The following is a 122,823-nucleotide window of genomic DNA, read 5'->3' as shown; positions in this document are numbered from 1 at the left end:
GACAGGCTGGACATGGAATGAAGCTGCATTAAAAGTACATTTGGAAGTGTTCATTCAGAGGTTCAGGACCTTTTCCAGATAACTGCGAGGTGGCATTTGAAAGATATACGTTTCAAATTATGCGAAATGTTTGCTCTTTGTTGTGTTTGTCATTACAAGCTGCATCCAAACAGGGTTTATAGCCTTTAGGATTCTCTTCTGTTTGCCCTGATCTAGCATGAGACACACATGCTTTTAAAACAAAAACTCTCTTCCATTTTTCATTACCCAAAAAAAACAAACACTCGAGGACTCGTATGTCCGTGCAGCATCACCAAATCTAAAAAAAAAAAAAAAACAACCTCCTGAGAACCAGCAGAACTCGAAAAATCCATTCTCACGAACGGAGAATTAGATGCAGTTTTTCAATGCAGTTGTTTTTCTCGGCCATGTGACCTCGGTTAAGAGTTCCCAGATAATGGCCAAGGCGCTCCAGGCCCTCACATCTCTAATCCAAGTGATTTCCTAATCTGCTATTAAAAGTTCAGCTATCCAGCAGGACTTGACTTTGGCTTTAACACTCCGCGCCGCCAGCCAAACCTAAATGGCTTTTTCATGAGTCCACCGTGTACCCTTCATCCACTTCCTGCTCCGAGGGACGTCACCTTTCAGACTGGGTGTAATTGCGGAGGAAATTAAATGAGGAAAATGAATACAGATCTCCGGCTGAGTGCACTGAAGAAACACAAAGGCATGTTTTTGTTTTATACAGCTTTTAAGTCGACTTGTGTTTGAAAAAGACGGAGTTAAATATAACTTTCCACTTCATGCCAAAAAAGTTTTTCAAATTAGGCTTGTGTTTTGTTACATAATGCTTTTTGGAAAGTACAAGGCTGAGACAATGATATGGCGAATGGTACACAGCAGAGATTTACAAACTTCATCCAGCTGGAATATACACGATGCTGCTTCTTTGTTTGTGACTTTTTTACAGACCAAAGATTCCATAAATCAAAGACATTTTTCTCTTTTTGTTTGCTTTCCGAGACAATAGGTCTGGCAGTGTTTGTTATATTGTAAACAAAACAGGACAAAACCCAGCACTGACTGTACAAACAGCATGTATGTGTGTCCAAAGGTCTTATTCCTCTGTGTCATAGAGCTCCACTGTTGTCCAAAAACTATTAGAAACTCATCAGTGAGTCACACTGGCTGACATCTTCTTTCATTACTGGGAACAAACACTGCAGTGCGGATAGAAATACTCCTTTGAGCACCATTTGTGTATTAATCCACCGCTGACCCCAACAAATACCCAGTTCCCCCCCCCCCCCACCCCACCCCACCCCACCCGTTTGAAAAGCATTTGATCAAAGATCAAACTAAAGTAACCAGCTGTTGTAGGAAATTTCAAAGCTTTTGTAGCCACAGTAGCAGCTCGGTTCTATGAACAGCAATGTCTCTTTTTCAGTCTACCACTTTGAACTAACTTTATTGCCATCCACAGGGGGATTTTGATTTCCGTGCAGAAGTCAACACACAATATATCTACAGTAATAAAAAAAAAAGAGACAAGTAAGATGAAATGATAAAGGCACAGTATTAATGGTTAGCACCTGCCTTACAGCAAGAAGGTTCTGGGTGTGAACCTCTGTGTCCCTGCGTTTGTGTTTTACCAGCTGCTATGCCTTCCTCGTACAGTCTAAAGACACGTGTGCTACATTGATTGATGATTGTAAATTGGCCGGAGGTGTGAATGTAAGCCTGAATGGTTGTCTGTCTTTCTGTGATGGACTGGCGAGCATCACAGGGCCATGCACAGAAAGACAGTAGGGTTACACAGGTTGTACCCCGCCTTCGCCCAAGGTCAGCTGGGAAAGACTCCAGCCCCCTGGATCCTGTTTAAGTCAGAGCAGGTATCAATAATGGATCAATAGACAACAAAGCAAAAAAACGCTACAATTATACCACAAAAAGTAAGAAAGTATTAAAAGAGTGTAAAGCACTGTGTCCTTATTTTGACAGTCTTGTAGCGAGGCTGAAGGAAGGATGCCGAACTCCTTATTAAGGCTGTGATTTTACAACAGTTATTGGATGGATTGCCAAGAAATGTATTTTTCTTTAACGTAGAAGGTCAGCATGCATTAATCAGCATTTCTGTAAAATTGAAACTGCAGACCTTTCATGTCTCTCAGGGATGTGAATTGTAATAACTTTGCATCAATGGCCATTTTAAGGTCCCATTTTAGTCACGCAATACTACCTGTAAAACTAATGACATTCCCATCAGCTCTGATGTACTTTGTCTTTAGTGATAATTAGGAAAGGTTAGCATGCTAAAAAGCCAGACAACATGGTGAGTATGGTAAATATGATATCTGATAACCTGGTTGTACACTTTAAGTCCTTTTTTTTTTTCTGAAACATATATTTGACTCCTTTGGAAGAGAATGGGTGCCAATGTCAGAAGGCAAAAACACACATGGTATTTTTATGGGGTTTGTTGACTGGAACAAAACATATAGACATCAAATTTGGCCCTAACCTTCATAAATACAAGCATATCCTACAAGAAGCTCTAAAGCTCCAACAAAATAAGTCAGAACACACAGTCGGACCATGCCGGGCTTTCCCCAGCAGCAGCACTGTTTGTCCATTCACTACGTTTCTCTGGACTGCATGAGCTTGTGTTCTCAAAGGATCAATCCCAACCTCTCATTGTGGTTTAAAGTAAACCTCACGCTGCCCGTCCCATGTTATTATTTTTCACTGTCTCTGAATTCTCTGCATATTTGGGGATACGAGTCATTCAACAGGACACGGATCCGTGATGTGATGTCATGTAATGTCACGCGAATGAACCGAACATTATCTTTGATCTAAAATACTCTTTCTGTACAGGTTCAGCATTGTTAGATTTGAAATCTTGATTCTTTAAATTTTGTTTATTTGTTTTGGATGGCAGGCGGATTAAAACTGTGGAGGTCCTGCCAGTTGCTTGTTTTTTCTGTTTTTCTCCTTACCACTGCAGGGTCCACCATGAGATGAAGAGGCATAAATCCACCTTCATAAAACTGACTCCACACACAGTGTGAATGTGTGCCACTTCAAATCATTATATTGGCTTCTGTGCACGTTGAGGTCAATTTTTCATTGACATACAGGCTCACAAGTTATAGTGGAAATTAGAGCTGAAGGCCCCGCTCCAACATTAAACACGATGACTTCAGCAGCTTAAGAGACTGTGACTCATATTGTTCCGAGTGGCCGTTTTTTTTTTTTTTTTTTTTTTTTTTTTTCTAAAATTGTTTTCCCAGGCTGCACTATGAGGAGGTTAACAGAACCTGAATAAATATGGCAAGAATCATGTAGTTTGTTCCCAAATGTTTTGAACTGCATGCCTGAGTTCCCAAGTCAGAGCGTAACAGGCACAGCTGCACAAGATACGAGCATCTGTGCAATTCTACATGTCAGAAGATGAGCTGTGGGGGCAGTTTGTTTTGATCACATCTACATAAATTCTGCAAAACAGATTTTTGGAATATATGACGGGCCACACAATAAGACGGTGTTGGTAACTGCTGAGCTGGCACATGTGTAGACTCCCACTTACGCAGAACAGAGCACTGCAGAAGGTTACGCACAAAAAGAAAAGCTCTGGTAGAAGTAAGAAATATGCAAAACTGCAATACTGATTTTTATGTCTTATTCCTTTTTTTCAAAGTCAACTTTATTGACAATTCACCACATGTACAAGACATACTGAGAGATCGAAATATTGTTTCTCACAGTCCCACAGTGTGCAAAAAAAAAAGATAAAACAAGAAAAGTATATATAAGTAACTGTAAAAACAGACAACAACCACGGTGACGCTTAACTGCAATATATATACACTGGTGTGAAAAAGTGTTTGCCCCCTTCCTGATTTCCAATTTTTTTGCATGTCTGTCACACTTAAATGTTTCAGATCATCAGACAAATTTAAATATTAGTCAAAGATAACACAAGTAAACACAAAATGCAGTTTTTAAATGAAGGTTTTTATTATTAAGGGAGAAAAAAAATCCAAACCCACATGGCCCTGTGTGAAAAAGTGTTTGCCCCTTCCTGTTAAAACATAACTTAACTGTGGTTTATCACACCCGAGTTCAATTTCTCTCGCCACACCCAGGCCTGATTACTGACACACCTGTTCTCAATCAAGAAATCACTTAAATAGGACCTGAAGTGAAGTAGACCAAAAGATCCTCAAAAGCTAGACATCATGCCGAGAGCCAAAGAAATTCTGGAACAAATGAGACAGAACGTAATTGAGATCTATCAGTCTGGAAAAGGTTATAAAGCCATTTCTAAAGCGTTGGGACTCCAGCGAACCACAGTGAGAACTATTATCCACAAATGGAGAAAACATGGAACAGTGGTGAACCTTCCCAGGAGCGGCCAGCCGACCAAAATTACCACAAGAGCGCAGCGACGACTCATCCGAGACGTCACAAAAGACCCCACAACAACAGCCAAAGAACTGCAGGCCTCACTTACCTCAGTTCAGGTCAGTGTTCATGACTCCACCATAAGAAAGAGACTGGGCAAAAATGGCTGCATGGCAGAGTTCCAAGACGAAAACCACCGCTGAGCAAAAAGAACATTAAGGCTCGTCTCATTTTTGCCAGAAAACATCTCGATGATCCCCAAGACTTTTGGGAAAATACTCTGTGGACTGACGAGACAAAAGTTGAACTTTTTGGAAGGTGTGTGTCCCGTTACATCTGGTGTAAAAGTAACACCGCATTTCAGAAAAAGAACATCATACCAACAGTAAAATATGGTGGTGGTAGTGTGATGGTCTGGGGCTGTTTTGCTGCTTCAGGACCTGGAAGACTTGCTGTGATAAATGGAACCATGAATTCTACTGTCTACCAAAAAATCCTGAAGGAGAATGTCCGGCCATCTGTTCATGACCTCAAGCTGAAGCCAACTTGGGTTCTGCAGCAGGACAATGATCCAAAACACACGAGCAAGTCCACCTCTGAATGGCTGAAGAAAAACAAAATGAAGACTTTGGAGTGGCCCAGTCAAAGTCCTGACCCGAATCCTATTGAGATGCTGTGGCACGACCTTAAAAAGGCGGTTGGTGCTGGAAAACCCTCCAATGTGGCTGAATTACAACAACTCTGTAAAGATAAGTGGGCCAAAATTCCTCCACAGCGCTGTAAAAGACTCATTGCAAGTTATCGCAAACGCTTGGTTGCAGTTGTTGCTGCTAAGGGTGGCCCAACCAGTTATTAGGTTTAGGGGACAACCACTTTTTCACACAGGGCCATGTGGGTTTGGATTTTGTTTTCTCCCTTAATAATAACACTTTTTCACACCACTGTATATATGTACAATGTAGTGCAAATACGAGTCGATAGTGCAAAAGTTCAGACTTCATGGGGGAAGGAGGAGAGACGGCAGAGAGTTGAACATCCTGACAGCCTCATGGGCGAAGCTGTTTTCAGTCTGGAGGTACATGCAAGGAGGCTGCGGTACGGGGGGGGGGGCTTTTAATTTGTTAGTTGTGGTTTATTTCATTGGTAAACATGTCTGCTCAGTATTTTAAATCAAACATTGGCTAATTATAGTCTAAAGGATGCAAGGAACAGATTTTGTATTGGTTAAATCCTAATTTCAACCCAACTGCTACTCACTAATTACAGTAAAACATTCTGACATGTGGACTTAAAACATCACTCCACTCAAAAATGTGTTTTGATCACAGATACTTCACTTGGATGTTGGAGCTTCATTGTGCTGCACGATGAGCAGGAGGAAACGTTTTTCTGAGCTCACCCTAAATTTCAGTCTCACACATTTACATACTAGTATGATTTTGGGATATCACAATTTATTTGTAGTCCAATGTAAAAACAATGTGATGTGGACACTTGAAGCCTCCGGTGCACCAACGCTGAAAACATAACTCTTGGTGAAGTAGGAGACATCTGCTGTCTAGCAGTTAAACTTGAAATGAAAAATGTATGCATATTTACTAACTGAGTTTTTTCATGAAGGAGGAGAAGTAGATGAAATCCTTTCAATTTTGAAGTAAATATCTGAAGTCTATTGGGAAAACCACATCAAACACAATTATTATTATTCTATATACCTTAAGATTTGTCTGGAGGGCCTCTTTAAAACACTGCCACTACTGGGTCACTGATCCCAAAGAAGGAAAATGTGGAAATGCTGTTTGTCCAGTGTGCTGCTTATTGTTTGGTGCAGAAGACATTTACTTCTACGTGTTTGTTTATGAAGAAATGTGAAGTGACTGGATGTGAGATGTGTATTCATGAAGAAGGAAAATGACTTTACCTGAAATCTGTGATTGTGCTGTGATTAAGGTCTGAAAACCGTGTTTGCATTCAGGTTTGCTCAGTCACGCTGAAAGGTGGACCAATGACGGACCAGTAAGGCTGGTTAAGTGCGATAACGTTGAAGCCAAGCATTTGTTTCTTAGTGGAGTTCCAGCATTGGCAGTGTTGGTAGTGCTTTGGCTACACCAATGTCGAGTGGTTAAAAGCTGCTCCAATAGTTTAAAAAAAAAAAAAAAAAAACCAAGGTCTGCGCCCAGTAGGATGCAACAACTACAAACAATCCCCAATGTAGTGTGGCCCGCCCAGGCGGCAACAAACCACAATGTCACCCAAACGTGTCGTCACCTATGAATTTCTCAATTGCCGTTGTTGTTGCTATTTCGGAGGAAAAGCTAGCGGTGCATCCGAGTCTGTGTGATTGGGAACATGAGGACGCTACAGCCGCCCACCCATAAAGCAAAACCTGACTTCATCCACAGGCATGTCAATCAAACACAAACGCCATACTGCTTTTTAAAGTTTAATTTCTAATAAATGACGAATGAGAAGGAGGGACTTTAGCCAAATAACACCATAATGACTTGTGGGAAAAAATGTATTGACTTTGGATTTCACGAGCGAAGTTGAATGGGAGTCTATGGAGCCAGAGCCCTTTTGGAGCCAACCTCTAGTGGCACTCGGTGGTATTGCAGCTTAATGCACTTCCACAGCTGCCTGACATGTCAGATCTGCAAGCTACGTCCATTTTTACATACGGCATCTGGTTTGACGGTTATGCTCTTTATACACTCTCTACCACCTCTTGCCAACTCCAATGCAATCCAGTCTGGACTGCCGGCAGACGCTATTATAAGACAAGTAAAATAGAACAAAAAAAAAACCAAACACTTCCAGAGGTTCTGCGGACATGTGAATTTGCGCCGGTTGGCAATCTGGCATTGATATTGTTAAGCCAAAAACTTCAACTGACAGAAGGAGCTGCTCAAAAGAAAGCCGGTGTTGTTCTCTGCCCTTCCTGTGCCAACATCCCTCTCTGGTTAGCATGATTGTTTCCATATTCCTAAATAATACTACATCTCTGAATAATGCAGGTTAAGACGGGCACTTTGTCATTGCCGTCCAATTTGTAAAGTCAGTAACGACAGCACAAGCATACAGTGTCAGCAGATCTGTAACTTTATACACACGCAGTCATGATGTTGATGTCTACTCTGTTCGACTCAAAGTATTCTTAAGGTGACATAGAGATAAGGTTGATATTCCCAACAGCAATGATGTGACTTGTTATCAGCATCCCTTCCTGTTTTCATTATTTGAAGTAAGAGATAGATTAAAGTCATCTCACGCAGATTCATCTTTTAATTAACTTCTCTGTGAACACTTTTCACACTGCTGACTCTGGATGGAAAGAATGCTTTCCTGTGAGACAGGAAAATAACTCAAGTTTTACTGCTGTCTGGTTAAAGTGCCGCAGCATGAAATGGAAAAGACGGAAATAAAGACATGAAGGTGATAGTTTTTGAATGTGTTGTTTGATTTTGAATCATTGAATAAAACTGAGACGATGAAATCAACAATCCGGTTCAACTGTTATTTAAAGAGCTTCGCTTCTGCAGCATGTACACACATACAGAAAGAAATGCCACCAAACTTTAAAAACATCTGTTTGGTGCTTTGCTTTCAAATAACTGTGATAAACGTATGATCTTGCTTTACCTGCACCATATTTTCTTTTCTTTAAGTAGTTCCACTCAGAACTTTTCCACAGCTGTCGTGGTGTTTGCTTTATTTTGTTTATCCTGTTTGTACCATAGCACCCCATCTGACAGTGCCACATATGTTTTTCAAACAGTTTTTCAGTTGCAATACTGACATCTTCTGGCAGAGATAACACAGTAGCAAGCAGCGGGTTTACAGGAAATAAGGCAAGACAGTAGTCACATAAAATATTTGTGTTTTCTGTTTGTGTTTCAATGGCTATTCAAATCATGACCCATCTCTAGTAGTTTTGTCCCTTGTGCAACAATTTCAAAAATGATGGTTAGGTTTGGCTTTGTCAGTTAATACCATGGACAAGACTTCAAAGATACTCCTCCAGAACTCTTCCAGACGGGGACAGAGCCAGGACATAAGGATCTGTTAGGCAACGTCTTACATAAATTGGGTCAGGCTACGGGTAAACTCTGTCCAGTTTGGAATTGGAAACATGGATGTACAGAGTACATCTTTAAATTGTATAAGTGATTATCAGGCGTACGTGAGACAAGAGTGGACTCTCCTTTAGTATCCCAAACCCAGGTCGTATCGAGATCCCCTTCCAATGCAGTTTGATGTAAGACAGAGGGGGGAAATTCATTTCTGATCCAAGACTGTATTGTGCATTCTAGCTGACAAGATGGCAAAAAGAAAAAAAAAAAAAAAAAAAAAAAAAAAATCAAATTAGGTATATTCAACTTGCCGTTTTCTCTTTCAAATACGTTTCTAACCTTTGGGTTTGTTTAAAATCAACATAATCAAGGTTTTCAGCTGTTAAATCACATGAAGTAGGAAGGTAGGAAGCTCTGTTGATTCTTCTCGTGAACAGTGTAATGAAGGGTTTTGTTGACATACTACATTTTCCTGGCAAACGCTTCACACATTTGAATGAAGTCAGAATGAAAACATCTGTCGCGCTTCAGAGAATCTGAAGAATGTAGCCAGAAAAGACTCCTTATCAGAATGTGTTTTTAATCTCTTTCTCTCACTCAGGAGATGCAGCTGAATTCTTATGGCGTTATCTTAACTGGAGGTCAAGGGCCTGGAGGAGTCGGAGTCTCTGTGAACAAACTGAAATCTCATTCCCTCAGTGCTTGATTGGTTAGCAGACTTTGAAGTGAATTGCGAGAGGTTTTTTAATTGTCCTTAAAATTTTGTTTCTATTGTTAACAAACAGATTTTTATGCCACATTTTTTTTGCATTTGTGGTTTTTCATTTATGCATGTAACAGTTGAGTACAGACAACATGGCATGTAAACAGTACGTTCTGCTCTGAGTTTGTTGTTGGAAACCTCAGTGGGATTTAACTACATGCAGATAATTAAAGCAAACTAATAGAGTTGATTGTAGGGCTCATTTGTGGGAATAAACTGGTACTTCGTATTATAACAGAAGGTTACAATAATTCCTTAATTTCTGCAGTTTAGTGTGTTTCATGGAGCATAAACACAAATGCACTTTGGCACAGTCCACATCATAAACTGACATAACTCACTGCAACCAGTTACCACTAATAGATTCTTTTGTAGAGCACTTTAATATTCAGATCCAGGAGATGGATTGTGATCTGTCGTATTGTTCTGATAATAATAGTTATTTTTCTTCGTTTATTACCATAAATAATGTGCTTTGTCCGTGGATGGTCATTGTATGCTGCTCTTGCATTATGTACTATGATGGTAGTAAATTCAAAAATGAGTTTATCAATCTTACTGTTGATACATAAATTGTTAAAGTATTCTGGAATCAAGGTTCCGATGCTCGCTGCTGAAGAAGGCTGTGGGTTGTGGTTGAAAGCTCTTTGGTTGCTTTGGTCGCACATTTAGGATAGATGTCTTGTGGAATGCTGACGTGTGCTCCAATGACTTTGACTGAATCTGACTACACAGAAAGCTGCTGTATTAACGCTGCATTCATCTGTCACTTTGGTCTGCAGTAGAATCACCTGCCCAAGCCATAACAGAAGTACAACCATGATGGACAGATGAGGTAATTAAATTGGGTGCTGAACTGTTTCTTTTTTCTGCATACTATCCTCTATTCATCATTGTGATAGAGGCTGAGTTTTGTTTCATGAGTTTATAGAACTTTTTGAGTCTGACTTTTGCCCTACTCACAGCTTCAGTCTTTGTGTGATTATAGTCTAAAAACCCTGTTCCCATTAAGGTTTGTTCTGCCACTCTTAAGGGTGATCGGTCGGGGTGGCTAAGAGAGATTGAGTTGAAGTAGTTCCAACAGTGGTGGTACAGTTTCGGCGCACATCATACAGTATAAGGTCATCAATGCAGATTGGTTAAAGGCTGCTCCAGTAGTTGCAAAATAAACCTGAGGGTTACGGCCATTTGGACGCAATGACAGGGAACAATCATGGATTTGAATTTGGTCGGGTAATACCAGGCTGGTGGTTTTCATCTTGTGCTGAAGAATCCTGAAGTTCTGGTCCTAAAGGCTTTTCTGTATTGACAAAGATATATGTACTCCGACATGTTGAAGAGCATTCTTGACCTGCTGTGCATCATAAAGGAGTTTTTCCTCTTTCTTACTCTCTTCCTCAAGACTTGTGCTCTTGTCTACGACCGCATTTGTCATTTTCTAACTTTCCTGCATTTTTAGAAAGAGCTAGATCTTTTGAGTCTCATTTTGATCATCACATGTCTTCTCCACTTGCACGGATCCCTCTTTATTAGTCATATTGATATACAACTCCACCTCAGTCCAAATGGCAACTCTCAACCAATACTGGACAACACGAGCTCTGTTGAGTGCAGCTGCTCAACTCCAATTTCTTTTGAGCACTTGTGATTTACGATTTTATTGTATATATAAAGCTTTTATGTAGCTTTTGATTGTTTCCTCAAGTGTCATTTTTGACACTTGTGATTTGGGCACAATGTGCTTAAATTGCTATAAAACTAAAGCTGAGAGTTCACACTTATACCAATGTACAACCAATTCGTTTATTTCAAACTGAATGTGCTGAAGCATGTCTGACCGTCCAAGTAATTATTGTCCGGAATCTGTATCTGCAAGAAAAAGTACGAAACCCTTTGACATGAGCTGCTTTTCTGCATGAATTTATCACAAAATCGGATCACGAGTAAACTATGAAATTGAGCTTGCGCTAATAATACACGATAAAGTATAAACTTTCATGTCTTTATTGAACACACCCAAGTAAATCCTTGAAACTTGTCAAACCTTCTTTGGCAGCAACAACCTCAAACAAACACTTCAAGTAGCATTGAATCATCTCCATTTGTTGGCAGTTTGTCCAACTGGACCCATGAATATCTCAACTCATTGAGATTACTTTACAATCCTTTCTGGCTTTCTGTAAATCAACCATTCTTGATCCCAAGTCTTCTGAGATCTCTTCTTGGAAGGCATGGTTCATATCAACAGATGCTTCTTGTGAATGGAAGTGCAGGTTTCCTAACTTCTGACTCCAAGTGGCTTTTGCTTATAGCCTCTGGGTTCACATACTTTTCAGAACCACTGTGAATGTTTGCAGTAGAACGACTTTTGTGTTGTTATTTAGTAAAGATGATGTATGTTTATTATTGAAGCTTAAATAAAGATCTGATCATATTTTTCGATGGATGTAAAGAAATAAAAAAGTTCTGACATTTTTCTTGTTGCGTGGGAATGGACCGCAGCACAGTGATGTGCATGCAGCAGGGGGAAGCTATAACTTTTGCTGCGTTCAAATGGGGTCATATTTACCGGGTATACGAGAAGAGTCCATATGAACGGCGCCCTGTCGTGGTATTCATGTTAGAACTAAACGTTTTCTATAGGTCCAGAGTTCACGAGTTGTGACGTGTTTTCTGACATTTACAGAAACGTCAGAGGACATGGAAGTTATTTTTTCATTGGACATTAAGCTAATATATTACAATTTTAGTCATGTAGAGTTTGTCCTCATAACTTAGATAATAGTCTACGTATGAGGAAAATGTTGATCTTCCCAACGGCCTCATCTTTTCCCTCTGTGACTTTGCATTTCCTACATTACGTTATCCACCTGTTAGCTTGCTAAATTGTTAGCCTCTGCGGCTTCTAGATGCCGTCCACGTTGCTGTTGCCTAGCAACTTAGTTTTTAGCTCTTAACCACTTGAACTCCAAACATACGAGCTCCATTTGAACGTGGCATATGTGAGTAAGTTACATCAGTTGAACAAAATCAGCAGCTGAGTTTCACACTTTTTGATGAACTGGTATGTGCGCACTTGCAATTTCTCCATAGACTTGAGCACACATCATATTCTCTGTCAAAGTCTGTAAATCGGCTACAGAGAACCTTGACATCTTTCAGAGAGCCTGTGGTAATGAATCAATGAGCCGGGCGAAGTGTTTTGATTGGCACTCATGTTTCAAAAGAGGCCGAATGTCACTGTCCAAAACCAAAAAGACGTGTCAGGTGAGGAGCAACCAAAATCCAGGAGATATTGAAATAACTTTTGTTTGTCATATTTCTTTGGACATTTAACTTGGCAAAGCACAGAGCTCAACAGTCCTGGGAGCTTTGCAGACTCTGCACAGCATTTAGGCTGACCATGAATGGGTAATAGCTGACTAGCATGTGGGGGATCCCACAGAATGCCAGTTTGAGCCAGTTTGAGCCAAAGCAGCCAAAAGACACAGTGAGAGAGGGAAGGTATGAGTGTCTTTGTGGTTTCTGCCGTGACTCAGGAGCTGCAGATAGTAGGAGTGCATTCACAGCTCTGCTGCTCAATGTGAAAGTCATTACAGGCCCCTGAGTTTTATGGCTCTTGTGGAAAGACACTGAGCCAGCAGTATGAGTCATCAATGGATACATGTGTGCTGCTACAGCAGTAAAAAAAAAATCCTCACTCCTTTCCCCTCCCCTTGTTCCTTTGGCCACAAACAGTATAAAGTCATCAGGGACGGAGCAGAGCTCCCACGCTCAGAGTTTAACTTCGCCAAGTTCATCAAGTGGAAAATAGTCGAGCAAACCAGATACATGATCGTTCACCAGGAGGATCACTTCATCTTTACGGCCTTCTTAGAGGCTCCTTTTCTTGGTTTTCCTGACTTCAAAACACAGTTTGAACCCCCAATTATTATTTCACTCATTTTCAAGAAGGTTGATGCAGTTCAAACGAATGCCTTTTGGTGTTCAAAGTTCTCCACACCACACATGAGTCAGTGATTTCTATGAACAGTTTAAGTTGGCACATAACTCAGCAACTGTCTTACTGTTTACACTGGCATTCCCACGGTCCGATGTGAATCATCCCACTGTGGACGTGACCACACTGGGATACCACTGGGTTTGGTAAAGGCACCATATGCTAGAACCAAGGAAGCCAGCTCAGAGAACTGGAAGAGATGAGAGCCTCCGTCGTCTGAGTGACTCCTGATAATATCATGCTGTCACAGAGTGGATATCAAAATGCTGCATGAGGTCAAATTCTTCCCGTTTTGAGTTGGAAAGAAGTAAATGAAAAGGCTGTCAGTAGCAGGGGGGATAAATGGCTTCATAGATTTCATGTATCGCTTACTTTTTGACAATTTAAACACAGAAGCTTAGTTCTCATTTTATTTTATTTTTTGCAGTATTTGATGCTTATGACACCTTTGCTAACACGTCTATGGTCATTCAAATACAAATATGTTAAAACGTGCATGTATTTATTGGAATTGTCTTGTTGTACAAACCTTTAAAGTACAGAAGAAGGTGGTGAAAGGGGAACAAGGAGAGGATTCCTGCTCTGCACATGTTCTTTATGAACCATTCACCACCTCACTCAAACCAAAATAATGATTTGCTCTTGCCAACGGTGCTGAGTTTATTTGTTTTAAGTCATTATGCTGGGTGGCTGCATGTTGGAAGAGAGATGGTGGTTTGCTTTGGCCTGCGCTGAATGCTTCGGCAGTGTACCACAGTGAACTGCTGTTAGTAACTTTCTGCACGCTGCGGAAACTCTGACACAGAAGTGCCAGTTGCTGTGGCCTCTGTTTTCCGTTCTGTACAGGGGAGGACTGGCAAGGTTTGAACTTCTGTAGCTCAGAAGTACACCTCATAAATAGCCGTATCAAAACAAATCTGATATGTAAGTTAAACAACATGGAGTTTTACAACTTGTAAACCATGAACAAAAAGCAAGTATCTATGTGGGTGGTGGTGTGTTGCTTCAGGTAGCAGAGAAGAGATGAAATATGATCCAGGAAGTTGAATTTGTGTAAAAGAGCCAGATACCAAAACACTGAAGAGGGGTTTATATAAAACAGGGCTTTACCAATTCATCACATCACTAATCACGTTTTATCACTTTTAAACAGCAGAATTATAACATTTATCTAACAGGGATGTGTCTTGTTTTATCATGTTTTTATGTTTTATATCTTGATATTGAATAGAAGCATAGTATCTCATTTTAGTTCTTTACAATTGATAGATAACACATTGCCACTCATACATCGTCTCCAATAGCTACATAATAGCCTCTCCCAAAGGTGTTCATAGTGTGTATAGGAGAGTATGAAGATCACGAACACATATACTTGTAAACATATAGCTCACGTAATGAGTCCCATTTGCAAGCATGAAAATATAATTAATTGTGAAGAAGACGTTATTCTGCTAAACTGATTCTCCACCCGCACCTCCATCCTCCATCCAGATGGGTTAGGGTGCTGCATTTCTTTAATGGATTAGTTAGACCTTTTGGAAAAGACATTATTTTTCATTCAATATTAAGCTGAGCTGAGCATCAGTACTGTAAACTGGGAAAATGGTGAGCCTAGCTAAAGAGGGATTCAGACAAAACCAGGGTTGTGTGTGTGTGTGTGTGTGTGTGTGTGTGTGTGTGTGTGTTTTAGAAATACTGTGCAGGAAGTTGAAGTAAAAAATGAATGCATGATACTTATATACAGCTCCAGAAACTTGCCTATATTTGGTGTTTTGCAGCGATTGTGAGAAATAAAGCGTTTGCAATACTAGTAGTAGTGCACTTGCATGTATTTTGCTCACCTAACAAAATGTCTTGTCTGCTGATGTCCCATTGCTCTGCAGCAAAAGTTTAACTTGGCTCCATTTTTTTTGCATGGTGATGCTACATTTTGTTGCCCTATGCATTGACACCCCAATGTCCAAGCTGCGAACAGGGACTTCTTAAACTGTTGTAAATCCAAATAACCATACATTTTCTTTTTTAAACTTAGTTTTTTTGTACAGATTAAAAAAAATGGGCCATATCACATTATTAAGCTTTAGTGCTGCTGGGAAATAGATTGTTTTTCTTCACATTGAATAGACAGGTTAGAGAATGATATCTTAAATGACATTTTACTGTGCCAGATAGAAGATTCCCAAAATGTCAAACCATGTGATGACAGCATCAGCTTTTGCATGTAAAATAATTTTGCAACACGTAGTGGGCCATCACAGCTCAAAATGAAGACTGCTGTGATGGATTTACAGACAGAGAAACAGCTGCTGAGACAAGTGTGTTCCTGATCAACTCCAACTGGATACACCAGAAACACACGATGCGTTACACTGTCATGACAGTGTGTAGTTAGCATGAGATGATATTTGCATGTGCGTTCATGTACTCTCATTTGCAAACAGTACGCAGTGCATCTGTTTGAATCTTTGACAAAATGTGTCCAAAAGTACAAATTCCCACCCACAGAGAAAACGACGGCACAGCTGTAAACATGTCAACTCTCACCAGTAATTGTTCGCAGTTGTTTTCAGTAAGAGGGTTAGATTTGAATGATCGTCCCCCAGTGTGATGTGTGTAATAGGCTGACATGATTTAACAGCATGTGATGTGGGACATTCAAAACACTGAGTGCCACATTAATTAGATAGATAGATAGATAGATAGATAGATAGATAGATAGATAGATAGATAGATAGATAGATAGATAGATAGATAGATAGATAGATAGATAGATAGATACTTTATTAATCCCTCAGAGGGACATTTTTACGTTCCAGCAGCATGTACAGGGCAAAAATATTTAATATAATAATTTAAAAAAAATGCACATTCTATACAATAAAATAAAAACAATTAACAGTCTTGACAGCAAAGTGTACAAAACCAAAGTGATCAAATCAGAGCTCGAGTTTTTTCTCTGATCGTGCATCATGACTGGATGTGCAAATCAAGAAGATTTTGTTTGATGGGTAAGGCCATTTTTATATTGATTAATTAGTCAGAAGTATGTGGACATTTTAACATTACAAATGTGCGTGATAGTCTATCCATCCATCTACTTTCTACTGCTTATCAGAGGTTGGGTCTCACTGGCAGCAGGTTGAGCAAATAAGTTCAGACGACCCTCTACCCAGCAATATTTTTCAGCTTCTAACAAAGCAAGGATCCCGAGTTTTCTCGAGGTCAGATGAGATAATCTCGTCAACATGTCCTTGGTCTACCCCAGGGTCTCCAAACACTTAGACTTGCCTCCTAATCAGACACCTGAACCACTTTTTTGTGCTGTTTTTGACAGAAACTCCATCTTAACTTAAGGAAAGCAATCCAACATTTCCCACGTCGTCAGACCTAAAGGTGTTGACTCTGATCCCAGCCGCTTCACACTCTTCTGCAAACAGCCCCGAGTAGATTCGGGTGATAGTTGAACATCTCATTTAACAATGAATGCACAATCTGTTGCTCATGCAGCATTTACTTGTCTTTCCACTTGATTTTGGAACTTGGCTGCAGGATGTTTCTCCTATTCAGCCATGAGAGCATTAGTGGCAGCTTTAGCTGATCTGACTCCCCGCTAAGGCAAGTTAAATTCTTCCACTCCAAAATGGTAAAAACTATTTCTCTATGGACTTTGCTTTGTACCCAGGGGCATGCTCATGCCAAACAGTAAAGGGGGTGCCTTTTTTTTCGTCGCAGTAGGGATGGGAAGTAAGTTACTTCAATAACTATACTTTCAAAAGTACTTTCAAGTTTTTTTTCTTTGACATTTGCTTAGTTGTTTAAAGGTTTAGCCCTAGTTATTCTTGCATATTATGACACTGTGTGAGTTTATAGAATCTGTTATTTAGAGTGATACATATTAGAGATTTAACCCCTGGCCATTTTGTAGTATATCCACCTGAAATTCATCCCCAAATTCAGTCAGTAGAAACTCCACAACTGTAAGGTCAAAAAGAACAACCTTTGGCTCTATGGATAAGAGTTACTTAGGAGAATTCTGAAATACCATCTGTATCTTCGTTCCCATCACCAGCCTAGAGGGAGATTTGAAAATCAGCAAAACAAAAAATTTGACTTCCTTCTTCTCAAAACTGTAAATTATAGAGTAAAAAGCTGCATCTCTGTATCTTTCTGTGGTATACAACATTTAATTCAAAACAAGAAAGAAAGAAATCAGTTGCTCATGTTTATTAGAAAGTCTAATTCATTTTTATTTCCCCGATACCCAGATGAAACATGAATTTCAGTAAACCCGAAAGAAACAAAAAATAAAAACAGCTTGACAAGTACATTCTATTTCTCAATATTTGGAAATCGTGAGTTTGAGGCGATGGATCTAGAAGTGCACTTAACATTACACAAGTATGTGCATTGTAGCAGTTGGTTGTTGTCATGCACACACACCGCCACACAAGATCTATGTAAACATTGCTGTGATAGTGAAATAGTGAAGAAATGATTCCACAGGGATCAAGTGAATCGAAAAACAATATAAGCCAATGTTGCTTTGTGAATGTGGAATGTAAACCATGAATATAAAAAAAGATTACTGCCTTGAAGAATGCCAGTCCTGCATGTACTGATTTATTGCTAATCTCTCTCCAAGATATTCATATATGTTTCTTGTGTAATTATAAAACTGCATTTTTAAAAATATGAAAATTCGTATGATGTCATTGTTCCAGGAAACTTTACAAAATGCACTAACAACTCCATCTGTAAAACAAACATACTATGTAGCACCAGTAAGTTAAAACAAATCATGCAGCAAATTGTGTTGCCTCCTTTCTTTCTTTTTGGGAAAAAGACTACTTCAAGAATTTTGGGGATAAAGTTCATGTTTGTGGAATCCAGTGCAGCCACCATTGCTTTGGTATTGCATCCTTACAGTATGGCCACTTTGGATGGTTCTCCCCAGAATCCCCCTCAGAACAGAGGTAAAAGCTGGCCATGTCTGTCAATCTTTGTCCTATCTTCCTATTGTGGCGATGACTCCTTGGTTGATCGGTGCTGGTGATGAAAGGAGAAGAAAAACACGGTTAACCCCTGTACATACTCAAAGATATATTAATTTAGTATTGTACTCTATTAATATTGTCAGAGTGGACAGTTTAACAGAATTTTAATTTCAAGAATTAATTCCTTGTCTAAACCAAGCGCCAACCAACAGCTACGTCATCCATCCATTTGTAAACGACTGTTATGAAGCCTCGAGTTTGGATTTGGCGGTGCCATCTTGCTAATCAAAACAGTTTAGAGACAGAAGTGACCATATTTGTATGAGCTGGGGGGGAGCGAACAGTAGATCTAACTCGATCTGATTGGAAACTTGACAACACTACATCCCTCCCAATGATAGCCTTAACCTGACTGCACCACAGAAACTGTCAATCAAACAGATACGCCCCGAAAAAGACTGCTTTTTGAAGTTTTTTTTCTAATTAATGACAGGATTATTTTCAGTTGGACCTCCAGAGAACTAATAAGGAGTGATCATAGCTAACAACACTGAAATAACTCGTGGAAAACTGTATTGACTTAGATTTTTTTGGGAGTTTATGGAGCCGGAGGTTTTCTGGAACCAACCTCTAGTGGCACATCCCTACACTACACATCCCTATTGCAGCTTGAGGCACCTTCACATCGGCCTCATTTTTCCGACCCGGAAGCTACGTCCACTTTTATATACAGTCTATGGTCTAAACATGAGGCTTTTTTTTTTTTTTTTACCCATGATGCCACTTGTCCGCTAACAGCAGATTTGTGTCTGTTATACTAGTTGTGGCTAACGGGTAATTAATGGTTTTCATGTTCGTGATTGTCGGTACAGGTCCGTGTTACATACATTTGTCTCATTTTCACATGTCTGCGATGTTCCATGTAGACCCCACGGTGGATGTTTGTGTGTAGTTTACATTTTTAGACCGCAGATACAGTCTGCACAGAAAGCATGCTAACTACATGTACACCAGAAAACGAAACTGCTTGCTTTGTGCACAGTATGTATGTCGTTATTTTCATGTAATTTGGCAGTTATCTGTCATTGATACTAGGAGATTAATATTTGTAAAAAGAAAACATGTACCTGGTTTTCCACAAGCCTTCACACACTGCTCATGTGTTTCGAAGCGATTCTGGTTCCCACCGCAGCCTCCGTACCAGAAGCGTGTGCAGCTCTTGCTCTGGCCATCGTAGTGCCACTTGAGGACAAATTTGGCACAAGTACCTTCTTCTTTGGGAAGCTGGCAAATATCCACGTTTGTGAGGGCCGCTAGGAAGGAAGTGACCAACATAAATAATCAGTGAAAGTATGCAAACACACGCAATCAGAAAGCAGTCCAAATGTGCTAAATTACACTTTAAATATGAGCCTAAATGAATACAATGCTCATCAGTTAATGTATCATTACCATTATACATGATGATGATGATTGTGCCATAGGCTTGTTTGTGTTTGGAAATTCAGAATAATCCACTTAAACGTTTCAGGGATTGAACCAAATCACTTCCAGGAGAGCTGACTTTTATTTTTCCATAATCATGTGATATAGCACATTCTGTTTAAAAACATTTTATAGCTGTAAGTATCTTGTGGCAGTTTACTCCAACACTGACAAACACTGACAAGGCACTGACAAATTGAACTTGACTGTACTAAGACTGCTGCCCAGAAAACAATGAAGCACTGAACAAGGCTTTCCATTCATTTTCTCTGTGGTTATGACTTGGCTCGCTTGCTCGTCAAAAGGCATAACTTTCGTATTTTTCCACGCTTGGCTTTTTTTTTTTTACTTGTTCCATCAGTCATGTGGATCATCTGAGGGGCAGCAGATGAAGGCGGGAGCAATTGTGGTTGAATACAAAGGATTAGTTGTTTTACAAAGCGAGCACAGTTTGTGGAAATCAAATTATGTAACAGTGACATAATATGTAGGCTCAGAGACTTGATGTCTGGATATATTCCCAACATAAGGGGTGGTCTAAAGAGGTTTGATTCAAATCATGCTTTGATATGCATTTTTTAGTGTAAAACTAGACCAAGAAGGACATGATTCTTTTCTTTCCTATTAGATCCTATTTGCTTAAAATACACATGTGCCCACATCAAAGTCAGTTATGTCTTCAAAAAAGGGGATGAAAGGGGAAGGAAGTGTAATTTAATATTCCCAGAGAAAAGTATTCATCCTATTCAAAGCGTAACATTTTCAGTAAGTAGATATCAGATCTTACCAGGAGCCAGGAGGATCTCCACCTGTTCAACCTGCTGGACCTCTTGCTGAGGCTCCGGCACTGTGGAAACAAAAACATATAAATGTGGTTTCATCTTAAGGAGCACATTTCATCAGTTCCTGAAAAAGTATTAGGAGCATTTTGAGCATAGTGTGAATAATTTTTGACAGATAATTAAAGAAGTGATCTTCAGGGGCAGGTTGCTTTTCTTTTCCTACTTTCCCAGCGGCTTACCTGACCTCATGCAGTTTTTCAAGCAGAGGGCCTCAGTGTCGAACCTATTGTCATTGCCTCCACAACCTCCATACCAGAACTGTGTACAGAAGCCGTTCTTTCTGTCAAAGAACCACTTAGCCTGATAGTCTTTGCACGGCATTCCAGGGTCATAGTCAAGTGAGCATGGGTCTGCAAGTTCATTAACTAGAACATGCAAAACAACACAAGAACAACAGCAGTGATGGAGGACAGACAGGGAGAGAGGATGAGTTAGTGTTAGGATTTAATGTACAGCTACATGAGACATACAGCAGGTGGTGTCTACTATTAAAGAGTTGCAGGTATAAAATTCATATCAGAAGCTTAGGGGTATTCAGAAGGTCTTGTGTGGTCAAATTTCTACTTACAGAGGAAAAGAAATGGCATTCATCATGACACTACATTCCACAGAGATGTCAGAATAATTATTAGGTTTTGCATTCAAAATGTAAAAGTTGTCAGTAGAATTAAAGAGGATTAATTCTAAGTTTTTACAGGTGAATTAATAAGTTAGTTAAAACTACAGTTACTATTAAATGTTAGTTCATTTTAGTTATCATCTATTTGCATGATTTTGTAGAGCAGGTTATCAACATGTGACCAAACCTAATTAGCTAAGCTAATTACTATAAAAATCCAACCGCAGAGCGCTAGAAAAAACATGTTCTATCATCCTCAGATATCAGTACAGCACTCATTATCTTTTATTAAAATCAAGATAGCATTACAATTTTCATAATCAAGTGCATTGGTAGAGAACCATGGCTCGTCAAAGACCCTCCTGAATTTACAACCTTTAATTATGTTCTCATGCCTCAGTCATGCCTAACGTTATGTACTTTCCATAAGAAGCAGCTGGTCTAAAAGCTCTTTAATGTTTCTGTTTTCGAACTAAAGGTTTTCTCCGAAGTAACACAGATACTGTATTGCAACCTCCGCTGCCTTGTTTGTCACAACACATCATAGCAATCATTGAATTTACAAACCAAGACTGAGTTTGGGATTTCGCATGATTTTCTTAATTACCTAAAGCATGTTTTGGCTTGTACTCATGAGTTAACTAACAGCACATTTGTATCATAGTTTATCGTAGTTAAACTATTGCTGGCATTACAAGCTACAGCTTTATGTTCTCTGAGTTGAACCATCAGGTTTTATTTACATGACTAACATATCGCCTTGGAAACCCAGTCAAACACAACCCTATAGAGGCTAATTCAAAGCCAAACACATCTTTAGCCCTTTTTGGGTACAGCTCCAGCACATTGTTGTCCTGTTATGCGGCTGCAGATGAGTTCAGAGGTCAGCAAAGATGTTTCCTAACACACAAAATACAGACAGACACGCGCATGCACAGTCACTCACCAGTTTCTGGTTTGTCCAGTGGTGCGGTATTTACACTACTAGTGTCTTGGCTGGATGGCTTTTGCTCTGCTGCTTCTGTGAAAAGAAAAAAACAGTCATGCAGGAGCTACAATAATGGACCAATGTTCGACAACTGCCTGAGAGTTTAATGTTTAGGTTTAATTTTGCTGTATTTATTTGCATAAAGACCAAGAAAAACATTTGCACTCGTGACATTTAAATAACTTTTTTTTATTGAGACCACCCACAAACAAGGAAAAAAATATATCTTCAAAACAATTAGGAAACACATTTTTAAAATGTATCTTGTGGGTTATTGACTGTAAATTAATAGTAGAATTTTTGTATTCATTTTGGATCAAATCTACGACACAAATCAAGTGTAAATATTTTCTGGAGCAACTGTTGGTGTGTGTGCATAGACTCACTGGTCGTGATGATGCCCTTGAGGTTGGAGACAATCTGTCCCTCCGCTGTGTAGGCCGTGACGACAGCATGATATGTCTGAGCGCTCTCCAAGTTGTCCACAGAAAGCTCCGTGCCCGACACATTGGTCTTCAGCACCAGGGCGTGGTCGAGCAGCCGTGTCACCGCTACCTCAAAATAGACAAAGAGCTTGGAGTCTGGGCTTCTCCAGCGCAATTTCAAGCTGCTGGAGGTGACATTAGAGACGTGCAGCTCCTCTGCGTCTGTGGGGTTGAAGACGAAGTGGTGTCAGGGCAGGAAAAAGGGCAGTAAAAATCATAGAAACATGGGTATGTTTATACTCTCAGTGGATGAATGTCCAGCCATGTTCATCCATAAATTTAGAGGTAATATTTATTTTGTGAAGAGTATAACAAGGACTCTTAAAGAAGTGTAACCAATAGTGCGGATTGCTTATTGATGGGCAGCCAGCCAGTGTTAGCAATTAGCTCCAGTATGCATGACTCGCAGTGAGTTATAACTGGTAGCACTTTAAACTGACATTGTGTGCAGAAGTAGTTGAAAGTAATCTTACCCTTGTGCTTTCTCTGATGAACTGCTTGGTGATTTTCATGCTGTTTCTGATGTTTCCTGTAAATTTAACAATGTGTTGTGAATGAAACGTCCAACATTCCCAACAAATTACCAAGGAACAAGGAAATAGTGTAAAAAAATAAAAATCACAAAACGTACTCCTTTTGCTGTGTTGGTATGAAGGGTTTTTTTTGTGGCTGGTCCCTCTGGAACCAGTTGCAGTTTTTGGAGACTTCAGGTGACATGTAGAAAGCATTTTCAACTGAAAAGCAAAGTAGCATAGGGCTTAGATGGACCTTATGCAACTAATGGCATGAATTCAAATTGTCAAGAACAAACACATATCCGAACTTTATTTATCATTGATACCTATCTTGAACTTACTGCTGATATACTTTGGCAGCAGCTGGCCAAAGTTCTGGATGTGTTTGCTATACAAGTGTGAGATGCTGTCCAGCTGCTTGAAGAAGACATCCGTAGGCTCGCTGGCCATGCGTGACAAGACACGAGCATCCCGAGAACTCAAGGTTGGACCCACACCAAAGATGACCAGGAAGTAGCCTCTGCACTTGATCTCAGTGGCAATACGCACCAGCTGCTCCTCGTCCTCTTCCACGCTTCCCGTCACAAAGAGCACGAGTACCTTCCTGTCACGTTGGTGGGGCGCCTTCTCGAACACCTGCTCGACCGTCGATTCGATGGCCGCTGCCAAAGCTCGACCGCCTTCCAACTGCGGCGTCTTCTCCAGCAGGAATTTGATGATACCCTGAGCTGAGTGGTGCTCAGTCAAGCCAATGTCCACACTGATGGGAGAGCCAGTTTTGTTGTAGAGGAACTCGTAAGGAGCTTGCTGGACCACAGACACTCTGGCATGGTGAACGGACAATGCGGGATCTGAAGACACGTGAAGTTGCTCCACCATGTAAGCTATGTAGCGTTTAATCTCTGTGAAGACGGTTGGGTAGGTAGACTCAGAGCTGTCCATGACAAAAGCCATGTCGATGTCAACGTCCGAAGTGAAAGACCTCCTATCTCGAGTGGCCAATGGGGGCTCATAGTCACATATTTGGTCTGGAGAGCAGATATCTAAAGGAATAAAAACGAGGCAATGTATTTAAATTCAACAAAAGATGCATTACGATCACTCATCTTGTTTAAGCTGTTCTCTTTACTTATCAATACTTTCTTATTTTTCCAAAAATACAAATGTAGCAATGCGTCTGCATTTACGGCCCAAATTTTTTTTATTAGAATGAAGTATGCAAAAATCCCTAATTTTCCTCTCAATTTCCACTTATACCTGAATTTTCTCACAAAAAGACAATAAGCCTTAACTGTTATGTAAATGTTAATGCACACATAAACACTGATCTTACCAAGGCAGACATGGCAGTTCATAACCTTTTTGAGGACTGAGTTGTACTGTGCACTTCCAGCACTGGGAAGGACAATTACCTGGGCCAGTGCAGTGTTGTTGACCTGGTGTACAAGAAAAATAATTAAAAAAATAAAAAATCACTTAAGACATAATTATGCCTTACAATTCGACGTGCTGTAAAGAAGAAGTTCCCCTTTGAGATATCGGTTGTTTCTTATTTTACCTGCACTGCCCTGCTGAGTGCTTTGTCCTCGCGGTTGACCAACAACAGAGTGGCGATTCCAGCATCATGGAGGCGGAGAGCTGCATTCGTAATTTTTTGTGTCTGACCTGCTTGGTCGCCAACAAAGAAGACGGCCACCTTCCTCATGAGGAAACCACTGCGCACCCTCTTGAAGGTGTTCTGGGCCACGAAGCTCATGGCTGTGTCCAAGCTGCGTGGCTTTCTGGTCTGTGGGATCTGCAGCCCCTCAATGCGCTCCACCAGGGCACGTTTCTTCATTGCGTCGGCGAACCGGATCTCAGTGGTCACTTCACTGTTGTACAGGGTCAAAGCAACACGAGCTCCTCTTGGACAATTACTCTCAGCAATGGTAATGTCTCTGACAAGACGCACGACTGTGTCACGCATGTTGTTGAAGGCGGGACGGCCAAGGCCTTGAGAGGTGTCCAGAGCAAAGGCCAGCTCAGTGGGAAAGAGAGGGCACTCCTGCTGACCTAATGGTGTGCACATAGAGGATTTAGTTCTCTGCATAGTAACAGATACAGAAATTCAGAGAAAGACTTATTATCCAATGAAAACTATTTTTGTACTTACCATAACAGCAAGCTGGTAAAGAAAATTTAATAAAACATGGTAAGATATTTTTGTAGCACTAAGCACGAACATCATTACCTTTCAATATCATGACATTATTGAAAGGTATTGAATTATACTTACGACAGTTGTCTCTGATCTTCTTGACCAGGTCACATTGCTGAAGGGACAAAGAGACATTAAGAAACTATTGGTGTAATTTGTAGACACATGTGAAATGGATTTTTGCTCTGTTTGTTTATTACAATTTATACCAAGAAATGAGCACATACCACAACACCTGGTCCTCTTGGTCCTTTGAGACCCTGAAAGAGGTGAAAACAGTTGCATTAACAGCTGAAAATGGATGGATGATCAGCCAGTACAAGAAAACATCTTACTTTTTGTATTGCTCACACTATATGACAATTATTTTCCTAATCATGTTAAGAACTAAACATTATAACATTTTGATGTATATACTGTGTGTTATAAGTTAAGAATACTCAAGCAACAGACAAATCAAGACTGTATGTATTGTAAATGATAAATAAGAATATTCTGCAAATCAAAGTTTTAAGATACTTACATATGGCCCAGGATATCCAACCTCTCCCTTCTGTCCGGGTGTGCCAATGTTCCCAGAGACGCCCTGAAAGAATTAACAGCGAGAGAAGAGAATTCACTTTGAAAGTAATTCAGCTATTAATACTTAAAAACAGAGTTTGACTTTTCGGGTTCACTCTCTTCAAAGACCGAAAAGGCATTTTTCTGCATTCAGCTCTTTCACTGCCAAGAATGAATGGCTATATATATGAAGGAAACTTCATCTAACCGGCCTTGAAACTTACCCTCTGTCCACGATTTCCTCTGGGTCCAGGTCCACCTTGGGTGCCGGCGTCCCCAGCTGCTCCCTGAAGTAATAGAGGTAATGAGGTAACGTGCACATGACCAACATCGAAAGGTAAAACCGTAATCGCGAGTGTGTAACGCAACACTTTATTTTCCAACCTCTGCCATCATTTTACTTTCAAACTCAGTGTTTTTCATTACCTTGGGTCCTGGGAATCCTGGGAAGCCTTCATCACCCTGTCAAGAAAAAAAATATTCATACTTTATGTATTATTTGCATCAAGATTGTACCATTTTGTATGACTGCATATGAAATATGTAAACAAGGTTTATTATTGATTTGATGTCTTGAAATTAGCCACACTTTCAGTTTATCATATACAAGATGTCACAAAACACTTACCCTTCTTCCTTTAGGCCCTGCAACACCAAACCCATCTCTACCATCTTCACCCTGTGAGGATGAGTAGGAAAAAATGTATACATTCTTGGTAGAAGAGGGAAAGCAAGAACAACACCAACCGCTCCCCTTTTTCCCTACATTAAATCACTTGATATTCAATGTTATGGTACCATTCAAGACTAAAACACAATGAGTTCCCTCATTAAAAATGCATCACATACTCTTTCTGATATACAAGCCAAAGTGACTTAAGTCATGACAGTGATGGAAGGAAACTGCCTCTTTGACGTGCAGTCCAATCGAAACAGCAGATCTGAAGTTCTACTGCCAAGACTTTCTCTTCCAATTATTTGATAATCTAATCAATTTGACTAAACCACGTAGGTCTCCTATTTTTGCTTTTAAAAAAAGGTTTAACCACTTTTACATAGAGTAGTGGTAGTAGTAGAGTAGTGCATGCAAAGAAGATGCGGTTTCTTTCTTACGGGCTCTCCACGGGGGCCAAGGGGTCCGAGAACACCCTTAGGTCCTGGCTCACCAGGCTCTCCCTACAAAAAGACAGAGATGAACAGATACAGAGAAAAAGACAGAGACAGAAATAGATTTAGATTCAAAGATGATATCTAAGTAGGATGGAAATATGTGTCTAAGCTGTCAGGGCAGTTTATATAGATTTAATTAAGCTCGTATGCCTTCATGTTTTCTCAGTGCTTTCCTGTTGGCTCAAATGGACTGCACATGTGTGTCCAGTAATGTGAGAGAGCTTTGCTTCAGCCAGAGCGTTTATAAATGAAACAAGACTGTTATTAAAGAATATAAGCCCTGCCACACTATGTCCCGTTCAGTACCTTGCGACCAAGTGCTCCTCTTCTACCCTTTTCTCCAGCAGGACCGGGGCTACCTCCAGGACCCTGGACAATAAAACATCAGGACATTAGAGTCAAGTTTAGAAATTCATTGACATATAAAAATGGACATATAAGGGATAACTCACCCTTGGTCCAGGGTTCCCATCCTCTCCTCTGGGTCCTGGTGTACCATTAGGTCCAGAAGGACCCTTGAAAAAGACAAATCACACTTCAATGATGCACTAGTTTCTCTCATTAGAGAACTGGATGAGCTGGAAATGAAGTCACATTTGTGGATATCCAGTGACAGTCCAGTCAAAACAATTTGTCATGTTGCTACCACAACCAAGATAACTATCAGCAGTTATGTCAGATGACAGCATTCACTCTGACAAATGTTTTGGCAGGGTTGTTTGTAGACTGAATAATCTGCCAAATTTCATGAGAAGACTGACAAACTTACTCTGGATCCTCCAATACCAAGCTCTCCCTGCACACCATCACCTCCTGGCTTTCCGGGATTTCCCTTTAATGACATGTAAGCAGACATATGTTACAGTAACTGTCATTATTACAGTATTAAGCTCCATATCTTATCACCAAAAAGGTACTTACAGCTTGTCCTGGTGGCCCCCGTCTACCATCAGCTCCCTATAGTAGGAGTAGAAATAAGTCTTGGTTAACAGAAAAAACAGTGGAAATTAAGAATTCAGAAAAGATTGTGATCACAGTTGTTTACCTTTCTTCCTGCTTCACCCGGGCCTCCCTTCTTGCCGTCGTCTCCAGGCTCTCCCTATCATTTTAGAACAGATATCCCAGTGAAACAAACCCATACAAAGACACACACATATTTTGTTTTCCTCTTTTGTAATACAATGAGCTCAGGGTGACATTACCGCTGGTCCAGCATCACCAGGGTCTCCTTTAGGTCCTGCCTGGTTGTTATCTGTTCCACTTGTTCCCTATTAAACAGATATCACTTTTTTCAATTTCTGTAATATTCAAAGACCCTAAAACACAATTTTCTCCATGAAAGCTAAACAAGACCACTCACTGCCTGGGAGAGTAATGTCATGCAGAGAAAGATACACAAACAATGACATAATAGATAAACAGACACAACACTTTTTTCTACTCAGCACTGTTTGAAGAAATTTCCCCTCGGGGATTAATACAGTGTATAAAATAAAAAAAATTAAAAAATTAAAGCCATCTTCTAGTTCACAAGTAGTGGCTATTAAGAAATAAATTAATGTAACTTAAAGGCTAAATGCCCTCATGCACTCTCATCCATGTACTATGTATGCATACAATACAAATCTTCTGACATTTGTCAAGTTTTTCACTCTATAAGTATGTAGTAAAGTATATAATCAGTTTCCACAATACTGACAGGGTCTCCTCTGATTCCAATTTCTCCAATGTCTCCTGCTTGTCCTTTGGCACCTTTAGGACCCTAAAGAGGAAGAAAAAAATAGTATTTATCTGCTCTAACCCTTCAAACAAATACATTCATAAAAAAGCTACAACTGCATTCAGTCACTCACTCTTCTGCCAGGATTTCCTCTGTCTCCTGGCGGCCCAGCAACTCCACTTTTGCCCTGAAAATGTATCAAAGATGGAAGTTAAATCCAATGGACACGCACAAGTCAAAGCAGACTCACTGTATGATGTGTTTCGTATAAATTGACTGAATGAAAAAAATCTAATATGACACACTTACCTCGCCTCCATTTATGCCATCAAGCCCAATTTCGCCAAATTCACCCTGTGAAAACGTTAGTTCGTTACGTAATTATTGGTTCACGTTTCTGCTTTGTCTAATAATACTGTTAAAAAGAATAAAAACACTCACCTTTTCTCCCGAGTAACCACGAGAACCCTAGGCAGAAAAAGTAGAGTGTTAAATCATGATATAGCTTAAATAAAAATTGTATTATGTTAAATTCCCCCATTATAATAACAAATTGAATTACAAGTTGATGTCAAATTCTTTACCTTGACACCTCTCTGTCCAGGACATCCCTGGAAACCCTGAGTTCCATTCACACCAGGGGGACCTCGCTCTCCCTGTAATTACACAATAAATACTATGACATACACTGACAAATTACAACAGGGGTGAAATCTGAGGGGAGAACACAATGACGCCAAAAACAAAAACATACTGAACAGCTTTTATAGATCAGAAACAGTTTACAGAGTAAAGACTGGGACAACAGACGTTAACAAAACACTCAAACTTACAGGTCCACCCTCATCTCCGGGATGTCCTTGGCTTCCTGCAAATCCTGGACCACCCTAAAAGACAAAAGTACCGAATTTTTGCTTGTGGTAAAGTGCTTGGGAAGGAAACGTCTTTCCATTTTTTTATTTCTACATAAAATATACCTTAGACCCTGGTTGTCCAACTCCTCCTCTGTCTCCTCTGGTGCCGGTACATTTGCATGGCACTCCACAGCACTCCCTCTCTGCGATATTGTCCTATGCAGGACAAAAAACAAAAAAAATTAAATTAGTGTTTGGAAAAGAACAATAAAAGACAGTAAAAAAAAACCAAACTATGACACATTAGTACACACCAGTTCTTCCATAAGTTCGTAGTCCAAGTCCATGATGTTGACTCGTAAGGGTCTGGTGTACCTGAAGCCACGACCAAATTCTAGCAGCAAAGCCTCCTCAAATTTGGGCACCCGCTCCAGCCCAACCAGAATGAAACTGTTCACTCCTGTTTTGCAAGAGGTCCAGAAAAATATTTATCCTCAATGCCTGCTTCTTAAAGTGTCACAATTTCACATATGTTCGTGGTAAAGATACGCAGAGTTCAGATTGCACTCTATCTTTCTTTTTACCTGATAGACGAAGCTCGTCAACTCGCCTTTTCATTTCAGCATATGGTGCATCAATACCATCAGTCAAATGAACTACAACCTTCAGGGGAGAAGAAGAAAAACATAATTCAGTCATACTTTCTTACATTTCCATGAGTTATTTAGTTGGTAATTTGAAACTGGAGATATCCCAATCATGTTTTTTTCTAGCCCTGATCCTAATCTGATTTGATGGATCTGAATATTGGCTATCTGCTAATACTGAGTCCAACTGAATTCTTTATATCTGACACATGTAGCTGTAGAAAAATGATTGATATATGATTGGAAGATTCACTGGAGAATGCAACTGCTGAAACTAAACGTGCATCAGACATTTTTTTGATCTGCTTTATTTTAGTGGATATAATATTCCTAGAGTAGCCCTGACAATAATCCTTGGGATCGGTTTGGGACATCTCAAGTTTAAAGTGTTTCGGTAACCAACCTTGACAGTGTTGTCCTGTCTGACTTTGAACCTATTGGTGTAAGCAGAGATGGTCTTGCCATTGAGGACAAAGGGGCCCCGACTCCGCAGGGCTCTAAAGGCCTCAAACAGCTCATCAGCATTATTTGTGAAGTCCAGCTGGACGGGCTCAGAAGCAGAATCCATAGCCAGCATGCCCACTTGCACAGAAGGAATCTGCCCAGACGAGCAACTGATAGATGCCATTTTCAAAATCCTCTGCAGAATGGCACCCATCTTGCTCTGGAGGTTGGTCTGAGCACTGAAGATGTTCTGTGCAGACACATCAAAGCCAACCAACACCTCTATGTTGCAGGCTATAAAAGAGAGGATGGCGTCACTATAGACAATTTTGGTCATCCACAGAAAACATCTGAAAACTTTGAATTCAAGTAGAGGAATAAAATTGAAGCAGGTTAGCTATAAATTTGGTTAGCAAGGAAAATAATCCTGTCTCTCTTACCTTTAGATGCTTCTTCCACACCAACACATAGCTTCCCATTGACTTCATCATCCAAAGTCTCCAGGATTTGTTCATTGAGCTCTGAAAGTTCCAGGAAATTGCTGGCTCGGGCCACAGTGGAGGACTCACTTGCTATGTTTTCCAACTCATCCTGAATGTTGCCCACTCCCACAGCAAAGATTCTCATGCCTTTCTTCTTCAGACCAAGGGCTGCTGTTTTGCTGTCATCGGACGAGCGTCCTCCAGTGACAACCATAAGGATCTGAGGAGTGCCCTCATCCAACCTACTGCCTTTTTGTTTGGTAAAGTGAACATCTTGAACATGGCGAATGGCAGCTCCGGTGTTTATTTTACGTCCACCTTTGTACTCTATTCGGCCGATGGCGCTTAGAATGTCTTGCCTGTTCTTGTATGTGTTGAGGTAAAAGGCGTCAGTCACATCTGTAGCATATTGTGTCAGGCCAATTCGTAGGTCGTCTCTCTCATTGAAGAACAGATCAATTAGGTTGATAATAAAGCTCATTACTTCTTTGAAGTTGTCCTTGCCCAAATTAATGGAGCCATCCACCAAAAACACGATATCAGCCTTTTTTGCCGGAGGCAGGCCTGCCGCTAAAAGGGAAACAGGTATGGTATATTTAGATATCTATCAATATTGAAAACAACAGCAGTTTTTAGATCCTCAAAACCTGTTCTAATTATCTTAGTATCTGTACTATGTGTCCATTTATGCATAACTTACTTGGAACGTCTGGAAATATTTCCTCAGGGAGGGATCCACTCAACCTGGCAATAAACCTCTCCTGTATTGATGGCAGACCAGGGAATGTAGGAACCTGAAGAACATCTTCTGAGGTGGTAGCAATTTGGTTTAGCTGCCTTGTGTCAGCACCAGCAGCTCCAATACCAATGCAATTGACTCTGGAGCCCTTAAGCAGAGGTCCATAGATGGAAACATCTTGAGGGGAACGTCCACCTGTGAGAACCACAAGATGCTGGGAGGCCTCAGTCTGCCGAACACCAGCAGAGGCTTTCAACTCATTCTCTATGACATACTGGATGGCATTAGCCAGCTCTGATGACCGTCCACCCATCTGACGAAGTCTTTTGACCGCAGAGATAACAGCTGGCTTGTTGTTGTGTGAGTTGAGTGAGAATTCTGTTTTAACTTGGTCTGCATACTGGACCACAGCCACACGCACTTGATCAGGCTGCACATCAAGTTGTTGGACAATATTGAGGATGAAGTCACGGATATGAGCAATTCCATCCTGTCCTGTGTTTTCTGACCCATCAATAAGGAAGATGATGTCCTTTCTGCCAAGATTCAGGTTGGCTGCAAAACAAGCACAACACATAGAAAGAGAAACATACTTTATTTTGAAATATATACAGACAACCATTTTTTTATTTCAAATTCTACCACTGTAACAGTGAAAGATAAAAGTGAAGTGTGAAAGGTAAACGATGAAGACTTTCAACTTGAAGTTAACTTAAACTTTGAATAGATAAATATGTAGTATTTCTTACCTAGGTCGACCGAGGGAGGAACATAACTACTGATGATATCAGCGGTGGATATTGTTTTGACTGAATCAAGGATCTGTGACTCCACTCGTGGAAGCTGTTGGAAGTTTTCAACTGTATAAGCAAGGTCTGGCTTTAGGGAAATCTGTTTCAGTTCATCTGGGTCCGCATTCCTTGAACCAATGGCAAGAGGTGCAATCCGGTTTCTCTTAAGTTGGTCAGCTGCTGTGGAAACATCATCTGTAGACTTGCCACCTGTAACTACGATGAGGAACTGAGGCACGCCATCCTCAATGCGGCTTCCTGCCGACCTCTGATAGATGTTTCGGGAGACCCATTCAAGCGCACGACCTGTGTTTAGAGAATTCCCTCCTTTGCTTCGAAGTTTCACCACAGCCTGGCGTACCTCATTTTTGGTGGAGAATGCATTCAGAAGAAATTCCAATTTTGGTTCATCGCTGTACTGCACCACTGAAACTCGGACCTGATCCAGTCCAATATCCAGCTTCTCCACAACTCTTCTTATCATCTCACGGATGGAAGGGAACTCACTCCGCACCGCTGTCGTGCCGTCAATTAGAAACACGACATCCCTCTTTTCTCCTCCTGTGGGCGCTGGTGTGATTGCTGCTCAAAATGAATGCGAACAAGGAAAAAGGTGCCATCACTACAAAGTACTACAGAGTTCCTAACAGATATAGTGGAGTTAAAGTATGACGTACAGGGTCAAATCATGTCAAATATCATGTAAAGAATAAATAATATATAGAACTTCAAATCTGACTTCAACACATAGTATAGTAATGGAAGTGAGGTGTGTGAAAATGAGTTTAGATTGTAAATATGACTAAATTTAATTGAGTCAAATTACCTGTATAAGTTGGGAATTCTGGACGCATCCTGGCAATGTCATCATCTGACAACTCAGTGAGAGTGGTGATTAAGTTCTCTTGGACTGTGTACAGGCCAGGGAGGTCATCCACGGTGAAGGCAAAATTGGGCACGTACGAGACAACTCGCAGTTCGTTTGGGTTAACATCTCTGGTTCCAATGCTGATGGGAATAACTTTAGATTGTTTGAGGGACGACGCTGCACTATTGATATCATCTGAAGAAGGCCCGCTGGACACAGCGATCACAAACTGCGGAACGCCCTCTTGCTTCCTGCTACCACGTCCTGCTGTCAGCACATCCTGACTGACAACCTGCAAGGCCTGACCCAGGTTACGTTGTCTTCCTCCTCGCTGTCTCATTTCCCTGACTCCATTCAAAACACCTTCTTTGGTTGTATGCGTGTTGAGATACATGTCAGCCTGAGCATAGTCACCATACTGGACCACACCAATCCGGATCTTATTCTCGCCTACATTGAGACTCTCCACGACCCTGCGGATAAACTCCTGAATGATGGCAAATTCCCGTCCAACACCATCCGATCCATCAACGAGGAAAATGACATCCTTCCGGGGGCCCTGCGACTCAGCTGAAAGAGAAACAAAAAAGATGATATTATGCTTTGCTCCAGGAATGATGTAAATATTCAGCAAAAGTTCAAAGGAAAATTGCAGAAGCAAATATTCATCAATATCTGATAGCCTTTTAAAAGCATGTTGGACTCCTTGACTTAATAACATGAAGAAAAGCTGAGGCCACCTTATTACACAGAAGATGTGATTTCCAAATGTGTAGTGTACATTCAGGAGGTCAATTATATGTTCTTCCAGTTTCGAATGCCAAGAATGCTAGTTGTAGATTTGATTCTACCTTCTCTTTTGATCAGGTCAGTAAAAAAAAATCACCAACACTGGCTTTTTTTTTACCTTTGGTAAATTGCTCAAATGTGCTCTGTTCCGTCCACGTCGAATGCAGAGACCCTGAATGAGGCTTTTTTTCCCCTTTCAAACTTTACTATTTTTATGTTTTCCATTGCTTTGCATATGCTAAACTGAACTAAAAGTCTTCACATTTTTCAGAATGCTGCAGCTAGAATTTTTACTGAAACCAGGAAATTTGACCACATTACATCGATTTGAACTTCCGTCCATTGGCTTTCTATCCATGCGTAATTGAATTTTGCTATGTGTGTTTGTGTAGTCTGTCCTCTCTTTATGACGTCTTACATGTTTGGCGACAGCTATAAGATGCTCAAAATCCTGTGAATCTAAATATACTCAAGTTTGACTTGATCTGATAAATTTGGAGATAAACCCAACAACCCCAGGACCACACTTTTCTAACATCTCTCAAACTATGAACAGTTTCAAAATTCATTTATTATATTGCTTTATTTAATTTTATTTACGCAGTAGTTGCTATCTTTCTGCTGTTGCAGAGTAACCAGAGTTACACAATGTGTTCAATGCTGATAACATGCTTCAGTTAATGACTACTGCTTGTGAGTTTAGTTTTGCAACAACACAGCTTGTGTATTCAAGCTCTAATACAGTCAGCTTTTTTGTCTGTGATGTCACAAATGGCTTAGCAACATCAAGTGTCAGCCAGCTAAATCCCACAGGTCAAGTGACACACTACGAGATGTATTAGTTAGTTATTGAGTCAAATGATTACGACAGCAAGACTACCAAGTTTTTTTGTTAATTTGTCTTTTGGTTATTTGTGTTTGCACTATCCGTCATGTTATTTTCGTTTGAATTGTTCATAATTAAAATATATATCAGTCATTATGCTGCCATGTTAAAATGGTGGTGATAATATTTCCATTTATTTAAAGAATTTTGACAATGAATGCATGTCATTCGGAAAGATCATTCTAAATACTGTTTGGATGTCAGAGGATACCTTTTCTGAAAAAAGTACAAAAAAGACAAGGAATACTGAGATTGCGCTCATCTGTATGAAATGGGAGAGAATTATATAAAATGAAGGAAAATTAATCAACTTAAAATAGAATATTGACAGCATGAAAGAGATGAAAGAGAGAACAAGTATTCTGTTAAGAACAAGACAAGACCCTTGTGAAATACGAATCAAAGTTTCTTTTGTTTTGCCAAGACATAGATTCAAGACCATACGTAGATTAGAAAATATTATTGCTTTAAAAGTCTTTGTCCAGAATTGCCTTCAAATGTTTTGACGTCAAAAAAGTATGATTATTTTAAAGAGAAAACACCGAGAAAAATCGTCGAATATTTCTCAAAATATCCACAAGAACAATGAAAGATTGGAAGAATGACACTTGTTATTTTAATTGTCTTTGCTGTAAATGGCAAATCTATTCTTTTTACGCAACATGAATGTGATAATTTCCGAGATATAAGTACAGAAAAATCCTTTTCATAACAGAAAGAAGTAAAAAAAGTCTGGTAGCCTTTTGGGCTAATAGAAGGCTGTGTGTGATAGCATACCAGATATAGTTGGTAATTCTGGGGTGACATCCAAAAACACAGCCTCAATGGAGGCATGAAGTTGCTGCTGGACACTGGGAAGGTCAGTGAATTCAGACACAGATAGAGCATAACTGGGGTCGTGGGATATCTTCTGCAGTTCTCTGCTATCAGAATTTCTGGTTCCAATTGCAAAGGTCAAGACACCCAGCTGTTTCAGGGCAGAGGCTGGCGCATCAACACTGTCAAAAGATCTTCCACCACTCAGCAATATTAAGACCTGTGGAACTCCTTCCAGGCGCCTGCTTCCGGCAGAGGCCGTGAAGACGTTATCCCTCAAGTACTGGAGAGCTGCTCCAGTGTTGAGGGGTCTTCCCCCTTTGTGCCTCAAACTTCTGACAGTGTCAAGGATCTCTCCTTTTGTCACGCACGTGTTCAGATAGAACTGGACAGCTTGATCTCTGCTGTACTGAACCACTGAGACGCGGTCTTTGGTGTCATCCACACTCAGTGTCTCGACTATTCTTTGGATAAAGTCTCGCATAGCTGGGAATCCTGCTCTAGTACCATCAGATCCATCCAGCAAGAACACGACATCTCTTCCTGCTGGCTGTCTCACCACTGGGGAACATAAGATTTGGGACATGTTTAGGTTCATGATTAAAACCTTTCCCGTGTGGAAGTCACGTGATGAAAGCTGCGCCCAACGTTTACAACCTTGTCTGTTAATGCTGGTAAAACTGTGTTGTCAAAGTGCAACTGGCTGACCTGGACCTGGTAAAATATCCTCTAATACAGTTCAATTGGGCCCTACCATAATCTTGCAACATACAAATTGGCCACTTTCTTACCAGTCACTGTTGGTGCCATGGGCGTGGACCGCACTCGCACTGTACTCAATACAGAGGAGAGCTGTTCTTGGACACCGGGGAGATCGGTGAATTCAGACACTGATAGAGCGTAACTAGGGTCATATGATATCTTCTGCAGCTCTCTACTTTCAGCGGTCCTTGTTCCAATGCCAATCACAACGACGCCCTGCTGTTTGAGAGCAGAGGCTGGGGTGTCTACATTGTCAGAAGACCTTCCCCCAGTTAGCAGGATCAACATCTGTGGAACACCTTGCGGGCGCCTACTCCCGGAGGAGTTTGTAAAGACGTTGTCCCTGACGTATTGGAGGGCTGCCCCAGTGTTGAGGGATCTTCCTCCTCTGTGTCTAAGCCCTCTGACCGAATCCACAACATCCTCTCTTGTGGTGTATGTGTTGAGATAGAAATGGACCTCTGAATCTCTGCCGTACTGGACCACAGAGACACGGTCTTTGTTTTCGCCCACATTGAGTTTCTCCACCACGCTCTCAACAAAATTACGCATGGCAGGGAAGCCATTCCTTGTGCCATCAGAACCATCCAGAAGAAATACCACATCCTTATTGGCAATGTCCACTGAGGAAAGACAGGAAGACAACATGTTGAACAACCTTTGCCTAGATAACGTTCTTGGACATATTGTCAGCTGGCGGACCACTTTTGCTAAAGGTACCTCGCCTTAATTCTATTTTAAATTGTAGGAAAACACACTAACACCTCTCTTGAAATGTACGCCAAGCTAATCAAGTTTCTCAATTCTTTCCTATCGCTGATTGTAGGTAGAAGAAGTCTGCTTGCGCTTTTGGGCCAGCGGGAGGCCATGCGTGATAACATACCAAGTACAGTTGGTGATTCACGGGTGACGTCCACAACCACAGACTCCACGGAGGACTGAAGTTGCTGCTGGACACTGGGAAGGTCAGTGAATTCAGACACAGATAGAGCATAACTGGGGTCGTGGGATATCTTCTGCAGTTCACTGCTATCAGAATTTCTGGTTCCAATTGCAAAGGTCAAGACACCCAGCTGTTTCAGGGCAGAGGCTGGCGCATCAACACTGTCAAAAGATCTTCCACCACTCAGCAATATTAAGACCTGTGGAACGCCTTCCAGGCGCCTGCTTCCGGCAGAGGCCGTGAAGACGTTATCCCTCAAGTACTGGAGAGCTGCTCCAGTGTTGAGGGGTCTTCCCCCTTTGTGCCTCAAACTTCTGACAGTGTCAAGGATCTCTCCTTTTGTCACGTACGTGTTCAGATAGAACTGGACAGCTTGATCTCTGCTGTACTGAACCACTGAGACGCGGTCTTTGGTGTCATCCACACTCAGTGTCTCGACTATTCTTTGGATAAAGTCTCGCATAGCTGGGAATCCTGCTCTAGTACCATCAGATCCATCCAGCAAGAACACGACATCCCTTCCTGCTGGCTGTCTCACCACTGGGGAACATAAGATTTGGGACATGTTTAGGTTCATGATTAAAACCTTTCCCGTGTGCAAGTCACATGATGACAGCTACGCCCGCCATTTACAAACTATTCTTTTAATGCTGGTTCAACTGTGTTGTCAAAGTGCAACTGGCTGACCTGGACCTGGTAAAATAACCTCTAATACAGTTCAATTGGGCCCTACCATAATCTTGCAACATACAAATTGGCCACTTTCTTACCAGTCACTGTTGGTGCCATGGGCGTGGACCGCACTCGCACTGTACTCAACACAGTGGAGAGCTGTTCTTGGACACCGGGGAGATCGGTGAATTCAGACACTGATAGAGCGTATCTAGGGTCATATGATATCTTCTGCAGCTCTCTACTTTCAGCGGTCCTTGTTCCAATGCCAATCACAACGACGCCCTGCTGTTTGAGAGCAGAGGCTGGGGTGTCTACATTGTCAGAAGACCTTCCCCCAGTTAGCAGGATCAACATCTGTGGAACACCTTGCGGGCGCCTACTCCCGGAGGAGTTTGTAAAGACGTTGTCCCTGACGTATTGGAGGGCTGCCCCAGTGTTGAGGGGTCTTCCTCCTCTGTGTCTAAGCCCTCTGACCGAATCCACAACATCCTCTCTTGTGGTGTATGTGTTGAGATAGAAATGGACCTCTGAATCTCTGCCGTACTGGACCACAGAGACACGGTCTTTGTTTTCGCCCACATTGAGTTTCTCCACCACGCTCTCAACAAAATTACGCATGGCAGGGAAGCCATTCCTTGTGCCATCAGAACCATCCAGAAGGAATACCACATCCTTATTGGCAATGTCCACTGAGGAAAGACAGGAAGACAACATGTTGAACAACCTTTGCCTAGATAACGTTCCTGGACATATTGTCAGCTGGCGGACCACTTTTGCTAAAGGTACCTCGCCTTAATTCTATTTTAAATTGTAGGAAAACACACTAACACCTCTCTTGAAATGTACGCCAAGCTAATCAAGTTTCTCAATTCTTTCCTATCGCTGATTGTAGGTAGAAGAAGTCTGCTTGCGCTTTTGGGCCAGCGGGAGGCCATGCGTGATAACATACCAAGTACAGTTGGTGATTCACGGGTGACGTCCACAACCACAGACTCCACGGAGGACTGAAGTTGCTGCTGGACACTGGGAAGGTCAGTGAATTCAGACACAGATAGAGCATAACTGGGGTCGTGGGATATCTTCTGCAGTTCACTGCTATCAGAATTTCTGGTTCCAATTGCAAAGGTCAAGACACCCAGCTGTTTCAGGGCAGAGGCTGGCGCATCAACACTGTCAAAAGATCTTCCACCACTCAGCAATATTAAGACCTGTGGAACTCCTTCCAGGCGCCTGCTTCCGGCAGAGGCCGTGAAGACGTTATCCCTCAAGTACTGGAGAGCTGCTCCAGTGTTGAGGGGTCTTCCCCCTTTGTGCCTCAAACTTCTGACAGTGTCAAGGATCTCTCCTTTTGTCACGTACGTGTTCAGATAGAACTGGACAGCTTGATCTCTGCTGTACTGAACCACTGAGACGCGGTCTTTGGTGTCATCCACACTCAGTGTCTCGACTATTCTTTGGATAAAGTCTCGCATAGCTGGGAATCCTGCTCTAGTACCATCAGATCCATCCAGCAAGAACACGACATCCCTTCCTGCTGGCTGTCTCACCACTGGGGAACATAAGATTTGGGACATGTTTAGGTTCATGATTAAAACCTTTCCCGTGTGCAAGTCACATGATGACAGCTACGCCCAACATTTACAAACTATTCTTTTAATGCTGGTACAACTGTGTTGTCAAAGTGCAACTGGCTGACCTGGACCTGGTAAAATAACCTCTAATACAGTTCAATTGGGCCCTACCATAATCTTGCAACATACAAATTGGCCACTTTCTTACCAGTCACTGTTGGTGCCATGGGCGTGGACCGCACTCGCACTGTACTCAACACAGTGGAGAGCTGTTCTTGGACACCGGGGAGATCGGTGAATTCAGACACTGATAGAGCGTAACTAGGGTCATATGATATCTTCTGCAGCTCTCTACTTTCAGCGGTCCTTGTTCCAATGCCAATCACAACGACGCCCTGCTGTTTGAGAGCAGAGGCTGGGGTGTCTACATTGTCAGAAGACCTTCCCCCAGTTAGCAGGATCAACATCTGTGGAACACCTTGCGGGCGCCTACTCCCGGAGGAGTTTGTAAAGACGTTGTCCCTGACGTATTGGAGGGCTGCCCCAGTGTTGAGGGGTCTTCCTCCTCTGTGTCTAAGCCCTCTGACCGAATCCACAACATCCTCTCTTGTGGTGTATGTGTTGAGATAGAAATGGACCTCTGAATCTCTGCCGTACTGGACCACAGAGACACGGTCTTTGTTTTCGCCCACATTGAGTTTCTCCACCACGCTCTCAACAAAATTACGCATGGCAGGGAAGCCATTCCTTGTGCCATCAGAACCATCCAGAAGGAATACCACATCCTTATTGGCAATGTCCACTGAGGAAAGACAGGAAGACAACATGTTGAACAACCTTTGCCTAGATAACGTTCCTGGACATATTGTCAGCTGGCGGACCACTTTTGCTAAAGGTACCTCGCCTTAATTCTATTTTAAATTGTAGGAAAACACACTAACACCTCTCTTGAAATGTACGCCAAGCTAATCAAGTTTCTCAATTCTTTCCTATCGCTGATTGTAGGTAGAAGAAGTCTGCTTGCGCTTTTGGGCCAGCGGGAGGCCATGCGTGATAACATACCAAGTACAGTTGGTGATTCACGGGTGACGTCCACAACCACAGACTCCACGGAGGACTGAAGTTGCTGCTGGACACTGGGAAGGTCAGTGAATTCAGACACAGATAGAGCATAACTGGGGTCGTGGGATATCTTCTGCAGTTCACTGCTATCAGAATTTCTGGTTCCAATTGCAAAGGTCAAGACACCCAGCTGTTTCAGGGCAGAGGCTGGCGCATCAACACTGTCAAAAGATCTTCCACCACTCAGCAATATTAAGACCTGTGGAACTCCTTCCAGGCGCCTGCTTCCGGCAGAGGCCGTGAAGACGTTATCCCTCAAGTACTGGAGAGCTGCTCCAGTGTTGAGGGGTCTTCCCCCTTTGTGCCTCAAACTTCTGACAGTGTCAAGGATCTCTCCTTTTGTCACGTACGTGTTCAGATAGAACTGGACAGCTTGATCTCTGCTGTACTGAACCACTGAGACGCGGTCTTTGGTGTCATCCACACTCAGTGTCTCGACTATTCTTTGGATAAAGTCTCGCATAGCTGGGAATCCTGCTCTAGTACCATCAGATCCATCCAGCAAGAACACGACATCCCTTCCTGCTGGCTGTCTCACCACTGGGGAACATAAGATTTGGGACATGTTTAGGTTCATGATTAAAACCTTTCCCGTGTGCAAGTCACATGATGACAGCTACGCCCAACATTTACAAACTATTCTTTTAATGCTGGTACAACTGTGTTGTCAAAGTGCAACTGGCTGACCTGGACCTGGTAAAATAACCTCTAATACAGTTCAATTGGGCCCTACCATAATCTTGCAACATACAAATTGGCCACTTTCTTACCAGTCACTGTTGGTGCCATGGGCGTGGACCGCACTCGCACTGTACTCAACACAGTGGAGAGCTGTTCTTGGACACCGGGGAGATCGGTGAATTCAGACACTGATAGAGCGTAACTAGGGTCATATGATATCTTCTGCAGCTCTCTACTTTCAGCGGTCCTTGTTCCAATGCCAATCACAACGACGCCCTGCTGTTTGAGAGCAGAGGCTGGGGTGTCTACATTGTCAGAAGACCTTCCCCCAGTTAGCAGGATCAACATCTGTGGAACACCTTGCGGGCGCCTACTCCCGGAGGAGTTTGTAAAGACGTTGTCCCTGACGTATTGGAGGGCTGCCCCAGTGTTGAGGGGTCTTCCTCCTCTGTGTCTAAGCCCTCTGACCGAATCCACAACATCCTCTCTTGTGGTGTATGTGTTGAGATAGAAATGGACCTCTGAATCTCTGCCGTACTGGACCACAGAGACACGGTCTTTGTTTTCGCCCACATTGAGTTTCTCCACCACGCTCTCAACAAAATTACGCATGGCAGGGAAGCCATTCCTTGTGCCATCAGAACCATCCAGAAGGAATACCACATCCTTATTGGCAATGTCCACTGAGGAAAGACAGGAAGACAACATGTTGAACAACCTTTGCCTAGATAACGTTCCTGGACATATTGTCAGCTGGCGGACCACTTTTGCTAAAGGTACCTCGCCTTAATTCTATTTTAAATTGTAGGAAAACACACTAACACCTCTCTTGAAATGTACGCCAAGCTAATCAAGTTTCTCAATTCTTTCCTATCGCTGATTGTAGGTAGAAGAAGTCTGCTTGCGCTTTTGGGCCAGCGGGAGGCCATGCGTGATAACATACCAAGTACAGTTGGTGATTCACGGGTGACGTCCACAACCACAGACTCCACGGAGGACTGAAGTTGCTGCTGGACACTGGGAAGGTCAGTGAATTCAGACACAGATAGAGCATAACTGGGGTCGTGGGATATCTTCTGCAGTTCACTGCTATCAGAATTTCTGGTTCCAATTGCAAAGGTCAAGACACCCAGCTGTTTCAGGGCAGAGGCTGGCGCATCAACACTGTCAAAAGATCTTCCACCACTCAGCAATATTAAGACCTGTGGAACTCCTTCCAGGCGCCTGCTTCCGGCAGAGGCCGTGAAGACGTTATCCCTCAAGTACTGGAGAGCTGCTCCAGTGTTGAGGGGTCTTCCCCCTTTGTGCCTCAAACTTCTGACAGTGTCAAGGATCTCTCCTTTTGTCACGTACGTGTTCAGATAGAACTGGACAGCTTGATCTCTGCTGTACTGAACCACTGAGACGCGGTCTTTGGTGTCATCCACACTCAGTGTCTCGACTATTCTTTGGATAAAGTCTCGCATAGCTGGGAATCCTGCTCTAGTACCATCAGATCCATCCAGCAAGAACACGACATCCCTTCCTGCTGGCTGTCTCACCACTGGGGAACATAAGATTTGGGACATGTTTAGGTTCATGATTAAAACCTTTCCCGTGTGCAAGTCACATGATGACAGCTACGCCCAACATTTACAAACTATTCTTTTAATGCTGGTACAACTGTGTTGTCAAAGTGCAACTGGCTGACCTGGACCTGGTAAAATAACCTCTAATACAGTTCAATTGGGCCCTACCATAATCTTGCAACATACAAATTGGCCACTTTCTTACCAGTCACTGTTGGTGCCATGGGCGTGGACCGCACTCGCACTGTACTCAACACAGTGGAGAGCTGTTCTTGGACACCGGGGAGATCGGTGAATTCAGACACTGATAGAGCGTAACTAGGGTCATATGATATCTTCTGCAGCTCTCTACTTTCAGCGGTCCTTGTTCCAATGCCAATCACAACGACGCCCTGCTGTTTGAGAGCAGAGGCTGGGGTGTCTACATTGTCAGAAGACCTTCCCCCAGTTAGCAGGATCAACATCTGTGGAACACCTTGCGGGCGCCTACTCCCGGAGGAGTTTGTAAAGACGTTGTCCCTGACGTATTGGAGGGCTGCCCCAGTGTTGAGGGGTCTTCCTCCTCTGTGTCTAAGCCCTCTGACCGAATCCACAACATCCTCTCTTGTGGTGTATGTGTTGAGATAGAAATGGACCTCTGAATCTCTGCCGTACTGGACCACAGAGACACGGTCTTTGTTTTCGCCCACATTGAGTTTCTCCACCACGCTCTCAACAAAATTACGCATGGCAGGGAAGCCATTCCTTGTGCCATCAGAACCATCCAGAAGGAATACCACATCCTTATTGGCAATGTCCACTGAGGAAAGACAGGAAGACAACATGTTGAACAACCTTTGCCTAGATAACGTTCCTGGACATATTGTCAGCTGGCGGACCACTTTTGCTAAAGGTACCTCGCCTTAATTCTATTTTAAATTGTAGGAAAACACACTAACACCTCTCTTGAAATGTACGCCAAGCTAATCAAGTTTCTCAATTCTTTCCTATCGCTGATTGTAGGTAGAAGAAGTCTGCTTGCGCTTTTGGGCCAGCGGGAGGCCATGCGTGATAACATACCAAGTACAGTTGGTGATTCACGGGTGACGTCCACAACCACAGACTCCACGGAGGACTGAAGTTGCTGCTGGACACTGGGAAGGTCAGTGAATTCAGACACAGATAGAGCATAACTGGGGTCGTGGGATATCTTCTGCAGTTCACTGCTATCAGAATTTCTGGTTCCAATTGCAAAGGTCAAGACACCCAGCTGTTTCAGGGCAGAGGCTGGCGCATCAACACTGTCAAAAGATCTTCCACCACTCAGCAATATTAAGACCTGTGGAACTCCTTCCAGGCGCCTGCTTCCGGCAGAGGCCGTGAAGACGTTATCCCTCAAGTACTGGAGAGCTGCTCCAGTGTTGAGGGGTCTTCCCCCTTTGTGCCTCAAACTTCTGACAGTGTCAAGGATCTCTCCTTTTGTCACGTACGTGTTCAGATAGAACTGGACAGCTTGATCTCTGCTGTACTGAACCACTGAGACGCGGTCTTTGGTGTCATCCACACTCAGTGTCTCGACTATTCTTTGGATAAAGTCTCGCATAGCTGGGAATCCTGCTCTAGTACCATCAGATCCATCCAGCAAGAACACGACATCCCTTCCTGCTGGCTGTCTCACCACTGGGGAACATAAGATTTGGGACATGTTTAGGTTCATGATTAAAACCTTTCCCGTGTGCAAGTCACATGATGACAGCTACGCCCAACATTTACAAACTATTCTTTTAATGCTGGTACAACTGTGTTGTCAAAGTGCAACTGGCTGACCTGGACCTGGTAAAATAACCTCTAATACAGTTCAATTGGGCCCTACCATAATCTTGCAACATACAAATTGGCCACTTTCTTACCAGTCACTGTTGGTGCCATGGGCGTGGACCGCACTCGCACTGTACTCAACACAGTGGAGAGCTGTTCTTGGACACCGGGGAGATCGGTGAATTCAGACACTGATAGAGCGTAACTAGGGTCATATGATATCTTCTGCAGCTCTCTACTTTCAGCGGTCCTTGTTCCAATGCCAATCACAACGACGCCCTGCTGTTTGAGAGCAGAGGCTGGGGTGTCTACATTGTCAGAAGACCTTCCCCCAGTTAGCAGGATCAACATCTGTGGAACACCTTGCGGGCGCCTACTCCCGGAGGAGTTTGTAAAGACGTTGTCCCTGACGTATTGGAGGGCTGCCCCAGTGTTGAGGGGTCTTCCTCCTCTGTGTCTAAGCCCTCTGACCGAATCCACAACATCCTCTCTTGTGGTGTATGTGTTGAGATAGAAATGGACCTCTGAATCTCTGCCGTACTGGACCACAGAGACACGGTCTTTGTTTTCGCCCACATTGAGTTTCTCCACCACGCTCTCAACAAAATTACGCATGGCAGGGAAGCCATTCCTTGTGCCATCAGAACCATCCAGAAGGAATACCACATCCTTATTGGCAATGTCCACTGAGGAAAGACAGGAAGACAACATGTTGAACAACCTTTGCCTAGATAACGTTCCTGGACATATTGTCAGCTGGCGGACCACTTTTGCTAAAGGTACCTCGCCTTAATTCTATTTTAAATTGTAGGAAAACACACTAACACCTCTCTTGAAATGTACGCCAAGCTAATCAAGTTTCTCAATTCTTTCCTATCGCTGATTGTAGGTAGAAGAAGTCTGCTTGCGCTTTTGGGCCAGCGGGAGGCCATGCGTGATAACATACCAAGTACAGTTGGTGATTCACGGGTGACGTCCACAACCACAGACTCCACGGAGGACTGAAGTTGCTGCTGGACACTGGGAAGGTCAGTGAATTCAGACACAGATAGAGCATAACTGGGGTCGTGGGATATCTTCTGCAGTTCACTGCTATCAGAATTTCTGGTTCCAATTGCAAAGGTCAAGACACCCAGCTGTTTCAGGGCAGAGGCTGGCGCATCAACACTGTCAAAAGATCTTCCACCACTCAGCAATATTAAGACCTGTGGAACTCCTTCCAGGCGCCTGCTTCCGGCAGAGGCCGTGAAGACGTTATCCCTCAAGTACTGGAGAGCTGCTCCAGTGTTGAGGGGTCTTCCCCCTTTGTGCCTCAAACTTCTGACAGTGTCAAGGATCTCTCCTTTTGTCACGTACGTGTTCAGATAGAACTGGACAGCTTGATCTCTGCTGTACTGAACCACTGAGACGCGGTCTTTGGTGTCATCCACACTCAGTGTCTCGACTATTCTTTGGATAAAGTCTCGCATAGCTGGGAATCCTGCTCTAGTACCATCAGATCCATCCAGCAAGAACACGACATCCCTTCCTGCTGGCTGTCTCACCACTGGGGAACATAAGATTTGGGACATGTTTAGGTTCATGATTAAAACCTTTCCCGTGTGCAAGTCACATGATGACAGCTACGCCCAACATTTACAAACTATTCTTTTAATGCTGGTACAACTGTGTTGTCAAAGTGCAACTGGCTGACCTGGACCTGGTAAAATAACCTCTAATACAGTTCAATTGGGCCCTACCATAATCTTGCAACATACAAATTGGCCACTTTCTTACCAGTCACTGTTGGTGCCATGGGCGTGGACCGCACTCGCACTGTACTCAACACAGTGGAGAGCTGTTCTTGGACACCGGGGAGATCGGTGAATTCAGACACTGATAGAGCGTAACTAGGGTCATATGATATCTTCTGCAGCTCTCTACTTTCAGCGGTCCTTGTTCCAATGCCAATCACAACGACGCCCTGCTGTTTGAGAGCAGAGGCTGGGGTGTCTACATTGTCAGAAGACCTTCCCCCAGTTAGCAGGATCAACATCTGTGGAACACCTTGCGGGCGCCTACTCCCGGAGGAGTTTGTAAAGACGTTGTCCCTGACGTATTGGAGGGCTGCCCCAGTGTTGAGGGGTCTTCCTCCTCTGTGTCTAAGCCCTCTGACCGAATCCACAACATCCTCTCTTGTGGTGTATGTGTTGAGATAGAAATGGACCTCTGAATCTCTGCCGTACTGGACCACAGAGACACGGTCTTTGTTTTCGCCCACATTGAGTTTCTCCACCACGCTCTCAACAAAATTACGCATGGCAGGGAAGCCATTCCTTGTGCCATCAGAACCATCCAGAAGGAATACCACATCCTTATTGGCAATGTCCACTGAGGAAAGACAGGAAGACAACATGTTGAACAACCTTTGCCTAGATAACGTTCCTGGACATATTGTCAGCTGGCGGACCACTTTTGCTAAAGGTACCTCGCCTTAATTCTATTTTAAATTGTAGGAAAACACACTAACACCTCTCTTGAAATGTACGCCAAGCTAATCAAGTTTCTCAATTCTTTCCTATCGCTGATTGTAGGTAGAAGAAGTCTGCTTGCGCTTTTGGGCCAGCGGGAGGCCATGCGTGATAACATACCAAGTACAGTTGGTGATTCACGGGTGACGTCCACAACCACAGACTCCACGGAGGACTGAAGTTGCTGCTGGACACTGGGAAGGTCAGTGAATTCAGACACAGATAGAGCATAACTGGGGTCGTGGGATATCTTCTGCAGTTCACTGCTATCAGAATTTCTGGTTCCAATTGCAAAGGTCAAGACACCCAGCTGTTTCAGGGCAGAGGCTGGCGCATCAACACTGTCAAAAGATCTTCCACCACTCAGCAATATTAAGACCTGTGGAACTCCTTCCAGGCGCCTGCTTCCGGCAGAGGCCGTGAAGACGTTATCCCTCAAGTACTGGAGAGCTGCTCCAGTGTTGAGGGGTCTTCCCCCTTTGTGCCTCAAACTTCTGACAGTGTCAAGGATCTCTCCTTTTGTCACGTACGTGTTCAGATAGAACTGGACAGCTTGATCTCTGCTGTACTGAACCACTGAGACGCGGTCTTTGGTGTCATCCACACTCAGTGTCTCGACTATTCTTTGGATAAAGTCTCGCATAGCTGGGAATCCTGCTCTAGTACCATCAGATCCATCCAGCAAGAACACGACATCCCTTCCTGCTGGCTGTCTCACCACTGGGGAACATAAGATTTGGGACATGTTTAGGTTCATGATTAAAACCTTTCCCGTGTGCAAGTCACATGATGACAGCTACGCCCAACATTTACAAACTATTCTTTTAATGCTGGTACAACTGTGTTGTCAAAGTGCAACTGGCTGACCTGGACCTGGTAAAATAACCTCTAATACAGTTCAATTGGGCCCTACCATAATCTTGCAACATACAAATTGGCCACTTTCTTACCAGTCACTGTTGGTGCCATGGGCGTGGACCGCACTCGCACTGTACTCAACACAGTGGAGAGCTGTTCTTGGACACCGGGGAGATCGGTGAATTCAGACACTGATAGAGCGTAACTAGGGTCATATGATATCTTCTGCAGCTCTCTACTTTCAGCGGTCCTTGTTCCAATGCCAATCACAACGACGCCCTGCTGTTTGAGAGCAGAGGCTGGGGTGTCTACATTGTCAGAAGACCTTCCCCCAGTTAGCAGGATCAACATCTGTGGAACACCTTGCGGGCGCCTACTCCCGGAGGAGTTTGTAAAGACGTTGTCCCTGACGTATTGGAGGGCTGCTCCAGTGTTGAGGGGTCTTCCTCCTCTGTGTCTAAGCCCTCTGACCGAATCCACAACATCCTCTCTTGTGGTGTATGTGTTGAGATAGAAATGGACCTCTGAATCTCTGCCGTACTGGACCACAGAGACACGGTCTTTGTTTTCGCCCACATTGAGTTTCTCCACCACGCTCTCAACAAAATTACGCATGGCAGGGAAGCCATTCCTTGTGCCATCAGAACCATCCAGAAGGAATACCACATCCTTATTGGCAATGTCCACTGAGGAAAGACAGGAAGACAACATGTTGAACAACCTTTGCCTAGATAACGTTCCTGGACATATTGTCAGCTGGCGGACCACTTTTGCTAAAGGTACCTCGCCTTAATTCTATTTTAAATTGTAGGAAAACACACTAACACCTCTCTTGAAATGTACGCCAAGCTAATCAAGTTTCTCAATTCTTTCCTATCGCTGATTGTAGGTAGAAGAAGTCTGCTTGCGCTTTTGGGCCAGCGGGAGGCCATGCGTGATAACATACCAAGTACAGTTGGTGATTCACGGGTGACGTCCACAACCACAGACTCCACGGAGGACTGAAGTTGCTGCTGGACACTGGGAAGGTCAGTGAATTCAGACACAGATAGAGCATAACTGGGGTCGTGGGATATCTTCTGCAGTTCACTGCTATCAGAATTTCTGGTTCCAATTGCAAAGGTCAAGACACCCAGCTGTTTCAGGGCAGAGGCTGGCGCATCAACACTGTCAAAAGATCTTCCACCACTCAGCAATATTAAGACCTGTGGAACTCCTTCCAGGCGCCTGCTTCCGGCAGAGGCCGTGAAGACGTTATCCCTCAAGTACTGGAGAGCTGCTCCAGTGTTGAGGGGTCTTCCCCCTTTGTGCCTCAAACTTCTGACAGTGTCAAGGATCTCTCCTTTTGTCACGTACGTGTTCAGATAGAACTGGACAGCTTGATCTCTGCTGTACTGAACCACTGAGACGCGGTCTTTGGTGTCATCCACACTCAGTGTCTCGACTATTCTTTGGATAAAGTCTCGCATAGCTGGGAATCCTGCTCTAGTACCATCAGATCCATCCAGCAAGAACACGACATCCCTTCCTGCTGGCTGTCTCACCACTGGGGAACATAAGATTTGGGACATGTTTAGGTTCATGATTAAAACCTTTCCCGTGTGCAAGTCACATGATGACAGCTACGCCCAACATTTACAAACTATTCTTTTAATGCTGGTACAACTGTGTTGTCAAAGTGCAACTGGCTGACCTGGACCTGGTAAAATAACCTCTAATACAGTTCAATTGGGCCCTACCATAATCTTGCAACATACAAATTGGCCACTTTCTTACCAGTCACTGTTGGTGCCATGGGCGTGGACCGCACTCGCACTGTACTCAACACAGTGGAGAGCTGTTCTTGGACACCGGGGAGATCGGTGAATTCAGACACTGATAGAGCGTAACTAGGGTCATATGATATCTTCTGCAGCTCTCTACTTTCAGCGGTCCTTGTTCCAATGCCAATCACAACGACGCCCTGCTGTTTGAGAGCAGAGGCTGGGGTGTCTACATTGTCAGAAGACCTTCCCCCAGTTAGCAGGATCAACATCTGTGGAACACCTTGCGGGCGCCTACTCCCGGAGGAGTTTGTAAAGACGTTGTCCCTGACGTATTGGAGGGCTGCCCCAGTGTTGAGGGGTCTTCCTCCTCTGTGTCTAAGCCCTCTGACCGAATCCACAACATCCTCTCTTGTGGTGTATGTGTTGAGATAGAAATGGACCTCTGAATCTCTGCCGTACTGGACCACAGAGACACGGTCTTTGTTTTCGCCCACATTGAGTTTCTCCACCACGCTCTCAACAAAATTACGCATGGCAGGGAAGCCATTCCTTGTGCCATCAGAACCATCCAGAAGGAATACCACATCCTTATTGGCAATGTCCACTGAGGAAAGACAGGAAGACAACATGTTGAACAACCTTTGCCTAGATAACGTTCCTGGACATATTGTCAGCTGGCGGACCACTTTTGCTAAAGGTACCTCGCCTTAATTCTATTTTAAATTGTAGGAAAACACACTAACACCTCTCTTGAAATGTACGCCAAGCTAATCAAGTTTCTCAATTCTTTCCTATCGCTGATTGTAGGTAGAAGAAGTCTGCTTGCGCTTTTGGGCCAGCGGGAGGCCATGCGTGATAACATACCAAGTACAGTTGGTGATTCACGGGTGACGTCCACAACCACAGACTCCACGGAGGACTGAAGTTGCTGCTGGACACTGGGAAGGTCAGTGAATTCAGACACAGATAGAGCATAACTGGGGTCGTGGGATATCTTCTGCAGTTCACTGCTATCAGAATTTCTGGTTCCAATTGCAAAGGTCAAGACACCCAGCTGTTTCAGGGCAGAGGCTGGCGCATCAACACTGTCAAAAGATCTTCCACCACTCAGCAATATTAAGACCTGTGGAACTCCTTCCAGGCGCCTGCTTCCGGCAGAGGCCGTGAAGACGTTATCCCTCAAGTACTGGAGAGCTGCTCCAGTGTTGAGGGGTCTTCCCCCTTTGTGCCTCAAACTTCTGACAGTGTCAAGGATCTCTCCTTTTGTCACGTACGTGTTCAGATAGAACTGGACAGCTTGATCTCTGCTGTACTGAACCACTGAGACGCGGTCTTTGGTGTCATCCACACTCAGTGTCTCGACTATTCTTTGGATAAAGTCTCGCATAGCTGGGAATCCTGCTCTAGTACCATCAGATCCATCCAGCAAGAACACGACATCCCTTCCTGCTGGCTGTCTCACCACTGGGGAACATAAGATTTGGGACATGTTTAGGTTCATGATTAAAACCTTTCCCGTGTGCAAGTCACATGATGAAAGCTACGCCCGCCATTTACAAACTATTCTTTTAATGCTGGTTCAACTGTGTTGTCAAAGTGCAACTGGCTGACCTGGACCTGGTAAAATAACCTCTAATACAGTTCAATTGGGCCCTACCATAATCTTGCAACATACAAATTGGCCACTTTCTTACCAGTCACTGTTGGTGCCATGGGCGTGGACCGCACTCGCACTGTACTCAACACAGTGGAGAGCTGTTCTTGGACACCGGGGAGATCGGTGAATTCAGACACTGATAGAGCGTAACTAGGGTCATATGATATCTTCTGCAGCTCTCTACTTTCAGCGGTCCTTGTTCCAATGCCAATCACAACGACGCCCTGCTGTTTGAGAGCAGAGGCTGGGGTGTCTACATTGTCAGAAGACCTTCCCCCAGTTAGCAGGATCAACATCTGTGGAACACCTTGCGGGCGCCTACTCCCGGAGGAGTTTGTAAAGACGTTGTCCCTGACGTATTGGAGGGCTGCCCCAGTGTTGAGGGGTCTTCCTCCTCTGTGTCTAAGCCCTCTGACCGAATCCACAACATCCTCTCTTGTGGTGTATGTGTTGAGATAGAAATGGACCTCTGAATCTCTGCCGTACTGGACCACAGAGACACGGTCTTTGTTTTCGCCCACATTGAGTTTCTCCACCACGCTCTCAACAAAATTACGCATGGCAGGGAAGCCATTCCTTGTGCCATCAGAACCATCCAGAAGGAATACCACATCCTTATTGGCAATGTCCACTGAGGAAAGACAGGAAGACAACATGTTGAACAACCTTTGCCTAGATAACGTTCCTGGACATATTGTCAGCTGGCGGACCACTTTTGCTAAAGGTACCTCGCCTTAATTCTATTTTAAATTGTAGGAAAACACACTAACACCTCTCTTGAAATGTACGCCAAGCTAATCAAGTTTCTCAATTCTTTCCTATCGCTGATTGTAGGTAGAAGAAGTCTGCTTGCGCTTTTGGGCCAGCGGGAGGCCATGCGTGATAACATACCAAGTACAGTTGGTGATTCACGGGTGACGTCCACAACCACAGACTCCACGGAGGACTGAAGTTGCTGCTGGACACTGGGAAGGTCAGTGAATTCAGACACAGATAGAGCATAACTGGGGTCGTGGGATATCTTCTGCAGTTCACTGCTATCAGAATTTCTGGTTCCAATTGCAAAGGTCAAGACACCCAGCTGTTTCAGGGCAGAGGCTGGCGCATCAACACTGTCAAAAGATCTTCCACCACTCAGCAATATTAAGACCTGTGGAACTCCTTCCAGGCGCCTGCTTCCGGCAGAGGCCGTGAAGACGTTATCCCTCAAGTACTGGAGAGCTGCTCCAGTGTTGAGGGGTCTTCCCCCTTTGTGCCTCAAACTTCTGACAGTGTCAAGGATCTCTCCTTTTGTCACGTACGTGTTCAGATAGAACTGGACAGCTTGATCTCTGCTGTACTGAACCACTGAGACGCGGTCTTTGGTGTCATCCACACTCAGTGTCTCGACTATTCTTTGGATAAAGTCTCGCATAGCTGGGAATCCTGCTCTAGTACCATCAGATCCATCCAGCAAGAACACGACATCCCTTCCTGCTGGCTGTCTCACCACTGGGGAACATAAGATTTGGGACATGTTTAGGTTCATGATTAAAACCTTTCCCGTGTGCAAGTCACATGATGACAGCTACGCCCGACATTTACAAACTATTCTTTTAATGCTGGTACAACTGTGTTGTCAAAGTGCAACTGGCTGACCTGGACCTGGTAAAATAACCTCTAATACAGTTCAATTGGGCCCTACCATAATCTTGCAACATACAAATTGGCCACTTTCTTACCAGTCACTGTTGGTGCCATGGGCGTGGACCGCACTCGCACTGTACTCAACACAGTGGAGAGCTGTTCTTGGACACCGGGGAGATCGGTGAATTCAGACACTGATAGAGCGTAACTAGGGTCATATGATATCTTCTGCAGCTCTCTACTTTCAGCGGTCCTTGTTCCAATGCCAATCACAACGACGCCCTGCTGTTTGAGAGCAGAGGCTGGGGTGTCTACATTGTCAGAAGACCTTCCCCCAGTTAGCAGGATCAACATCTGTGGAACACCTTGCGGGCGCCTACTCCCGGAGGAGTTTGTAAAGACGTTGTCCCTGACGTATTGGAGGGCTGCCCCAGTGTTGAGGGGTCTTCCTCCTCTGTGTCTAAGCCCTCTGACCGAATCCACAACATCCTCTCTTGTGGTGTATGTGTTGAGATAGAAATGGACCTCTGAATCTCTGCCGTACTGGACCACAGAGACACGGTCTTTGTTTTCGCCCACATTGAGTTTCTCCACCACGCTCTCAACAAAACTACGCATGGCAGGGAAGCCATTCCTTGTGCCATCAGAACCATCCAGAAGGAATACCACATCCTTATTGGCAATGTCCACTGAGGAAAGACAGGAAGACAACATGTTGAACAACCTTTGCCTAGATAACGTTCCTGGACATATTGTCAGCTGGCGGACCACTTTTGCTAAAGGTACCTCGCCTTAATTCTATTTTAAATTGTAGGAAAACACACTAACACCTCTCTTGAAATGTACGCCAAGCTAATCAAGTTTCTCAATTCTTTCCTATCGCTGATTGTAGGTAGAAGAAGTCTGCTTGCGCTTTTGGGCCAGCGGGAGGCCATGCGTGATAACATACCAAGTACAGTTGGTGATTCACGGGTGACGTCCACAACCACAGACTCCACGGAGGACTGAAGTTGCTGCTGGACACTGGGAAGGTCAGTGAATTCAGACACAGATAGAGCATAACTGGGGTCGTGGGATATCTTCTGCAGTTCACTGCTATCAGAATTTCTGGTTCCAATTGCAAAGGTCAAGACACCCAGCTGTTTCAGGGCAGAGGCTGGCGCATCAACACTGTCAAAAGATCTTCCACCACTCAGCAATATTAAGACCTGTGGAACTCCTTCCAGGCGCCTGCTTCCGGCAGAGGCCGTGAAGACGTTATCCCTCAAGTACTGGAGAGCTGCTCCAGTGTTGAGGGGTCTTCCCCCTTTGTGCCTCAAACTTCTGACAGTGTCAAGGATCTCTCCTTTTGTCACGTACGTGTTCAGATAGAACTGGACAGCTTGATCTCTGCTGTACTGAACCACTGAGACGCGGTCTTTGGTGTCATCCACACTCAGTGTCTCGACTATTCTTTGGATAAAGTCTCGCATAGCTGGGAATCCTGCTCTAGTACCATCAGATCCATCCAGCAAGAACACGACATCCCTTCCTGCTGGCTGTCTCACCACTGGGGAACATAAGATTTGGGACATGTTTAGGTTCATGATTAAAACCTTTCCCGTGTGCAAGTCACATGATGACAGCTACGCCCAACATTTACAAACTATTCTTTTAATGCTGGTACAACTGTGTTGTCAAAGTGCAACTGGCTGACCTGGACCTGGTAAAATAACCTCTAATACAGTTCAATTGGGCCCTACCATAATCTTGCAACATACAAATTGGCCACTTTCTTACCAGTCACTGTTGGTGCCATGGGCGTGGACCGCACTCGCACTGTACTCAACACAGTGGAGAGCTGTTCTTGGACACCGGGGAGATCGGTGAATTCAGACACTGATAGAGCGTAACTAGGGTCATATGATATCTTCTGCAGCTCTCTACTTTCAGCGGTCCTTGTTCCAATGCCAATCACAACGACGCCCTGCTGTTTGAGAGCAGAGGCTGGGGTGTCTACATTGTCAGAAGACCTTCCCCCAGTTAGCAGGATCAACATCTGTGGAACACCTTGCGGGCGCCTACTCCCGGAGGAGTTTGTAAAGACGTTGTCCCTGACGTATTGGAGGGCTGCCCCAGTGTTGAGGGGTCTTCCTCCTCTGTGTCTAAGCCCTCTGACCGAATCCACAACATCCTCTCTTGTGGTGTATGTGTTGAGATAGAAATGGACCTCTGAATCTCTGCCGTACTGGACCACAGAGACACGGTCTTTGTTTTCGCCCACATTGAGTTTCTCCACCACGCTCTCAACAAAATTACGCATGGCAGGGAAGCCATTCCTTGTGCCATCAGAACCATCCAGAAGGAATACCACATCCTTATTGGCAATGTCCACTGAGGAAAGACAGGAAGACAACATGTTGAACAACCTTTGCCTAGATAACGTTCCTGGACATATTGTCAGCTGGCGGACCACTTTTGCTAAAGGTACCTCGCCTTAATTCTATTTTAAATTGTAGGAAAACACACTAACACCTCTCTTGAAATGTACGCCAAGCTAATCAAGTTTCTCAATTCTTTCCTATCGCTGATTGTAGGTAGAAGAAGTCTGCTTGCGCTTTTGGGCCAGCGGGAGGCCATGCGTGATAACATACCAAGTACAGTTGGTGATTCACGGGTGACGTCCACAACCACAGACTCCACGGAGGACTGAAGTTGCTGCTGGACACTGGGAAGGTCAGTGAATTCAGACACAGATAGAGCATAACTGGGGTCGTGGGATATCTTCTGCAGTTCACTGCTATCAGAATTTCTGGTTCCAATTGCAAAGGTCAAGACACCCAGCTGTTTCAGGGCAGAGGCTGGCGCATCAACACTGTCAAAAGATCTTCCACCACTCAGCAATATTAAGACCTGTGGAACTCCTTCCAGGCGCCTGCTTCCGGCAGAGGCCGTGAAGACGTTATCCCTCAAGTACTGGAGAGCTGCTCCAGTGTTGAGGGGTCTTCCCCCTTTGTGCCTCAAACTTCTGACAGTGTCAAGGATCTCTCCTTTTGTCACGTACGTGTTCAGATAGAACTGGACAGCTTGATCTCTGCTGTACTGAACCACTGAGACGCGGTCTTTGGTGTCATCCACACTCAGTGTCTCGACTATTCTTTGGATAAAGTCTCGCATAGCTGGGAATCCTGCTCTAGTACCATCAGATCCATCCAGCAAGAACACGACATCCCTTCCTGCTGGCTGTCTCACCACTGGGGAACATAAGATTTGGGACATGTTTAGGTTCATGATTAAAACCTTTCCCGTGTGCAAGTCACATGATGAAAGCTACGCCCGCCATTTACAAACTATTCTTTTAATGCTGGTTCAACTGTGTTGTCAAAGTGCAACTGGCTGACCTGGACCTGGTAAAATAACCTCTAATACAGTTCAATTGGGCCCTACCATAATCTTGCAACATACAAATTGGCCACTTTCTTACCAGTCACTGTTGGTGCCATGGGCGTGGACCGCACTCGCACTGTACTCAACACAGTGGAGAGCTGTTCTTGGACACCGGGGAGATCGGTGAATTCAGACACTGATAGAGCGTAACTAGGGTCATATGATATCTTCTGCAGCTCTCTACTTTCAGCGGTCCTTGTTCCAATGCCAATCACAACGACGCCCTGCTGTTTGAGAGCAGAGGCTGGGGTGTCTACATTGTCAGAAGACCTTCCCCCAGTTAGCAGGATCAACATCTGTGGAACACCTTGCGGGCGCCTACTCCCGGAGGAGTTTGTAAAGACGTTGTCCCTGACGTATTGGAGGGCTGCCCCAGTGTTGAGGGGTCTTCCTCCTCTGTGTCTAAGCCCTCTGACCGAATCCACAACATCCTCTCTTGTGGTGTATGTGTTGAGATAGAAATGGACCTCTGAATCTCTGCCGTACTGGACCACAGAGACACGGTCTTTGTTTTCGCCCACATTGAGTTTCTCCACCACGCTCTCAACAAAATTACGCATGGCAGGGAAGCCATTCCTTGTGCCATCAGAACCATCCAGAAGGAATACCACATCCTTATTGGCAATGTCCACTGAGGAAAGACAGGAAGACAACATGTTGAACAACCTTTGCCTAGATAACGTTCCTGGACATATTGTCAGCTGGCGGACCACTTTTGCTAAAGGTACCTCGCCTTAATTCTATTTTAAATTGTAGGAAAACACACTAACACCTCTCTTGAAATGTACGCCAAGCTAATCAAGTTTCTCAATTCTTTCCTATCGCTGATTGTAGGTAGAAGAAGTCTGCTTGCGCTTTTGGGCCAGCGGGAGGCCATGCGTGATAACATACCAAGTACAGTTGGTGATTCACGGGTGACGTCCACAACCACAGACTCCACGGAGGACTGAAGTTGCTGCTGGACACTGGGAAGGTCAGTGAATTCAGACACAGATAGAGCATAACTGGGGTCGTGGGATATCTTCTGCAGTTCACTGCTATCAGAATTTCTGGTTCCAATTGCAAAGGTCAAGACACCCAGCTGTTTCAGGGCAGAGGCTGGCGCATCAACACTGTCAAAAGATCTTCCACCACTCAGCAATATTAAGACCTGTGGAACTCCTTCCAGGCGCCTGCTTCCGGCAGAGGCCGTGAAGACGTTATCCCTCAAGTACTGGAGAGCTGCTCCAGTGTTGAGGGGTCTTCCCCCTTTGTGCCTCAAACTTCTGACAGTGTCAAGGATCTCTCCTTTTGTCACGTACGTGTTCAGATAGAACTGGACAGCTTGATCTCTGCTGTACTGAACCACTGAGACGCGGTCTTTGGTGTCATCCACACTCAGTGTCTCGACTATTCTTTGGATAAAGTCTCGCATAGCTGGGAATCCTGCTCTAGTACCATCAGATCCATCCAGCAAGAACACGACATCCCTTCCTGCTGGCTGTCTCACCACTGGGGAACATAAGATTTGGGACATGTTTAGGTTCATGATTAAAACCTTTCCCGTGTGCAAGTCACATGATGACAGCTACGCCCGACATTTACAAACTATTCTTTTAATGCTGGTACAACTGTGTTGTCAAAGTGCAACTGGCTGACCTGGACCTGGTAAAATAACCTCTAATACAGTTCAATTGGGCCCTACCATAATCTTGCAACATACAAATTGGCCACTTTCTTACCAGTCACTGTTGGTGCCATGGGCGTGGACCGCACTCGCACTGTACTCAACACAGTGGAGAGCTGTTCTTGGACACCGGGGAGATCGGTGAATTCAGACACTGATAGAGCGTAACTAGGGTCATATGATATCTTCTGCAGCTCTCTACTTTCAGCGGTCCTTGTTCCAATGCCAATCACAACGACGCCCTGCTGTTTGAGAGCAGAGGCTGGGGTGTCTACATTGTCAGAAGACCTTCCCCCAGTTAGCAGGATCAACATCTGTGGAACACCTTGCGGGCGCCTACTCCCGGAGGAGTTTGTAAAGACGTTGTCCCTGACGTATTGGAGGGCTGCCCCAGTGTTGAGGGGTCTTCCTCCTCTGTGTCTAAGCCCTCTGACCGAATCCACAACATCCTCTCTTGTGGTGTATGTGTTGAGATAGAAATGGACCTCTGAATCTCTGCCGTACTGGACCACAGAGACACGGTCTTTGTTTTCGCCCACATTGAGTTTCTCCACCACGCTCTCAACAAAACTACGCATGGCAGGGAAGCCATTCCTTGTGCCATCAGAACCATCCAGAAGGAATACCACATCCTTATTGGCAATGTCCACTGAGGAAAGACAGGAAGACAACATGTTGAACAACCTTTGCCTAGATAACGTTCCTGGACATATTGTCAGCTGGCGGACCACTTTTGCTAAAGGTACCTCGCCTTAATTCTATTTTAAATTGTAGGAAAACACACTAACACCTCTCTTGAAATGTACGCCAAGCTAATCAAGTTTCTCAATTCTTTCCTATCGCTGATTGTAGGTAGAAGAAGTCTGCTTGCGCTTTTGGGCCAGCGGGAGGCCATGCGTGATAACATACCAAGTACAGTTGGTGATTCACGGGTGACGTCCACAACCACAGACTCCACGGAGGACTGAAGTTGCTGCTGGACACTGGGAAGGTCAGTGAATTCAGACACAGATAGAGCATAACTGGGGTCGTGGGATATCTTCTGCAGTTCACTGCTATCAGAATTTCTGGTTCCAATTGCAAAGGTCAAGACACCCAGCTGTTTCAGGGCAGAGGCTGGCGCATCAACACTGTCAAAAGATCTTCCACCACTCAGCAATATTAAGACCTGTGGAACTCCTTCCAGGCGCCTGCTTCCGGCAGAGGCCGTGAAGACGTTATCCCTCAAGTACTGGAGAGCTGCTCCAGTGTTGAGGGGTCTTCCCCCTTTGTGCCTCAAACTTCTGACAGTGTCAAGGATCTCTCCTTTTGTCACGTACGTGTTCAGATAGAACTGGACAGCTTGATCTCTGCTGTACTGAACCACTGAGACGCGGTCTTTGGTGTCATCCACACTCAGTGTCTCGACTATTCTTTGGATAAAGTCTCGCATAGCTGGGAATCCTGCTCTAGTACCATCAGATCCATCCAGCAAGAACACGACATCCCTTCCTGCTGGCTGTCTCACCACTGGGGAACATAAGATTTGGGACATGTTTAGGTTCATGATTAAAACCTTTCCCGTGTGCAAGTCACATGATGACAGCTACGCCCGACATTTACAAACTATTCTTTTAATGCTGGTACAACTGTGTTGTCAAAGTGCAACTGGCTGACCTGGACCTGGTAAAATAACCTCTAATACAGTTTAATTGGGCCCTACCATAATCTTGCAACATACAAATTGGCCACTTTCTTACCAGTCACTGTTGGTGCCATGGGCGTGGACCGCACTCGCACTGTACTCAACACAGTGGAGAGCTGTTCTTGGACACCGGGGAGATCGGTGAATTCAGACACTGATAGAGCGTAACTAGGGTCATATGATATCTTCTGCAGCTCTCTACTTTCAGCGGTCCTTGTTCCAATGCCAATCACAACGACGCCCTGCTGTTTGAGAGCAGAGGCTGGGGTGTCTACATTGTCAGAAGACCTTCCCCCAGTTAGCAGGATCAACATCTGTGGAACACCTTGCGGGCGCCTACTCCCGGAGGAGTTTGTAAAGACGTTGTCCCTGACGTATTGGAGGGCTGCCCCAGTGTTGAGGGATCTTCCTCCTCTGTGTCTAAGCCCTCTGACCGAATCCACAACATCCTCTCTTGTGGTGTATGTGTTGAGATAGAAAAGGACCTCTGAATCTCTGCCGTACTGGACCACAGAGACACGGTCTTTGTTTTCGCCCACATTGAGTTTCTCCACCACGCTCTCAACAAAATTACGCATGGCAGGGAAGCCATTCCTTGTGCCATCAGAACCATCCAGAAGGAATACCACATCCTTATTGGCAATGTCCACTGAGGAAAGACAGGAAGACAACATGTTGAACAACCTTTGCCTAGATAACGTTCCTGGACATATTGTCAGCTGGCGGACCACTTTTGCTAAAGGTACCTCGCCTTAATTCTATTTTAAATTGTAGGAAAACACACTAACACCTCTCTTGAAATGTACGCCAAGCTAATCAAGTTTCTCAATTCTTTCCTATCGCTGATTGTAGGTAGAAGAAGTCTGCTTGCGCTTTTGGGCCAGCGGGAGGCCATGCGTGATAACATACCAAGTACAGTTGGTGATTCACGGGTGACGTCCACAACCACAGACTCCACGGAGGACTGAAGTTGCTGCTGGACACTGGGAAGGTCAGTGAATTCAGACACAGATAGAGCATAACTGGGGTCGTGGGATATCTTCTGCAGTTCACTGCTATCAGAATTTCTGGTTCCAATTGCAAAGGTCAAGACACCCAGCTGTTTCAGGGCAGAGGCTGGCGCATCAACACTGTCAAAAGATCTTCCACCACTCAGCAATATTAAGACCTGTGGAACTCCTTCCAGGCGCCTGCTTCCGGCAGAGGCCGTGAAGACGTTATCCCTCAAGTACTGGAGAGCTGCTCCAGTGTTGAGGGGTCTTCCCCCTTTGTGCCTCAAACTTCTGACAGTGTCAAGGATCTCTCCTTTTGTCACGTACGTGTTCAGATAGAACTGGACAGCTTGATCTCTGCTGTACTGAACCACTGAGACGCGGTCTTTGGTGTCATCCACACTCAGTGTCTCGACTATTCTTTGGATAAAGTCTCGCATAGCTGGGAATCCTGCTCTAGTACCATCAGATCCATCCAGCAAGAACACGACATCCCTTCCTGCTGGCTGTCTCACCACTGGGGAACATAAGATTTGGGACATGTTTAGGTTCATGATTAAAACCTTTCCCGTGTGCAAGTCACATGATGACAGCTACGCCCAACATTTACAAACTATTCTTTTAATGCTGGTACAACTGTGTTGTCAAAGTGCAACTGGCTGACTTGGACCTGGTAAAATAACCTACAATACAGTTCAATTGGGCCCTACCATAATCTTGCAACATACAAATTGGCCACTTTCTTACCAGTCACTGTTGGTGCCACGGGCGTGGACCGCACTCGCACTGTACTCAACACAGTGGAGAGCTGTTCTTGGACACCGGGGAGATCGGTGAATTCAGACACTGATAGAGCGTAACTAGGGTCATATGATATCTTCTGCAGCTCTCTACTTTCAGCGGTCCTTGTTCCAATGCCAATCACAACGACGCCCTGCTGTTTGAGAGCAGAGGCTGGGGTGTCTACATTGTCAGAAGACCTTCCCCCAGTTAGCAGGATCAACATCTGTGGAACACCTTGCGGGCGCCTACTCCCGGAGGAGTTTGTAAAGACGTTGTCCCTGACGTATTGGAGGGCTGCCCCAGTGTTGAGGGGTCTTCCTCCTCTGTGTCTAAGCCTTCTGACCGAATCCACAACATCCTCTCTTGTGGTGTATGTGTTGAGATAGAAATGGACCTCTGAATCTCTGCCGTACTGGACCACAGAGACACGGTCTTTGTTTTCGCCCACATTGAGTTTCTCCACCACGCTCTCAACAAAATTACGCATGGCAGGGAAGCCATTCCTTGTGCCATCAGAACCATCCAGAAGGAATACCACATCCTTATTGGCAATGTCCACTGAGGAAAGACAGGAAGACAACATGTTGAACAACCTTTGCCTAGATAACGTTCCTGGACATATTGTCAGCTGGCGGACCACTTTTGCTAAAGGTTCCTCGCCTTAATTCTATTTTAAATTGTAGGAAAACACACTAACACCTCTCTTGAAATGTACGCCAAGCTAATCAAGTTTCTCAATTCTTTCCTATCGCTGATTGTAGGTAGAAGAAGTCTGCTTGCGCTTTTGGGCCAGCGGGAGGCCATGCGTGATAACATACCAAGTACAGTTGGTGATTCACGGGTGACGTCCACAACCACAGACTCCACGGAGGACTGAAGTTGCTGCTGGACACTGGGAAGGTCAGTGAATTCAGACACAGATAGAGCATAACTGGGGTCGTGGGATATCTTCTGCAGTTCACTGCTATCAGAATTTCTGGTTCCAATTGCAAAGGTCAAGACACCCAGCTGTTTCAGGGCAGAGGCTGGCGCATCAACACTGTCAAAAGATCTTCCACCACTCAGCAATATTAAGACCTGTGGAACTCCTTCCAGGCGCCTGCTTCCGGCAGAGGCCGTGAAGACGTTATCCCTCAAGTACTGGAGAGCTGCTCCAGTGTTGAGGGGTCTTCCCCCTTTGTGCCTCAAACTTCTGACAGTGTCAAGGATCTCTCCTTTTGTCACGTACGTGTTCAGATAGAACTGGACAGCTTGATCTCTGCTGTACTGAACCACTGAGACGCGGTCTTTGGTGTCATCCACACTCAGTGTCTCGACTATTCTTTGGATAAAGTCTCGCATAGCTGGGAATCCTGCTCTAGTACCATCAGATCCATCCAGCAAGAACACGACATCCCTTCCTGCTGGCTGTCTCACCACTGGGGAACATAAGATTTGGGACATGTTTAGGTTCATGATTAAAACCTTTCCCGTGTGCAAGTCACATGATGACAGCTACGCCTGACATTTACAAACTATTCTTTTAATGCTGGTACAACTGTGTTGTCAAAGTGCAACTGGCTGACCTGGACCTGGTAAAATAACCTCTAATACAGTTCAATTGGGCCCTACCATAATCTTGCAACATACAAATTGGCCACTTTCTTACCAGTCACTGTTGGTGCCATGGGCGTGGACCGCACTCGCACTGTACTCAACACAGTGGAGAGCTGTTCTTGGACACCGGGGAGATCGGTGAATTCAGACACTGATAGAGCGTAACTAGGGTCATATGATATCTTCTGCAGCTCTCTACTTTCAGCGGTCCTTGTTCCAATGCCAATCACAACGACGCCCTGCTGTTTGAGAGCAGAGGCTGGGGTGTCTACATTGTCAGAAGACCTTCCCCCAGTTAGCAGGATCAACAACTGTGGAACACCTTGCGGGCGCCTACTCCCGGAGGAGTTTGTAAAGACGTTGTCCCTGACGTATTGGAGGGCTGCCCCAGTGTTGAGGGGTCTTCCTCCTCTGTGTCTAAGCCCTCTGACCGAATCCACAACATCCTCTCTTGTGGTGTATGTGTTGAGATAGAAATGGACCTCTGAATCTCTGCCGTACTGGACCACAGAGACACGGTCTTTGTTTTCGCCCACATTGAGTTTCTCCACCACGCTCTCAACAAAACTACGCATGGCAGGGAAGCCATTCCTTGTGCCATCAGAACCATCCAGAAGGAATACCACATCCTTATTGGCAATGTCCACTGAGGAAAGACAGGAAGACAACATGTTGAACAACCTTTGCCTAGATAACGTTCCTGGACATATTGTCAGCTGGCGGACCACTTTTGCTAAAGGTACCTCGCCTTAATTCTATTTTAAATTGTAGGAAAACACACTAACACCTCTCTTGAAATGTACGCCAAGCTAATCAAGTTTCTCAATTCTTTCCTATCGCTGATTGTAGGTAGAAGAAGTCTGCTTGCGCTTTTGGGCCAGCGGGAGGCCATGCGTGATAACATACCAAGTACAGTTGGTGATTCACGGGTGACGTCCACAACCACAGACTCCACGGAGGACTGAAGTTGCTGCTGGACACTGGGAAGGTCAGTGAATTCAGACACAGATAGAGCATAACTGGGGTCGTGGGATATCTTCTGCAGTTCACTGCTATCAGAATTTCTGGTTCCAATTGCAAAGGTCAAGACACCCAGCTGTTTCAGGGCAGAGGCTGGCGCATCAACACTGTCAAAAGATCTTCCACCACTCAGCAATATTAAGACCTGTGGAACTCCTTCCAGGCGCCTGCTTCCGGCAGAGGCCGTGAAGACGTTATCCCTCAAGTACTGGAGAGCTGCTCCAGTGTTGAGGGGTCTTCCCCCTTTGTGCCTCAAACTTCTGACAGTGTCAAGGATCTCTCCTTTTGTCACGTACGTGTTCAGATAGAACTGGACAGCTTGATCTCTGCTGTACTGAACCACTGAGACGCGGTCTTTGGTGTCATCCACACTCAGTGTCTCGACTATTCTTTGGATAAAGTCTCGCATAGCTGGGAATCCTGCTCTAGTACCATCAGATCCATCCAGCAAGAACACGACATCCCTTCCTGCTGGCTGTCTCACCACTGGGGAACATAAGATTTGGGACATGTTTAGGTTCATGATTAAAACCTTTCCCGTGTGCAAGTCACATGATGACAGCTACGCCCAACATTTACAAACTATTCTTTTAATGCTGGTACAACTGTGTTGTCAAAGTGCAACTGGCTGACTTGGACCTGGTAAAATAACCTACAATACAGTTCAATTGGGCCCTACCATAATCTTGCAACATACAAATTGGCCACTTTCTTACCAGTCACTGTTGGTGCCACGGGCGTGGACCGCACTCGCACTGTACTCAACACAGTGGAGAGCTGTTCTTGGACACCGGGGAGATCGGTGAATTCAGACACTGATAGAGCGTAACTAGGGTCATATGATATCTTCTGCAGCTCTCTACTTTCAGCGGTCCTTGTTCCAATGCCAATCACAACGACGCCCTGCTGTTTGAGAGCAGAGGCTGGGGTGTCTACATTGTCAGAAGACCTTCCCCCAGTTAGCAGGATCAACATCTGTGGAACACCTTGCGGGCGCCTACTCCCGGAGGAGTTTGTAAAGACGTTGTCCCTGACGTATTGGAGGGCTGCCCCAGTGTTGAGGGGTCTTCCTCCTCTGTGTCTAAGCCCTCTGACCGAATCCACAACATCCTCTCTTGTGGTGTATGTGTTGAGATAGAAATGGACCTCTGAATCTCTGCCGTACTGGACCACAGAGACACGGTCTTTGTTTTCGCCCACATTGAGTTTCTCCACCACGCTCTCAACAAAATTACGCATGGCAGGGAAGCCATTCCTTGTGCCATCAGAACCATCCAGAAGGAATACCACATCCTTATTGGCAATGTCCACTGAGGAAAGACAGGAAGACAACATGTTGAACAACCTTTGCCTAGATAACGTTCCTGGACATATTGTCAGCTGGCGGACCACTTTTGCTAAAGGTTCCTCGCCTTAATTCTATTTTAAATTGTAGGAAAACACACTAACACCTCTCTTGAAATGTACGCCAAGCTAATCAAGTTTCTCAATTCTTTCCTATCGCTGATTGTAGGTAGAAGAAGTCTGCTTGCGCTTTTGGGCCAGCGGGAGGCCATGCGTGATAACATACCAAGTACAGTTGGTGATTCACGGGTGACGTCCACAACCACAGACTCCACGGAGGACTGAAGTTGCTGCTGGACACTGGGAAGGTCAGTGAATTCAGACACAGATAGAGCATAACTGGGGTCGTGGGATATCTTCTGCAGTTCACTGCTATCAGAATTTCTGGTTCCAATTGCAAAGGTCAAGACACCCAGCTGTTTCAGGGCAGAGGCTGGCGCATCAACACTGTCAAAAGATCTTCCACCACTCAGCAATATTAAGACCTGTGGAACTCCTTCCAGGCGCCTGCTTCCGGCAGAGGCCGTGAAGACGTTATCCCTCAAGTACTGGAGAGCTGCTCCAGTGTTGAGGGGTCTTCCCCCTTTGTGCCTCAAACTTCTGACAGTGTCAAGGATCTCTCCTTTTGTCACGTACGTGTTCAGATAGAACTGGACAGCTTGATCTCTGCTGTACTGAACCACTGAGACGCGGTCTTTGGTGTCATCCACACTCAGTGTCTCGACTATTCTTTGGATAAAGTCTCGCATAGCTGGGAATCCTGCTCTAGTACCATCAGATCCATCCAGCAAGAACACGACATCCCTTCCTGCTGGCTGTCTCACCACTGGGGAACATAAGATTTGGGACATGTTTAGGTTCATGATTAAAACCTTTCCCGTGTGCAAGTCACATGATGACAGCTACGCCCAACATTTACAAACTATTCTTTTAATGCTGGTACAACTGTGTTGTCAAAGTGCAACTGGCTGACTTGGACCTGGTAAAATAACCTACAATACAGTTCAATTGGGCCCTACCATAATCTTGCAACATACAAATTGGCCACTTTCTTACCAGTCACTGTTGGTGCCACGGGCGTGGACCGCACTCGCACTGTACTCAACACAGTGGAGAGCTGTTCTTGGACACCGGGGAGATCGGTGAATTCAGACACTGATAGAGCGTAACTAGGGTCATATGATATCTTCTGCAGCTCTCTACTTTCAGCGGTCCTTGTTCCAATGCCAATCACAACGACGCCCTGCTGTTTGAGAGCAGAGGCTGGGGTGTCTACATTGTCAGAAGACCTTCCCCCAGTTAGCAGGATCAACATCTGTGGAACACCTTGCGGGCGCCTACTCCCGGAGGAGTTTGTAAAGACGTTGTCCCTGACGTATTGGAGGGCTGCCCCAGTGTTGAGGGGTCTTCCTCCTCTGTGTCTAAGCCCTCTGACCGAATCCACAACATCCTCTCTTGTGGTGTATGTGTTGAGATAGAAATGGACCTCTGAATCTCTGCCGTACTGGACCACAGAGACACGGTCTTTGTTTTCGCCCACATTGAGTTTCTCCACCACGCTCTCAACAAAATTACGCATGGCAGGGAAGCCATTCCTTGTGCCATCAGAACCATCCAGAAGGAATACCACATCCTTATTGGCAATGTCCACTGAGGAAAGACAGGAAGACAACATGTTGAACAACCTTTGCCTAGATAACGTTCCTGGACATATTGTCAGCTGGCGGACCACTTTTGCTAAAGGTTCCTCGCCTTAATTCTATTTTAAATTGTAGGAAAACACACTAACACCTCTCTTGAAATGTACGCCAAGCTAATCAAGTTTCTCAATTCTTTCCTATCGCTGATTGTAGGTAGAAGAAGTCTGCTTGCGCTTTTGGGCCAGCGGGAGGCCATGCGTGATAACATACCAAGTACAGTTGGTGATTCACGGGTGACGTCCACAACCACAGACTCCACGGAGGACTGAAGTTGCTGCTGGACACTGGGAAGGTCAGTGAATTCAGACACAGATAGAGCATAACTGGGGTCGTGGGATATCTTCTGCAGTTCACTGCTATCAGAATTTCTGGTTCCAATTGCAAAGGTCAAGACACCCAGCTGTTTCAGGGCAGAGGCTGGCGCATCAACACTGTCAAAAGATCTTCCACCACTCAGCAATATTAAGACCTGTGGAACTCCTTCCAGGCGCCTGCTTCCGGCAGAGGCCGTGAAGACGTTATCCCTCAAGTACTGGAGAGCTGCTCCAGTGTTGAGGGGTCTTCCCCCTTTGTGCCTCAAACTTCTGACAGTGTCAAGGATCTCTCCTTTTGTCACGTACGTGTTCAGATAGAACTGGACAGCTTGATCTCTGCTGTACTGAACCACTGAGACGCGGTCTTTGGTGTCATCCACACTCAGTGTCTCGACTATTCTTTGGATAAAGTCTCGCATAGCTGGGAATCCTGCTCTAGTACCATCAGATCCATCCAGCAAGAACACGACATCCCTTCCTGCTGGCTGTCTCACCACTGGGGAACATAAGATTTGGGACATGTTTAGGTTCATGATTAAAACCTTTCCCGTGTGCAAGTCACATGATGACAGCTACGCCCGACATTTACAAACTATTCTTTTAATGCTGGTACAACTGTGTTGTCAAAGTGCAACTGGCTGACCTGGACCTGGTAAAATAACCTCTAATACAGTTCAATTGGGCCCTACCATAATATTGCAACATACAAATTGGCCACTTTCTTACCAGTCACTGTTGGTGCCATGGGCGTGGACCGCACTCGCACTGTACTCAACACAGTGGAGAGCTGTTCTTGGACACCGGGGAGATCGGTGAATTCAGACACTGATAGAGCGTAACTAGGGTCATATGATATCTTCTGCAGCTCTCTACTTTCAGCGGTCCTTGTTCCAATGCCAATCACAACGACGCCCTGCTGTTTGAGAGCAGAGGCTGGGGTGTCTACATTGTCAGAAGACCTTCCCCCAGTTAGCAGGATCAACATCTGTGGAACACCTTGCGGGCGCCTACTCCCGGAGGAGTTTGTAAAGACGTTGTCCCTGACGTATTGGAGGGCTGCCCCAGTGTTGAGGGGTCTTCCTCCTCTGTGTCTAAGCCCTCTGACCGAATCCACAACATCCTCTCTTGTGGTGTATGTGTTGAGATAGAAATGGACCTCTGAATCTCTGCCGTACTGGACCACAGAGACACGGTCTTTGTTTTCGCCCACATTGAGTTTCTCCACCACGCTCTCAACAAAACTACGCATGGCAGGGAAGCCATTCCTTGTGCCATCAGAACCATCCAGAAGGAATACCACATCCTTATTGGCAATGTCCACTGAGGAAAGACAGGAAGACAACATGTTGAACAACCTTTGCCTAGATAACGTTCCTGGACATATTGTCAGCTGGCGGACCACTTTTGCTAAAGGTACCTCGCCTTAATTCTATTTTAAATTGTAGGAAAACACACTAACACCTCTCTTGAAATGTACGCCAAGCTAATCAAGTTTCTCAATTCTTTCCTATCGCTGATTGTAGGTAGAAGAAGTCTGCTTGCGCTTTTGGGCCAGCGGGAGGCCATGCGTGATAACATACCAAGTACAGTTGGTGATTCACGGGTGACGTCCACAACCACAGACTCCACGGAGGACTGAAGTTGCTGCTGGACACTGGGAAGGTCAGTGAATTCAGACACAGATAGAGCATAACTGGGGTCGTGGGATATCTTCTGCAGTTCACTGCTATCAGAATTTCTGGTTCCAATTGCAAAGGTCAAGACACCCAGCTGTTTCAGGGCAGAGGCTGGCGCATCAACACTGTCAAAAGATCTTCCACCACTCAGCAATATTAAGACCTGTGGAACTCCTTCCAGGCGCCTGCTTCCGGCAGAGGCCGTGAAGACGTTATCCCTCAAGTACTGGAGAGCTGCTCCAGTGTTGAGGGGTCTTCCCCCTTTGTGCCTCAAACTTCTGACAGTGTCAAGGATCTCTCCTTTTGTCACGTACGTGTTCAGATAGAACTGGACAGCTTGATCTCTGCTGTACTGAACCACTGAGACGCGGTCTTTGGTGTCATCCACACTCAGTGTCTCGACTATTCTTTGGATAAAGTCTCGCATAGCTGGGAATCCTGCTCTAGTACCATCAGATCCATCCAGCAAGAACACGACATCCCTTCCTGCTGGCTGTCTCACCACTGGGGAACATAAGATTTGGGACATGTTTAGGTTCATGATTAAAACCTTTCCCGTGTGCAAGTCACATGATGACAGCTACGCCCGACATTTATAAACTATTCTTTTAATGCTGGTACAACTGTGTTGTCAAAGTGCAACTGGCTGACCTGGACCTGGTAAAATAACCTCTAATACAGTTCAATTGGGCCCTACCATAATCTTGCAACATACAAATTGGCCACTTTCTTACCAGTCACTGTTGGTGCCATGGGCGTGGACCGCACTCGCACTGTACTCAACACAGTGGAGAGCTGTTCTTGGACACCGGGGAGATCGGTGAATTCAGACACTGATAGAGCGTAACTAGGGTCATATGATATCTTCTGCAGCTCTCTACTTTCAGCGGTCCTTGTTCCAATGCCAATCACAACGACGCCCTGCTGTTTGAGAGCAGAGGCTGGGGTGTCTACATTGTCAGAAGACCTTCCCCCAGTTAGCAGGATCAACATCTGTGGAACACCTTGCGGGCGCCTACTCCCGGAGGAGTTTGTAAAGACGTTGTCCCTGACGTATTGGAGGGCTGCCCCAGTGTTGAGGGGTCTTCCTCCTCTGTGTCTAAGCCCTCTGACCGAATCCACAACATCCTCTCTTGTGGTGTATGTGTTCAGATAGAAATGGACCTCTGAATCTCTGCCGTACTGGACCACAGAGACACGGTCTTTGTTTTCGCCCACATTGAGTTTCTCCACCACGCTCTCAACAAAATTACGCATGGCAGGGAAGCCATTCCTTGTGCCATCAGAACCATCCAGAAGGAATACCACATCCTTATTGGCAATGTCCACTGAGGAAAGACAGGAAGACAACATGTTGAACAACCTTTGCCTAGATAACGTTCCTGGACATATTGTCAGCTGGCGGACCACTTTTGCTAAAGGTACCTCGCCTTAATTCTATTTTAAATTGTAGGAAAACACACTAACACCTCTCTTGAAATGTACGCCAAGCTAATCAAGTTTCTCAATTCTTTCCTATCGCTGATTGTAGGTAGAAGAAGTCTGCTTGCGCTTTTGGGCCAGCGGGAGGCCATGCGTGATAACATACCAAGTACAGTTGGTGATTCACGGGTGACGTCCACAACCACAGACTCCACGGAGGACTGAAGTTGCTGCTGGACACTGGGAAGGTCAGTGAATTCAGACACAGATAGAGCATAACTGGGGTCGTGGGATATCTTCTGCAGTTCACTGCTATCAGAATTTCTGGTTCCAATTGCAAAGGTCAAGACACCCAGCTGTTTCAGGGCAGAGGCTGGCGCATCAACACTGTCAAAAGATCTTCCACCACTCAGCAATATTAAGACCTGTGGAACTCCTTCCAGGCGCCTGCTTCCGGCAGAGGCCGTGAAGACGTTATCCCTCAAGTACTGGAGAGCTGCTCCAGTGTTGAGGGGTCTTCCCCCTTTGTGCCTCAAACTTCTGACAGTGTCAAGGATCTCTCCTTTTGTCACGTACGTGTTCAGATAGAACTGGACAGCTTGATCTCTGCTGTACTGAACCACTGAGACGCGGTCTTTGGTGTCATCCACACTCAGTGTCTCGACTATTCTTTGGATAAAGTCTCGCATAGCTGGGAATCCTGCTCTAGTACCATCAGATCCATCCAGCAAGAACACGACATCCCTTCCTGCTGGCTGTCTCACCACTGGGGAACATAAGATTTGGGACATGTTTAGGTTCATGATTAAAACCTTTCCCGTGTGCAAGTCACATGATGACAGCTACGCCCGACATTTACAAACTATTCTTTTAATGCTGGTACAACTGTGTTGTCAAAGTGCAACTGGCTGACTTGGACCTGGTAAAATAACCTACAATACAGTTCAATTGGGCCCTACCATAATCTTGCAACATACAAATTGGCCACTTTCTTACCAGTCACTGTTGGTGCCATGGGCGTGGACCGCACTCGCACTGTACTCAACACAGTGGAGAGCTGTTCTTGGACACCGGGGAGATCGGTGAATTCAGACACTGATAGAGCGTAACTAGGGTCATATGATATCTTCTGCAGCTCTCTACTTTCAGCGGTCCTTGTTCCAATGCCAATCACAACGACGCCCTGCTGTTTGAGAGCAGAGGCTGGGGTGTCTACATTGTCAGAAGACCTTCCCCCAGTTAGCAGGATCAACATCTGTGGAACACCTTGCGGGCGCCTACTCCCGGAGGAGTTTGTAAAGACGTTGTCCCTGACGTATTGGAGGGCTGCCCCAGTGTTGAGGGGTCTTCCTCCTCTGTGTCTAAGCCCTCTGACCGAATCCACAACATCCTCTCTTGTGGTGTATGTGTTGAGATAGAAATGGACCTCTGAATCTCTGCCGTACTGGACCACAGAGACACGGTCTTTGTTTTCGCCCACATTGAGTTTCTCCACCACGCTCTCAACAAAATTACGCATGGCAGGGAAGCCATTCCTTGTGCCATCAGAACCATCCAGAAGGAATACCACATCCTTATTGGCAATGTCCACTGAGGAAAGACAGGAAGACAACATGTTGAACAACCTTTGCCTAGATAACGTTCCTGGACATATTGTCAGCTGGCGGACCACTTTTGCTAAAGGTACCTCGCCTTAATTCTATTTTAAATTGTAGGAAAACACACTAACACCTCTCTTGAAATGTACGCCAAGCTAATCAAGTTTCTCAATTCTTTCCTATCGCTGATTGTAGGTAGAAGAAGTCTGCTTGCGCTTTTGGGCCAGCGGGAGGCCATGCGTGATAACATACCAAGTACAGTTGGTGATTCACGGGTGACGTCCACAACCACAGACTCCACGGAGGACTGAAGTTGCTGCTGGACACTGGGAAGGTCAGTGAATTCAGACACAGATAGAGCATAACTGGGGTCGTGGGATATCTTCTGCAGTTCACTGCTATCAGAATTTCTGGTTCCAATTGCAAAGGTCAAGACACCCAGCTGTTTCAGGGCAGAGGCTGGCGCATCAACACTGTCAAAAGATCTTCCACCACTCAGCAATATTAAGACCTGTGGAACTCCTTCCAGGCGCCTGCTTCCGGCAGAGGCCGTGAAGACGTTATCCCTCAAGTACTGGAGAGCTGCTCCAGTGTTGAGGGGTCTTCCCCCTTTGTGCCTCAAACTTCTGACAGTGTCAAGGATCTCTCCTTTTGTCACGTACGTGTTCAGATAGAACTGGACAGCTTGATCTCTGCTGTACTGAACCACTGAGACGCGGTCTTTGGTGTCATCCACACTCAGTGTCTCGACTATTCTTTGGATAAAGTCTCGCATAGCTGGGAATCCTGCTCTAGTACCATCAGATCCATCCAGCAAGAACACGACATCCCTTCCTGCTGGCTGTCTCACCACTGGGGAACATAAGATTTGGGACATGTTTAGGTTCATGATTAAAACCTTTCCCGTGTGCAAGTCACATGATGACAGCTACGCCCAACATTTACAAACTATTCTTTTAATGCTGGTACAACTGTGTTGTCAAAGTGCAACTGGCTGACTTGGACCTGATAAAATAACCTACAATACAGTTCAATTGGGCCCTACCATAATCTTGCAACATACAAATTGGCCACTTTCTTACCAGTCACTGTTGGTGCCATGGGCGTGGACCGCACTCGCACTGTACTCAACACAGTGGAGAGCTGTTCTTGGACACCGGGGAGATCGGTGAATTCAGACACTGATAGAGCGTAACTAGGGTCATATGATATCTTCTGCAGCTCTCTACTTTCAGCGGTCCTTGTTCCAATGCCAATCACAACGACGCCCTGCTGTTTGAGAGCAGAGGCTGGGGTGTCTACATTGTCAGAAGACCTTCCCCCAGTTAGCAGGATCAACATCTGTGGAACACCTTGCGGGCGCCTACTCCCGGAGGAGTTTGTAAAGACGTTGTCCCTGACGTATTGGAGGGCTGCCCCAGTGTTGAGGGGTCTTCCTCCTCTGTGTCTAAGCCCTCTGACCGAATCCACAACATCCTCTCTTGTGGTGTATGTGTTGAGATAGAAATGGACCTCTGAATCTCTGCCGTACTGGACCACAGAGACACGGTCTTTGTTTTCGCCCACATTGAGTTTCTCCACCACGCTCTCAACAAAATTACGCATGGCAGGGAAGCCATTCCTTGTGCCATCAGAACCATCCAGAAGGAATACCACATCCTTATTGGCAATGTCCACTGAGGAAAGACAGGAAGACAACATGTTGAACAACCTTTGCCTAGATAACGTTCCTGGACATATTGTCAGCTGGCGGACCACTTTTGCTAAAGGTACCTCGCCTTAATTCTATTTTAAATTGTAGGAAAACACACTAACACCTCTCTTGAAATGTACGCCAAGCTAATCAAGTTTCTCAATTCTTTCCTATCGCTGATTGTAGGTAGAAGAAGTCTGCTTGCGCTTTTGGGCCAGCGGGAGGCCATGCGTGATAACATACCAAGTACAGTTGGTGATTCACGGGTGACGTCCACAACCACAGACTCCACGGAGGACTGAAGTTGCTGCTGGACACTGGGAAGGTCAGTGAATTCAGACACAGATAGAGCATAACTGGGGTCGTGGGATATCTTCTGCAGTTCACTGCTATCAGAATTTCTGGTTCCAATTGCAAAGGTCAAGACACCCAGCTGTTTCAGGGCAGAGGCTGGCGCATCAACACTGTCAAAAGATCTTCCACCACTCAGCAATATTAAGACCTGTGGAACTCCTTCCAGGCGCCTGCTTCCGGCAGAGGCCGTGAAGACGTTATCCCTCAAGTACTGGAGAGCTGCTCCAGTGTTGAGGGGTCTTCCCCCTTTGTGCCTCAAACTTCTGACAGTGTCAAGGATCTCTCCTTTTGTCACGTACGTGTTCAGATAGAACTGGACAGCTTGATCTCTGCTGTACTGAACCACTGAGACGCGGTCTTTGGTGTCATCCACACTCAGTGTCTCGACTATTCTTTGGATAAAGTCTCGCATAGCTGGGAATCCTGCTCTAGTACCATCAGATCCATCCAGCAAGAACACGACATCCCTTCCTGCTGGCTGTCTCACCACTGGGGAACATAAGATTTGGGACATGTTTAGGTTCATGATTAAAACCTTTCCCGTGTGCAAGTCACATGATGACAGCTACGCCCGACATTTACAAACTATTCTTTTAATGCTGGTACAACTGTGTTGTCAAAGTGCAACTGGCTGACTTGGACCTGGTAAAATAACCTACAATACAGTTCAATTGGGCCCTACCATAATCTTGCAACATACAAATTGGCCACTTTCTTACCAGTCACTGTTGGTGCCATGGGCGTGGACCGCACTCGCACTGTACTCAACACAGTGGAGAGCTGTTCTTGGACACCGGGGAGATCGGTGAATTCAGACACTGATAGAGCGTAACTAGGGTCATATGATATCTTCTGCAGCTCTCTACTTTCAGCGGTCCTTGTTCCAATGCCAATCACAACGACGCCCTGCTGTTTGAGAGCAGAGGCTGGGGTGTCTACATTGTCAGAAGACCTTCCCCCAGTTAGCAGGATCAACATCTGTGGAACACCTTGCGGGCGCCTACTCCCGGAGGAGTTTGTAAAGACGTTGTCCCTGACGTATTGGAGGGCTGCCCCAGTGTTGAGGGATCTTCCTCCTCTGTGTCTAAGCCCTCTGACCGAATCCACAACATCCTCTCTTGTGGTGTATGTGTTGAGATAGAAATGGACCTCTGAATCTCTGCCGTACTGGACCACAGAGACACGGTCTTTGTTTTCGCCCACATTGAGTTTCTCCACCACGCTCTCAACAAAATTACGCATGGCAGGGAAGCCATTCCTTGTGCCATCAGAACCATCCAGAAGGAATACCACATCCTTATTGGCAATGTCCACTGAGGAAAGACAGGAAGACAACATGTTGAACAACCTTTGCCTAGATAACGTTCCTGGACATATTGTCAGCTGGCGGATCACTTTTGCTAAAGGTACCTCGCCTTAATTCTATTTTAAATTGTAGGAAAACACACTAACACCTCTCTTGAAATGTACGCCAAGCTAATCAAGTTTCTCAATTCTTTCCTATCAATGATTGTAGGTAGAAGAAGTCTGCTTGCGCTTTTGGGCCAGCGGGAGGCCATGCGTGATAACATACCAAGTACAGTTGGTGATTCACGGGTGACGTCCACAACCACAGACTCCACGGAGGACTGAAGTTGCTGCTGGACACTGGGAAGGTCAGTGAATTCAGACACAGATAGAGCATAACTGGGGTCGTGGGATATCTTCTGCAGTTCACTGCTATCAGAATTTCTGGTTCCAATTGCAAAGGTCAAGACACCCAGCTGTTTCAGGGCAGAGGCTGGCGCATCAACACTGTCAAAAGATCTTCCACCACTCAGCAATATTAAGACCTGTGGAACTCCTTCCAGGCGCCTGCTTCCGGCAGAGGCCGTGAAGACGTTATCCCTCAAGTACTGGAGAGCTGCTCCAGTGTTGAGGGGTCTTCCCCCTTTGTGCCTCAAACTTCTGACAGTGTCAAGGATCTCTCCTTTTGTCACGTACGTGTTCAGATAGAACTGGACAGCTTGATCTCTGCTGTACTGAACCACTGAGACGCGGTCTTTGGTGTCATCCACACTCAGTGTCTCGACTATTCTTTGGATAAAGTCTCGCATAGCTGGGAATCCTGCTCTAGTACCATCAGATCCATCCAGCAAGAACACGACATCCCTTCCTGCTGGCTGTCTCACCACTGGGGAACATAAGATTTGGGACATGTTTAGGTTCATGATTAAAACCTTTCCCGTGTGCAAGTCACATGATGACAGCTACGCCCGACATTTACAAACTATTCTTTTAATGCTGGTACAACTGTGTTGTCAAAGTGCAACTGGCTGACTTGGACCTGGTAAAATAACCTACAATACAGTTCAATTGGGCCCTACCATAATCTTGCAACATACAAATTGGCCACTTTCTTACCAGTCACTGTTGGTGCCATGGGCGTGGACCGCACTCGCACTGTACTCAACACAGTGGAGAGCTGTTCTTGGACACCGGGGAGATCGGTGAATTCAGACACTGATAGAGCGTAACTAGGGTCATATGATATCTTCTGCAGCTCTCTACTTTCAGCGGTCCTTGTTCCAATGCCAATCACAACGACGCCCTGCTGTTTGAGAGCAGAGGCTGGGGTGTCTACATTGTCAGAAGACCTTCCCCCAGTTAGCAGGATCAACATCTGTGGAACACCTTGCGGGCGCCTACTCCCGGAGGAGTTTGTAAAGACGTTGTCCCTGACGTATTGGAGGGCTGCCCCAGTGTTGAGGGATCTTCCTCCTCTGTGTCTAAGCCCTCTGACCGAATCCACAACATCCTCTCTTGTGGTGTATGTGTTGAGATAGAAATGGACCTCTGAATCTCTGCCGTACTGGACCACAGAGACACGGTCTTTGTTTTCGCCCACATTGAGTTTCTCCACCACGCTCTCAACAAAATTACGCATGGCAGGGAAGCCATTCCTTGTGCCATCAGAACCATCCAGAAGGAATACCACATCCTTATTGGCAATGTCCACTGAGGAAAGACAGGAAGACAACATGTTGAACAACCTTTGCCTAGATAACGTTCCTGGACATATTGTCAGCTGGCGGATCACTTTTGCTAAAGGTACCTCGCCTTAATTCTATTTTAAATTGTAGGAAAACACACTAACACCTCTCTTGAAATGTACGCCAAGCTAATCAAGTTTCTCAATTCTTTCCTATCAATGATTGTAGGTAGAAGAAGTCTGCTTGCGCTTTTGGGCCAGCGGGAGGCCATGCGTGATAACATACCAAGTACAGTTGGTGATTCACGGGTGACGTCCACAACCACAGACTCCACGGAGGACTGAAGTTGCTGCTGGACACTGGGAAGGTCAGTGAATTCAGACACAGATAGAGCATAACTGGGGTCGTGGGATATCTTCTGCAGTTCACTGCTATCAGAATTTCTGGTTCCAATTGCAAAGGTCAAGACACCCAGCTGTTTCAGGGCAGAGGCTGGCGCATCAACACTGTCAAAAGATCTTCCACCACTCAGCAATATTAAGACCTGTGGAACTCCTTCCAGGCGCCTGCTTCCGGCAGAGGCCGTGAAGACGTTATCCCTCAAGTACTGGAGAGCTGCTCCAGTGTTGAGGGGTCTTCCCCCTTTGTGCCTCAAACTTCTGACAGTGTCAAGGATCTCTCCTTTTGTCACGTACGTGTTCAGATAGAACTGGACAGCTTGATCTCTGCTGTACTGAACCACTGAGACGCGGTCTTTGGTGTCATCCACACTCAGTGTCTCGACTATTCTTTGGATAAAGTCTCGCATAGCTGGGAATCCTGCTCTAGTACCATCAGATCCATCCAGCAAGAACACGACATCCCTTCCTGCTGGCTGTCTCACCACTGGGGAACATAAGATTTGGGACATGTTTAGGTTCATGATTAAAACCTTTCCCATGTGCAAGTCACATGATGACAGCTACGCCCAACATTTACAAACTATTCTTTTAATGCTGGTACAACTGTGTTGTCAAAGTGCAACTGGCTGACTTGGACCTGGTAAAATAACCTACAATACAGTTCAATTGGGCCCTACCATAATCTTGCAACATACAAATTGGCCACTTTCTTACCAGTCACTGTTGGTGCCATGGGTGTGGACCGCACTCGCACTGTACTCAACACAGTGGAGAGCTGTTCTTGGACACCGGGGAGATCGGTGAATTCAGACACTGATAGAGCGTAACTAGGGTCATATGATATCTTCTGCAGCTCTCTACTTTCAGCGGTCCTTGTTCCAATGCCAATCACAACGACGCCCTGCTGTTTGAGAGCAGAGGCTGGGGTGTCTACATTGTCAGAAGACCTTCCCCCAGTTAGCAGGATCAACATCTGTGGAACACCTTGCGGGCGCCTACTCCCGGAGGAGTTTGTAAAGACGTTGTCCCTGACGTATTGGAGGGCTGCCCCAGTGTTGAGGGGTCTTCCTCCTCTGTGTCTAAGCCCTCTGACCGAATCCACAACATCCTCTCTTGTGGTGTATGTGTTGAGATAGAAATGGACCTCTGAATCTCTGCCGTACTGGACCACAGAGACACGGTCTTTGTTTTCGCCCACATTGAGTTTCTCCACCACGCTCTCAACAAAATTACGCATGGCAGGGAAGCCATTCCTTGTGCCATCAGAACCATCCAGAAGGAATACCACATCCTTATTGGCAATGTCCACTGAGGAAAGACAGGAAGACAACATGTTGAACAACCTTTGCCTAGATAACGTTCCTGGACATATTGTCAGCTGGCGGACCACTTTTGCTAAAGGTACCTCGCCTTAATTCTATTTTAAATTGTAGGAAAACACACTAACACCTCTCTTGAAATGTACGCCAAGCTAATCAAGTTTCTCAATTCTTTCCTATCGCTGATTGTAGGTAGAAGAAGTCTGCTTGCGCTTTTGGGCCAGCGGGAGGCCATGCGTGATAACATACCAAGTACAGTTGGTGATTCACGGGTGACGTCCACAACCACAGACTCCACGGAGGACTGAAGTTGCTGCTGGACACTGGGAAGGTCAGTGAATTCAGACACAGATAGAGCATAACTGGGGTCGTGGGATATCTTCTGCAGTTCACTGCTATCAGAATTTCTGGTTCCAATTGCAAAGGTCAAGACACCCAGCTGTTTCAGGGCAGAGGCTGGCGCATCAACACTGTCAAAAGATCTTCCACCACTCAGCAATATTAAGACCTGTGGAACTCCTTCCAGGCGCCTGCTTCCGGCAGAGGCCGTGAAGACGTTATCCCTCAAGTACTGGAGAGCTGCTCCAGTGTTGAGGGGTCTTCCCCCTTTGTGCCTCAAACTTCTGACAGTGTCAAGGATCTCTCCTTTTGTCACGTACGTGTTCAGATAGAACTGGACAGCTTGATCTCTGCTGTACTGAACCACTGAGACGCGGTCTTTGGTGTCATCCACACTCAGTGTCTCGACTATTCTTTGGATAAAGTCTCGCATAGCTGGGAATCCTGCTCTAGTACCATCAGATCCATCCAGCAAGAACACGACATCCCTTCCTGCTGGCTGTCTCACCACTGGGGAACATAAGATTTGGGACATGTTTAGGTTCATGATTAAAACCTTTCCCGTGTGCAAGTCACATGATGACAGCTACGCCCAACATTTACAAACTATTCTTTTAATGCTGGTACAACTGTGTTGTCAAAGTGCAACTGGCTGACTTGGACCTGGTAAAATAACCTACAATACAGTTCAATTGGGCCCTACCATAATCTTGCAACATACAAATTGGCCACTTTCTTACCAGTCACTGTTGGTGCCATGGGTGTGGACCGCACTCGCACTGTACTCAACACAGTGGAGAGCTGTTCTTGGACACCGGGGAGATCGGTGAATTCAGACACTGATAGAGCGTAACTAGGGTCATATGATATCTTCTGCAGCTCTCTACTTTCAGCGGTCCTTGTTCCAATGCCAATCACAACGACGCCCTGCTGTTTGAGAGCAGAGGCTGGGGTGTCTACATTGTCAGAAGACCTTCCCCCAGTTAGCAGGATCAACATCTGTGGAACACCTTGCGGGCGCCTACTCCCGGAGGAGTTTGTAAAGACGTTGTCCCTGACGTATTGGAGGGCTGCCCCAGTGTTGAGGGGTCTTCCTCCTCTGTGTCTAAGCCCTCTGACCGAATCCACAACATCCTCTCTTGTGGTGTATGTGTTGAGATAGAAATGGACCTCTGAATCTCTGCCGTACTGGACCACAGAGACACGGTCTTTGTTTTCGCCCACATTGAGTTTCTCCACCACGCTCTCAACAAAATTACGCATGGCAGGGAAGCCATTCCTTGTGCCATCAGAACCATCCAGAAGGAATACCACATCCTTATTGGCAATGTCCACTGAGGAAAGACAGGAAGACAACATGTTGAACAACCTTTGCCTAGATAACGTTCCTGGACATATTGTCAGCTGGCGGACCACTTTTGCTAAAGGTACCTCGCCTTAATTCTATTTTAAATTGTAGGAAAACACACTAACACCTCTCTTGAAATGTACGCCAAGCTAATCAAGTTTCTCAATTCTTTCCTATCGCTGATTGTAGGTAGAAGAAGTCTGCTTGCGCTTTTGGGCCAGCGGGAGGCCATGCGTGATAACATACCAAGTACAGTTGGTGATTCACGGGTGACGTCCACAACCACAGACTCCACGGAGGACTGAAGTTGCTGCTGGACACTGGGAAGGTCAGTGAATTCAGACACAGATAGAGCATAACTGGGGTCGTGGGATATCTTCTGCAGTTCACTGCTATCAGAATTTCTGGTTCCAATTGCAAAGGTCAAGACACCCAGCTGTTTCAGGGCAGAGGCTGGCGCATCAACACTGTCAAAAGATCTTCCACCACTCAGCAATATTAAGACCTGTGGAACTCCTTCCAGGCGCCTGCTTCCGGCAGAGGCCGTGAAGACGTTATCCCTCAAGTACTGGAGAGCTGCTCCAGTGTTGAGGGGTCTTCCCCCTTTGTGCCTCAAACTTCTGACAGTGTCAAGGATCTCTCCTTTTGTCACGTACGTGTTCAGATAGAACTGGACAGCTTGATCTCTGCTGTACTGAACCACTGAGACGCGGTCTTTGGTGTCATCCACACTCAGTGTCTCGACTATTCTTTGGATAAAGTCTCGCATAGCTGGGAATCCTGCTCTAGTACCATCAGATCCATCCAGCAAGAACACGACATCCCTTCCTGCTGGCTGTCTCACCACTGGGGAACATAAGATTTGGGACATGTTTAGGTTCATGATTAAAACCTTTCCCGTGTGCAAGTCACATGATGACAGCTACGCCCAACATTTACAAACTATTCTTTTAATGCTGGTACAACTGTGTTGTCAAAGTGCAACTGGCTGACTTGGACCTGGTAAAATAACCTACAATACAGTTCAATTGGGCCCTACCATAATCTTGCAACATACAAATTGGCCACTTTCTTACCAGTCACTGTTGGTGCCATGGGTGTGGACCGCACTCGCACTGTACTCAACACAGTGGAGAGCTGTTCTTGGACACCGGGGAGATCGGTGAATTCAGACACTGATAGAGCGTAACTAGGGTCATATGATATCTTCTGCAGCTCTCTACTTTCAGCGGTCCTTGTTCCAATGCCAATCACAACGACGCCCTGCTGTTTGAGAGCAGAGGCTGGGGTGTCTACATTGTCAGAAGACCTTCCCCCAGTTAGCAGGATCAACATCTGTGGAACACCTTGCGGGCGCCTACTCCCGGAGGAGTTTGTAAAGACGTTGTCCCTGACGTATTGGAGGGCTGCCCCAGTGTTGAGGGGTCTTCCTCCTCTGTGTCTAAGCCCTCTGACCGAATCCACAACATCCTCTCTTGTGGTGTATGTGTTGAGATAGAAATGGACCTCTGAATCTCTGCCGTACTGGACCACAGAGACACGGTCTTTGTTTTCGCCCACATTGAGTTTCTCCACCACGCTCTCAACAAAATTACGCATGGCAGGGAAGCCATTCCTTGTGCCATCAGAACCATCCAGAAGGAATACCACATCCTTATTGGCAATGTCCACTGAGGAAAGACAGGAAGACAACATGTTGAACAACCTTTGCCTAGATAACGTTCCTGGACATATTGTCAGCTGGCGGACCACTTTTGCTAAAGGTACCTCGCCTTAATTCTATTTTAAATTGTAGGAAAACACACTAACACCTCTCTTGAAATGTACGCCAAGCTAATCAAGTTTCTCAATTCTTTCCTATCGCTGATTGTAGGTAGAAGAAGTCTGCTTGCGCTTTTGGGCCAGCGGGAGGCCATGCGTGATAACATACCAAGTACAGTTGGTGATTCACGGGTGACGTCCACAACCACAGACTCCACGGAGGACTGAAGTTGCTGCTGGACACTGGGAAGGTCAGTGAATTCAGACACAGATAGAGCATAACTGGGGTCGTGGGATATCTTCTGCAGTTCACTGCTATCAGAATTTCTGGTTCCAATTGCAAAGGTCAAGACACCCAGCTGTTTCAGGGCAGAGGCTGGCGCATCAACACTGTCAAAAGATCTTCCACCACTCAGCAATATTAAGACCTGTGGAACTCCTTCCAGGCGCCTGCTTCCGGCAGAGGCCGTGAAGACGTTATCCCTCAAGTACTGGAGAGCTGCTCCAGTGTTGAGGGGTCTTCCCCCTTTGTGCCTCAAACTTCTGACAGTGTCAAGGATCTCTCCTTTTGTCACGTACGTGTTCAGATAGAACTGGACAGCTTGATCTCTGCTGTACTGAACCACTGAGACGCGGTCTTTGGTGTCATCCACACTCAGTGTCTCGACTATTCTTTGGATAAAGTCTCGCATAGCTGGGAATCCTGCTCTAGTACCATCAGATCCATCCAGCAAGAACACGACATCCCTTCCTGCTGGCTGTCTCACCACTGGGGAACATAAGATTTGGGACATGTTTAGGTTCATGATTAAAACCTTTCCCGTGTGCAAGTCACATGATGACAGCTACGCCCAACATTTACAAACTATTCTTTTAATGCTGGTACAACTGTGTTGTCAAAGTGCAACTGGCTGACTTGGACCTGGTAAAATAACCTACAATACAGTTCAATTGGGCCCTACCATAATCTTGCAACATACAAATTGGCCACTTTCTTACCAGTCACTGTTGGTGCCATGGGCGTGGACCGCACTCGCACTGTACTCAACACAGTGGAGAGCTGTTCTTGGACACCGGGGAGATCGGTGAATTCAGACACTGATAGAGCGTAACTAGGGTCATATGATATCTTCTGCAGCTCTCTACTTTCAGCGGTCCTTGTTCCAATGCCAATCACAACGACGCCCTGCTGTTTGAGAGCAGAGGCTGGGGTGTCTACATTGTCAGAAGACCTTCCCCCAGTTAGCAGGATCAACATCTGTGGAACACCTTGCGGGCGCCTACTCCCGGAGGAGTTTGTAAAGACGTTGTCCCTGACGTATTGGAGGGCTGCCCCAGTGTTGAGGGGTCTTCCTCCTCTGTGTCTAAGCCCTCTGACCGAATCCACAACATCCTCTCTTGTGGTGTATGTGTTGAGATAGAAATGGACCTCTGAATCTCTGCCGTACTGGACCACAGAGACACGGTCTTTGTTTTCGCCCACATTGAGTTTCTCCACCACGCTCTCAACAAAATTACGCATGGCAGGGAAGCCATTCCTTGTGCCATCAGAACCATCCAGAAGGAATACCACATCCTTATTGGCAATGTCCACTGAGGAAAGACAGGAAGACAACATGTTGAACAACCTTTGCCTAGATAACGTTCCTGGACATATTGTCAGCTGGCGGATCACTTTTGCTAAAGGTACCTCGCCTTAATTCTATTTTAAATTGTAGGAAAACACACTAACACCTCTCTTGAAATGTACGCCAAGCTAATCAAGTTTCTCAATTCTTTCCTATCGCTGATTGTAGGTAGAAGAAGTCTGCTTGCGCTTTTGGGCCAGCGGGAGGCCATGCGTGATAACATACCAAGTACAGTTGGTGATTCACGGGTGACGTCCACAACCACAGACTCCACGGAGGACTGAAGTTGCTGCTGGACACTGGGAAGGTCAGTGAATTCAGACACAGATAGAGCATAACTGGGGTCGTGGGATATCTTCTGCAGTTCACTGCTATCAGAATTTCTGGTTCCAATTGCAAAGGTCAAGACACCCAGCTGTTTCAGGGCAGAGGCTGGCGCATCAACACTGTCAAAAGATCTTCCACCACTCAGCAATATTAAGACCTGTGGAACTCCTTCCAGGCGCCTGCTTCCGGCAGAGGCCGTGAAGACGTTATCCCTCAAGTACTGGAGAGCTGCTCCAGTGTTGAGGGGTCTTCCCCCTTTGTGCCTCAAACTTCTGACAGTGTCAAGGATCTCTCCTTTTGTCACGTACGTGTTCAGATAGAACTGGACAGCTTGATCTCTGCTGTACTGAACCACTGAGACGCGGTCTTTGGTGTCATCCACACTCAGTGTCTCGACTATTCTTTGGATAAAGTCTCGCATAGCTGGGAATCCTGCTCTAGTACCATCAGATCCATCCAGCAAGAACACGACATCCCTTCCTGCTGGCTGTCTCACCACTGGGGAACATAAGATTTGGGACATGTTTAGGTTCATGATTAAAACCTTTCCCGTGTGCAAGTCACATGATGACAGCTACGCCCGACATTTACAAACTATTCTTTTAATGCTGGTACAACTGTGTTGTCAAAGTGCAACTGGCTGACCTGGACCTGGTAAAATAACCTCTAATACAGTTCAATTGGGCCCTACCATAATCTTGCAACATACAAATTGGCCACTTTCTTACCAGTCACTGTTGGTGCCATGGGTGTGGACCGCACTCGCACTGTACTCAACACAGTGGAGAGCTGTTCTTGGACACCGGGGAGATCGGTGAATTCAGACACTGATAGAGCGTAACTAGGGTCATATGATATCTTCTGCAGCTCTCTACTTTCAGCGGTCCTTGTTCCAATGCCAATCACAACGACGCCCTGCTGTTTGAGAGCAGAGGCTGGGGTGTCTACATTGTCAGAAGACCTTCCCCCAGTTAGCAGGATCAACATCTGTGGAACACCTTGCGGGCGCCTACTCCCGGAGGAGTTTGTAAAGACGTTGTCCCTGACGTATTGGAGGGCTGCCCCAGTGTTGAGGGGTCTTCCTCCTCTGTGTCTAAGCCCTCTGACCGAATCCACAACATCCTCTCTTGTGGTGTATGTGTTGAGATAGAAATGGACCTCTGAATCTCTGCCGTACTGGACCACAGAGACACGGTCTTTGTTTTCGCCCACATTGAGTTTCTCCACCACGCTCTCAACAAAATTACGCATGGCAGGGAAGCCATTCCTTGTGCCATCAGAACCATCCAGAAGGAATACCACATCCTTATTGGCAATGTCCACTGAGGAAAGACAGGAAGACAACATGTTGAACAACCTTTGCCTAGATAACGTTCCTGGACATATTGTCAGCTGGCGGACCACTTTTGCTAAAGGTACCTCGCCTTAATTCTATTTTAAATTGTAGGAAAACACACTAACACCTCTCTTGAAATGTACGCCAAGCTAATCAAGTTTCTCAATTCTTTCCTATCGCTGATTGTAGGTAGAAGAAGTCTGCTTGCGCTTTTGGGCCAGCGGGAGGCCATGCGTGATAACATACCAAGTACAGTTGGTGATTCACGGGTGACGTCCACAACCACAGACTCCACGGAGGACTGAAGTTGCTGCTGGACACTGGGAAGGTCAGTGAATTCAGACACAGATAGAGCATAACTGGGGTCGTGGGATATCTTCTGCAGTTCACTGCTATCAGAATTTCTGGTTCCAATTGCAAAGGTCAAGACACCCAGCTGTTTCAGGGCAGAGGCTGGCGCATCAACACTGTCAAAAGATCTTCCACCACTCAGCAATATTAAGACCTGTGGAACTCCTTCCAGGCGCCTGCTTCCGGCAGAGGCCGTGAAGACGTTATCCCTCAAGTACTGGAGAGCTGCTCCAGTGTTGAGGGGTCTTCCCCCTTTGTGCCTCAAACTTCTGACAGTGTCAAGGATCTCTCCTTTTGTCACGTACGTGTTCAGATAGAACTGGACAGCTTGATCTCTGCTGTACTGAACCACTGAGACGCGGTCTTTGGTGTCATCCACACTCAGTGTCTCGACTATTCTTTGGATAAAGTCTCGCATAGCTGGGAATCCTGCTCTAGTACCATCAGATCCATCCAGCAAGAACACGACATCCCTTCCTGCTGGCTGTCTCACCACTGGGGAACATAAGATTTGGGACATGTTTAGGTTCATGATTAAAACCTTTCCCGTGTGCAAGTCACATGATGACAGCTACGCCCAACATTTACAAACTATTCTTTTAATGCTGGTACAACTGTGTTGTCAAAGTGCAACTGGCTGACTTGGACCTGGTAAAATAACCTACAATACAGTTCAATTGGGCCCTACCATAATCTTGCAACATACAAATTGGCCACTTTCTTACCAGTCACTGTTGGTGCCATGGGCGTGGACCGCACTCGCACTGTACTCAACACAGTGGAGAGCTGTTCTTGGACACCGGGGAGATCGGTGAATTCAGACACTGATAGAGCGTAACTAGGGTCATATGATATCTTCTGCAGCTCTCTACTTTCAGCGGTCCTTGTTCCAATGCCAATCACAACGACGCCCTGCTGTTTGAGAGCAGAGGCTGGGGTGTCTACATTGTCAGAAGACCTTCCCCCAGTTAGCAGGATCAACATCTGTGGAACACCTTGCGGGCGCCTACTCCCGGAGGAGTTTGTAAAGACGTTGTCCCTGACGTATTGGAGGGCTGCCCCAGTGTTGAGGGGTCTTCCTCCTCTGTGTCTAAGCCCTCTGACCGAATCCACAACATCCTCTCTTGTGGTGTATGTGTTGAGATAGAAATGGACCTCTGAATCTCTGCCGTACTGGACCACAGAGACACGGTCTTTGTTTTCGCCCACATTGAGTTTCTCCACCACGCTCTCAACAAAATTACGCATGGCAGGGAAGCCATTCCTTGTGCCATCAGAACCATCCAGAAGGAATACCACATCCTTATTGGCAATGTCCACTGAGGAAAGACAGGAAGACAACATGTTGAACAACCTTTGCCTAGATAACGTTCCTGGACATATTGTCAGCTGGCGGATCACTTTTGCTAAAGGTACCTCGCCTTAATTCTATTTTAAATTGTAGGAAAACACACTAACACCTCTCTTGAAATGTACGCCAAGCTAATCAAGTTTCTCAATTCTTTCCTATCGCTGATTGTAGGTAGAAGAAGTCTGCTTGCGCTTTTGGGCCAGCGGGAGGCCATGCGTGATAACATACCAAGTACAGTTGGTGATTCACGGGTGACGTCCACAACCACAGACTCCACGGAGGACTGAAGTTGCTGCTGGACACTGGGAAGGTCAGTGAATTCAGACACAGATAGAGCATAACTGGGGTCGTGGGATATCTTCTGCAGTTCACTGCTATCAGAATTTCTGGTTCCAATTGCAAAGGTCAAGACACCCAGCTGTTTCAGGGCAGAGGCTGGCGCATCAACACTGTCAAAAGATCTTCCACCACTCAGCAATATTAAGACCTGTGGAACTCCTTCCAGGCGCCTGCTTCCGGCAGAGGCCGTGAAGACGTTATCCCTCAAGTACTGGAGAGCTGCTCCAGTGTTGAGGGGTCTTCCCCCTTTGTGCCTCAAACTTCTGACAGTGTCAAGGATCTCTCCTTTTGTCACGTACGTGTTCAGATAGAACTGGACAGCTTGATCTCTGCTGTACTGAACCACTGAGACGCGGTCTTTGGTGTCATCCACACTCAGTGTCTCGACTATTCTTTGGATAAAGTCTCGCATAGCTGGGAATCCTGCTCTAGTACCATCAGATCCATCCAGCAAGAACACGACATCCCTTCCTGCTGGCTGTCTCACCACTGGGGAACATAAGATTTGGGACATGTTTAGGTTCATGATTAAAACCTTTCCCGTGTGCAAGTCACATGATGACAGCTACGCCCGACATTTACAAACTATTCTTTTAATGCTGGTACAACTGTGTTGTCAAAGTGCAACTGGCTGACCTGGACCTGGTAAAATAACCTCTAATACAGTTCAATTGGGCCCTACCATAATCTTGCAACATACAAATTGGCCACTTTCTTACCAGTCACTGTTGGTGCCATGGGCGTGGACCGCACTCGCACTGTACTCAACACAGTGGAGAGCTGTTCTTGGACACCGGGGAGATCGGTGAATTCAGACACTGATAGAGCGTAACTAGGGTCATATGATATCTTCTGCAGCTCTCTACTTTCAGCGGTCCTTGTTCCAATGCCAATCACAACGACGCCCTGCTGTTTGAGAGCAGAGGCTGGGGTGTCTACATTGTCAGAAGACCTTCCCCCAGTTAGCAGGATCAACATCTGTGGAACACCTTGCGGGCGCCTACTCCCGGAGGAGTTTGTAAAGACGTTGTCCCTGACGTATTGGAGGGCTGCCCCAGTGTTGAGGGGTCTTCCTCCTCTGTGTCTAAGCCCTCTGACCGAATCCACAACATCCTCTCTTGTGGTGTATGTGTTGAGATAGAAATGGACCTCTGAATCTCTGCCGTACTGGACCACAGAGACACGGTCTTTGTTTTCGCCCACATTGAGTTTCTCCACCACGCTCTCAACAAAATTACGCATGTCGAGGAAGCCATTCCTTGTTCCATCAGAACCATCCAGAAGGAATACCACATCCTTATTGGCAATATCCACTGAGGAAAGACAGGAAGACAACATGTTGAACAATCTTTGCCTAGATAACGTTCCTGGACATATTGTCAGCTGGCGGATCACTTTTGCTAAAGGTACCTCGCCTTAATTCTATTTTAAATTGTAGGAAAACACACTAACACCTCTCTTGAAATGTACGCCAAGCTAATCAAGTTTCTCAATTCTTTCCTATCGCTGATTGTAGGTAGAAGAAGTCTGCTTGCGCTTTTGGGCCAGCGGGAGGCCATGCGTGATAACATACCAAGTACAGTTGGTGATTCACGGGTGACGTCCACAACCACAGACTCCACGGAGGACTGAAGTTGCTGCTGGACACTGGGAAGGTCAGTGAATTCAGACACAGATAGAGCATAACTGGGGTCGTGGGATATCTTCTGCAGTTCACTGCTATCAGAATTTCTGGTTCCAATTGCAAAGGTCAAGACACCCAGCTGTTTCAGGGCAGAGGCTGGCGCATCAACACTGTCAAAAGATCTTCCACCACTCAGCAATATTAAGACCTGTGGAACTCCTTCCAGGCGCCTGCTTCCGGCAGAGGCCGTGAAGACGTTATCCCTCAAGTACTGGAGAGCTGCTCCAGTGTTGAGGGGTCTTCCCCCTTTGTGCCTCAAACTTCTGACAGTGTCAAGGATCTCTCCTTTTGTCACGTACGTGTTCAGATAGAACTGGACAGCTTGATCTCTGCTGTACTGAACCACTGAGACGCGGTCTTTGGTGTCATCCACACTCAGTGTCTCGACTATTCTTTGGATAAAGTCTCGCATAGCTGGGAATCCTGCTCTAGTACCATCAGATCCATCCAGCAAGAACACGACATCCCTTCCTGCTGGCTGTCTCACCACTGGGGAACATAAGATTTGGGACATGTTTAGGTTCATGATTAAAACCTTTCCCGTGTGCAAGTCACATGATGACAGCTACGCCCGACATTTACAAACTATTCTTTTAATGCTGGTACAACTGTGTTGTCAAAGTGCAACTGGCTGACCTGGACCTGGTAAAATAACCTCTAATACAGTTCAATTGGGCCCTACCATAATCTTGCAACATACAAATTGGCCACTTTCTTACCAGTCACTGTTGGTGCCATGGGCGTGGACCGCACTCGCACTGTACTCAACACAGTGGAGAGCTGTTCTTGGACACCGGGGAGATCGGTGAATTCAGACACTGATAGAGCGTAACTAGGGTCATATGATATCTTCTGCAGCTCTCTACTTTCAGCGGTCCTTGTTCCAATGCCAATCACAACGACGCCCTGCTGTTTGAGAGCAGAGGCTGGGGTGTCTACATTGTCAGAAGACCTTCCCCCAGTTAGCAGGATCAACATCTGTGGAACACCTTGCGGGCGCCTACTCCCGGAGGAGTTTGTAAAGACGTTGTCCCTGACGTATTGGAGGGCTGCCCCAGTGTTGAGGGGTCTTCCTCCTCTGTGTCTAAGCCCTCTGACCGAATCCACAACATCCTCTCTTGTGGTGTATGTGTTGAGATAGAAATGGACCTCTGAATCTCTGCCGTACTGGACCACAGAGACACGGTCTTTGTTTTCGCCCACATTGAGTTTCTCCACCACGCTCTCAACAAAATTACGCATGTCGAGGAAGCCATTCCTTGTTCCATCAGAACCATCCAGAAGGAATACCACATCCTTATTGGCAATATCCACTGAGGAAAGACAGGAAGACAACATGTTGAACAATCTTTGCCTAGATAACGTTCCTGGACATATTGTCAGCTGGCGGATCACTTTTGCTAAAGGTACCTCGCCTTAATTCTATTTTAAATTGTAGGAAAACACACTAACACCTCTCTTGAAATGTACGCCAAGCTAATCAAGTTTCTCAATTCTTTCCTATCGCTGATTGTAGGTAGAAGAAGTCTGCTTGCGCTTTTGGGCCAGCGGGAGGCCATGCGTGATAACATACCAAGTACAGTTGGTGATTCACGGGTGACGTCCACAACCACAGACTCCACGGAGGACTGAAGTTGCTGCTGGACACTGGGAAGGTCAGTGAATTCAGACACAGATAGAGCATAACTGGGGTCGTGGGATATCTTCTGCAGTTCACTGCTATCAGAATTTCTGGTTCCAATTGCAAAGGTCAAGACACCCAGCTGTTTCAGGGCAGAGGCTGGCGCATCAACACTGTCAAAAGATCTTCCACCACTCAGCAATATTAAGACCTGTGGAACTCCTTCCAGGCGCCTGCTTCCGGCAGAGGCCGTGAAGACGTTATCCCTCAAGTACTGGAGAGCTGCTCCAGTGTTGAGGGGTCTTCCCCCTTTGTGCCTCAAACTTCTGACAGTGTCAAGGATCTCTCCTTTTGTCACGTACGTGTTCAGATAGAACTGGACAGCTTGATCTCTGCTGTACTGAACCACTGAGACGCGGTCTTTGGTGTCATCCACACTCAGTGTCTCGACTATTCTTTGGATAAAGTCTCGCATAGCTGGGAATCCTGCTCTAGTACCATCAGATCCATCCAGCAAGAACACGACATCCCTTCCTGCTGGCTGTCTCACCACTGGGGAACATAAGATTTGGGACATGTTTAGGTTCATGATTAAAACCTTTCCCGTGTGCAAGTCACATGATGACAGCTACGCCCGACATTTACAAACTATTCTTTTAATGCTGGTACAACTGTGTTGTCAAAGTGCAACTGACTGACTTGGACCTGGTAAAATAACCTACAATACAATTAAATTGGGCCCTACCATAATCTTGCAACATACAAATTGGCCACTTTCTTACCAGTCACTGTTGGTGCCATGGGCGTGGACCGCACTCGCACTGTACTCAACACAGTGGAGAGCTGTTCTTGGACACCGGGCAGATCGGTGAATTCAGACACTGATAGAGCGTAACTAGGGTCATATGATATCTTCTGCAGCTCTCTACTTTCAGCGGTCCTTGTTCCAATGCCAATCACAACGACGCCCTGCTGTTTGAGAGCAGAGGCTGGGGTGTCTACATTGTCAGAAGACCTTCCCCCAGTTAGCAGGATCAACATCTGTGGAACACCTTGCGGGCGCCTACTCCCGGAGGAGTTTGTAAAGACGTTGTCCCTGACGTATTGGAGTGCTGCCCCAGTGTTGAGGGGTCTTCCTCCTCTGTGTCTAAGCCCTCTGACCGAATCCACAACATCCTCTCTTGTGGTGTATGTGTTGAGATAGAAATGGACCTCTGAATCTCTGCCGTACTGGACCACAGAGACACGGTCTTTGTTTTCGCCCACATTGAGTTTCTCCACCACGCTCGCAACAAAATTACGCATGGCAGGGAAGCCATTCCTTGTGCCATCAGAACCATCCAGAAGGAATACCACATCCTTATTGGCAATGTCCACTGAGGAAAGACAGGAAGACAACATGTTGAACAACCTTTGCCTAGATAACGTTCCTGGACATATTGTCAGCTGGCGGACCACTTTTGCTAAAGGTACCTCGCCTTAATTCTATTTTAAATTGTAGGAAAACACACTAACACCTCTCTTGAAATGTACGCTAAGCTAATCAAGTTTCTCAATTCTTTCCTATCGCTGATTGTAGGTAGAAGAAGTCTGCTTGCGCTTTTGGGCCAGCGGGAGGCCATGCGTGATAACATACCAAGTACAGTTGGTGATTCACGGGTGACGTCCACAACCACAGACTCCACGGAGGACTGAAGTTGCTGCTGGACACTGGGAAGGTCAGTGAATTCAGACACAGATAGAGCATAACTGGGGTCGTGGGATATCTTCTGCAGTTCACTGCTATCAGAATTTCTGGTTCCAATTGCAAAGGTCAAGACACCCAGCTGTTTCAGGGCAGAGGCTGGCGCATCAACACTGTCAAAAGATCTTCCACCACTCAGCAATATTAAGACCTGTGGAACTCCTTCCAGGCGCCTGCTTCCGGCAGAGGCCGTGAAGACGTTATCCCTCAAGTACTGGAGAGCTGCTCCAGTGTTGAGGGGTCTTCCCCCTTTGTGCTTCAAACCTCTGACAGTGTCAAGGATCTCTCCTTTTGTCACGTACGTGTTCAGATAGAACTGGACAGCTTGATCTCTGCTGTACTGAACCACTGAGACGCGGTCTTTGGTGTCATCCACACTCAGTGTCTCGACTATTCTTTGGATAAAGTCTCGCATAGCTGGGAATCCTGCTCTAGTACCATCAGATCCATCCAGCAAGAACACGACATCCCTTCCTGCTGGCTGTCTCACCACTGGGGAACATAAGATTTCAGACATATTTGCACTTTTACCTAAACAAGAATTTGTCTTTTTTTTTTATTTTTAATTTTTGGGATATACTCTAACCACACAAAACAATTAGATAATTACTTTTTTCCAGCTTCATATGTTTATTTCACGTACATTTTACATCTACATCTTTAAGCTTCAGCAGTTAAATCCTAAACTTTATGTTTAAAACAGGGGTGTCAAACATACGGCCCGCGGGCCGGATCCAGCCCGCCAGGGGATCCGGCTCGGCCCGCCGGATGACTTTGCTAAGTTTGAAAATTACAGAAAAACATACATTGCATTTCTATGAGAATATGGAAGTTTATGAGTACAAACGTTTTGTGATTTATTTTTTTTTAATCGATCCAGTAATTGCTTCAGAAACAGCGTAAATGCGACGTCTGCTCCGGAGGGAGAAGCAGTTGCTCGCTTTGTGACCCGTTAAATCTGCAGAGGAGAGCCCAGGCAGATAAACAGTGGGCTGATGTCTGAGTTTTTTCTCTTTATGTTTCTAGTTTATTGTACAAAGACTTTTAAAATAGGGTTTATCATCCAAAAACCTTCACCAATGATTTAAATATAGAGAAATGTTGTCGTTATATATGCGTTATTATGCTATGATTTTACTGGTCTGGCCCACTTGAGGTGAAAGTGGGTAGTATGTGGCCCCTTAACTAAAGTGAGTTTGACACCCCTGGTTTAAAAGCTAAAATCGTATTCCCATAGCATCATTTTCAATCATCTTTCAGTCATTGATATTTAGCACAATTTCTAACTGAATAATTACATTTTTTTTATTTCGGAAACTGTTAGAAATGACATTGACCAGTGCCAAAATACTGAACTTAGTTCACATCAAGTTCATTAATTTATTTATATATCCTATTCCGTGGTTAATTCTTCTTAATTACTTCCTACATGAATTATAGAATTGTCTGAAATTTATGTTTTGTATGACCAGGTCCATCTAAAAGAAACCTATGTATGTTTACACATTCAGATAATCAAATTTCTTACCTTCCTTAGCTTCCTCCTCAACTCCCATTTCTTCAAGTTGAATCAGCAAACTTTGTTGAATTTTAGGGAGATTTACAAAGTCAGGGACTGAGTAAGTGTAATTTGGGTCAGAGGAAATGAATTGCATCTCAGCTGAATTTGACGTTCTTGAGCCTATTGCAAATGCCACAACCCCTGCTGCTTTCAGCATACTTGCTGGGCCTCGTGGAGAATCTCTGGATCTTCCACCCGCCAATATGATAAGTATCTGCTTGGCACCTTCATTATGTCGACCTCCAGCGTTCGAAACAATGACATTATCCTTAACAAACTGGAGTGCTGCTCCAATATAATGTGGTCTTCCACCTTTTGGTTTTAGGCTTGCAATTTGTTTCAGAACATCTTCTCTTGTCTTATGAGTGTCCAGACCAAAACTGAGTTCGGCATTGTTGCTATACTGTACAACAGCGACTTTGTCTTTCCTTTGGTCCAGATCAAAGCTGTTTACCATTTTTGCAACAAATTCACGTATTGCATTGAATCTACTCCTGACATCATCCGATCCATCAATGAGAAATACAATATCTCTCTTAATGTTTGACCTCGAACCTAGAAAAGTCCACAATCATGTGCATGTTGTTAGATACCATTTCGACACAATGTCAATTATTGTTTAAAGAAACCAAAATACATGTATTATGTATATTCAAAATTCAAAGAGGTATACATTATTCGAGTTAAATTCATTAAATCTAATTTTTACTCACCTACACTGGGGCTAACTGAGCCTTTGAGAGAGGCAATGTCTGAGAGCAACTTTTCTCTCACACGAGGAAAGTCAGAAGTACCCCCCATAAAATATTCTGCTCTCGGGGCAGAAATTGTGGTTAATTGCTCCATCTCCAACCTGTCAGCGTTATTCATTCCGACACCAAAAAGGACAATTCCAGCATTTCGCAGCCTTTCCACTGGTTCCAAGACATCATCGTCTGACTTTCTTCCACTCAAGAGGATCAGTATTTGTGGGACTCCCTGTGGGGCTCTGCTTACAGATGAAGCAGTGAAGACACTGTTTTTCACATAATCAAGGGCCACACCAATATTCACTGTTAACCCTCCTTTCAGCTTCACACTGCTCAAATGACGCAGGACATCATCTTTCTGTGAATATTTGTTCAGAGGAAAATCAATGGTGGGCTCTGTGTTGTACTGGATCAAAGCAACTTGTGCTTTTCCTGGGCCAATTTCTATTTGCTTGACAAACTCCCTGACAAACTCCAAAATTTGTCGTTCACTTGTTTGCATGTCATCAGACCCATCAAGGAGAAAAACAATATCAGCGCTTGGGAGTTCTGCGATTGTGGACATGTCTGAAATGAATACAAACAATATTCAAAGCCAACTTGTTCGCTGTAAACATTTTTTTTAACATGGGATATAATTCCAAAGGCTTTATATCCATAAGGATACCATCATAAAATACTGTGAATTAATTTTTTCATTTCTTACCAATAACAGTTGGAAATTCTGTTGTTTCTTGAGTGCCTCTCAAGGTAGCTTCCACAGATGGGTGTATGCTTTGAAGATTCTTATAGTTTGGGACATGAAAATAATGTGCTGGTGTGTAGGAGATGGTTTGCATTTCCAAAGTATCAGCATTCTTTGTTCCAATACTAAAAGTCTTTATGCCATTGTCTTTGAGTGACTGTGCTGGTCCTCTGACATCATCCCCTGATCTCCCACCACTAAAGACATATAGATACTGAGGGACCATGTCTGCACGTCTTCCTCCTACTGAAGCAGCAAAGACATTGTCTCTGACAAACTCCAGTGCTTTTCCAATGTTGAGAGGTCTTCCCAACTTATGCCTCATTGTTCTAATAGAATTGAGCACATCAATCTTGGATGAATAGGAGTTCAAGTAGAAATTGGCTGTGGCATCACGGCTGTATTGAACAACAGCCACTTGGTCTTGGTTTTGACCCCAGTTTAAATTGCCAACAATTTTTTCAACAAAGCCTCGTATCTCATCAAAGCCACTTCGTGAGTCATATGACCCATCAATAAGAAATACTACATCGTTTTTCTTAGAATCTGCAACAAAGACAAAAAATGTAAATACAAACGAAATGTGATTTTCTGTAGGTGATAGTTAAACTGGCATAATGTCAATTTCCTATTAATCCTTCTTACCAAAATCCAAAGTGGGAGCAGTTTGCTCTACATGGTGGGAAGCCTTTCGTAACAATGACAACACATCCTGCTTCACAGTAGGAAGTTCATCGTAACCAGTAATTGAGAGTGCATGATTTGGTTCATGGGATATTGTCTGCAGCTCTAGAGTGTCAGCGTCAGTTGTTCCAATGGCAACTGAAATGACACCAATTTCCTTCAGCAATCTGACTGGGGTTCTTATGTCATCTCCAGATCGTCCGCCACTCAGTAGTATGAGTATCTGTGGAACTCCTTCCAGGAGTCTACTTCCAGACTCAGGAGTAAATGCATATCCCCTTACATACTGGAGAGCAGCTCCGATGTTATGAGGATAACCTCCTTTGGGATGCAGAACACTTACTGCTTCCAGAACATCATTCTCTGTTGAGTAACGTCTCAAGTCAAAATTAATCTCTGCTGTGTCGCTGTACTGAACCACAGCCACGTGGTCTTTGTTTGCATCAATGTTTAGGTCCGTCACTATCGTCTGTACAAAGTCTAAAATATCTGTGAATCTTCGCTGAGAATCATCAGAACCATCAAGCAAAAATACAATATCTCTTCTGTCGGGATCTGCAATCACACAAGAATTTAAACAAATTCATTGATTATGAGATTGTGTAGAACATCTTTATCCCTCTAAATGCTCAATAACCATGCATGCACAACTTGCACTGCTATCTTTTGCTAACAATTTATTGACACCTTCGAACAGCCAAGCAAAACTCTATGCTTTACAGAACTGGACACAACCACCAAACAACGTGGAGGAAATCCTAGAGCAGTAATGACCCAATTCCGAAGCTCGCTTCTCGTAGCTTGGCACTCATAATTTGTTATTCTGTTAACATCCATAATTCACCCTCATTTTAATTGAGTGATTTCTAGTCTACAGCTATCTGGCAATGCAACAATACGTGCATGTGGTGTAAGACCTAACCATTAATGTCTTACCATATGATGCTGATTTGACAGCAAGGTTTTCATTCTTCTTGATGCTGGAGATTATTTGTTGTTCAATATCTGTAAGATCACTGGAATCTGCTGCAAAGAAAGCATGACTTGCTTCTTGTGAAATGGACTGAATCTCAAGTTTGTCTGCATCCTTTATTCCCACCACAAAAGTCATCACACCAACTCCTCTTAAATTTTCTGCAGCATTTGTGACATCATCACTGGACTGTCCACCAGTCAAAAGAACCAAAATTTGAGGGACACCCTCTTGGCGCCTACTTCCAGAGGAGACTGTTAAAACATTATCCTTGATGTAATGGAGAGCTGCACCAGTATTGAGGGGTCTGCCCCCTTTATGTTTCAGATTCCGCACACTGTCAGCAACATTTTGCTTTGTTTTGTATGTGTTCAGGAAAAATTCAACGGAAGGTTCCCTGCTGTACTGCACCACCGAAACACGATCTTTGTTCTCTTCCACATTGAGTTTCTCCACCATTCTCTCAACAAAGCCAAGTACTGCCTGGAAGCCATATTGCATTTCATCAGAGGAGTCCAGTAAAAACACAATATCACGTTGAATGGCTTCACTTTGACCTGTGGACCCTTGAGAGACATGATGAAGAGCTCAAGTTAGAGTTGCACATTAAGTACAGAGGTAGATGGATGGATAGCTAGCAGCTAGATAGACAGACAGACAGACAGACAGACAGATAGACAGATAGATAGATAGATAGATAGATAGATAGATAGATAGATAGATAGTCTTACCTAGAGCATTCTGTTCTTTTTCTCTGAGCTGCTGTCGAGGCACCCTTTTCACAAATGACACAAGTTGCTGATGGATGCTCCCAATGTCATCAAACTTAAGCACCGAAAAGGCATAGGAAGGGTTATGTGCAATCATTTGGAGCTCGAGTATGTCGGCATTTCTTGTGCCTACACAGAATGGTACAACTTTTTCCTGTTTTAGGGCAGCGGCAGCACTTGCAACATCATCTTCAGATCGTCCCCCATTCAACAGAATTAATATCTGAGGGACACCTTGTTGATGCCGACTCCCTGAGGACTCGGCAAAAGCATTCGTCCTCACATAGTCAAGAGCCGCACCAGTGTTGAGGGGTCTTCCCCCTTTATGGTTCAACTGCTGGACAGCATTAAGAACGTCTTGTTTTTCCATGTAGGTGTTCAAACTGAAATGTGTCTGGGGATTTTTGCTATATTGAACCACAGAGACACGATCATTGTTCTCACCAACGCTGAGTGTTTCTACCACCCGTTGGACAAAACTTTTCATTGCTGCAAAGCCACTCCGTGTGTCTTCTGACCCATCCAATAGAAACACTATGTCTCTTTGAGGGGAGTCTAATTCCACTAGAAAACAATAGGAAAATCTTGTTTAAAAAGCAGACATATACTACAGACGCTAAGTATTGTGGAGAAATCATTGCACATTACGTTGTTGGCAAAGCCATACAGCTGGTAGTGAAATTCAAACTAATTACTGCAATACACAAGGTGTTAGATGCCAGACCGTTTCGGAAAACTGATAGATGAAGGAAAATATTGAAAAACAACAAGATACGGCGCATATTCCTCTTTCACAAATGAAAGTTGGAGAAAACCAGAGCAAAGTTTTGTCTAACTAAATATTCAGTCAATGATGTGATTATCATTGGCTCAAGAAAGAGCTTAACAATGAAAAGTAAAGCTCTCTGAGATACAAGAAGAAAAAGGACGAGAGCCACGCAAGAAACAACTCAACGAGGAAGTTGAGTCAAGCCAGCGGAAAGATGTAAAAGAACATGAAACTGATCAACTGACAATCTCGTTGATGTGATGCAGTTTCAGCGCAATTCGAATTATGAAAGACCAGATGTACAAGAACATAAGGAGGAAGCCTGTTTAATTCTCAACTTCGAGTACGAGTGACACTTCTTACCTACAACAGTAGGATGCTCTGTTTGTATTTCTGCTTGAACAAATGCAGCTATCTCTGGCTGAATGGACAAAAGTTCACCAAAGACAGGCAAGTTGAAAAGAAATCTGGAGGAGGAGGCAATTTTTTCAAGTTCCGGTTGTTTAGCATTTTTCATTCCAATGGCAAACGACAGAACACCGAGTTGCTTTAGGTCCACTGCAGCTCTGGAAACATCATCATTGGATTTTCCTCCAGTCAGTAAAAACAGCATCTGAGGAACTCCCTCCAGGCGTCTACTTCCTGTAGAAGCTGTGAAAATATAGTCTTGCACAAACTGTAGAGCAGCCCCAGTGTTCCGAGGTCTTCCTCCTTTATGCCGTAGATTTCTTACAGCATAGATGATAGCCTTTTTGGATCTGTGAGTTAACAGGTTGAAGTAAACTGTGGTGCTATCACTATACAGTACAACGGCCACTCGAACCTTATCTTCGCCAACGTCCAGCTCTTCTGCCATTCTTCTGACGAACTCTCGAATAGCTGGGAGACCATTTCTGGAGTCATCTGACCCATCAAGGAGAAACACTATGTCCCTCTTATTGGTCCGTGTGTCAACTAGGTGATACATGGATAGATAGAAAGAAGATTCACGAACTGCTTGTTTTAGATTTTTCTGCGCTCATGCCTATTTATACGCATGAGCAAATTAGAAGCTCAGTGATAAAAACTGAGCCAGAAAGACACGTGAGCTATTGCTCTGAAAGTAATATTTCAAGCAAAACTGCCAAAGAACCATCTTTTTAACAAAAAGATGTATGAAGGAATTTGTTGACCGATCATCAAAGTGGACAATTAGAAAGAAAAGAGAAAGCCTAAGAAGTATAGAACAGTGGATTTTTTTGCAAACAGAATAGATATTCTAGTGCGGGTAGTCGTGAATGACATGCAACAGAAATAAGCCCAAATAATTTATAACAATTTGTCATTTTTTATCATGAATCATTAGACTCCAGGAATTTGTTAAATAGTATTAAGAGAAAGAGTATTAGTGCTAGAGAGTAAAACTACAATGCAATACTCCAAAAAAAATGTAAATGTGGAATTCTTACCTACTAAATCAGAGATTCCATTCATGGTTTCCCCTGTGTCTTTGTTTATGTGCAGTGTAGCAACAAGTTGTGGTTGGATTGAGGGTAAATTGGAGAAGTCAGCAACCTTGTATGTGAAACCAGGTTTGAAGGCCACCATTTCCAACTCTGACAGATTGGCATCTCCCACTCCAACCCCCACTGACACAATTTCATGCTCTTTAAGAGCAAAAGCTGGGCCTCTCACATTATCAGTGGACGGTTTGCTACTGAGAAGGATTAAAATTTGGGGCACTCCTTCTAGTCTTCTACTGCCCGTGGAGGAAGTGAAGACTCTGTGCCTCACAAACTGGAGAGCTGTGCCGATATTAAGGCGTCTCCCACCCTTGTGCCTTAAATTATCAATGGCATTTATAGTGTCACTCTTTGTCTTGTGAGAATTTAGATATAAATTGATCTCAGCGCTATCAGCAAACTGGACCACAGACACTCTGTCTTGGTTCTCATCGACATCGAGGTTCTCCACTATGTTCTTAACAAAGAGTTTTATGTCTGGGAATCCATTTCTGGTGTTATCAGAGCCATCCAGTAGGAACACAATATCTCTTTTTACAGCGTCACTTCGCGCTAAGACACAACAAATCAGGGTCAGTTATTCTGATAAAGCACTTAAACCATCAGTGGCAGAGTTGCACGTTGCCCACCAATAAGAACATATTTTTTCCTTACCTTTGTGCAGAACGACGGCTAGCTCTTCCTTTGGAAGGCTCACGTAGTTATTGAGCCTTTGTGGGATGGTACTAAGCTCACTGAATTCCTTTACATTGAAGGCAAATGAAGGGTTGTGTGAAATGGCCTCAATCTGCTTTGGGTCCGCATCCTTGACACCAACACCAAACGGTACGACTCCCTCTGTCTTCAGTGCTCCAGCAGGTTCCTTCACATTATCCGTGGACCTACTTCCAGCCAAAACTATGAGAAACTGAGGGACATTTTGTGAAGCCCGACTGCCATAGCTTTCAGACAGAATGGTGTCCTTCATGAATCTCAGAGCAGATCCTGTGTTTAAACTGCGTCCGCCAGCCAGACTCATCCCACTCACAGCTCTCAACACCTCATCTTTGGTTTGATAGGTGTTAAGGTAGAAATTTGGAGTTGGCCTTTCACTGTGTTGAACCACTGAAACTCGCACCTTGTCATTTCCAATATCTAGTGGTTCGATTACTTTCATGATAAAATCCCGGATGTAGGGAAAATCTGCTCGAACATTGTCTGTGCCATCGATGAGGAAGGCAACATCCCTTTCAGCTCCAGCAACAACTGAGGAAAAACAAAAAAGTTCATTTAATTTTAACCAGGGTATCTTTACATTATTGTTTGATAATCTGACATCATGTTTATTTCATTAAACAGTTAAATAATAGAAACAGAAAAAATACAAAACTAACCGGTCTCGTCTGGGAATATTGTTTCTGTGACATCTGTATCGCCAACCACTGTTATCAACTTTGGCATGATTTGTTCAGCCAAAGCTGGTAAAGAAGAGAAGCTTGTTTCATGGTAAGCCAAATCTGGAACAAAGGCAACTGACTTCAGTAGGTTCTCCTCTGCTTGTCCGGAACTGACTGTGAAGGTCAAAACACCAGCCAGGGCCAATTTATCGGCCACCGATTTCAACTCATCTTGGGCTGGACCGCCTGTGATCAGAACCAGCACTTGCTGGACTCCCTGCCTCCTGCGTGACCCCGTTGACAGCTTGAACATATTGGTCAGGGCATAATTCATGGCAGCTCCTGTATTTAAAACTGAGCCTCCGGTCAGCCTGAGTTGAGAGATTTTATTCACAACATCTTCCCTGCTGCGGTGGGTGTTCAGGTAAAATTCTATTTTTGGACGTTCAGCAAACTGCAGGAGACCAATCTGTACCCTGTCGGGACGTATATCCAGCTGGTTGACCACGTTGATCATGAAGTCTCTGACATAGGGAAAGGTGCTGCTGCCGATGTAGTTTGAGCCATCCACAAGGAAGACAATGTCTCGGACCACTTTTTTGGTCTGCACTGTTGTTATCTCCACCACTGAGGAAAGACGCAAAAACAAAATAATTATTATTTATCCAAGGTTGCCATTAATTTGTGCATTTCAACAAAGATCAGCTAACTCGTTCATTGCATTACTTTAAAAATGTATTGAGTGCAATTGACAGACAAAGCATTACCTGGCTCAGTGGGTACTTCGGTCACCACCACCCCAGCCAGAGTGGAGAGCGCATCAAAAATTACGCTGCCTTCTCTTGTGACACGAAGCAGTAGGCGGAAGTCCCTTGTCTTGAACACAACTGACTCAGCAAAGGCGATCTGCTTCAGCTCCTCCCCGTCAGCAGCCTTAGAGCCTGCAGCCAGAGTCAATACGCCCATTCGCTGCAGGGCCATCGCAGGTTCTGCCACACTGTCACTGGACTTTTTACTGGTCAACAACAGTACAAGTTGGAGTACCCCCTGCTGAATACGACTGCCCTTCTCAGGCCGCAGCATATTCGCCCGCACAAAGTCCAAGGCTGCTCCAATGTTGACTGTCTGTCCCGGTCTTGGTCTGATGCTCCCCAAAGCAGCCGTTATTGCCTCCTTGGTTCCGTGGGAGTTGAGATCCATCTCGAGTCTCGTGGAGGTGCTAAACTGGGCGATTCCTATTTGAACTGCATCTGGACCAATTGGTATTCTTTCGACATACCGCTTGATGAATTCGCGAAAAGCGTTGATGGCCGCTGTTCCCATTGTACCGTCGATGAGGAAGATGATGTCTCGTTTTCCAACCATTACCACTGAAAAAAACCAACATTAAAATTAGAAAGTTTGTTCTTTGAGAAATGGTATAAACATCAATCTTCAACAAATCCCTCATCAAAGGATATTCTGACTAGATTTATGTTTTATATTTACATTATAATTTGCGGCATATGTGATTTAACTCGGGTCTCAAGTTGGCAGCATGCTAATGCCAATACTCTACCTACTGAAATTAACAAGTGGCTGATTAACATCTCGCACAGATCTGTAAGTACAATACGAGGGTCAATCAAAAAGTTCCATGACTGCCCATGTTGTGCCTGAACGGTAAATAGTATCTTGACATGCACGGAGCAGTGAGAAGCTATAACCTTCGTTAGTAAGTATTCCAAGGTCGTTATTTGATCATCAGGCACCTGAGTTACACACATTTTTGTGAATGCACGGCACTTTTGCCATGCACCTGAATCTTGAACAAAGAGGCACATCAAATTTTGTGTCAAATATCTGGGGAACAGAAAGGAGGAAGGGTGGTGGGCTTCGATTGTGTTGGTTTTAGGCCTGAAACTCGCTTGTTGAATGCGCTTGAGCAGGTATATTGTCACGTTAGAAAAACCAAGTACAATCACACCACTATCAGGTGGGTTGCACCAAATGTTTTCCCTGAAATGCCTCAGACCATTGTTGAATTCGTTGTTGGTAGTTTGAACCTGGGGGGGAAAGTTACGGTGCACAACCCAGTGAAGGTCAAAGAAAACCCATCTGGTTGCGCTCCTGACCTGATACCCCTTTTCTGGTATTGGACAGTGACGTTCTGCCTCTTTAAAACACCAATGTCATTGAAAACACTTTGCCCAGCTCATTGGTTCATTTCAAGGGTGTCTGTGGTCAATTTCCTAAGTCTAACACAAAATTTGATGAGCCCCCTCTGGTCATGTCCATGGCAAAATCGCAGATGCTCCCGACCAGTGCTCAATCATAACTCAGGTGCTGATGATAATCAAACTACTTACCGTTCACGCCCATACCACCCTTATATAAGCTTGTTGCTATGAGCTTGTTTTGAAGTTAAATATTTTTCACATAGCCATAAAAAATAAAATTGCAGCTTCTATTATCACAGAAAAAGGTTGTCAGTTGATGTATAAATTATAAATTAAAATGTGTATGCTTTATTAATACAGAATTGTGATACTTTATGTTATCTGCACAAGCTCTGATGGTTCTTCTATCATTGCTAGAAAATATGATGTCTAACAAACTAGGTTCTGAAAGGCATACTAAGGTAGCAGAACCACTTGCGAACATTATTTTCTTAGTATAATATCTGTTAACCATTTTACCCTTTTCAATGGATTGGTGGAAGTGGATCTGTAATCTGTTAAAAACCTGATTGATTTTTAGGTAGTTTAAGTTCACCCCAAGTATATCTTACCTTCCACACTACATTATATTCATTACAAGCTCTCTAGGGCTTTCAATTCATTGAGTCCCCTTCCACAACCATAATGCCCCGCCAACAATTACAGAGAAGTTACATACCTTCTGTGAACTCATTATGAACTATAATGGTGCGCTGGATAACCCCGTGAATGTATGGCAGCAGCTGATCACCCATGCTTGCAACTGCTCTGAAATCAGGGGCTGACAGGACAAAACTTCTATCTGTAGCAACTGCCTCCAGATCTGCAGCGGCAGTGTCACCAATCGGCATGCCGATTGTGATAACGCCAGCCCTCTTAAGGGCCCGGTCACCGGCACCGGTATCATCAGTGGAAGGCCCAGCACTGATAACCACCAACATCTGGGGCACACCCTCGTCTGCCCTGCCCCCAGCTGTTTCGCTCAAAAGGCTCTCGGCCACCTCCTCCAAGGCGAGCCCCAGGTTAGACTCATCGCCCCCTGCGTAGGTGAGGCCCTTCACTGCATCCAGGACCGATGATTTGCTGTCAAAGCTATTTAGATAGAACTTTACGTCTGGGTTGCTGTTGTACAGGGCTAAGGCCACCCGAACAGCGTCCCTGCCCACATCAAGGGACTCAATGATTCTCAAAACCAAATCACGCACAACGGGGAAGTTTGCTGCTCCAACGTTCAGTGATCCATCAATTAAGAGTACTAGGTCAGCAGAATCTTGCGCTTTAAGGAGAGAGAGAGAAAACAAAACAAAATGGAATTTGTGAAAGTGTTAACCGAGTGAGACAGAGACAAAGACTTCAATCAAAGAACTCGTGCTGGTACATCATTGCATGTGTCAAGTAACATTCAAAGTGAACAAATCAACAACCACATTGCAAAACATCATACTGCATGTAGGCTGAACCAAGGAGCTTTCCTGCAGTCAATTAATTTGTTGCTTTTTTTTTTTTTTTTTTGCCTTACAGAATAATTACTTGGATTACATACAGATTGCAGTAAAATGAAGATTACTGATTGGTACATTAGATGGGTACCAATATGGTTTATCAAATGTTCTACATGTTGCATGAACCAACATGGTTTTCCAAAGCAAAGTAAATTTGACATCATTTTGATTGTTGTAGCAAAAACAATAGTAATAGGATGAATGGATTTATAAACAGTTTAGTTTCACTGAATGACTGTTAGTTTAAGATATGTGTAAAATAAAAATCGGGCAAAGATAAGGGCAGACAAATATTTTATAACTAATTGATCATTTGAAAATTGTTTTTGGGGAGGATAAAGTATAAACAAATCTAAAGATGGTCATTATATACAGAGAATACAAACAATGAAAAATATATATATTGTTAAGCTTTTAAGGATAAAAACTCAAATTTAATGTCCTTTTTGTGAGCTCCTCTGAGTTCAGCCATCCCATGCAGACTCTTGTTATAGACCCCAGATGAAGTGACCAGTCATGACCCCGTGGACCATCTGTGTTGCCTGCATGTACTTGAGAACATATTACATGTGATTCCATATAAAGTGAGCATTTAAATGATGATGCTTCCTACTCATTTTGGAGACATTTACTACTTTCGATGGTAATGTATTTTTTGTGCATTTTAAGTTTTTAGTTAAATACCCTTCATTGGAATTTATCCAACAAACGACTATAAATCACATAATTCGTAGTCATCTACACGTAAAAGTATTCTCAGACTTATTGTGCAGGTTATGGATGAGTCCAGGCAGGTTCATCACTGTTTCAAATACAGAATATTGCACATATTTTACACAGATAGACATTGTGACTGATAAAGACAAACAGACATTTGCAGGACACATAAGCAGTGGTGCGTTGTTAGCTATTGTTAAAAGCTCATTGATTGATCTTGAGGTGTGATGTTTTAAAGGGACAAGTGTCCTGGAGATTATGTTCTCTTCCACTGTTAATTTGAGGCTTCATTATAGGGATTTTGTCCTCTATTATACAAAAAGTCATAATCGGAAAACGGTGTCTTGAATTATGACTGAAGTTTTCGCTGTATGCCAACAGTCTACTCAAAAAAGCAACTTATTTTAATGCACCTGGGACAGAATATATCTGTACCATGAGCACAGATTAAACATCTTAATCTAAGATGCAGGGGGTGGCGATCACATGCAAACCTTATTGTGATTTGTAAAGCATTCGGGACATATTAAGTGTGATAAGACAAAACAAGTGATGTTAATTTTGCAGGTGGAGAGTGAAAGGTTATTGTGGTTAAAAAAAAACTTGATCATGTTAATGATAAAGTCGAGTCAGGACCGCATATGCATCAGCTTCTTCCTGCACACGCAGACACATTAGTATGGTAGTGACATTGGTCCCATTTCATTACCTGTCCCTCCTCCAGCCACAGGGGCCTCATTTGCCACAGGAGCCCCCCCTGACTGGGTCACTGCGCCGCAAATCCCCACTACTAACTCCTGTATTATGTCCCGCAGAATCAGGAAAGAGTCTACACTGAACACATGAGTGTCATGGGGCTGGCTAGCCATGTCCCTGAGCTCGGAGTCCACCGCATCCTGAACTCCAACCGCAAACATCTCCACGCCCGCCAGCCGCAGCACTTGAGCCGGCTCGACCACGTCATCCTGAGAGCGCCCGTCTGTCAGCACCACCACCACCTGTGCCGCTCCGTCGGCAGCGCGGCTACCGGAAGCAGCGGACAAGTGTGTGTGTATCAGGAAATTGAGGCCCAGACCAGTCCGCGTGCCCCCACCACGATAAGACATAGTCTTGATGTGTGCCAGGACTCCCTGTGTTGTCGGGTAGCCGTTGAGCAGGAACTCGGTTTGGGGCTTGCTATTGTACTGCACGAGGGCAAATTTAAACCTGTCTCCTCCAACCTGGTGCAGCGACTGTATCAAGCTGTACAGAAAATGTCTGACATGCTCAAAGTTCTCCTCGCCCATACTCCAGGATGAATCCACTAGAAAGTACATATCAGCTGCCAACCCGTGTGCACAATCTTCGAAAGAGAGTGTTTGGAGGACAGAAGTGAAGACCAGTGAAAGAAAAATATTGTTTTACTATACTGCTGCACAATGTAACTGCACAGTTTAGCTCATTTTAGGTTTGACAGCATCAGTCTTTATGTTCAAAAACATCTATTCTCATGTCTCTTGAGGCCTATTTTAAATTTTGATTGATGGCATGAATTTAGATTTAAAAAATAAATAATCATAATGCCATCATAAAGCCAGATCAGCAACAATGCTCACCAAAATGGTTAAAAAAAAAATTGTTTTTTATCTTTATGTTTTTAATTTTGATAGAAAACCATAAGAAAACCATAATTCCCACATTTCTCTTTGATATTTAAACAGGTGCAAATGGAGATTTACATATCTTCAGGGGTGAAAAAAAAACAACACAAAAATGTAATATCCCACTGAGTGTTGCTGAAAACTGGAAAAAACATTACAAGCAAACAGATTATCTGCAAAATGATCTCTCTCTACCGAAGCTGAAATGAAGTGAATTCAACTTACATTCCTGGGCATCAAGTTTAGGGAGGAGTCCTGCGAACAGGACGCCCAGGAGGGCACAAAGTGGCAACAGCCGATGCCTCCTCATCTTCAGAGGCAACAAAGAGGACACCTGTGGAAGCAGAAGCAATAAAATGTCAAAAAAAAAAATACCAGCCAGAGCTTAATGTCATTTATACTCCAGACTTTAAAGCTACTGGAAGAAAATTGACACATATAGCTTGTGTTTCTAGAAATGTATTTCTCTTATTGATCTTTTATTTTAAAGCTGTTTGCACTAGTCTCTAAATATAACACAGCATTGCAAGGATGCAACATTTCATCTTCGACACACTGCCCATGACAAAACAACATGTCCTGTCAAACTCTTTAGCAAACTCTTCTGCAGCCTGCATGACTACCTCCCAACAGTATATGTGAGTGAGCTGCAGAGTGTGTCCGTGTTTCAGTGGCAGAAAGTGGTAATAATCAAAACCACCTGTCAAAACTACCAGCCAATGTACTTCAGTAATTAACGCTGCTTGGCAGGAAATTATTTTTTCCAACTCACAAAATATTCTTAAAGAGTGGTGTTAGACTGGAAAGTCCAGTTTCACAGCAGGAGTCTGGGTTTTCTATGTAGTCAGATTTTCCTCCGTTGTGATGCGAAGTAAAATCAGAGGAGATGAGGGAGAGGTCACACATGGCTCACTGCTGACTTTATAAATTCAGTGCATCAACACACAGAGATTTCTGAATTTATTTAGTCTCTACCATAGGAAATAACTCCAATGATGATTAAAAGCCATGTAAACTCTACGGATTGAGACGAGTTTTCTGCAAGTAGGTTACAAACACTGAAGAGGGACAACCTTAAAGTGAAGCGTAGTCCTGCAAAAGCCTGAAACGTCCTCGTTTAAAATTAGTTTTCACAAAAATACGTGTACAGATAGACAAACAATTGTGCGTTTATACCTGTAAGGACTACATCTCTGTATCTCTATAGTTAACCTTCACAAATGCATAGCAAAGCTCAATCCAAAACCTTTTGTACAGCGTTGACTGTCTTCCCTTTTCACACTGTCTAGGTCTAAAACTCACGTTGGTCCTCACAAAAGTACAAATCCAAGAGCACACGTGCACACACACCTAACCCGTTAAATTTCAGACCACCCTGCGGTGATAAAACGGGTCCAGAATGACTCGAAAGCACGAAGTCAATTACGTTTTAATACACTGAAACAAAGCTAAACAAAAGTGCAAAGCTGTTATTTGAGAAAAAGACAAATATAACCCAAACTTCTAACTGTGATCTGATTCACTCAAACATGAGTGAGGATTTATAATCATGTACATTCAAACATACATGACCTGTGACTAGTGAAGTCTCTGCCATTAGCCTAATGACGGGGAGTAAAAGTAGACCCAGTCGACTGTGTTTAACAGTCTCTGTGCCGGCTGGCAAACACACGGTAAAATTTTAGCACTGAGGGCAGCTCTAAGCTGAGCTGTGAGGAAATTATTTTACATTATTAGAAGTTTACTGTAAATATATGTGGGAGTAAAAGAGGAATGCTTTGTCTAGAACGTGCAAGAAGTTTGCAATTCTCCTTGGTAGAGCATGTTGTGACATCACCTAAAAAAAAATCTCTCCTGCCCCTAGTGGGAAATGCTGATATAGCAGCTTATAAGAGGCCCTGATACTGTTATCATCCTCATTTCTTCTCTGTCAGAAAATTAGACTGGGGAACCTTTGAAATGTTAAGATTTTAAGACTTTTCGTCCAAAGTGTCTTTGCTAAATTGTTTTTTGTTTTTGTTTTTCTAGATTAACCCATCAGTTATTTTCAGTTGGGTTTCTATGAGCCCTTCTGCACGAGTGACCACATGTTAAGGATTTGACTTGCCTACAGCTGAGCTGAGTGTTCATATTTATATGTTAAGCTGTAGGATTGGCCCGTTTCTGCTTTTTGGTCCTTACATCAATACACCTCAACACATATTTGAAAGAATAGGCTGCAGGGAGCACAGGGTCATGCTCAAGGGCATCTCTCCAGATTTTATACTTGCATAAGGCCCTAAACTTGGTTCTAAAAACTTTATGAGAACTTGTCCAGTAATGTAAACCCCACAACGTCATAGTTTCCTTCTCTTTAAGTGTTTTTTGCAACAATTAATTGTGCTTATTATTAAACATGAAAACTCAGAGTGGATTTTCTGATAAGAAAACTCAAATTACATCAAAGCACAGGAAAAGTTAAATAATGCATCATCTAAAGCTCGCAGTGATGCATACCAGTCTTATTAACTCTGAGTCGTGGAAAATGTCATTGTCCATGGTGGATTCAAGCAATGATAAATTGTAAAACACATGGCTGCCATACTGAATGTAAAACAAAACTGCAGGGTCATTCTGTTTATACTTTGCTGTGTCCACTGTTTATACAGGCCACACTTTGCAGATGGAAACAAATCTCTGAAAGTCTCAACTAGAGACAGGCCCATTAGCGACACCAAACAAAATGAAACTTCTAAATGTTATCGTGCAGTTTAAGACTCAGTACAGGCAACTAAACAAACACATTAAACGTTTTTCTTCCAAGTAAGAAAAGTTTTTAAAAAGTGAGAAAGAATCCCCGGATGCTGTCACTTTCCAAATATAGGGCCTAAAATCACCAAGCTCCTTCATTTCAAGGAAATCTCAGCTCCCTTGGACGTTGCAACTGATGTTTGTGTTCTTCACTCGTGCTCATTTGATTTCAGGTCACTCAAAAGCCACTCCTCTGCACAGTTTGCCAGGTTCGGCCGATGTGTCAACACTACGGCTTCCTCCCATCACCACAGAGGAAAACATAGTAGCACAGCGGAGGCCTGACTTCTCTTGATACGAGCAGCCAAAACAATGGCGGCGTCTGCAATTATGTAAGAGAGAAAATTCAGAAGGACATTTAGTAACTTTCAACTTGGGAGCAGAAATCTAAAATAAGCTGAACGTCACGTTGACATCTGGAATATTATCACCTGAAGGTTTTTTAATGGGCTGGATGAAAACATTGAGACTGAACCAAAGCAGTAGATAGTTGTCTCCTGGATAGCCTCCTGGACATTACACACTGCCATTTAATCCGTTGTTATAAAAACTACTGCGAGGGACTTTCATATAAAACTTATTGACTGTAAAGCTTTAAACCTCCAGTGTGGATTTTTTTTTTTTGACACTTCATAGACTCAAACGTAGCCACGCTAGTAGCCTATGCTGCTGTTGCAGCTGGAAAAACAGTAGCTAGGTGGGAGATAAATCAAATAAAAGGCATCACAACCTTCACGAAATGACTTTGATCCATTCGGTCCGATAACATTTAGAAACTCTAGAAAAGCTATTGGAGTATTTTATTCAAATTCAAGTTAGCATAAACCAGAAGTTAGCCGGTCTCTGGTGAGCATGCTTTGCCCATTTGGCGTCATCCGGCCAGTCCGGGAATGTCTCGCCAGACGCCAAAAAAAGAGAGATTGATCTGGCAGTGACAGGTTTAATCAAAACTATTTGAGCAAAGATGTAACAGGTGTTCATTTATAGGTAAAACTCGCACACTGTACTTTAGCTTAAAGATATCAAGATTTGTTTAGTCACAAATCATGTCGGAGGTAATGCAATCATTTATCATGGCGGGGACAATCCAAAAAATACTTCAAGCATCCCAAGTGAAAACCTGTGTCAGTCATACACTCACTCTGAGCAAGTTCCATGTACAATTCGAGCCACACAGGTCCAAACTTTAATCCCCAAAGTGACGAGTAGCTTCAAAATCTATATTATGATTGTGTTTGAAGAAGAAGGAGACAATACAAACAACAGCTAGTTCAGCTCTTGTGCTGCTTTTTGCCCATTACATATCAGTTTCCCCTGATCAATATTCAGGAAAGGTTGCATGCCTTTTTTTTCCTGCTACCACTAGAAGTCGCCAAAGTCGAACATTTTTAGTCACTTTAAGAAGTTAATTATATACACGAGTCATCCAGCTACATCTTTCATGTTTCACATATGAGCCTAACTAAAATTAACTAGGGTGTGTGTATGTGTGTGTGTGTGTGCGCCTATGATTTGCTGAGTCAACGCTTTATCCTCATCTGTAATCAAGTTACTGACATGAAATGAGGCTAAAATAAGAGTTTAAGTGGTGACCAGTTTATGTCGCACAGGCAACAGAACTTATGGTTCATTGTATATACCAGTCCATCGTGTTTAGTGTTATTATTAATAGCTGTCTGTTTGCATTTACAGAAGACAGATACTGCAGCATGCCCATGAGCACTCAGATGCTCATTTGCAGCAGCTGGACCTCACACACACATTTAAAGCAGGAGACCACACACACAAACACATGTACACATAAGCACACTCACACAAGCTCACAGTGCAACAGCGCACAAATCCATCAGTATCAGTGACGGATCGATATGCAGTTTTACCAGCTGGTGTGCGTTTGTCCGTCTGACCGGTTTGTCCGGCAGATGTGTGTTCAAGCGTCACGGTCAATCGGAGGCTGCTCACGTATTAAACTTGACACTTGAGTAAGTTATGATGAGGACGAAAGAGATGATGAAATAAGTTAATTTCTCTATTGATCTACATATCAGCTGATCTGTTGCACTAAAATGTATGTGTCAAAACCATTTAAGTCACTAACAAGTCTTTGTTTCTTATGTCCCTTATAAATACTACTGGTTACGTCCATATAAAGAGAATATCAGAGTATTGGTTCCCTGATTTGGGACCTTTCTGAAAACTCTTCACATTTTCCAGACATCTGCGCTGCATCATGGAAAAAAAGACAAAAAGCTGGAGAGAGTGGGGTAAGCCATAAAACACATTTGTGCTGATTTACGCTGTATATCTTAAAAACCCTTTAAGCATCCTCCTGATGCAGCTCTGCCAACCACGGTTCGGAAATTGGCTTCCAAAGGGGAGCTGTTGCCCTGTCATGATCCTGCTAGTAAATTATGTACAAAATTAATAAAGAACAAAATCTGCAGCGCACACTAAAGTTGTTTTTTTTCCCTCCTGCCCTCTGAGCAGCGACCAAGTTCTTCCCCTCCGTATCATAGCAACGGGTTACATGCAAACACAATACGCAAGAAGCGGTAGCTCAGGAGAACTTATTCATGACAATTTTCCAAAGTGATTTCCTCGGGTTGCAACTCAGAGGAGTGAAACAATTGAATTAATCAAATCCCCACATACACAGTGAAACGCTGCACGGCTGAATTCCTCCGTCTCCGCTTGGACAGTCTGTTGCAGGAGAGGAAGGAAGATTAACGGCTCGCACCTGGTCACCTAAACCCACCAACCCACCCACCTCTTCAGTCCAAGACAGACAGACCAACCAACACCCCCCCACCCCACCCTCACACACACACACACACACACACACACACACACACATACACTCACCCCCCCCCCCCCCCCCCCCCTCCTTGTACATCTGGACAGGAGTCTGGAAAATACTTTCTTCACACTTTTCCACTCTTGCGCTCGTTTCAGGGAGGGTGTGGTTTTAGGGATTCTGCTGCAATGGAAACATCGACCCAACCGACTTCATTCGTGCTCATGTGGGTGGGGAGATTTTAAACATTTGGATGTATAATTCTCTGTTCAGATCCAATTTAAAGAATAGATGATTATCACATGATCCAAAAATTAGGAACTACTCAGTGATTTTTCGTACATCTTGACAAGAGTTTAATCGGTTAATGTCTATTTTTCAGGTTTAGTTTTACATTCATTCGAGAAAAAAAAAACCTGCATTGTCCCATAGAAAGTAGACTTTTTATGACATTATTGTGCAAAGAAATGCCTTACAAGTTCACAGCTCTCATAGTTTAAGACCTCAGATGCAGCATCTCAGGAATTTTACAGCACAATTACTTGACTTTTACACATTAAACCGAGCAGGAAGCAAAGACATACAACAGCAGAACAGCATTTTTACGAAGAGAAGCGACCGAGCACACACACACGCACACACACACACACACACACACACACACACCCCTTCTCCGCTCACATGCGTCGCACACAACATTGCTGAGGTCTCCCTCCTTCACCCTAACTGCGGCTCATCTCTTGCCCTCGCATCACTCTCACCGTTTAAGTATAGGTTTCAGTCCAACTGCTGAACGCACGCTGTCTGATATTTATGAAGCACAGGCCAAAAAACGTTGCACAAACCTGCGATTATCACACACATCGTGAGCTCACATGTTTCAACTTGGGATTGCAACACTACGGTCAGTGCACTATATATACATCCACATACAGTGCATTTGAGGTCAATCTTAAAAGTAGTGAAAGTAGTGAAACTATGCAACAGCACCAGTAGGTTTCAAACTTACCCTGAGCTGAAGCGGCTGTACTCCACCGTATTTGTTTTTGAAGAAAAGAAATAATAATATGAGTTATGTGAAATGACTGAAAGCTGGACTTTTGGTCATTATCCTCCTGGTAAATTCCCCTCGCTGGCTTTTCCCAGCTCCTCCCGAAGGAAGGTGGTCGAGCAAGGCGGTGATAAGATAACTGATGAGAGGTGTACAGAGAGAGAGAGCAGTCCTGAGTGCAAGAGGGGGAAACGGTTGAGACAGAAAAGGGACAGACACCCTGCCGGTCCTGTACCAGAGGAGCTGTGGTGCCGAGCTCAAGGCTGGGATGGGACAAACTTCCAAACTCCTGGAGTTCTGCCACCTCTCTCTTCCTCCTCCCACTTTCCCGAAAGAAAAAAAGAGAAAAGAGGAGAGAAGAGGGGGAGTGGAGGGGGGGGGAAGCAAATGAAAACCAGACATAGCCCTGTTTGGTCTGGATGTGAGCAGTGGGGAAGATGATGTCACAAACCTGGAGCGGGCTTTTCTCCTTACCTTTTCCTACATTTCCCCTCTACCTCTGTAAGGCCCTTTCTGCCATGTCACACATTTAGACATTCTTATTCTTTTCTAAAATTAGAAATGGTTTTTAGCACTATTTTGCAGTTTATTTAGCATCCACTGATTCATTAATGACTGATTACACTTTAGATTCCAGTGTCTGGACAGCTGATGAATGTCTGTGTCTGGGCCATCTTGGACTGAAGCTTCACCAATTTGCTATGAAACAAATACACTCACAAATCTTCCACAGAGGAATGTTTAGGACAGTGTACAGGCAGAGTTTCAAAGTGGAAATGCTGCTCAGGAAAGGCTGCGACACGGTGCCATGAATTAAAGCGTTCTGCAGCTACAAAATTTTATATGTAAAATATTAACGATGAAGTCGTGCAATGAACACACTGTAATGACTTTACTGAAAAACTACGGCATGTATTCTAAACACACTCAGCAGTGATTGTACCGTTTCTGTAGGCAGCACATAACACGCTGTAAAACCGCTTTCATCAAACTGTTTCTGGTCACAAGCAGCAGTTTTCAGCAAGTGAGCTCCGATAAATCCACCGTCTTAATGCTTCCAAGCATTACAGACAAAGTTAGCAACTAGCTAACTAGTGGCTAGGATACCAGCTAGAATATGTTAATCGAGTATTTGCCTGTGCATTCTCAAAATAAATGTTATAACATGATAGATGATTGAGTTTGCTCCCATCCAGCAGCAACAGGAATTCTGTGGTCAGTGAGAAATCCTCTGAAAAAGTGCTGTCCAGTACCTGCAGACACAGTCAGCAACTATTTCTAACGCTTGTGTTGGGAGTAACACATCACACCCAACACGTTCACTCAATATACTTTATAGCATTATATATGTTGGAATTTTAACCTCCTCTTTATCTTATTGACACTACTTCCAACTTTTCTCGGTGGGACATCTGAGACTTGTTGCTCTCGGAAATTAAATTACATTCAGCTGATGCTTTTATCCAAAGCGACTCACAACATACTGATGGTACACCATCGGGAGCAATTTAGGATTCAGTGTCTTTCTCAAGGACACTTAGGCGTGTGGACAGGAGGAGCATGTTTTTGGATGTTGGGAGGAAGCCGGAGCACCCGGAGAGAACCCACGCAAGCACAGGGAGAACATGCAAACTCCGCACAGAAGGGCCCAGGACCGGATTCGAACCCGGAACCTTTTTGCTGCGAGGCGACCGCGCCAACCACTGCACCACTGTGCCGCCCCATTGAAGCCATTGAAGAGACCAACTTTACAAGTCAAGTGGTTCCAAATCCAAATGAATGCATCAGTATGTGAGATGTTTTATAATATATACAGTTAACTACACAATTAACACAATGAGTGTCTACAGGATATAGCAGCCCTAACTGTACTTTACTGTTGAACTGGTGTTGAAATGTCTCAGTCCAGACCAAACAGAGGGAGGAGAGCTGCAGCATTTTTTTCTGTCAGTGAGCTAAAACAGACTTTATTCCCAGAAGTCAGTGTGCTGTAAAATCAATTTCACTCCCTCCTGGCTGTGTGAATAAAATCTGAGCTCTAACAGCAGTTGATTATCAGGCAAGATACGTTTTTTTTTAACTCACCAAACTATCTCTGCAGTTACACAAAATGAATTCATCTCATGCAAAAAAAAAAAAAAAAAGACTCCAGAATGAACCATATGGAAGTATTTATAGCGGTGGCCCAATGCATCCATGTTCTGTTGTCTGAAGGCCATTACTCACACCACTAAAATGTCCTGCAAAGCTCGGCTCTGTTATGATGCTGCTAGGCAACCACTGCTGTGATATTAATTGAGCTCCAAGCTGGTGTGTGTTCGGAGTGAAAATGAAGATTGATAAGCAGCTTGTCTGTCCCAAAATACAGATACAATTTGGTGAAGTTATTAAATGCATTGATGCATATCGTGCGTTAAGATCAAAGCGAGATTTAGGCAGGTCAAATCCAAATATTCCCTCATCATTTAGGAAACATGTCTCATGTATTCCCTTCTGAGCGAACACTAACCTAACACAGACCTTTTTCATAATTAGAACCTTACATGGACTCAGTGTGACAAAGACTACTAATTATATTGTTGGGTGATATAAAGGTCACGCTTACAGCTTTTAACGATTGCCTTGAGATGTCGAGGGCAGCGCTGACAGCTGTGGTGAAGGGCTTCTTTGATGTGTGCCGCCAAGGTGACTTCATGTGGGCGGATGAAAGTGCAGCTTGTTTCCTGTGTGATGCTTTTTAAAGCTGCCCCGACCCTTGCTTCTCTCATTTATAACTTTCACAACACCGACAGGTACTGATGAGACTCACCCAACTGGTTTATCATGTTAAACGTAAAAACTGGAAGAAGTGACCGTTTTCCGCAGGATCCAGATGATGTTTTGGGTGTGGCTGTAAATTCACTGGTTTCCTACAGCATGTGGAAATTATGAAAATCCCTGTAAGCGCTGTAAAACAGTGAAACACACATTGTGTGTTTATTTTATTCTCAAATAAAAGCACGAGAGTCCCTTCCACACAACGGGAGAATTGAAGACGTTACCGTTAGGAACAAACTGTTCACTGGCCCGTTTGAGGAAAATGCATGTGTTGACTCCACCAGCACACTTATTTCCATAGGAGCACAAGTAAATACATGGGTGGAGATGGATTGGCCTGAGCTCACTCCTACCATGTCTGATGAGGAAAGTATTAATAATAGCGGAAATGGTAGATACTCAACAGAAGGAGGTGTAAATGGTGGCCAATAATAGGAGTCATGATTTTTGCCTCGCCTCAGCTATAACCTAGCACAAGCATAGCTGTGTCCCAAATCCCATCATTTAAACGTCATTAATTTGTAATCACTTAGTCTTATAATATGGAATATATGATACTAGGACACAAATGCGCATGCTGCATGGTCCCAAAATTTTGTTTTTGTTGGAAGAAGCTTAGAAAACTTTTATTGCATTTGCACCGCTGAGCAACTTTCATTCAAATGAAAAAGTGTAAATTGTAGAGATGTTATTGAGGTAGGCGAGTTTTGTTTAGTAAAGCAGATACGATGCACAACATTACTGTTACTCTAAGACCTGACAGACTGGATGTTAAAGGCTTTACATTTGCTGCATTTCAAAAATCAGTTCAAAAAGAAAGGTCAGATTCTTCAGAAACCCCTATCATCTAATTTCTGCTTGACAGAATGACGGAATGAACGTTTGCATGCAATGACAAAGGGAGAAAAGTGCAAACACTGACCTCCAGCAGGGATGAGTTAGCATGCTTCAGGTCAGAGGTCAGTTCCAGATGGGGTGAGGTTTCAAAATCACATCAGAGATCTGCAAAGACTTTAAATTAAAGCCAGCAATATGCCTGGTGAGGTGATGTTTTTTTTCCCTTCGAGCTGGATTGCATTAGCATGAACAGAGTCCCGTCAGGGGTGACAGTCCAAGCATGTGGAGCACAAAGTCAAAATCAACAGTCAAACCTTTTCTTTTTTCATATTCCTGAATGTGGTATAACCCTGACTCGCACATTCTCTGTACTTTCCACTTTCCTCAGTGACTCTGACTCAGTACCACCCGATGACTCATTAAAATATCAGGCCCCATGTAAAAAGCCTTTTTTGGGGGTATTTTACACACTGAACTATAGTCTCACACTTCGAAAATGAATAATGAAAAGTGTACAAAATGTTCAGGGTCTTAGAGGTGATTTAATGATGGTATTATCACTAGTCCTCAGCGACTAGCCAGAAGTCTGCGGTCCGAGCAGAGAGGGTGGGACTTCGAGTGACTTTTTAGTGCCTCCAGCAGAGGCTTTATCCGAAAGCCCAGCTACTGTTCATTTCCTGAAGTGGGACAAAGCGGTGACATCTGGACATACAAGCCGAGGCATCAGTCTAGATATGGAACTTATCTAAAGACAATCCTCTTGAGCTCTAGCTTGAATACGTGGGTCAAATAAAGTAGAGGCCTCATTGGCTCCAGAGTAAAATGCTGAGTAATCGTATTCTTGACAGGGTGAGCGAGGCCAGACTAGAACGCTTTGAGTTAATGGGAAGGCACTTTGAGTCTGGTGTTTAAACAGTAATGTCCACTCAACAGAGTTTATGTGTGTTATTTGTACAAACATTGCTATGCTGTTTTTGAGATTGTACACATGAAAGGTCTTTCTCACGGGTGGAAATGAGTTTACCAAGACAGACTTGTAATGTTTCCAAGTGCCAAACATTTATTACTATATATTTGTTCTTTAGCATGTTTGAATTTCAAAATTTGTTGTAAATACGAGATATTATTTCTAATCTACTGTCTATCATACAAGCAGTAAAAATATCATCTCCTCAGGGAACACCTCAATAGGCCTTGGTTTCTTCTTTTTTTTTACTGCCTCTTGGCTCCCACTGATTCCTTTATTTTCCCATTACCATCGAACCCCTCCTGGTTCACATTATTCAATCATGTGAGTTAAAACTAGTATTTCTCTAATTTAGCCACCTAGAGACCATTCAATTCTAATTAAATTTTCCCAATCAGTGCAGATTGCTCTGCGTCAGTGTTTCTGCCTCCAGCTGCTGATGCCAACGGGCATCTGTGAAACCTCCAGCTGCAGCTTCTCTGTCAGAGGCTCACACTCTCACCTGCGGCTTCCTCATGTCTCTTGATTTTCAATGTGGTTTTGGCTGCATTTTAACAGTTTTCCTGTGCAGCTTCCTCTAAAAGCATCAATTTTATAAAAATCCATTTAAAGAAAAACAGGATGACATTACACATTATGTTAGAAATCTTTAGTTATCACTCATTTTAGAGGGGGAGAGTTTAACCCAGGCTATCTTCCGTAGCTACAATTCCCTGATGTTCCCGAAACACCTCAGATGCTATCGGTAGATGCCAGCTAGCCCAGCAGCACATGCAGACAGGTATGTGGCCAAAAAATTTGCTTAAAAAGAGTGAAATAAAGTGTTTCGATGTCATATCTATTTAAAGTGAAAAAAAGAGTTAGATCATCAAGTATCATGTATGGGAAACTACTGGCTCACTGACACTGGTGCTAATTTATTTCTGCGTAAATGGAGCAAAAGTCATTTTAAAATGGACACATATCACAGTTTTGGGAGATTTTGTGTCAGTGGTGGTCATTCACTGACAAAAACAGGTTATTCTGAATGTACATAATCCTGTAATTATACATATCGTCCAATAATTTAAAAAAATTGTTTACAATTCAATTTCTTTTTTTCATTTTTACTAATTTTATTGATTTGATTTCTCTCATTTTGACATATTTGGCCATTTATTCATTTATTTATACCCTTAGTTCTGTATTTTATTTCCTAAAATAGAAGGTGAATTGTTTAGATATGATACGCATCCTCCCCTACACTTCAAAATGTCACTGTACTGTCGTGGTGGATTTGTTTTGAGCAGCGCACAGAAAAAAAAAGTATTATTTCACAATTTACATGTATGTTTCCTGTTTGAAAATCATCCCCTCGGGAAGTCTTTCACAAAAATCAATGCGTGCTGGGTGCAACAGGAGGAATTGTTTGAAAGGGACTGCTGTTTTATCATGAAACAGATTGTCAGCATGTTTCTCTTATCAAGCTCTACCACAGGATTGTGAACCCGTTGCTGTTTATGTAACGAAGTCACAGAAGTAAATAAAAAGACAAAAAAAATTCCTGACATGACATGAACACCTCAAACCTTCTGCATGCCGTGAGCTGCTGTCTCCATTAGGCAGTCGACACAGAACTGGACTCACCTTATAACTAACTGACAGATGTACCAGATGTGGGCTGAGGTGTGTTCAGGTGTTCAAGTAAACTGCTTACAGATGACACTTGTAGGCAGAGCAGAGTGGGTGCTGAGGAAGAGGAGGGCAGTAGAAACAGACACCGGTTCTTTCCCTGAGCGAGGAAACCGAAACTTATCTCTCCCGATGCTGGCTCTTCTAAAGAAGCTGTGTCCTTTTATTTGGTTTTCCCTTTAACTCCAGTTTGTGCTTGTGAGTGCAAATGTGTTTGTGTGCAGTCGTGCTTGAAACTGCTTGAGCATGTGAGTGGTTTGTTGTTCTTGTGTAAACAAAGTTGAGTTTTGGATCGTTAAAATTAGAGCATTTTTGTTGTCTGAGGTGATTTTGTCCAGACACTGAGACTTGGCTTTATGGTTGAAAATGATAAGGGACGATTTGAAATCCTATCATTCGACTGATGCCAATACTCTATTTATTTCTCTCTCTTCATGTTGTTTCCAACTTAATAGTTTTGTTTCGAAGCCCTGGATTAAGCCGGTTTGGTCCTCTGGATTTAACATCCCAGTTGGAAATGTTTTGCTTTCCACAATGATGTGACAGGTCGAACTGTATATTCATCTGTAGGTGAGCTGCAATTCCACTTGTGGACTTTAAATTTGATGATGGACATTATTACTTTGGGGCTGAGCCGAGCCAGCTGTTTCCCCGTTATCACCACAGACTGTATACAAAAGTGGACGTAACTTCCAGGTCTGAAAAATGAGGCAAATGCTGAAGTGCCTTAAGCTGCAATACCACCGAGTGCCACTAGAGGCTGGCTCTAAAAAGCCTCCAGCTCCATAAACTCAATAAAATTTCTCCAGGAGTTATCTCGGTGTTGTTAGCTGAAGTCACTTCTTCTTATTAGTTTTCTGGCCGTCCATTTGAAAATATTCCAGTCATTGATTATAAAATAAGCCATATCAGCCATAACAAGTCAAGTTTTCGTGGGCGTGTCTGTTTGATTGACAGGTCTGTGGTGGACTCAGGTTACAGCTGGGTGGGCAGGACGTAGTGTCACTGGGTTTACAATTAGATCAGTCAGATCCACCGCTTGCTCCCACCAGCTCGTCCAAATATGGTCACTTCTGGCTCCAAACCGCTCCGAACTAGCAAGATGGCGCCAAAATCCGAACTCGAGGCTTCATAACAGCCGTTCACAAACCAAAGGGTGACGTCACTGTTGCTTGTCACTTGGTTTCCACTCTTTGTGCTAAGCTATGCTAACTGGCCGCTGGTGGTAACTTCATATTTATCATCCC

At 44.4% G+C, this 122,823-nt stretch overlaps 4 protein-coding genes across 4 annotated transcripts; all 4 read right to left on the bottom strand.

Moving 5' to 3' along the window:
• Positions 1 to 17,455: 17,455 nt before the first annotated feature.
• On the bottom strand, positions 17,456 to 115,514 carry col6a3 (collagen, type VI, alpha 3). Its single transcript, XM_069154953.1, has 46 exons — positions 115,243 to 115,514; positions 108,875 to 108,983; positions 107,719 to 108,351; positions 105,470 to 106,066; positions 103,360 to 103,962; positions 102,590 to 103,219; positions 101,871 to 102,461; positions 33,606 to 34,217; positions 32,738 to 33,361; positions 31,950 to 32,543; positions 31,208 to 31,819; positions 30,727 to 31,061; positions 30,261 to 30,339; positions 29,991 to 30,136; positions 29,800 to 29,892; positions 29,656 to 29,709; positions 29,407 to 29,478; positions 29,264 to 29,290; positions 29,132 to 29,176; positions 28,956 to 29,009; positions 28,802 to 28,864; positions 28,305 to 28,370; positions 28,148 to 28,201; positions 28,024 to 28,059; positions 27,872 to 27,934; positions 27,555 to 27,617; positions 27,409 to 27,471; positions 27,046 to 27,108; positions 26,561 to 26,611; positions 26,359 to 26,394; positions 26,157 to 26,219; positions 25,895 to 25,957; positions 25,599 to 25,631; positions 25,450 to 25,486; positions 25,327 to 25,338; positions 24,733 to 25,226; positions 24,508 to 24,610; positions 23,516 to 24,217; positions 23,291 to 23,393; positions 23,133 to 23,188; positions 22,561 to 22,821; positions 22,133 to 22,207; positions 20,747 to 20,932; positions 20,513 to 20,572; positions 19,368 to 19,553; positions 17,456 to 18,292 (listed from the first exon to the last, which is right to left on the bottom strand). Exons 2-46 carry the CDS (start codon positions 108,957 to 108,959, stop codon positions 18,252 to 18,254), a joined length of 9,519 nt encoding a protein of 3,172 aa, XP_069011054.1. The 5' UTR covers positions 108,960 to 108,983; positions 115,243 to 115,514; the 3' UTR covers positions 17,456 to 18,251.
• Positions 87,409 to 93,878, bottom strand: LOC138201597 (collagen alpha-3(VI) chain-like). The gene is made up of 8 exons (XM_069155221.1): positions 93,356 to 93,878; positions 92,502 to 93,095; positions 91,672 to 92,271; positions 90,818 to 91,411; positions 89,988 to 90,587; positions 89,134 to 89,727; positions 88,304 to 88,903; positions 87,409 to 88,043 (listed from the first exon to the last, which is right to left on the bottom strand). The coding sequence occupies exons 1-8, from the start codon at positions 93,876 to 93,878 to the stop codon at positions 87,409 to 87,411; spliced, it is 4,740 nt and encodes a 1,579-aa protein (XP_069011322.1).
• Positions 93,830 to 95,968, bottom strand: LOC138200768 (collagen alpha-3(VI) chain-like). The gene is made up of 2 exons (XM_069153651.1): positions 95,738 to 95,968; positions 93,830 to 95,579 (listed from the first exon to the last, which is right to left on the bottom strand). Exons 1-2 carry the CDS (start codon positions 95,892 to 95,894, stop codon positions 94,963 to 94,965), a joined length of 774 nt encoding a protein of 257 aa, XP_069009752.1. The 5' UTR covers positions 95,895 to 95,968; the 3' UTR covers positions 93,830 to 94,962.
• LOC138201596 (collagen alpha-3(VI) chain-like) lies at positions 95,984 to 98,726 on the bottom strand. The gene is made up of 5 exons (XM_069155220.1): positions 98,139 to 98,726; positions 97,164 to 97,757; positions 96,480 to 97,064; positions 96,104 to 96,340; positions 95,984 to 96,012 (listed from the first exon to the last, which is right to left on the bottom strand). The coding sequence occupies exons 1-5, from the start codon at positions 98,674 to 98,676 to the stop codon at positions 95,984 to 95,986; spliced, it is 1,983 nt and encodes a 660-aa protein (XP_069011321.1). The 5' UTR covers positions 98,677 to 98,726.
• Positions 115,515 to 122,823: the final 7,309 nt, after the last annotated feature.

The sequence above is a fragment of the Embiotoca jacksoni genome, unplaced genomic scaffold, assembly GCF_022577435.1.
Source record: "Embiotoca jacksoni isolate LCO1_2020_lvr unplaced genomic scaffold, fEmbJac1.0.p SCAF_2, whole genome shotgun sequence".
Lineage (NCBI taxonomy): Eukaryota > Metazoa > Chordata > Actinopteri > Embiotocidae > Embiotoca > Embiotoca jacksoni.
Note: the sequence above shows the minus strand (reverse complement) of the source record. Positions and strands in the feature narration are given on the sequence as shown.

Bases quoted from the DNA above. Each gene is read 5' to 3' on its own strand.
- LOC138201597 (XM_069155221.1), bottom strand. From the start codon at position 93,878: ATGCGAGACTTTATCCAAAGAATAGTCGAGACACTGAGTGTGGATGAC. The intron at 89,728-89,987 runs GTATGTTATCAC...GTCTTTCCTCAG, and splicing joins TGAATCACCAACTGTACTTG to TGGATATTGCCAATAAGGAT. The intron at 88,904-89,133 runs GTAAGAAAGTGG...TATGTTCCCCAG, and splicing joins CATGGCACCAACAGTGACTG to TGGTGAGACAGCCAGCAGGA.
- col6a3 (XM_069154953.1), bottom strand. From the start codon at position 108,959: ATGAGGAGGCATCGGCTGTTGCCACTTTGTGCCCTCCTGGGCGTCCTG. The intron at 26,612-27,045 runs GTAAGAAAGAAA...TCATCCTCACAG, and splicing joins TTGGCCCCCGTGGAGAGCCC to GGTGAAGATGGTAGAGATGG. The intron at 22,822-23,132 runs GTAAGATTACTT...TCAACCCCACAG, and splicing joins TCATCAGAGAAAGCACAAGG to ACGCAGAGGAGCTGCACGTC.
- LOC138201596 (XM_069155220.1), bottom strand. From the start codon at position 98,676: ATGCAATATGGCTTCCAGGCAGTACTTGGCTTTGTTGAGAGAATGGTG. The intron at 97,065-97,163 runs GTAAGAAGGATT...TCTTTGTTGCAG, and splicing joins TGCTCCCACTTTGGATTTTG to ATTCTAAGAAAAACGATGTA. The intron at 96,341-96,479 runs GTAAGAAATGAA...TATTCATTTCAG, and splicing joins AGAATTTCCAACTGTTATTG to ACATGTCCACAATCGCAGAA.
- LOC138200768 (XM_069153651.1), bottom strand. From the start codon at position 95,894: ATGAATAACGCTGACAGGTTGGAGATGGAGCAATTAACCACAATTTCT. The intron at 95,580-95,737 runs GTGAGTAAAAAT...GGACTTTTCTAG, and splicing joins CTCAGTTAGCCCCAGTGTAG to GTTCGAGGTCAAACATTAAG.